The sequence below is a fragment of the Hyperolius riggenbachi genome, chromosome 4 (genome assembly GCF_040937935.1).
Source record: "Hyperolius riggenbachi isolate aHypRig1 chromosome 4, aHypRig1.pri, whole genome shotgun sequence".
NCBI lineage: Eukaryota > Metazoa > Chordata > Amphibia > Anura > Hyperoliidae > Hyperolius > Hyperolius riggenbachi.
In genome coordinates, this window is record NC_090649.1 from 401,777,637 (window position 1) to 401,921,815 (window position 144,179).

The following is a 144,179-nucleotide window of genomic DNA, read 5'->3' on the forward strand; positions in this document are numbered from 1 at the left end:
TAGTGTAATGGTTAAGGGCTCTGCCTCTGACACATGCAACCTGGGTTCAAATCTTGGCTCTTACCTATTCAGTAAGGAGTCCTTAGGCAAGATTCCCAAACATTGCTACTACCTACTGAGCATGCCCTAGTGGCTGCGGCTCTGGGAATTTGAGTCCGCCAGGAGAAAAGCGCAATATAAATGTTATTTATCTTGTCTAATCAGTGTGTAACAGGAGGGTGGCGTGCAGGGCTTCCCAACCCTGTCCTCAAGTACCACCAACAAACAGTACATGTTTTGTGAAAAATCCACAGAGGTAGTTAAGCAGCTCTACTGAGACACTTATTACCTCCCATGTGAATGGTTTTCTGCAAAACATGCACTGTTGGTGGTTCCTAGAGGACAGGGATGGGAAGCCCTGGTGTAGTGGGCACCTAGGTGTTAAAGGAATGTTAGGTGACCACTGATATGTTAAATAAGATGTACTTACTTCTAAAGTGTAACAAGTAGGTGGCGCATGATGAAAATACAACAAAGCAGATCCTGAAAAGCGGAGCAGCTGCAATCCTGCATCAGTCGAGAATTAGGCAACATTTCACTAGACTACAGCAACTAGTTTGTTCAGTTCCAATATGTTTACAGGGTAATGAAAAAGCAGTGCATTACAGCGATAAATATATCACTGCCCCAATTTTTGGCAACTGTGTCCATAGCATCAGATTCAAAATGAGAATATTTTCTTTATAAAACAAGCAGATTTGTCAGTCTCAGTTTCAAAAATTTGCATTTTTTTAAAAACTATTTTCAGTTAACTATATGATTTGCAAACAATAACATTCTGTTTATATTTACATTTAGATTGTCTTTTTTTGGGGAAATGGGGCTATATCACTCCATCTACATAAAAATAGCTTATTATTCTTAAAGTACTTATCCACATAAACAACATTTTATAGTGATCACAGATCTTTTGCCAGGCTTCAGATTTTCACAATTACTTTACAGTACTAGAATAAAATTAAGGCCAAAGTTACTGTTCCCTTCAGTGTTTCCACAAACACGACTCGATTTAAATGGGTATTGGGTGACCAATTAACTTACATTTCCTTATAGGCTATTCTTAGGAGAAACATGATACCTTGAATATTTACATTGATGAAACTTTGAATTCTTCCTGTAGTTTTCAGCTTGAGTCAATAAAGTGTTGTTACGTACTACATGAGCAAAGGTCTGTAATGCTATTTATGGTTTATGATACCACTGAGATTAGATAAGGCTAACATCTACATCACTGCTAAACAACAAAACAGCTAAGACGTATTCCACACTAAGATGTATTCCACACCAAGATGTATTTCACACAAGCCATACCTGGTTTCATTTGAGGAACATTATAAAAATCATATTTTACCACCTTAATTATTTTAAGCAGACCTTCAGGTTTTGAGTTACAATCACTACACTGGAATAAAATCCTGTAAAAGTGAGGGGGGCGCATGCGTGGTGCGCTGAGAGGAGGACGCACCTAGATGTAGCTCCTGCCGGACGGAGTTATTAATGCCGCTTACCGGGGATTAAAAGCCTCTATCTCGCCATTTTTTCTATAGCACCCCCAAGAGAAACTATCTGTGCATGCCACCGAAGTGCCGGCAACCCGTTATCCAGCAGCAGAAGCTAATACGTGACTACTTTCTTTGCACACGAGATCCCGCCATGCAGTCTCAAGATGGCCGCGGCTCTCCCACTGGCTCACAAAGATCCGTAGCTAATTCAGGCCCGAACTGGACAACTTCCAGGCCAGAGAGACAGCGGGGCCTCACAAAACAGGACCTTGAAGACAGTCTGGACAATATGTACACTAGATTGGTAAGTAAGTTTCAATCAGAGCTGCATAAACTTGAATCATCACTGACACACGAGATTACTTTACTTGGGGAGCGTACGGACCGGCTTGAACGCACTTTTAAAAGCACACAATGAGCTTCAAGAAGACCACGATCTTATGAAAGAAACAGTCACTGCCCTGCAATCTCAAGCGGAGGACTTAGATAATCGAAACCGCCGCAATAATCTACGGGTCCGGGGTCTGCCTGAAACATACAGAGTTAGAAAAGCATGTCTCCGCTATATTTCTAACATTGGTTCCTGACGCACAAGATGTGCGTCAGGAACCAATTTCACCTGTGATAGAATTCATAGAGCCCTCAGAACGCAACCGGGTCCGGAGCAACCACCAAGGGATATAGTGTTATGCCTAAAGGACTTTCTTATCAAAGAGCGGATCCTGAAGGAATCGAGAGAGGCAACCTCACTGGAATATGAAAGCCACCGAATTTCCATATATCAGGATATATCTCCAGTGACTTTGGAAAAACAACGAAAAATGAAGGATATTACAGCGGTCCTGCAAAAATCCAATATAAAATATAGATGGGGCTTCCCATTTCGCTTGGTGGTACAACAAAATGGGGTTATCTACTCTGCTATTACACCTAAAGAAGGTCACCGCCTTTTGTCTAAATTAGGCCTGGAACCGCCGACCCTACCGCCTACTCCAGCTAAAAGCAGCAGGCGACCCCTCTCTCCAATATGGACACCCCGGCGATCCCAAAAAAATAGGGATCGCCGATTCTCAGGCGACTGATTCCCAATACTTGAATGGGCATATGATCTACATATATCTTTAATGTAACGTATAGCATCTTTCACAGTTTGTTAACTACTTTCGATCTTACAGCGGCATGTCTCTCCAACCTCGCTCGTGCTATTTGGCTACCCCCTTCAGTTGTCAGTTTTTACTGTGACTGGAGTATTCCAAGTACATCCAGCCCTGTTTTGGACTGGACCTGGGAGTGATTTCTGTTCTGATATTAGCCAGTTAGCTTTGTTTTACTGAGGCCTGTTATGCAGAATTGTTGATTTTGTATAAGTTACTTTTTAGTTTTAGTTTATTTTTCTCTTGTTGCTTTCCGAAAATTATTGCTGTCCACCTGGAGAGCTATATCTATATGTTGGGGGAGGAGACTCATGTTTTTGGGGGGGAGGCGGGGTGGGAGGGAGACCCCTCATGCCTTGGAGAAATTTATTTTTTGATTGTGTTGTTAATGGCACTTACGTGAAAATAAAATGGGGTTGAAATGTATTACACATAATGTACAGGGCTTTAATTCCCCTCAGAAAAGGCGTAAAGCCTTTCAGCAATACAAATCATTGCAGGCTGATATACTGTTTCTACAAGAAATGCACTTTGCATGAGTGAACCCCCTGAGGCTATTAGATAAATCTTATCAAAAAAGTTACGCCACCACATTCTCTTCCAAAGCAAGATGGGTCGCTATATTAATACATAACAGAATCCCTTTTGAACATACTCAGACCTATAAAGATCCTGATAGCCCCTATATTATAGTGAAAGGCTCTCTAATGGGGAAAGATGTCACTTTGTGTAACGTGTACGCTCCTCAGTCTTCTCAGGCACAATTTTTTAAGGATATGTTTGCTAAGTTAGAAAGTTTATTATCTGGTCATCTACTACTTGCAGGTGACTTTAATTGCGTCAGTGATATCTTAATTGATAGAAATTCATCTTCTACCCAAGGAAGAGCTTTTCCGAGAGCACTGAGGAGATTGCACAGGACATTTCAACTGACTGATCTTTGGAGGGCATTCCACACAGGAGATAGGAGTTATACCTATTTCTCTCACCCTCAACAATCATTTGCTAGATTGGATTATATATTGGTCTCTCCAATTTTGTTGGCTAATGCTGTAGATGCTGATATTCATGTCTGTGTCTGGTCAGACCATCACATGGTTTCAAGTAGCTTTAAGGGGTTTGGGGTCTCATTCTCTACATTATTATGGCGCTTAAATTATTTGCTTTTGCAAAATCAGTCTAATGTTGATGAGATTCAAAACATTTTAGAAGAATATTTTATACTCAATAATAATGGAGACGTTTCACCAGAGGTCTTATGGTCAGCGCATAAAACTGTAATAAGGGGCAAGCTGATTGCTATGGCTGTTAAACCCAAGAAAGAGCGTCTGGTTAGGATTCAACACTTATCTCGTGAATTGGATAGTTTATATCATGGCAGAGCTTTACTGTGGACTCTATACTGGTGGGACAAATTCGGGAAAAAAGAATAGAGTTAGATAAATTGTTATCAGAAAAAGTAGAAAAAAAACCCTGAAGTTTGCCAAAGCAAGATTTCTCTTATATGGTAACTCTGCAAGCACTATGTTTGCTCGCAAGTTGTCCCACTATTATAGACCTCCACATGTATATAGATCTGGTAATCTTGAATCTCTCCCAGAGAAAGTTATAGAAATATTTAAAAATTATTATACTAAACTTTTTGCAGAACCTGAGGAAATAAATTTATCTAAGATACAAGATTGGTTAAACTCAGTCACGCTCCCTACTTTAGCCTCATCTTATTTGGAAAAATTAAATGAACCGATCAAACCATCAGAAATAACTGAGGTAATAAAATCCTTAAAGGTGATGAAATCACCAGGCCCTGATGGCTTCTCAAGTCTATACTATAAAAAATTCTCACCGACTCTTGTCCCATATATGGTTGAGATGTTTAATAGTATTCTTGATGGCCATAAATTTCCCGATGACATGACTTTTGCTAACATGACCCTACTCCCGAAACCTAACCAGGATCACTCATTACCCCAAAACTTTAGGCCCATTTCCTTGATTAATAATGATTCAAAAATTTTTGCAAAAACTCTGGCAACACGGCTCTCTAGAGTTATACCTCTGTTAGTTTCTAACCCACAAGCGGGATTTATGCCTAATAGACAAACTATAGATAATGTTCGATTAGTCTATAACATTTTACAGGATGTGAAACTTAAGGATAATAGATTGCTTATGCTAAGCTTAGATTTGCATAAAGCTTTTGATTCGGTCCTGTGGCCATATTTGTACCAGGTAATGGAGAGGATGGGACTTACGGGTAATTTTTTAAGGGGAGTCCAAGCATTATACAATAATCCTAAAACCAGGATTAAGCTACCAGGAGTATTTTCGGACCAGATACAGATGCGTAGGGGCACCAGACAAGGGTGCCCACTTTCGCCTTTGCTGTTTTCATTGACCCTGGAACCACTTTCAATGGCAATCCAGTCTAATACAAAATATCAAAGGATACAAGATCAATGGATCTGAGTTTAAAGTAAGCTTTTATGCAGATGATTCTTTGGTGTTTCTGTCACAACCTTTAACTTCCTTGCCCACCCTTCTCCCCCTGCTGGACTCTTTTGGTAAAGTTTCCGGACTAAGAGTTAACATGGAAAAATCCCAGGCACTACCAATAAATCTCCTCCGTGCAGTGGTGAAATTATATCAAGCCAATTTTGATTTTAAATGGCAGGAGCTTGAGATTTCCTACTTAGGAGTTAAACTTACATCTAGTTTTTCTTCACTAGTGTCATCCAATTATGATCCTTTATTACTCTCAATTACTCAAACACTGCAAGAATGGTCTAAATATAAAATCTCCTGGCTTAGGAAAATTGAAGCTGTGAAAATGGTTATACTGCCTAGGATACGATATTTTTTTCGTGCTATTCCTCTAACTCCTAAGAGGAAACTTATTAAGAAATTTCAAAAGGTGATTGATACGTTTGTTTGGAATAACAAGAGAGCTAGATTCAAAACTTCAACCCTATATAGAGCAACTACCCAAGGGGGTGTGGGGGTACCCCACCTGTGGTCATATTTACTTTTCTCAAATAATAATAGGCTGGTTCAAACCAGAGTTGAATATTCCATGGATCCAATTTGAAACATTGTCGGTGGAAGCATATAATATTCAATCTTTGATATATCTACCGGATCACTACCTGAGGCAGATTTATAAATGCAACCTTGTTGTGGCAGATTCATTGTGTACCTGGCTCAGATACCATAGAAAATTTCAACTAGGCTCAAAGTTTGGCCCTAAATTATCTTTTATTGGTCACCCGGAATTTCCTCCAGCTTTTCTAGATCACAGAAGTTTTCACTGGTGGATTTTTCAAGGATACACTACCGCTAATAAATTTTGGTTAGGAGACAAATTTCTCCCCTTAGAAGTACTTCAAACTAATAGACAGATTCCCAGATCGGAACACTTTAGATATTGCCAGCTTAAAAAAATTTTGTGCGGAATTCAACTTCTGGTGGTCGCCTAAATGCTACCTTTTTTTGAAAATTTCTATCTTTCAGAACAGATCCCAAAGGGCATGATTTCTTCTATTTACAATTATCTGAGAAGCTTTTCTGAAAAATGCAAAACAAGTAGCATGGTGGCCTGGGACTTGGATCTGGCACAGAATTTGGACATAGTTGATTGGAATAAAATATACTCTACTATAAAAACCGTTACGAAATATGCAGCAGTTAGAGATACTTTGTTGAAAGTAGCTACACGATGGTACTAGGTCCCAACCAGATTGCATAAGATGTTTCCTCAGGTATCTTCGCAGTGTTTCCGTGGATGTCAAACTGATGGCTCTATGTTGCATTTATTCTGGGATGCCCAAAAGCAGTGGGGATGTGGACACAGGTGGGTTCTCTCTTAAGCAACTTATGTGGAAAACAAATTAGTTTGGAAGCTATACAAGCTCTATTTCTAACCCCTAATCCTCTAATACCGAAATCATGGAAGAGAGTTTATTTTGTGTTATTATGCTAAGTGTTATGGGTAATAGCATGTTCTTGGAAACAACCAGACCTCAATTTTGACAAAGTTCTCTCCAGAGTGGACAGCATTATGTTGACAGATTTTATTTTTCATACAATGTTTGATACTATGGAGAAATATCACCTACATTGGGATGACTGGCATTCCCAAAGAATGAATATGCAATCTTCATAGTCTAGTATAATACAGTAGATTACTTAACTTTTGATCTTTTCCAGATGGACATTACAGTAGATTTTTATTTCTACAGTTTGTTTAAAACTGTTCGTAGCTTCTCTCATCTTGTTTGATCTGGAACAATGTTACTGCATTTGTACTTTTGTATTTTTATATTTGCTTAACCTCCCTGGCGGTTTGTTAAAATCCGCCAGGGGGCAGCAAATACCTTTTATTAATTTTTTTTTTTCATGTACTACATGATAGCCGCTGCTGAGCGGCATCCCCCCAGCCCCTCCGATCGCCTTCGGCGAACGGAGATCAAGAGATCCCGTTCAAAGAACGTGATCTCTTGGAGGGCTTCCCCCGTCGCCATGGCGACGGGGCGGGATGACGTCACCGACGTCATCGACGTCGTGACATCAAAGGGGAATCCGATCCACCCCACAGCGCTGCCTGGCACTTATTGGCCAGGCAGCGCACGGGGTCTGGGGGGGGGGGCGGCTGCGGCGACGGGTATAGCGGCGGATCGGCGGGTAGCGGCGGTGATCGGAGGTTACACGCAGCTAGCAAAGTGCTAGCTGCGTGTAACAAAAAAAAATTATGCAAATCGGCCCAGCGGGGCCTGAGTGGTGCCTCCCGGCAGGATAGCCCGAGCTCAGCTCGGGCTTACCGCCAGGGAGGTTAATAAACCTTTAGTGAAAGAAAAATCCTGTAAAAGTGAATATTCCATGGTAAAAGTGGATTATCAGATGCTGGGTTTGTGTGATTTGCCCAGCCGTTGGTAACTCAAATTCTACTCAACTCCACAAGGGACTGTTGACTTTTCCTGTGAAAATCAAGAAGTGTCAAGCGGATTCAACACCTTTTTCTTCACTTGACCTCATGTACAGGTATGACCTTATGTGCAGATACAGGCCTTGTGGAGTCCACCACTGCTAACCATGAGGTCTGGGCTCCACTGAGGTAGGAAGATACCACGCCGATCGGCAAACCTTTGGCCTTGCTAGATGCCAGCTCCATCCATCCACCGGTTGGCTGCTGCTGCTCCACCACAGCAGGGACACCGTGGTTCAGCCCCTCCATGATGCTAGCCACTAAAATGGAAGTAAGGGCCACCACAGTCAGACGCTTCTGTGACAGCCAGATTATCTTGATCAGCCCTGATGAATGCTGCCCAAGAGTCTGGACCCACCACAGAAATAAACACTACTGCACCTTTTGTACTGTAACACCTTGGCCAGCACTGCCAGATGTCAGCAATCGGGATCCTCAGCAGCGTCAGCCATCACCGCAGGTTTCTTTAATGAAGAACTGGGTCATCACTGCTAAACCTTTGCCTCTCTGCGTAACCCCCCTCCCCCCCCCCCTGATGTCTCCTTAGGGATAATAGATGATGCAAAGTACGACAGATGGCACCGTAGTATGGCAGCCTCGGCTCTATGCTTTCAGACATTATCCCCGCCCTCCAAAGCTTGTATGAGCCAAATCCAACTCCAGGTACAACCCCCGTTTGCACTTGGCGAAATAAATAATTCTGATTCTGATGTACAAAGCTGCAAAAAATCTAGGAGTAAGGTTGAATGAAACAAATAACCTCCACGTTTTTCAGGGAGTTCCAATTAAAAGATAGCATGTGTCCATGGTTCCTGTGATTTGTAACAACCCCAAGCTCATCTAAAAGACAAAAGGAGACCAGGAGCCCTATAATGCAGAACCTTGTAAGATTCAAAAAGCAAATTGCTAAGGATGTATATACTCACGTAGGTGGGTGGCAAATCCTTGCAACCATCGTCAGAGCAAGCGGAAAATTAACTGTCCCCTCTCAGTTTTCCAGGTCTGTGACAGGAATTGGGTGGTCGCACTCCGTTGTTTAGGACCACATAAAAAAAACTATAACCTCTAAAATACTGGGAAAGGTGTTCAGTTAAGCAGTTAAGCCACCTGTTTTTCCACTGACCTGAAGAAGCAGGCAAGCACTCGCGAAACACGTTGTCAATTTTATGTGCTCTAATAAAAGACCTTTTTTCAATAAACTGGTCCAAATTCTTCAAGAGAGGTAAGATTACCTCTATGTTTATAAGATTAACAGCTTATTAGCCTATCTTTTTATGCAATGGGCGTTTCTACCCCTGTTTTAAGTGTCCACTTTAAAGAGGAACTTTAACCCAGGGCTGAAATTCAAATAGATTGTCATGGGGCTCTGTATAGCTGATGTTGTGGTGACAGCCCTCCCACAATGTGATGTCAGAGCCATGGCCTTGACATTTTTCTATCTGTGAACCTTGTTCCATAGAAAAAAAAATGGCTGTTTTCAACTGCCAAACAACCAATATCTCCCTCAGGTTCACAGAATTCTCAGAAACGAACATTCTGTAGAAATCAAGATGCAGAAGTAAAGATGTTGCTGCCTGTGATACATTTCAGAATGTAACTCAGGGAAAGGTAATATTTTCCAATGGGCAAACACTGACTAAATAATGTAAAAATAAATATGAATAATATTGTAAAAAAAAATATTTTGTTAAAACTTTTTTATTCATTATGTTATTTTCACCACAGTTCCTCTCTAAGTGACTCCTCTTCATGGCAAAAGCAGGCCTAAAGTATACTATAAAGTCAGTAGATACTGACAGAAGTTACATCTGACTAGAAACAATATGCACAACACCAAACTCTTCAATTCTCAGTTACTGTCAAAGCACATCTTTCCCACCCATGATTCTACAGCTTGTCAAATTGGTGGATTAGGGTTTAGAGGACATCTATAAAACACAGTTAAACCAAAACCTGCAGCAGATATAGTGCAATTTAAGCTGCTAAACATAGCAATTCATCTACATGTTTTTCATTGGCATTGTGATCTGTGCACCTCCATCCTCTTCAAGTATGGTGAACATAAGCAATACATTTGCCACAGTAGTTGAAAAAAACCTGTATTTCCTTCTTAAAAAATAAACTGGTTGCAGAGTATCACTTTTAGCATGTGTGAAAAAAGCCAGAACACTGGTTTTACATGGCCATTTAAACCAATGTGCAGATATCTTCCAGTTATTTTGTCACCTTTAATGAGTACAAGGCATGTAATTGATGGAATTGTGAGTAGGGAATTAGGGACAGACAAAACGATTTATTCAGTTACATTGTGGAGAGCCACTAGGATTTTGTGTTGTGGGCTATAACACATCAATCAATCCTAAAAATAAATTTCTTCAAAGCATAGCAAGTCCTTACTCTGTTATTAATATTAGAGGACTATTATACTCAGTGCTTAACATATTTTTCAGATCAGAAAAAAATGTATTTGCACAATTATTTAAACCTATATTTAATATTTAATAGCATACTGTTAAAAAAAGAACTGGAACAAGAATTTCCTAAATTGATTAATTATTGTTTAACATCTGCTGAATTAGTCGCTCCAGCTCCCTGAGATCTCAAGGATACATTTCATTTTTGCCAACTGCAATTTTCAGATCCCACAAGGGCTAAGTAAGATTTAGGTCTGGACTCATTTCTGGCGTGATGACACCATACCAGCATTTTGTATGTCACCATTACAAGTTGCATTTTGAAGTAGGGCTTGGGTCATTGTTTTTCAAGAAATCTGTGGTCTTTGACAAAGGCCTAGCTTTATGACACAGAGTTCAGTATCAAGACCCAAAGGCCTGATCCAATTCAAATTTTCTCCCAAGTTTTCTCCTAGGTGACATTTTAAGCAACCAGCAATCAAAAAATACTAATTATGACAGTACTTTTCACTTCGTTTTTGGTATTTTTTCAATTGCAAAGTGCAAAAGTTATCAAAAACAGAAGATGAAAATTCATCACCTACAAGAAAGCTTAGGAGGAAAAGTGAATTGGATCAGGTCCAAAATGTCTTAGTAAATGATCCAAAAATGCTCACGTTATCTCCTGATTTCTTGATACAATTATCAAACGCGAGGCAACCTAGTTCCAGAGACAACTTATCAATTCCAAAATAACAGCGAGCCTCCTCCATGCCTGACATCATGAATGTTTTTCTTTTCTTTGAGTGCATGATTTGTTTTTTGTAAGACGATATTTTCCTAAATGCCTTAGTTAAGTCCCATATATCAGGATTTTTGCTGGATTAAATATTTTAGCATGAACCGTAGTTGGTCTTTCCCATGTCTCTCCATTTGCAGCAGGGTTTTCTTGTGTTAAGGCATTAGTTTTGCACCTGATCTCTGGAAGTTTGCTTGATTCTATCTGGCAGCTAATTTAGGTTCTTTCATCACAATTTACACAACCTTCTTTGGAATCTCTGGTCAGTTTTTCACTTGGGTTCACATCTAAAGAGACTGGCTACAATGCTCTTGGCCAGGAATTACAAAGTTCTTGGAGGTAAACATGTAACCTTGATCTCTTCAGACAGTTCTGTGCTTCATCACTTCAGACAGTTCTCTGATTTTCTTTCTTAATTTAAATTGTTTCATGTGATGCACCCAGACACAAGACAGCAGCATGAGAAATATATTTTCTTGATACAAATCTGTTGAACAAGTGCCTTTTATTTTCCAGGCACCTGCAATGCACCATAGGTGAGAATACTGACAAATTAAAGGGAAGGGAATCACCTACTGGAAATCCAGATATTTCATACAGCGTCCACAAAGTGGTAAAAACTGTGACAAATCCATGTAGAATGTGTGGAATATAGTAAAATTTAGCATTTTTTTCCAGCTTTTTTTGTTTCTCAGCTCCAAGCAAAATAAGAAAATCTATGGGTATTAAAGTGGAACTGTTGGGCATAAAATAAAAAATCAATTATTTATTTTTATCTGGTAAACAAGTAATAAGGATGCTAACCAGGCAATTCAAAAGTTAAAATCACTATTACTTTTCTTGTTGATAAATGATCATTCCCCAGTTTACCCGACTCTTATTTGGTACACACAAAATTTGGTACACAAAAAGGAAGTTGCAGGACATGCTGGGTTGTCCTTTTTTTTGCTTCTCTAATTCCCCTCATACTTAACTAATGCAGCCTGATTGGCTGAAGCCTCTTTCCCTCCTGTTTTCCCCTCCCAAACCTCTGTTCCTCACTGATTGGCCAATATTTCTCATGCTGAGACAATGCACTTTCTATAATGAAGGGCGGGCAATGCATACACAATCAGGCAGAGGACAGTAAGGGAGGAAATGACATCAGGATTGGCTTCTAATTAGCCACACTTAAAATGAGAAATGCTAAGAAAGATTTTCTCTTTTTTTACTGTAGAAAAATCACTACAATTAAAACGTGTACAGTGCAATACATGTTATATAAGTCAAGAAAGTATTTATCTACTTAGATATGTTTTTTTTCTGAGATAGTATGGCTGACAGCTCCTCTTTAAACCATTTCTAATGTCAACAATTTCTTGACAGAGCTTCTGTATTATTTTAAAAAGTCCTTAGGTGGTATTATTTTTGGTCACAAATAAAACTGCCATGCATATAGTTGTTTGCTGTAGATGTCTCTGTTGCAATTTAATGTTACTAAAAATGATCATTTCATTTCAGTTTGCAGCCAGCTAGAAATTGACATAACTGTCAGTAACTTCAGTTTGCTCTTCTACGCAATCCTGTGGAGTATTGTTGCAGTACTGTTGCCAAGAGAATAGACCAAAAAGTACACTTTACTGCAGGAATAATTTATTGCACAGGACAGGAGCATAGGCTACTCTTTTAAACCCCTGAAATAATTCATTGACTGGCAGAACATTTTGACTCTATCATCATTACTTTTTTGCTGCTGGTAGAGCATGAGAGCACTTTGCTCTGCTTGACTATATGTACAAATATATTTTGGAATGCTGTTTGCACTTAGCACTTTGCACCCTTAGCACTGGGCACTCATTCCCCTGATGAAGCCTCCAATTAAGGAGGGGTGAAACATGTCGGGTTGCTGGGGATGTGAAATGATAATGATATAAGTCGAGGATACAGGTGTCAAAGTCTCAATGATAGCTTTGACATAACAAGGGGACCTTAACCAGTTCGGCCTATCTGGACGAGCTTCCTCGTCCAGATAGGCACTGGTGCTGCCGCCGGCTCGTGCGCGCGATCGGGCGCGCCCCCGCGCGCGCTCCCGCTGCCCGCCGCTAGCCCCCCGATCAGTGAATGGGAATATAATTCCCATTCACCGATCTAACTTCCCCGCAGAAATACCGACGCTTTCTCTCCAGAGAGCGCGGTATTTCTGCCCCCAGGAAACAACTTCTCAGCATTTTAGTTCCTAGATGCGAGCTGGTTCGCATCTAGGACTTTTTTCACTGTGGCCATCTTGTGGCCAAATAGTAAACTGCACCCACATACATTTTTGATAAAAAAAAAACATTATTTTACATTTAAAATTAGCAGTTTCCCTCCCACACCAAAAATTACCCACATACACTTTTTTTATTTAAAAAAAAACAAAAAACAACAATTAAAAAAAAAAAAAAAACAACATAAATAGTTACCCAAGGGTCTGAACTTTTTAAATATGCATGTCAAGAGAATATGTTATTATATTATTTAAAATTATAAGCTTATAAATAGTGATGGACGCAAATTGAAAAAATGCACCTTTATTTCTAAATGAAATATCGGCACCATAAATTGTGATAGGGACATCGTTTAAATGGTATAATAAGCGGGACAGATGGGCAAATAAAATACATGCGTTTTAATTACGGTAGCGTATATTAATTTCAAACTATAATGGCCAAAAACTGAGAAATAATGAATTTCTTCCGTTTTTTTCTTATTCTTCCTGTTAAAATGCATTTACAGTAAAGTGGCTCTTAGCAAAATGTATCACCCACAGAAAGCCTAATTGGTGGCGGAAAAAACGAGCTATAGATCAATTCATTGTGATAAGTAGCAATAAAGTTATAGGCGAATGAATGGGAGGTGAACGTTGCTCGGATGCATGAGATTTTCGGACCGCGGCGCTGAACCGGATAAAGAGAATCTGTATTGTTAAAATCGCACAAAAGTAAACATACCAGTGTGTTAGGGGACATCTCCTATTACCCTCTGTCACAATTTCGCCGCTCCCCGCCGCATTAATAGTGGTTAAAAACAGTTTTAAAAAGTTTGTTTATAAACAAACAAAATGGCCACCAAAACAGGAAGTAGGTTGATGTACAGTATGTCCACACATAGAAAATACATCCATACACAAGCAGGCTGTATACAGCCTTCCTTTTGAATCTCAAGAGATCATTTGTGTGTTTCTTTCCCCCTGCATCTCTCATGCACTGACGTTTCAGGCTGCTCTTTTCTTCCTGCAAACAGCTTTGCCCTTGTCTGTAATTCCTCACTATGTGAAAGCCCAGCCAGCTCAGAGGACGATTTATCCAGCTTGTAAAAGATAAGAGAGAAGAGAGAAGCTGCTCTAATCTAAATAACACACAGGCAGTGTGCATAGAGGGGCCTGGAAGGCGAAGTTCATAGCAGAACCACAACACTGAAGAACTTGGCAGCCTTCCAGACACAGGCTGACAAGTCTGACAAGAGATAGATAAGTTGATTTATTACAGAGACTGTGATAGTACAAAGTGCTGCAGTAAGCCAGAACACATTAGAATAGCTTTTGGAACTTGTAGGATGATAAAAAACAGGATGCAATTTTTGTTACGGAGTCTCTTTAAATATACTAGACTGTGTCCTCGTTTTGTATAATCAATGTTAATAGTTATGCAGCTAGATTTTAGATAGATGCAGAAAGATTTTAGATATTAAATAAAAGTTAGGTTTTAGGATCTTTCTCATAGGGTTAATATTGTGTTTAATTCATAGATCAGAAATTGTTGTTTATTGATTCTACCATCAGCCAGTTTCTGCTACGAGCACTGAAGAATGGCTGTATTAAAAGTCGTCATGGGAAAAAGTCCTCCATAGGGAGATTTATGCTTAGTTTCTGTTCCACCAGGGGTCGAGTCCTGCGTGGACGCGGTGAACGGCGTCCACCCACTTATTCTTCAGAGTGAACGCCGTTCACCCTGGCTTGTGTGGATGGGAACAGCGCAGAGTAGGAGAGCTATGGGGACAGCGGGGATGGGCGGACATCTCCCCCCCATCCCTCACCTTCGTGCTCCCCTTCCTGCCTCTCCCCTCCGGCGTTTTGAAATGTCGGGCCCGGCGGTGAAAGTGGGCGGAGACTTACCGCCTTCTTCCAGCCGCTCCGCTCTGTGTGCGGCTAGAAGACCAGACTAGTCCCTTGCGGCTGGAACGAGGTAAGTCCTAGCCCACTTTCGCCGCCGGGCCCGACACTTCAAAACGCCGGAGGGGAGAGGCAGGAAGGGGAGCACGAAGGTGAGGGATGGGGGGGGGGAGATGTCCGCCCATCCCCGCTGTCCCCATAGCTCTCCTTCTCTGCGCTGCTCCCCTCCTGCTGGCTACCTGGGCACATATTCCCCTGCCTACATATACTGGGCACATATACACCTGGCTACATATACTGGGGACATATACACCTGGCTGCATATACTGGGCACATATACACCTGGCTACATATACTGGGGACATATACACCTGGCTACATATACTGGGCACATATACCCCTGGCTACATATACTGGGCATATACTGTATACCTCTGCCTACATATACTGGGCATATATACCTCTGCCTACATATACTGGGCATATATACCCCTGACTACATATACTGGGCATATACACCTCTGCCTACATATACTGGGCATATATACCCCTGACTACATATACTGGGGACATATTCCCCTGGCTACATATACTGGGCACATATACCCCTGGCTACATATACTAGGCAACTATACCTCTGGCTACATATACTGGGGACTACTATACTCATGGCTACTTATACTGGGGACACCTATAGACCTTGCTACCTGGGGGTACCTATTTTGGGGGAACTGCTGTCAGATTATATGCATTTTTGTGGAACCGCTGTTATGTATTTTGGGGAACAGCTGCCAGATTATGTGTATGTTAGGGGAACGGCTGCTGCCAGATTACGTGTATTTTGGGGAACTACTGCCAGATTGTGTATGTTTGGGGGACCACTACTGCCAGATTATATGTCCTTTGGGTGTTACGTGTATTTTGGGTGATCCGCTGCCAGGTTTCGCGTATTTTGGGGAACTGCTTCCAAATTATGTGTATGTTGGTGGAACTGCTGCTGCCACATTGTCTATTTTGGGGGAACCACTTCCATATTATCTGTATTTTGGAGGAACTTCTACCAGATTATGTGTCTTTTTGGTGAAATGCTGTCAGAATACATCTAGTTTTGGGGGATACACTACGGCAGAGCTCAAACTTCCTCGGCAGACCTTTTACATCACTGCTAAGGTCATGTATATTTGGCCCCACCCATGACCATGCCCACGGTGTGCTTGACCATGCCCATTTTTTGGCGCGGCGCAAGGGTTCTCCAAGTGAGTCCAGTCACTTATTTTCCCAGGACTAGACCCCTGTGTTCCACTCTGTTTGTTCCATCCTGTCCGTCATGAGGGCAGGAAGAGAAGAAAACTTTCTCCAACAGCAACAAGGAGCAGAAGTTCAAGACATCCCACATGCTGCCAGAAACATTACAAAAACGTATTACCTTGACCTCTACTTTAAAGAGGAGCAGTCGGCCATACTATCTCAGACAAAAATCACAAATATAAGTAGATAAATATGTTCTCTACTTACATAACATATATATTGCACTGTTCACATTTCGATTTTAGTGATTTTTCTATAGTAAAAAAAGAAAATCCTTCTTAGGGTTTTCCATTTTGACTATGTCTATCTTGAAGCCAATCCAGACATCATTACCTCCCTTACTCTGTCTGTTTATCATTGCCCGCCCTCCTCCCAGTCTTCAGACACTCCCACCCAGTTTTGCAGTAGAAAGGGCATTTTCTCAGCATGAAAAATATTGGCCAATCAGAGAGGAACAGAGGTGTGGTAGGGAAAAATGAGAGGGAAAGAGGCTTCAGCCAATCAGGCTGCATTAGTTATGTCTGAGGGAAAAGTAAAAATGAAAAAAAGAAAACCCTGCATGCCCTGCAACTTCCTTTGTGTGGCAGATGTACCATATAAGAGCCAGGAAAACTGGGGAATTATCTTTTAAAGAGAATCTGTATTGTTAAAATCGCACAAAAGTAAACATACCAGTGCGTTAGGGGACATCTCCTATTACCCTCTGTCACAATTTTGCCGCTTCCCGCCGCATTAAAAGTGGTTAAAAACTGTTTTAAAAAGTTTGTTTATAAACAAACAAAATGGCCACCAAAACAGGAAGTAGGTTGATGTACAGTATGTCCACACATAGAAAATACATCCATACACAAGCAGGCTGTATACACCCTTCCTTTTGAATCTCAAGAGATCATTGTGTGTTTCTTTCCCCCTGCATCTCTCATGCACTGAAGTTTCAGGCTGCTCTTTTCTTCCTGCAAACAGCTTTGCCCTTGTCTGTAATTCCTCACTATGTGAAAGCCCAGCCAGCTCAGAGGACGATTTATCCAGCTTGTAAAAGATAAGAGAGAAGAGAGAAGCTGCCCTAATCTAAATAATACACAGGCAGTGTGCATAGAGGGGCCTGGAAGGGGGAGTTCATATCAGAACCACAACACTGAAGAACTTGGCAGCCTTCCAGACACAGGCCGACAAGTCTGACAGGGGAAAGATACATTGATTTATTACAGAGACTGTGATAGCAGAAAGTGCTGCAGTAAGCCATAACAGATTAGAATAGCTTTTGGAACTTGTAGGATGATAAAAAACAGGATGCAATTTTTGTTACAGAGTCTCTTTAAGGAGAAGAATAGTAAGAGTGATTTTTATCTTTTGGATTGCCTGGTTAGCATCCTTATCACTTATTTACCAGATAAAAATAAAGAATTTATTTTTGATTTTATGCCTGACAGTTACACTTTAAACACAAACTCTGTTGTTACCTATACAGATATATTTACAGTAATATGGTTTTAAATGAAATTAGTAAGGGTCATCACAGATAAAACTTTTTTTGCCTGTAGGGATTATTTTACACTGTATCCTAAGATACTTTCAAATTTCGCATGCAGTGCGGCAATTACAGCATGCTGTGTGTTTACCACACAACGTACAGGTTTACAGTGGCAGTGCAACATACTTTCATTGTACTGTATGCTTCACTATTTCATTGCGACTTTTCAGTAGTATTACAACGCAACACACTGAGTGTGAAAGGAGCCTAAATGTTCCTTTAATACAGCAAACTTTGTGATTACTGCAGACCTCTTGTACTCTGGATGCCCATATTTTACTGTCTTACTGCTTAGATACCTTCTTGGATTAAGTTTTATTGAGTGCTCTCGATGTCTGTATACAACAGAACTTAATGAACTGAATCCTGGTTAATTAAATGCCCATTAAAAGACTTTTAAGTATCTTTTAAACACAAATCTTTAGTGCTTCTAAAAGTGCTTAGCTTTTACATCTGAGAGAAAACTTGGAGCAAATATGTTTTCCCGGTGACATAAAAGTGGAGTTGAAGGTGTGGGCACTTCTGTACTTTTAGCCTAAGTCTCAACACAATTATAGCAATATTGTAACTTAATATGTAAACAGAATCCCTAGTATCATATTACCAGTGCCCTACTATGAACCCCTAGAGCTTTCTCCATGTTACATAGGTCGTGGCAGCTTTACAGTAGCCAATCTTAACTGTGAAAATAAAAATGGTAAACCGTGTTAGGGAATTATGGTCACAAATTTCTATAGCAGTTGCGATGACTCCTTACAGACTCCAATTCCGTTCCCAGATTGCACTGCTAGGAAACACCTTAAAAGATAGGGAAAGAAACATATGGTATAGTCTGTTTAAACCTCTAATATCACCCTTAAGTGACAGGCATTCATTTACATACAGGGAGTGAAACACAGAATGGGTCCATCACCTGCGGGCTCAGGCGCTTGACCCCCATATGTCTCCACTCACCAAATAAACACTTTGAACCAACAGTCAATGTCTGTCACCTGGGCTTCCCACATGGCTATATCTGCAAGCGACCTTAGAGAAAACCGGCTGTGTGTAAAACCATTTTTAATACTTAGATTAAAAGCAAGTAATGCCCGTACATTTTAAAACACAATCATAGCATTGTATATCACCATCCCTTTGGTCAGGCAGGATTTCAGCGTCTCATGTCTACATCCCCTCTAGACCGACTCATAGACCCAGCGCGCGTGTCCTGTAGCTCCGCCCTACCGGTTTCGTCATGCCACATGAATTATGGTAATAAAATACAATTGCTGTCAATTCACAGACTTTGCTGTATACTAGTAGTGTTAAACCAGAAGGGGAGTTTGTTTACATATAATTAAACCAACCATAAAGCAACCAATCCAGAATAGCAATAATGTACATGGAATGTACATAGAATTTCAAATGCGGCCAGCCAGCATTGCTTTTTTATGACTGGGCTTTTAATGTTAAACAGCAAAACCAGGTCATGGGATGAGAAGTGGAGCAGTGCACTTTAGAGCACACTTGCCTTGAAGCACTATGGATCTTCATTAGACACTAGGAAAGATTTAGGGTGAATTCACACTATGCATGTTGCATAAGGCGACATGCTGCATCGACACTGCACACTTAACATAAACATTATTTAAACCTGCTGCAACAAGATAGAATAACATGATCCATTACAACGCAGAGATGTGAACAGCCCCAGAGAATTGTATAGACAGTGAGTTAACCCACAGAATCATTCTGCAATGCACCGGATTTAGTATAGTGTGACCATGAAATGGTCACCTTGGCTGAGTTCTATCTAGTGTATGTACATTGCTTTAAAGAGAACCTGTACTGAGTAAAAATATTTAAAATAAACACACGAGGTAACTTCAAATGAACATTACATAGTTACCTTGCAATCAGTTCCTCTCAGAAGCTCAACATAATCCCTTCCAGTTCTGACAATATTTTGTCAGATCTGAAATATATCAGTTGCTGTCAGTAAAATATCAGTTGCTGTCAGTTATAGCTGAGAGGAAAACTGATGTACCAGGTAATGTCCATGTTTCCCTATGGCTCAAGTAGGCGATGTTACAGTTTAACTGTGTGCTGACCAGAAAGCTGTTAGGGGTAATGGCCATTTTCAAAATGGAGGGCGGAAAATTCCCCTGATCACAGTGAACAAACAGGACGTGGGACAGGTGAAAGACACTGAGGAGTAGACTACATGGAAGGTAAATATGACTTGTGTATGCTTATTGGACTTTTAATTTTCAATTCAGGTTTTCTTTAAGGAAGAGCAAACTTTGTCTTTGCAGTTGTCAATCACATTCCTCATTGTTAAACAAGTTTACTACTTGTTTAAGGAGAGGTGGCTAGAAAGATATTTTAGGAAATATTACTATTTTATAAGCTAAATACCCTGTAAACATATATTAATACTAATACTAGTTTAAGAGGAAATTAACACTCCTACCATCATCCATTAGAGGCGCAGAGATGTCTTGCAAAGACCACTCATTGAATACATCTCCTGATACGTTACACAGATTTAATTGTGAATCTTACCACTGAAAGCCTAGCATCATTTATAAGACTAACAAGACCACAAAACACAACCAATAACAGTAAGCTTGGATGTGTTTAACTGCCAGAAAATATAACACATCCACTGCTACTTGCATTAAATGTTTCCTAACATCTATTCTGGGTACAGAAGGCAGACAATTTCCAGTTACACACTAATTACTTTGTGTCTGTAATGTTACACACAGACTCAACTTCTTGATACATTTCATTCTTCCTTCTCTGTTTTTGGCCAGCCACATAACCACATTTGCGTGCTTATCTTTTCAGTGGGTATAATGTAGAAAGGAATTGTAGGTGTCAAAACAGTTATATTTTGTTGTTTTGCATCCTAAAATGAAGACATACACACACATGCAAATCATTTTTTGGGGTGTATTTAATCAATGCGGATTGTAACAGCCAAGTAAAATATGTAATAAAAACAGCTCCGAAGAAAAAATAAATTGGGGGAAAATTAAAGATTGCCCCAGTACTGGTAATTTGTGAAACCAACATTAGTTTTAACTATGACCTTGGGTTTTTTGGGGATACTTATAAACCAACTTATTATTTGGCCACTGTTCTTTAACTGTTTAAGCTCAGTCAAACTGGATGAGGACCATTAGTGGACTGTAAGTTATTAGTGGATTATAAGACTTCAAGTCATTCCATAGACTTTCAGTTGAGTTTAAGCCTGGGCTCTGACTAGACCATGTAAAGACATGCAATTTTAGCCTCTGTCTACAGCCACTGTGTGGCCAATATTACTGTGTGCGTCAGCTTATTGTCATGTCAGAAAGTGAACTGTCTTCCCACTGCCAATTTTGGGGCAGAAGGAAGCAGGTTTTCATCAGGAATTTGACAGTATTTTGCGATATCTATTTTTCTTCTATCCTTACAAGTGCCCCAATCTCTGCTGCAAAGAAACACTCCCAAAATAGGCTGCTACAGCCTTTATGCTTATCTGTAGTTATGACTGTCTAGATTAGAAGATATACCATTTGGTGTTGAGTTCAAACAAATCAATTCTGGTCTCATTCCGACTATAACACATTTTTCCATTTGGACTTAGGGGGTCCTTATTCAGTTCACTTTTACTACTACATGTTCTCCTAGGTGATATTTTCACACCTAATCAATAAAATGCCTGCTAAGCCACCAGAAAGCAAGAAAATACTTAGAATAATTTTGACAAAACGTTTTGTCTATTTTTTGTACTTTTTTCAATTGCAGAGTTCTAAACTAATTTAGATAAAACATGATCTCCTAGGATAAAACTTGAAAAAAATGTGGCTGGGGCCGAATATCGCACTGCAATACTTAAGTGTAGGACCGACCTAAACTAACTTTTGTACTCTGTGATTGAAAGAATACTTACAACTACAAATAGGTAAAAAAGTACTGTCAGAATTATTCTGAGTATTTTTTTTTTGCTTGCTGGTGGCTTAAAAAGCATTTTATTTACAGTATAATGTGAAAATATCACATAGGAGAAAACTAGGAGAAAACAAGAATTACATTGGACCCAATGTGATCCTTTTGAGAAGAATCACATTTCTGGAGCACTTATAATATTTCTATCACATGTAGATAATGATCACTAAATAGTTTCTTCGCAGCAGCGCTTCTATGGTTTGCTCCTGTGCAAGATTAGAAACCTGTATAAAGAAAAAGCAGGCACATAGCGGGTAAACCTTAAACACTCGTACACCCTGTATCAACACAACACAATGTGCTCTGGGGTAATACACCGCATGCAGGTTGGGGGTAACGCTCCCCCCCTTTAGTCCCCTGCTCACCAAATGTCTGCTTTAATTCAGGCACGTAAAATGGTCACTGCAACAGGTAGCTGTTAGAATGATGTTCAGGATGTCCCACTGCAACAGGTAGCTGTTAGAATGATGTTCAGGATGTCCCACTGCAACAGGTAGCTGTTAGAATGATGTTCAGGATGTCCCACTGCAACAGGTAGCTGTTAGAATGATGTTCAGGATGTCCCACTGCAACAGGTAGCTGTTAGAATGATGTTCAGGATGTCCCACATCCTGAACATCATTCTAACAGCTACCTGTTGCAGTGACCATTTTACGTGCCTGAATTAAAGCAGACATTTGGTGAGCAGGGGATTAAAGGGGGGGAGCGTTACCCCCAACCTGCATGTGGTGTATTACCCCAGAGCACATTGTGTTGTGTTGATACAGGGTGTACGAGTGTTTAAGGTTTACCCGCTATGTGCCTGCTTTTTCTTTATACAGGTTTCTAATCTTGCAAAGGAGCAAACCATAGAAGCGCTGCTGCGAAGAAACTATTTTGTGTGTGAGGAGGACTAACTGGTTTTTGCTCTCATTTGGCAGTCAGCTGCAGATTGGAAGGACTTGTTAAATAGGTGGTGAGCGCTGTGTCGCTTTTTGATTAGATAATGATCACTGTTTGCCATAACTTCCTGTAACTGCATCAAAATTGCCACAGTACTCTTGTTACACTTTCTAATCAATTTATTCTCTCACTTTTCTGGAGGTCTATAGATTGCCATGTTTATAAAAGAGTCAACCAGTTTAATTGGTCACCACTTTTATAAAGGATTGTCAGTTTCCAAGATCATCAATTTGCAATCCACAAATTATCAGTTTTGTGATGATTGCCAAATTATAGATTGTAGTGGCTTTAGCTGAGAACAACACTTGGAGTAGACCACCATTTTAAAAACTGTTTATCTCTGTTGCCTTGATGATAGTCAGTGGAAGCCATTTATTTAATCTTATTTATTTGTTCATTTTTTGCATATGGCCATTTGAGAAATGTGATCCCAATGTCCATTCAAGAGAATGAAGCTGAAGAGCATCACTTTAGGGCAATTACTGTAGGCCATTTAAGCACTGAATACAACCATATTTAGTCAGCTTTGTACATTTGGTGATCTTAAAGGGGTGACCTGATTTTTTTAACCCTTACAGGACCGCACATTGTTTTTAAACGTCCTGTTGGTCCCAGAGTGCCCATAAGCCAAAGATCATGGCTTCACCAGAAGCCAATGAACTTTGCTGTAACAGCACTGTCCTGTTCAGAGACAGTGCTGAGTGTGAGGACATCTAGTGGTCAAAAGAAAAACACATCCAAAAAATAAAAATTTACACTTCCCATTACATTTTATACACATGTTGTACATTATACATTAAATAAAAATATATTAATACCCCCTCCCCCCATAGTTACCAAAATAAAACCCTTGTTAAAAAAATTACAGCATTTAAAAAAAAATACATATATAGTTACGTTAAATACATAAATAGTAATTTCAGCCATATATAGAGAACTAACCCTCACGCATTCCCAAAACAAACCGGACTATATACTTAAATGGGAAAGAGAACTGGGCCTTCAGATCGATTACACTGAAATGTGTGATATTTGGGAAAATATCCCTAAAATTTCTATCAATGCCGACCTAGTTGAGATAAATTATAAATTATTATTCAGATGGTACTTGGTCCCCCAGAGGGTGGCCAAATACAATAAAGAATGTTCAGGGAACTGTTTCAGAGGGTGCAAAATGATAGGATCCTTCGCTCACATATGGTGGAATTGTAAAAAAGTACGTAGATTATGGATTAGAGTTTGCAGCTGGGCCTCATCCCTGATCAACGCCCCGGTTCCGCGGAACCCTCTCCATGTTCTCCTAGGTTGTCAATACCCATCCCTCTCCCCGGCCCAAAATGCTCTCATTAACTACATCTTCACAGTAACCAAAATTAAAATAGCAGCAGCTTGGAAAACTCAATCTCTCTCGTTTGAGGCGGTCAAAAATAGGCTCGGAAATATTCTGTTCTTTGAAAAATTGAGGGCCCGTATGAATGATAACATGGGAAAATTCCATAAAATCTGGGACCCATTGATATCCTACTTATTAACTTCTGAACAAATAGCTATGGTGCGTAATCAATGAATTGACCATGGTCGCTCGTACAAGCAACGATGATATGCCAGATTTACCATCCCTCGTCCCTGGAACCCCCTCCTACTATCTCTTCCCCCCTCTTTCTAACTCTTTCCTCCTCTACTTTCTACTATTTTCTATACAGCCACGGTTTATCTTTCAACCCGTCTTTACTTATGACAGCATTGCAGTTGTTAAGACATTAGACTTCTACATTAATATGTCTGTGAATTTGTTTGTATGCGTAGGTCCTTTCCTTTTATTGCACACTTTGGCACTTTTGTTGCAACTAGAACCTAACGAACTGATCCTAGCTTAAAGAGGAACTCCAGTGAAAATAATTTAATATAAAAAGGTGCTTAATTTTTACAATAATTATGTATACATGATTTAGTCAGAGTTTGCTCATTGTAAAATCTTTCCTCTCCCAGATTCACATTCTGACATGTATTACATGGTGACATTGTTACTGTGGGCAGATTATGTAGCTGTTCTGGCTTTAACAGACAGCTATAAACAGCCATTTCCTGTGTGCGTCATTGTTACATTGTGGCAGTTTGCCCAGAGTACCGTACGGTACCAGAGCCTCTTGTGGGAGGGGTTTCAGCACAAAATCAGTCATACAGCGCCCCCTGATGGTCTGTTTGTGAAAATCATTATATTTTTCATGTAAAAGTGGGTATCAGCTACTGATTGGGATAAAGTTCAATTCTTGGTCGGAGTTTCTCTTTAAGCTAGGTAACTAGCAAAACCTATCTCGCTGGAGCTTAGGTTTCATAGCTATAGGTACTGGACAGGTATTGTAGATTAGTCCTCTCCCGGCCCCTTACGGGTTAGAGTTGGTGGATGGACTATCCTGTAAGTCAGCGTTTAGGAATTTCTTGTCTGACTATTAACTGCAATAGTTGCTCTACCCACAGAACAGTATGTTGTGATCACTAATGTCATACTGGCCTTTACTTGCTCAGGTTAGGATGAGTCGAATGTTAACCCCTTATGCTGTTTCTGTTCACTGATGTTAAAACTTGTTCTTGTTGAAAATTGAACTGTATTACCTATAAAACTTCTCAATAAAAAACAATTGAAAGAAAAAATAGTTACGTTAGGGACTTTTTTTTTTTTACTATGTATGGCATGAAGGTATATTACTGGTATATTTGCATATATGGGCTTGTAATAAGTGATGGACGCACAACTGAAAAAAAATGCCCCTTTATTTTCAAATAAAATATTGTCACCATACATTGTACTATTGACATAATTTACATAATTTAAACATTGTAATGACCGGGACAAATGGGCAAATACAATATGTGAGTTTTATTCACTGTAGCATGTTTTAATATACCACTATGATGGCCGAAAACTGAGAAATAATTAATTTTTTCCATTCCTTTTCACATTATTCCTGTTAAAATGCATTTAGAATAAAATAATTCTTAGCAAAAAGTACCGCCCAAAGAAAGTCTAATAGGTGGCGAAAAAAAACAAGATATAGATCATTTTGTTGTGACAAGTAGTGATAAAGCTATTGGTGCATGAATGGTAGGAGCGCTGACAGGTGAAAATTGCTCTGGTCCGTTAGGGTAAAAACCCTTGGGGTGAAGTGGTTAAATTAGGCAAACAACGGTGTAGTGATATGTAATCAGATCTCCATTTCTTTATAAAAATACCTCCAAACAAGACTTTCATGTTTTTACAAGCCTGCTATGTAGTATTTTCATAATAGGGTTTTATATAGTAATTTCCATACACTCCCTCTAGTGGTAACCGGTATGCCTAGCATGTTCATTAAAGCACTGCTAGGATTATTAATATTCTTGATTTATAAAGCACCAACATATTCCGTGGCACTGTACAAAGTAAGAAACAAACATGGTGTTTATAATAATACAGATACTGGTGTACACCAAATAAAGACACTGGTACAAAATACAGCATTGGTAATACAGTGATAAATGTAACATGATGAATAAAATGTATAACAAATTTCAAGGCAGGAAATGAATAACAATTTCCAAGACACAAAAGGGTGAGAGAGCCCCGCCCTTGTGAGCTCAAAATCTAAATAAATAGGGGGAAGGGAGGACAAGAGGTGGAGTAGTATACAATAGTCATGCCTAGAGGCAGCGTATTTTTAGGTTATCTAGTAAAGAGTACAACTTGGCCAGAGGTTTAATGGGGCATGGCCTAAATTAGGACGTATGCTTGTCAGATAAAGTGAGTTTTGTGGGAGCTTTTAAAGATTTCAAAGGTTGGAGAGTGTTGGTGTGAGGAATAGCGGAGATGCCGCCGCCGCGCGGGGCAGCATGGAGGCGATCTCCGCTTCCCAGCCAGCGGTTTCCGACACACATACGGAGCCGCCGGCGCAGAGCAGGGGGGACACCGGCGCGGCTGGCATATGGCGGCGGGTCCCGCAATCCAGCCGGTGTACTTCGGTGCGCGTTCGTGCGCTGACCTGGGACCGGCCTCTCTGGTGTTCAGAGGCAGAGGGTCATGCGCACGCGCGCGAGGCGGCAGGACTTTTACCTCCTACGAAGGAGGGTCAGCTGACTCTCCAGTCAGCTGACCTTGGAGGCCTCCGGATTGGCTGGGCTTCTGGGCGAGCTGGCTGAGTGATTCTTAGCATATAAGGAGCTGGATGTCAGTTGCTCCTTGTCTGCTGTCGTGAATACACATTGTGTTAGCGCTCAGACCTTAGTCCAATTTCCCAGGTGTTGTCACCAAGGACGTCACACCTTAGATTAGGATTGTATTTGTATATTTACCTGTGTTTTGACCTTGGCTTTCCCTGACTTCTCTTTACTCTTGCCGCTCTTGTACTTCTGCCTATCTGATTCAAGTTGCCGACCCTGCCTGTTTAAACGACTCTGAATCAGCCTGCTGTTTCTGTACTGTTGCCGCCTTCTCTGTTGCCGAACCTTTGCTCATCTGACCTTTCTCCCTCCAGAGGAACGTCTCCCACTGTAGGGTTATCCTTGAGGCTTGCCTCTCCTGAGACGCCTGCCCTGGCAGACGATTACTGCCAGAGGCTGAGATTCCTCTCTTTGCCTGGACTGAGGATCTCACACACGGAGTTCCCATTCAGAGGTAACCACACCTCAGAGGAATCGCCGTGTGGTGGATATTTCCACGATCTTGTGATATTATTGCTGTTGTATTGTTATTCACTGCGTTAGGTGTCCGGAGGTTAGTCGCACTTGTATTATTGGTGATTCTGCAGATCATCAATAATTGGGTGACATCTGTATTGTTGGTGATACTGCAGATCACCAATAATCAGATTCTCTCTGTGTGCTGACACCGATTCTTACAGTTGGTTGAGAGTGTTGAGGAAGGAGATTCCAGAGGAGGTGAAGCACGTGAGATATCTTATATACATGAATGCGAGGAGCTGATTCTAAAGGAGAACAAAAGAAGGTCATGTGCAGATCTGAGATTTTGGTTAGGTTGGTATCTGGAAAGAAGAATGGGGAGGAGGACAGAGAAGTGGTGAAAAAGTGCTTTGGATTTTGGGAGTGGAAGTTGGTTGCAATTTCTCCAATGCCATTCAGCTTTTCTAGAGCACCTTTTCAACTGTTTAGAAGCTTTGGTGAGCCAGGGTAGTAGACTGACGCTATGAGGGAGGACATTGGTAAGAGGGGCAAAGGCATCCATAACTTTTGTGATTGAGTTGAGTCAATAATCAATGAATATAAATATCTGGCTTTTAAATGTAAAGTACTGCAAAAATTAGAAACCTGTTTTCACTACAGACTTGCATTAACGTGCACATTTTCATGCAATGTTTTTTTTGCGAATTTTCATATGCAGATAACATATATGACAACTTCTTCCTTTGCCTTCTTTTACATGTGAAGCCATAAATCATTATGTGTGATTTAGACGCAAATTAGTGCAATGTGAAAAAATGCAGCAGACTGTCCATTTTTTTCCACATCAAAACACAAACAAAAATTTGCATTTGTAAAACGATCCCAAAGACTTTCATTGGCATGCAAATTTTCATTCCAGAAAAACGCTAACAGAATGCATAAATGGAAGCGAGGCCTTAAAAAGTATATAAAGATTTTTTTCTAATCTGCCGTACTAAAGTTTCATAGAAAAATTAAGCTTTCTTCATCCAGTTGTTCCAATCTTTTAATGTCTTGCACATGACTGGAGAGGAGTGAAATGATGACAGCTTCAATGTATAGCACATTTGCTGAGGTAAATTATCAATTAAAACAAACCTGTAAGGTTTGAAAAGCAAAACATTAGATACTTACCTCGGGAGAGGAAAGCCTCTGGATCCTCCAGATCAGCCATTTTTCACATATGCATTTGTGAGAAAACGCGGAAAAGCCGCCGCGTGTACTGACAGCAAGGCTACTGATTCCGCGTCCAACGCGGTGGTCTGCACGTGGAAGCGTGCATCTAGTGACATGGCAGAACGCGGAAAAACCGCCGCGTGTGCTGACAGCAAGGCGACTGATTCCGCGTCCAATGCGGTGGTCTGCACGTGGAAGCGTGCATCTAGTGACATGGCAGAACGCGGAAAAGCCGCCGCATGTACTGACAGCAAGGCGGCTGGTTTCGCGTCCAGCGCGGCGGTTTGCACGCAGCAGCGTGCAGCTGGTGTGGCTGAGCCTGTTAGTTCACACAGGTTTAGGAATACGTGCGCGGGCTGAAAGGCAGAACTTTTATGATGGTCAAGGGGGGATCAGCTGACCAGGCCGGTCAGCTGACCTCAGAGCTGGTAACCATTGGTTGATTACTTTAGGGTGGCGCCAGAGAGCACTGCTCTATATATGGTTACTGCTGGCCACTCTCAAATTGTCTGCCGTTGCGATCACTACGTGGAAGCACTCAGACCTTAGTCAGATCCAACAGTGTGTTTGAAACAGGAGGACCTGGGAATTCACACTGAGCCAGATTACTTGTGTTATTATTCTGTTATACTTCTGACTAGTTCCAGGGTGTAGAGACCACGGACCTCACACCCAAGACTAGGGAACTTGTGTTATTATTCTGTTATACTTCAGACTAGTTCCAGGGTGTAGAGACCACGGACCTCACACCCAAGACTAGGGAACTTGTGTTATTATTCTGTTATACTTCAGACTAGTTCCAGGGTGTAGAGACCACGGACCTCACACCCAAGACTAGAGAACTTGTGTTATCACTCTGTTATACATCAGACTAGTTCCAGGGTGTAGAGACCATGGACCTCACACCCAAGACTAGGCATTGTTTGATATTTGTTATGACCTGTTGCTTTCCTGACTATCCCTCTGCTTTCTGATTCGGTACCACGTGTATCTGATATCACGTTGCCAAACCCTGCCTGTCTTGGATACCGAATCAGCCTTCTGTCTTTATACTTTATCTGTCTGTGTGTTGCCGACCTGGCTTGCCCGACCTCGAGAGCTATCTCTCTCCACTTAAGAGATAGTCTCCAAGATCAGTCAGTGACATCCACCTTCAGGTGTCACTCACTCTCTGGTCCTTCCTACCTTCAGCCTGACTCCACCCCTTGGAGAGTCTCAGGCTGCTGGAAGGTTTCTGTACTCTCCATAGCAGTGTCTTCTGTACTGCTTAGGGTCACCTGTTCATCAGGTGGGTTGCTCAAAGTCATACTGTTACACCAAACACTCACCATATATATCTAGAGGTGTCCAGAGGTTAGCACTATATCTGTATTATTGGTGATTCTGCAGATCATCCATAATCAGATATAGATCTGTATTCTTGGTGATACTGCAGATCACCAATAATCAGATTCTCTCTGCGTGCTGACACCGATCATTACAGCATTGTTTAAAATAATGTAAATCAGTAAAGAGTATTGTTGTGAAGAGAAATGTTGTATATCTATACTTCCAATACTTTACTCCACTCACAAACAAAAAAAAAAAACCTTGTGTGTATTGGTGCCAGGGATGGGCTTTTGAGTAGTAATGTACTCGAATTCGGAATTCAAATGAAATTGAATGACTTCACATGTGACTGTGCGATGGGGGGGGGTTAACTTACCCAGAAGTCTTAGGGACATCTATGTTCCATTACGCGTCATAGGCGTAATGAAAGCCACACTGCATGACTCATTACCGCACTTCCTCTTTCAAGCCAGAAGGAGGAAGTGTGTAAGTGAGTGGTGGAATGCGGCTTTCATTACGCCTATGACACGTAATGGAATGCAGATGTCCCTAAGACTTCTGGGTAAGTTAACCCCCCCATCCCGCAGTCACATGTGAAGTCATTAGACTTCATTTGAATTCCGAATTCGAGTAGTTTACTACTCGAAAGCCCATGCCTGGTTGGCACTCTACAGAGATTCACAGTGATTTGTCAATCTGCAGAGATTCTCTATATTTTGGCATTCTACAAAGATTCATTTTGATTTGTCAGTCAACAGAGATTCTCTATATTTTGTCATTTTACAAATATTCACAGTGATTTGTCACTCCATACAGATATGGTGCTAATGACAGGGCTTCTCAATAGAATTTGACCTGCAGGGTGACCTGTACTGGCAGATACTGGTCACTATTGTGCATGTAAATACATGAAGTACTCTCTGTATGAGGTCTGTATTATTTTGTTAGCTGTTCTTCCATTTTAAAATCTGTAGTTGAACGTATATATTAGTTATACTGCATGTGGAATTTCAACTATGTTTCATTCATAAAATATAATATCCTTCTATCTACAGAATGATGACTTCAGTCTGTAGCTAACCAATTTCCTTGGATTATTACATACAAAAACAATATAACAACAAATCTTAGGAAACGGCCTGCCATGCATTTACTTAACTGATAGGTCATTCTAGGCTAGATGTGGCCATAGTGGGTAGCTCTAGATTGAATGATAGCAGCACCAGTTTGTCAGACGTAGAGAGGATGCACTACGTTAAGACCTTGGCCCATTGCAATTAATTTCTTCACTTGAGTTATCTCCTAGGAGATAATTTTCATCTTCTCTTTAAACTAAATTTTCAGCATTTTACAATTGAAAAAGTACCGAAAAGTTGGTGAAAAGGTGATATAAAATTTATTTTGAGTATTTTCTTGCTTTCTGGTGGCTTAAAGGGCATTTTACGACAAGTTGTGAATATATCACCTAGGAGATAACTCAGGTGAAAAAGTGAATTGCATACGGGCCCTTGTGGTAATATGCATTGACAAAGATCTTAATGAAATAGAATAAAAGCAAATGAGGGGTGATTCATATAATGTAAAATAATAGAATTCTGTAGACTGTAGGTTATAAATCAGTGGCGGGAGGTTACGTTTAGGCATTGGCAGGGAGCAGGTAAGATTAGGTGTGCGGGGGGGGGGGGTGTTAAAGTTAGACATGGAGACATTGGGAGGTGGTTAAGGTTAGTTATTGGAGAAGGGTAGTTAAGGTTAGGTATTGGAGAAGGGTAGTTAAGGTTAGGTATTAGAGGGGGTGGTTAGGTTTAGACATCAATTGAGGGAGGGTTCTGTGTGATAATAGGGTAAGGTGTAGATTAAAGGGGCACTATGGCAAAAAATTGTAAAATTTAAAATATGTGCAAACAGACAAATAATAAGTACGTTTTTCCAGAGTAAAATGAGCCATAAATAACTTTTCTCCTATGTAGCTGTCCCTTACAGTAGGTAGTAAAAATCTGACAGAAGTGACAGGTGTTGGACTAGTCCATCTCTTCATAAGGGATTCTCAGCAAGGTTTTTATTCTTTATAAAGATATTCCCTAAAAAGGATTTAAACAATGATGCTGACCAGCTTCCCTGCTTGCTACACAGTTTTTTGGCAGTTGGACAGAGCAACTGCCATTCACTAAGTGCTTTTGAAAATAAATAAATCCCTGAGAATCCTCTATGAAGAAATTAACTAGTCCAACACCTATCTCTTCTGTCAGACTTCTACTACCTACTGTAAGTGACAGCAACATAGGAGAAAAGTCATTTATGGCTCATTTTCCTCTGGAAAAAAATGTACTTCTTATTTGTATGTTTGCACATATTTAAAATTTTTCGCCATAGTGACCCTTTAAGTAAAATGTCAGCATAATTTATCAATTCTTTACTATCATAATTTACATTGCAAAATAGTAGAATGTCCATAAATTTACTGATATTCTACTAGCGGATATTTTGGCTGAGCAAATTTCTGGCCACCCGTTTTTGCATTTATGCTTACTCTGTAATAACTGAGCCGATATGTGCAAATGGCTACATCCCTTAATAGGCGGTGTTACATTTATCACTGCAACCAATCACACATGAGATACAGCTGATATCAGTTTACTGACTCAATCAGCAAGATGCGCTAATCGGTGCTTATTAACGCACAATGTACTGCAGCCATTTGTAAGTGTTAATGAATTCATTCTATAGAGTTGCACTAGGGGCCTTTTCACACCAAAAATCACAAAAAAAATTGCAATCTCTAGCACTTAGCAAGTGTGATTTTTGGGCGATTGTGTTTTCTTGTTCTGAAGATGAGAATCATTTCTGAAATGCTTCATGCTTTTTTCCATCGCAACACCAGTGTGAATGTTCCCATAGGGAGTCATTGCATTAGTGCTCTGCCGATTGCTTTGTAATTGCCTGTGGCATGAAAACCCTACATAGCACCAGCAGCAACTGGAGCTGGAAAACTTTGTAACTGCTACAAATCTCCCATGTGATATTAATGCTATATCAAAATTAAATCTGATTAGCTGCTTAAGATCACTGCTGTTTGCTCATAATGTTTTCGTTATTTGTTCTACCTTATTTAAGACGCCTATAAGAGACAAGTTGTAAGGATCAGCAGAAACATTTTTAAACAGTAAATTGTGTTTTCTTAGCGTGACAGCTAAGCAAATTCATTGTATCTGTTAAAAAGATTTGTACTCTGCTAACAGGAAATTCTGAAATATGTTTTCTTACATGCTAAAAATCTGACCTAATGCCAGCTGAAGCATTAAACTTGCAAATCAAATTGACAAAGCAGAACTTTATATCACATTAACTTACTGCTCAAGTCATTTGTCAAGAGACATACTATGCAGTGTGTAAGGAATAAAGTATTGTACATTTAGCCAAACGTGTATCTAGATGACTGTTATGAAAATTGGGCAGAAGTAGGTACACATTTCCACTAACCTAAATTATCTGTCTAGACTTCAGCTGGAAACACTATGCAGTGCAGAAAACCATGTGTTTTCTGCACTGCGTGTTTTTGAACTTTTGCAGCGTTTTTGTATATGTTTGCATTTCGCGTTTGTGGTTTTTCATGCTTTTTTGTGCATTTTGCGTTTGCGTTTCTTTTTATTCATTCCCCTAATCAATGGAGTAAAATACAGTAACATGTATTAAAAAAAACACATAAACAATGCATGTAAAAATGCTCTGGGCCATATGCAATTCACTTTTTCTCCTGAGTTTTCTCCTAGGAGATAATTTTTCATCCTCTATTTAAAATAACTTTTTAGCACTTTGTAATAGAAAAAGTAATAAAAAAGTAAGCAAAAAAGTTCTATAAAAATTATTTTGAGCATTTTTTTTCCTTGCTGGTGGTTTAAAAGGCTTTTTATTTACAAGTCATGAAAATATCACCTAGGAGAAAACTCAAATGGAAAAGTGAATTGCATATCCGCCCCTGTGTGTCCATTGCGATACATTGGGCTTGATTTATTAAGACAAATAGCACACCTTATCAAAGTTAACATGCCTTATCAGAGTAGCATAGCGACCACTACGAACCCGCAGAGGCTCAGGGCAGGATGAGTGGAGCTCTCGTCATTGCAAATTAGCAGGCATAACTTCGCTATGCTACTCTGATAAGCAAGAAGTTTTAAATCAGGATGATACCATTTATTGGCTAACTAAAAAGCCAATAAATGGTATCATCCTGATTTAAAACTTCTTGCTTTTACTGATGGCTAACACGGTACAATACCCTACTGCTACTACTACTCTGATAAGGCGTGTTAACTTTGATAAGGCATGTTAACTTTGATAAGGCGTGCTATTTGTCTTAGTAAATCAAGCCCATTATGTGTGCTCTACATGCCTTTTTGAAAATTGTGCAGCAAGTTGTGCATTTTTAAAAATGCACAATGTAAAACGCACATATATGCATTTTTACATGCTGGGCCGCATGTGCGTTTTACATTTACATTTACATAGGCTTTCATTAGTGGCAAAAACGCTAGTGCCTAGACAGTGTGTCTATAATTTAAAGAGGCACTGTAGTGCCACCTAGAAGCATGTAGTAAATTATTCAGGATAATCACTTTTACATTAATTATCCTGGTTTCAAGGATACCCAAGGTGAGAGGAATATGGAGGCTACCATATTTCAACAATTGCCTGGCAGTCCTGCTGATCTTGTTGGCATCACTAATATCTGAATCAGACACCTGAAACAATCATCCGATAAATCCATTGAGATCTAGTCAGAGCACTTGATCTGAATGCTTGTTGCTCAGGACCTAGGTTATGACATCACGCCGTGGGAGTTTTTTCAATATCATAGTTCAATATCAGCCATACAGACCCTGCTGATGCTCTATTTGAAAAAAGGAAAACAATTCTTGGGGAAAAGGGGGTATCAACTACTGATTGGGATGAAGGCCAGTGCTTCGTTTAAGTTCCTCTTTAATTGGGTATTGGAAGGTAAAACAGGCAAATAGAGATGTATCTCTTTATAGCATCTGGGCCATAGACAGCTAAAAATCATAATCCCCACTGGGCCACATTCAGTGGTATTGATATGGCACCCTGAATACTTAGCAATGGTCCCATGTCTGGATCTCCTATGAGTGGCCATGCAGAGGGGAGCCCAGCAGCACCCTTCCACACGCTGAGGGTCTAATAGGCTCGGGTGATGTGGAGTGATATTTGCAATGCATCGTCTTTCAGTATGGCTTCAGTATGTGAAGGATTACCAATCGTCGATACAAACAGGAAGGCTGAACAATGCGAGCAAGGTGTTTATGGTGTCTTTGTTTTATTGATGGGTTCCCACTAAACAACCAGTGATTGGGGACACACTGCCTATTTATGATTTGGGACATTCCACCAAATTGTAATTTGGTGGGCACACTTCTTAATTGTATTTTGTAAGCCCACACTGCCGATTTATGTATTTGCCTTGCAGCGCTGGGTCGCCGGTTTGAGTCCCAGCCAGGGTACTATCTGCACAGAGTTTGTATGTTCTCCCCGTGTCTGCGCAGGTCACCTCCGGGCACTCCGGTTTCCCCCAAAAAACATAAAGATAAGTTAATTGGTTTCCACTAAAATTGGCCGTAGACTACAATACATGCACTACACGATACATACATAGACGTATGTCTATGGTAGAGATTAGATTGTGAGGCCCTCTGAGGGACAGTTAAGTGACAAGACAATATACTCTGTACAGCGCTGTGGAAGATGTTGGCACTACATAAATACTTAATAATAATAACAACACACTGCCTAGTTTTGTATGGGGGACACTCTGCAAAATTATGCTGTTTGGTGTTACGCTCTTATTGTATTGTTTGGGGGGGAGACTATAATAGGGTTGCATAGGCAACTTACCGATGGCCACAGTTTGCAGCAAATATTGGTGACCAGAGACTAAATGTTGGGACAAAATAATATTTAGAAAAAGTCCACAATACAAATGAATATACAGCAAACCAGTCCCAACACCACATATGTCAAACACAAAAACACAACCCTGTACAACACATACAACCAGTCAAGGTAAAGACTAGAGATGGCCCGAACGGTTCCCGGCGAACTTCCGGGGGTTTGCGATTGAGGAGAACCACAAACATTTGCGGAAGTTCGGTTCGCCCCCATGATGCACCATTAGGGTCAACTTTGACCCTCTACATCACAGTCAGCAGGCACATTGTAGCCAATCAGGCTACACTCCCTCCTGGAGCCACTCCCCCCCCCCTTATAAAAGGCAGGCATCGCCGGCCATTTTACTCACTCGTGTGCCTGCAGTAAATAGAGAAGGGACAGCTGCTGCTGCTGTTGCAGACTCTCATAGGGAAAGATTAGTTAGGCTCTTGTAGGCTTGTAAGCTTGCTCCTTGCTGATTCTTATTGCTAAAATAACACCCTACAACAGCTCGTTTGAGAGCTAATGTTGTTCTTGTGATCTATTTTTTTCTGTGTGTCCCACTGACACTTGTGTTGCATAGACAGCCTTGATAATTCATACTGTGTGTGTGCCACTGCCAGGCCCAGCACATTCAGTGACTACCTGTGTGTGTGACAGGTGCACATTGTAATACCCAGTACTGCATATACCTACCTACCTATTGTTCACAGTGCACCCACCTACCTACGTGAGCTGAGCGCATGCAGTGTCACTGTGCCTGTCCGCTACCTGTCTGTGTGTGACAGGTGCACATTGTAATACCCATTACTGCATATACCTACCTGTTGTGTTCAGTGCACCCACCTCATCACTGCATATACCTACCTGTTGTGTTCAGTGCACCCACCTACCTACATGAGTGCACGCAGTATGATATACCACTCCATGCATACCTGTTAACTGCACCTGTGTGACTGCACATTATATTAGTCAAGTCAGTGCATACCTTTCACTTCATCCCCCCCAATATGGACAAAACGAAAGGCAGAGGCAGGCCACCTGGCAGGTCTGTTCGAGGTCGCGCTGTCATGGTGTTGTGCGGCCCTCGACCAAAGTACAGTGTTCAGAAGAAGGCACGTGCCATCATCCCCCAATATTGTCAGGACGTACTTGACTATTTAACACAGAACACCTCATCTTTCTCAGCTTCCGCACGGAAGCGTGACATATCTTCCTCCTCCTGCTCTGATTCTGGCACCCCACTGAACACTCAGTCAGCCGCCACCACCAAAGTGCCATCACCCCAGGGCTCAGCGTCAGCGGTGTGGAAATCTTTTTGTGTATCTGCCTCAGATGAGAGCAATGCCATCTGTGCTCTCTGCCACCGAAAATTGAGCCATGGAAAGACCAAGACCCGCGTAGGGACAACTACCTTACAAAGGCACATTATTACAAAGCACAAACTGCAATGGGATGACCACCTGAGGAAAAGCAGCACACAAAAGCAAAGCCACACACCGCAGTGGAAGATACCAGGCCGCATCTCTGGCACACAGCTAGCAGCGTCCGCAATAATAATTTTTCTGGTGCACGTACATGCCTGCCTAATTTTTCTGGCTGCAGTGCAGCTGCAACAACAAAACGCATGTACATGTGCCCATTCCCCTTCGTGATCATTACCTTGCCACGGTGAAGGGGCTTGCGTATCACAATGAAGCAATGACCGCCGGCTATATGAGTGTCTCGGGGGGTGGCACATCAAAGATAATAATGATGTTGCTTCATTGTGGACAGACCAAATTTGATCAGCGGGACAGTCACTGTTGTTCTATAATTGAGCTACCACAGCCCGGCGACCATATGGGCTTGAAAACCGCCATGGCCTGCACTCTGCCATGGTGCGCACTAGTCCAGCACGGCCGTCACTACACAAACAGCTGTTTGCGGTGCGTTACACAGTGAGTTTGATTTGTCAGTGGGAAGCAGTACTCTAATTACACTCCCTGATTGATGTATACACATGCAAGATGTTTTAAAGCACTTTAGGCCTGCAATTTAGCATTCAATGTGATTTCTGCCCTTAAAACACTGCTTTGCGTCCAATCCGGATTCTTCCCGGGGATTTTTGTCGTGTATCCCATTCCGCCATGCCCTCCATGCCCCCAGGTGTTAGATCCCTTGAAACATCTTTTCCATCACTTTTGTGGCCAGCATAAATTTTTCTAGTTTTCAAAGTTCGCCTCCCCATTGAAGTCTATTGCGGTTCGCAAAAGTTCACGCGAACCGAACTTTCGTGGGAGGTTTGCGAACCCGGTTTGCGAACCGAAAATTGGAGGTTCGGGCCATCTCTAGTAAACACAATCAGCAGGCTAAGGGCAAGGCAAAAATAGCAACCAGATCAAACCATGAGACAAAGGCAGGCAGAGAAACAAGGAACAGGTAAGTACCAGAAACCCAGCAACATCAGGGGGTACTTTGTGTCTTTCTAGAAATTTGAAAATACTTCTTATTAATAGCAATCATGTTCTGGGGTGTGAGCTGTCAGAGAGCTGTACTCCTGGTACCACCAGCAGGCCAGACAGGAAATTACACTTCTTTACTAAGAGCAAAAAGCCAAAAATTTCACTATGCAGACAGAGCATGACAATTTCACCATTGTCCACGCAAGCAACGTTAAGTTAGCCATACATCTAGCGATGATGGGCAGATTCGACCAAGAGACAAATCTCTCTTTAACTGAATGTGATTAGAGATCACTGCTCGTCCCCACGGGCGGCTACTAATCAGCCGCTCGTTTCTCCCATTGTTCTCCCGCCGGTATCGAGCGCAGTATCGATCCGGCGAGGTATCGGACAGGTTGGATATTATCAATCGAGCCATCAGGCTCGATTAATAAGCCTCCCTCCTGTCCGTGTATGCCCAGCATAACAGGAACACAGCAACACAAAACTGACAGGTACCTTTCCCCGCTCTTAGTAAAAATTAAAACACAGTTTTGGTTGGAGTTACACATTAAAATAGATAGTGAGGTTATAAGATCAAATTACATTCAATGCCTAATGCTGGGATTACACCATACAATTTTCTGTTAGATTCTTCTGTTATGCCTGCAATACACGGATATTAGCCGCCGGATCGACTCCCGCCGCGTCCCTGCTCATCTGTGTGGATCGATTACCGCTTGTCCCCGCCGGCGATTCCTTATCAGCGCTCGATTCCCTGCCATTGTCCGCCGGAGGGGATCGAGCAGACGGGGGTCGAGCAGCTTGATCGGGCCAGCTGAATATTATCAGCTGGCCGGATCAGCTGGTAGATACACGGTACAGAAACATACTGTGTATCCCCAGCGGGGACGCGGTGGGAATCGATCCAGCAGCTAATCGGCCGCCGGATCGATCCGTGTATACCCAGCATAACAGAAAAATCTAACAGAAAATTGTATGGTGTAATCACAGCATTAATCTCTTTCCCGTGATTGCTCTTTTTACAAACTGGGACCCTAGTGCAGCAAGACCCAGGAAGCAAGATTGTATTGCCAATGGGCAATCACACTAATCTGTCCTAATCCCAAAAATATACAGATAATTGAATTGGCTTCCCCCTAAATTGGCCCTAGACTACAATAACTACACTACATAATACATACATAGACATACAACTATGGTAGGGATTAGATTGTGAGCCCCTCTGAGGGACAGTTAAGTGACAAGACAATATAAATGCTGTATAGCGCTGTGAAAGATGTTGGCACTATATAAATACTAAATACTAATACAAATCGGTCCTCTCCTTTACAAACCCTGATACAAGTGATGTTCTCCTTTTAGGATAGTAAATCCTAATTATTAACATACACATTGCTACACTAAGAAATCCTGCTGTCAAGAGAAAACCGATCCTCCATAAGGCTGCTTTATATGCAGCCTTACAAGTAATTTCATTTTCATAACCCATCTTCAGGGATGACTAAAGCTGAAATTTCATTCTGTCAGGGGTGGATCTTGCGAGGTATTTATTCCTCATTGCAGCTTTACTATGTATGTGTAGTTCCCAGGGTAGGCATACAGAAATAAACAAGCAGCTGAAAGTTTGGATGCAGTGGGCACAAGGATTTAAATAAACCTGTCGGCTGGCTACAACTGACATACTGACAGCCCTGCTGAATGTCACTGTGACAGAATAACCCATGCACAGGATACTAATCCACTTAGAACTGTGAATAAGTGCTGCAGTTCAGTGAGAGCTCGCCAGTCATGTTCTGTAAGGCAGTGCTGGCTTTCAGCACCTCCAGGACATGTCCGGGCGAAGCTCTGTCAGGCGGGTACTAAACCTTTGCTCAAGCAGGCTTCATCTCTAATCTTTCCCCATTACCTGCTCGCAGCCATCCACCACCACCACCCTAAATGAAAGCGTGCCAAGAAAGATGGGGAGAAATGCTCTAAGTCAGCTGAAAGACAAACCACACTCTTTCCACTTCAAACAACAAAAATACACTCTTCAAAAGCAACTGATTTATTTTTCAAGGGCTAGTACATAATTGAACTGCGTAGGAGGTGACAGACATAAATTAAGTATTATTTAAAACCACTATCATTGCATAAAAAACACATGAGATTCTACCAGCAACCTGTTTCTATCTTTTTCGTTTGCTTGGAGAACATTATACATTTTCAAAATGTCAAAAGAAAAAAAAAGATAAGGTTTGAACAAAGATATAGCAGACCACGAATACAGGCAATGCATTCTGGAAATGACTCTGTCACCAAGGAAATATCTAAATGAAAGGGCTGACAAGGAATTGGCTTAGAAGTCTACTTTATTAGTTCTGTGCAGCTGATCACTGGAGACAATGCAGAATAGAAGGGATTCTGCAAATCTCAACTGGAATACTTTCAGATTAACATGACAGTACAATGGAACCTTGGTTTTCGAGCATTACTTGTTCTGGAAACATGCTTGTGATACAAAGCACTCTTATATCAAAGCCAATTTTTCCATAAGGATTGATGGAAACTCAGGTGATTTGTTCCGCAATCCAAAAACATTTGCAGAGAAATATTTAATACAAAATACCGTAGTGTGTAAAGTAAAAATATAAACAAGACTATAACTAACCGAATCATGGCTGTCTGTTTCACACCAAACCTTTTTTTGTGTGGCTTTAAAGAGGAACTTCAGTGAAAATAATGTAGTAAAAAAAGTGCTTCATTTTTTACCATAATTATGTATAAATGATTTAGTCAGTGTTTACTCATTGTAAAATCTTTCCTCTCCCAGATTCCCATTCTGACATGTATTACATGGTGACATTGTTACTGTGGGCAGGTTATGTAGCTGTTTCTAGCTGTTCTGGCTTTACAGACAGTTGTAAACAGCCATTTCCTGTCTGTGAACATTGTTACATTGTGGCAGTTTGCCCAGGGTACCGCGGTACCCAGAGCTTCTTGTGGGAGGGGTTTTGGCACAAAATCAGTCATACAGCGCCCCCTGATGGTCTGTTTGCGTAAGAAGACTCAATCTTAGAAAATAAATCACTGACTTAGAAGAGGCATTTCTGTGCTGCACATCACTGCACACATTGACATTTTGGAATAAAAAGAGGAGTCAGATCCAGATTCTAAAGCTCAGAAATTGCTGACTTACATACCCACCGAATCTCCCATATTGATAGAACTTCTTAGAGGTTAGAAGAAGTGAGAAAACAACTGAACAAATTAGAAGAATGGCTCCTTGAAAGAACTCTCCTCTGGTCTAAACATACATATTTTGAATGTGGTAATCAACCTACCTTTTCTTGGTATGTAAACTACAAGAGGATACATTAAAACAAAAGCTTAATTCATTAACAGACACACACCACCCTACAAACATTAGACATTTTTTTTTTTTTTACAAAATACTGTAGTGGTCTATACTGGGAGTCAGATAGAACATGCAATAGCCAAATGCCTGCTGCAATGCTGATCCGACCAAATGTTCTGGAAACCTTCTGTGTGCCTGCTAGCATTGCTGTCTTTGGACCACAGAACACATACAATACAATGTTAATCCACCACTACCTAACTCATTAAAGTAGGAACTGGAAATGGAAAAGGTCAAAGAAGGTTACTTCCCTTCTGAGTCCTGGTTGCAGGCACTCACACCCTGCTCCTTAGCAGGCAGAGGAAATGTACACCCTGATAACAATCTGCTAGATATCAGACTGGTCGACAAGTCCCTCCATATTTGTTCATATTCTAGTTTAGGCTGGCTTCCCATCTGCAGCCAGCAGGAGCAGACAGTGTAGTGCCCGCTACAATAGTCCCTTGAGATCTGGCTGGAGCCCAGGGTTGTTCCTTTCAACCATAGACTAAATGGGAAACTGTCTGGTAAAATTGCAGATGGTACAGAAGTGCGGTACTCTTACCACAACGGACCCAACGTATACGTTGCAGACTGACAAGTGTAGACCAATCGTATTCATAAATAGGTTCCCTTCACTGTCAAAAATGTCTGTTTAACCATCGTAGTGGGAACAGATCCTTTAAGGCTATAAAATGAGCACTTGACTTTTGATGACTTATTCAACATAAAATATGGTATCCATTAATTCCAGGTGAAAAATTAATATCTTTACCTGTAGCTCCAAATCAGGGAAATCAAGTTCTTTATTTAACAATGACTTGAGTTTGTATGACTTCTTGTTGTGTACCCAGGAAAAGATTTAGGACAAAAAGTGTATACAGGTACTGGTGAACTACATCTGTATTCGAGTAGAGTAACAGATTTGACCTGCTACATTATTACAATCTAACATCTAAAACATCTAACAATACAATCTACAATAAAGAAGTGCTCACTTAACTCCACGTTCCCTGGTTTGTAGGTATCAGCACCTGTCTACCCATGGCCCTCCAGTGGAAACCAACTTACAATAAAAAAAAGTTATACGTTGGTTTCCATGTTTCAGCTGACTGCATATGCCTAGTCTTGCAAGGGACCAACCCTTACTGCTGGAGAGCTTTTCAGCATACTGGCTCAACTGAGCATATTACTACTCTTTCGCGAATGAGGAAAAAAATAAAAAGTGGTTTATGCATAAACTATTAACCTTCTTGGCGGTAACACCGAACGTAGTTCGGGGTAAGCCGCCGGAGGGTGCCGCTCAGGCCCTGCTGGGCCGATTTGTTTAATTTTTTTTTTGCTGAACGCAGCTAGCACTTTGCTAGCTGCGCCAGCACCCCGATCGCCCCCCCCCCCCAGACCCCGTGCGCTGCCTGGCCAATCAGTGGCAGGCAGCGCCGAGGGGTGGCCCGGGACTCCCAATGACGTCCCGACGTCAGTGACGTCATCCCGCCCGTCGCCATGGCGACGGGGGAAGCCCTCCAGGAAATCCCGTTCTTTGAACGGGATTTCCTGATCGGAGATCGCCGAAGGCGATCGAAGAGGGCGGGGGGATGCCGCTGAGCAGCGGCTATCATGTAGCGAGCCCTGGGCTCGCTACATGATATAGAAAAAAATACATTAAAAAAAAACTGCCGCGCTGCCTCCTGGCGTATTTTTTTATACCACCAGGAGGGTTAAACATGGATGACGGACTGGGAGGCTAATCCATTTGTTAGGGGTGTTTTTGTTTTACTTTCATTTCACAAACATAACTACTGCCTACCTAGTTTTCAGCGGTGTATTCCATTGCTGTCAGGAATCTCCATTACAGCTGTAGTAATAATAATGGCTCTGTATGTGTTTACATTGTTGCCAGGCAACCAGACTCCCCTCTGTGCAGAGAGTCTGTCTGTGCAGAGAGTCATCTGTTATCAGCTGCTGGGAGAATCAGCCCCATCTACACCATACAATTCTTTGTCCAATTCGATTCAATATGATTCGATTCATTGATTCAATTCAATCCAACCTGCCCAATTCATGATTCGATTCAATTTGATTCAAATTGAATCGAATCATGAATCGGACATGTCAGATTGAATCAAATCGAATCAATGAATTGAATCGAAATGAATCAAATCGCACAAAGAATCATATGGTGTAGATGGGGCTGATTCTGGCTGATTCTCCCAGCAGCTGATAACAGATGACTCTCTGCACAGACCGACTCTCTGCACAGACAAGAGTCTGGTTGCCGGGCAACAATGTAAACACATACAGAGCCGTTATTATACCAGCTGTAATGACGATTCCTGACAGCAATGGATTACACCACTGAAAACTAGGTAGGCAGGAGTTATGTTTGTGATATGAAAGTAAAAAAAAAACCACCCCTAACAAATGTATTAGCCTTCCAGTCCGCCATCCGTCAGTGTTTACATACACTGAGTATTACATATTGCTTTGATGAAACCATTCATTTTAAAAAAAAAACTTTTCACACTATTTTGGAAGGATGTTTAATTGTGTATGCATAAATCACTTTTTATTTTGTTCCTCATACGCAAAAGAGGTCCTTTAAATGGATATATACGTAGTAATATGTGCTAATGTATGCATGTGTTTAACCCATTTGGTTAACTTATGACACTGCACCTATCCTACCTATCTTCCAGCCTACCCCCTAATTGCCTCTTTTTGAGTCTCGTAAAGACTATCTTTGTTTTAGTTATCATGGTATCAGCTGGATAATTATGTGTAAGCCAATGAGATAAACCTTTCCAGCAGAATTTCCATAAGAAAAAAGTCCAACACTTAGCACAAGGGGAAAGAGGCACCCAGGGTATGGTACAACTGACTTAAAACCAGTTAAAAAGAAAGGGATGAGGTGGCTTACCTTAAATGCAGACACAATTGTACGAGTAATGCCTTTTAATGTGCACAGGCAATGCATTTTGTGGAACTGTGCCCATTACCTCAGGCCAAATAAAAGTGCCTAGAAGGTGCTGAGAGCAAAATTTAGACACCTCTAGAGGCATCTAAATTTGGCTCTCAGCACTTGTAGGCACTTTTATTTGGCCTGAGGAAGTGGACACAGTTCCACGAAATGCATTCCCAGTGCACATTAAAAGTAATTAATCGTATGATTGAGTCTTCATTTGAGGTAAGCCACCTCATTTTTTTTCTTTTTAACTGGTTTTAACTCTGTTTTACTATACCGTGGGCGCCTCTTTCCCCTTGTGCGGTTTACTCTCCTTTGGAGGGGTTTAACGCCTGGGTCTTATGTGGCTTAGCCACCACTAAGTCCATCTGGTTGTTTTTACATCAAGAGTGTGACCACACCCATCTTGTCTGGACACTCAAGCGGAGCCAGGTTTTAAGATCTCCACCTCTCTACAGTAGTTGGATGCCCTTCTGCAACCTTACTTTGTAAGTACACATTTCATTTTTTGCCTTCCTTTTCTTGTCATGACTTACTGCACCATTCAGGCTCCCGTTATCTCTGTATTTGTTTTTCCCTCCAGAGGATCGTTTGACCGCCCCCATACCTGCAAGTCCAACAATTTAGGCTATTTTCACGTGGGAAGTTGTGTTGCCTTCCTGGTAAAAACAGGGTCTCAATGGAGGTCAAAAGCAGACGCTATACATGCGGTGTGTGACACATACAGTGTGGCATACAGTACAATGCAACTGCATGCATCACACCTTTGGCAATGGATCTGTCTCTAGTGTGCCGATGTGAACAGTACCATTACAATATAATAGCTTTGCATTAGTGATGCAATTATGTTGTCTGACACAATGTACCACTGTGAACGTGGCCTTACTGATGTAAATCCTTCCCTCTATTGGACACTTCAGATACGTAAAAAAATCAAGTAATCAATTTGGATATGCTTTTAACCATTCTAACTATGTGGAATTATAATGTATAGGGTTTTTCTGCAGCTGGACTCAAAGTGCTAGAGAGCTGCAGCCACTAAGGGCACGCTTAGCAGGCCACCCTGGAGCATCAGGGAGTCTCACACATGGTCTCCTTATCGAATAGGTAACTGTCTCCAGCCAGCAGTTGAACTCTGGTCTCCTCTATATAATATGTTGATGAGCAAAGTCAAGTAATACAGCAGTGAGTAACTTCTTTCTTATGAAGATTTTTCAACTGGGATACTGATTAGAGATGACAATTTTTAATGTACTGTAAGCAAATCCCAATGACTCCTTAAAAAAGATGTCTAAGAATATGGCATGTGTCAGTGATATGGAGACATTTAAATGCTGGCACATGGACTTTAAATGCTAGCAGAGATGCAAAGTTATGCCTGACAATAAAAACAATAAAAGCACATGCAAATAAATAGCACTAAATGACTTGTTCTCATATGACAGAGCAGTGAACACTTCTCTCCTTTGTGGACAAAGGGACATACTGAGCTGATGTCATTAACCACATCAAGCCGCCTCTACTGATGGCTGCAGAACATCCTGGTAGCACAGAAAGAAAAAGGCTCCGCCGTCTGCCGCATACACTGTACTGTCTGCCTCGGAAAAGTTACAGAAAGAGCCTGCTTTGAAAGACAAAACTCTGCTGTTATCTGTCACTGAATCCTCTTGTGTGACCTGACTTAACCCAGCACCCCCCACCCACCCCTCACCCCTAGTTTGAATCAGCTGAACATAAGTTTTGAGAATCAAATTGTTTTTCCTGCAGATTTTTATTAGCCTAGGTAAAATGTATACATCTGATTTATGGGTGAATTTACATTTTCTTCCCGTTTTACTTTTAAATCAATAAGACATTTGTCTTTGGAATTAATGTGAAGGAATAAAATGTTACAGCACTGATGATGAACCCATAATCTAATCAGCATGTTTGTGATGGACTTTAGTAAATACATTTTACAGCACAGAGCAGAACCAATTACCACCTTATCATAGGATAACTGCGTTTCGAATATTAGAAAATCAAAATAGCTGAACTAAGAAAAGTTTCCATAACTTTTTTTTTTTCAGCCTACAAATCAAACCTTAGACGAAAGGAGACAGAAGCCTCATATCACTTAGATCAGTGCAACCTTTTTGGATCAAAGTATGCTCAACTGTGGCTTGTTCCAGGTCCCCAGTATTTGCTCTGTGGTGCCGTCACAAGGGCTGGCGAGTGTGTTGTGGACATCTAAGTTTGTGTATGGATGATTGGGCAGGGAAAAATAGGGGCTGAATGGGGAGCAAGCAGGGCCTTATTTGGAGGGGATGTATGTGTAATGGTGAGTACTTATCAACGTCAGCTTATGCAAGTAACCTGGGAAAGTGCCCAGGGTCTGAGCAAGCAATCAAGTTCATACGTAGGTGTGTGTGTGTAAGGGGGGGATTGGGATGGTTGTGGCACTTTAGCATCTCTTTCTTGGGTATTGGAAAACCTTGCTCCCATTCTGTGCAGAGGAATATTTCAGTGTGCATGTACACTGATCAGAGATTTCAAACATGAATTAGAACTCTTAGGCCCATACGCAATTCCCTATTTTCCTGAGCTCTCTCCTAGGAGATATTTTCACCAAGAAAGAAGCACAAGCCTCTGAGCCTAGAGCAGAAAGGGGCATGGGGAACTGACTTATTCCCTCCTCCTAGAGCTCTCCTCATGTGGTCCCCAAGTATTGGCCCCCAATAGGGTGCTCTGCCAACAGTACAAAGAAGAGTAGTGGTGGTGCTGGAGTATGAGGGTACATACACACATACAATTTTTATTGGTCAATTTAAAAAATTGACCCTAGACTCCGATACATACACTACACAATACATAAATAGACATAAGACTATCATAGGGATTAGATTGTGAGCCCATTTGAGGAACAGTTAGGTGACAAGACAATATACTCTGTACAGCTCTGTGGAAGATGTTGGCACTTTATAAATACAATTAATAAATAAATCTTTTGAACCTCCTAGGCCACCTTATGGGTGTTATGTGAGACCATCTGACTGCTGTAACCAGGAAACACCCTGAGCTAACCATCTGAGTGCTGTAACCAGGAAACATCTTGAGCTAACCATCTGTCTGCTGTAATCAGGAAGCAGCCAGAGCTAACAGCAGGATGTCAGGAGAAACGCAAGACCTGGCAGGAGCTACAAGTATGTGTGTGTGTGGGTGTGGGGGGAGGGGGCAGTGGACATGCTTAAGGACACCCGCAGGTGACACCACAAGAAGTGGTAAGAGCCCAGCCAGTGCACTACAGGGTTCCGGCTCTGACAGTTTGTCTTATGCATTTCTCTGAAGGTCTTGGCCAGGGTGAACCGGGAACCCTTTTTGGACTTAGGGGAGCAGAGGAAGTGAGGAAGCGCCAAAATCTTCTATAGAGTGACTTATCAATTGTACGATAAAGGCAGGCAGAGATACAGAGAACAAAAAAGGACCAGGAACTCAGCAACACCAGGAAGTACTGGCATATTCTGGCAACTAGATGGAGAATAGGGCAGTCCCTAAATAGGCAATGTATGAGCATCAAACAAGATGAAACTGGTGGTGTGTGATTTCACCAAGACCTGAGCACCTGGAACCACCTGCAGGCAAGATGGGCAAGTTCCAACAAAGTCAGTGAAAAGTCACCTTCTGGTGAGCATTGGAAAATCTCACAGTCCAGGCACACATTGTCACCAGCAGACAGAACTGTGATCTACAGGATTCCAGCTTGGATGAAAGGAAGCAGGCACCCCAGCTACTGGGGGTCCCAAGGCCACAGCACTTATCATGGAGAGTATGGTGGGATGGAGGGGAGCAAATGTAGTTAAGGTGCACACCCTAAACCATAAATAAAAATGACTTACCAGCTATTGACAACCCAAATTCTAAGGTTGTCATTATTCGCTCTGTCAACGGCTGGTAAGATATTTTTATTTATGGTTTGGAGTGTGCACCTTAACTACATCTGATCAGGACGGCGACAGTGAGACATTTTTAAGATTTCATTTAAACTTTAAAGGGTGTGTTTTGTTTTGACAGCAAATATCTGAATCCTGAAGAGTATAAAGTGAGTATTCTTTTTGCCAATGGAAGACTATTCATGCACTCATAACATACATACATGGCACTAATGGGATGCTATTCTAATGCAAATTCAGGGCATATTGTATATATTATAATTTACTGCTGTTGGCAATGTAGAATTGGGGATCACGCAACTGTCTTTGTGCATGAAGAAAAAGCACCCTTATCTCACAGTAAAAGCAACACGGTACAATACCCTACTGCTACTACTTATTTCACAGTATCAAAGCATTCAAACACAGCTAAATGGCACAACAGCAAGTGAGTTGCAGGTAAGGTTGAACTAAATGTTTACTTTTGCCAGCTATTTTTATTATTATTTTTATTTTTTTAAAGCCTCGTGCCAATGCCAGCTATGTTTAAATTGTGTTTATTAAGTGTCTTGCCAAAATCTACATGTTTCAAATCAGTAGGGATTGTTATTGAGGCGTAAATACATTTGAGATAATAGGGAATCATGGTAATTATTACGATACAGAATTACGCTAATTATTAAGAAAATTTAAAATACCAATGGTCTAAGCAAATCTTGCAGTGGGAGCATTTGATTGGTCTATTTTGCAGCTGCATACATTTGCATTAACTATTCTGCATCAACACTGAATTATTTTCATATTTCAGGTCATAAGATCATAAGTACAGTTATCCTTTTAGGCACTTTGAGTTTTGTGCCCATAGAATTCTAAGACGTAAATCTCAGGCCTGCACTTTTCACTTATCAGTTTCCTCTTCTGATGAATGTACATACATCCAGACAGGGAGAGATGGCTGCCTGATATAGTTCAGCAACGATAATATTCTGATATGATTTTGCAGCTTAGACATCAGCTCAGGCTGGTGGCTGGAAACACTTAGGATAACCTCTCTCTTGGCCCCAAGGCGGAGATCTTAGTTTGGCACAAACTATATATGCAGAAGTTAGATTATACAGAAGCATGGGAAATATAGTAAAACATTAATGCAAGAAGATAAGAGAGCAAAATACTAAAACTGCCAAGTATCCCAAGGACAACAGAATCTCGTAAAAAAGTAAATATTTACTATAGAATAAAGTCGCAATCGCTGTCACGGGGGATACGACTGGCTTGCGGCATAAACTGCAACTTTAATATTTTGCTTTATCATTTTACTCAGCAATAGCTCTCAATGTAATGTTTTCATTGGCTCCAGACAGGGAAAGAGTGTCATTGTTGCAAAGCTTCATTTACTCAGTTGAACAGGTTAACAGCTTGGCTGCACCGAAGACTCATAACTTCAGCGCATTATCATACAGTCGATTAAATTTATTACTTGGCTTGTGGTATCTGGTTATCTTGAGCAGCTTGAGTCTGTCTGTGACACACATTTCAGAGACATCAAAGACAACAAGAAAAGGGGGGTATAGAAAAGGATATGTGTTTCTATGAATAAACTGAACAATGTCATGTACAAAGGTTGCACTGCAGAGCCAGACGTAGCCCTGGGGGATTCAATAGAAACTGTGACCAGCTAACTTGGACTTACATTGCATTCTCCTTTCCTCCGAGTCTCGGGCCTCTGTCTGCTGTAATCCCATGTAGCTGCTGGATTTTGTTTTTTTTTCTTAGATCTGCAATGATGAAAACTTAACTTTAATTAAACAGCACGAGCAGGAGAGAAGTCACTGGGGAGTTTATGAAGTTTAGCTTCCGCTGAGATTTTAAAAGATTTCGTATAATCCCTATAAAAGGATTATAGGTGTAATTCCTGGCTGGCAATGCAACATGTCGTTTAATATAGCAGAGGCCGTAATAACTCCCCATGGTAACCTGGCAAAATGTTGATTCAAACATAAGGTATTACAGATAAATTATTTTTTTGTATCATTTAAAACCTGTAACCTTATTCCATATACATTTTTTTAATTTTAACGCAGGGATGAAAATTAGGAATGCGGAAATGATATCCAAACTAAAGTTACATGCACATGCTACACGGCTGTTCAGGGTTGAGAAGCTAGAGAGTATGCAGGTGTCCCTCAATGTCATATAAGGATCTGGCACATTGACTCTTTAGCTTCAACAACACCCTAACTAAGCCTATTCGAACTTATGGAGAAAAGAACACAGGGAGCCTGGGAGCCCATTAAGGTTGGGTTACTGTAGGAGGCAACCTCTCGTAAGGGCATGTGGGGAGTACCGTCCCCACTTGGCCTTGTATGTTGGTTTTGTGGTGGTCACAGCTACAAAAAGGATTTTGTTACTGTAGAAATTCTCCTAGAGCAAATGCCTCTGGATAGAGGTAATTAGGGTACACTGGAGGTAGCTGGAGGTGCCTGATAGAAAACAAGTGGATATATGCAAAGAAATAAAAAGGGAAAAGAAGGCTATATATACTAAGGTAGCTAGAGGATAAAGTTTCCTGCCTTCCAGCAGCTTTAATCAAAAAAGATGTGGAGTTCTTAACTATTACTGTGCACTTTTGACAACACGTTTTCACGGCAAAAGCCACTTCCTTAGGTCAGTAATCGTGCCTCTTTCTTAACAACAACAATGATAATAATCCAAACATTTGTATAGCGCTTTTTCCTTGTCTGACTCAAAGTGCTCAAGAGTTGCAGCAACTGGGATGCGCTCAAGAGGCCACCCTGCAGTGTTAAGGTGTCTTGCCTTGAACTCCTTACTGAATAGGTACTGACCCTAGCCAGGATTTGAACCCTGGTCACCCATGTCAAGGGTGGTGCCCTTATCCAGTACTTTCTTGAGTAACAGTTAGCCCAGGGCGCTAATCGTGGCTACCTGCTACTCAATTAAAAGTGGTGAAAGGTAGGAGATTGTATCCTCTATCTACCTTAGTGTATACTGTATAGCCTTATTTCCCCCTTTTTTTTTGTTTTGTTTTGTTTTTTTTGCATATATCCAATTTTTTCATATTGGATGCCTCCAGCTACCTCCAGTGTATCCCAATGAAGAATGATCTACTTGTTCCTCTCCTCACCCTGCCCAACGGAAGCCACACCATCATCGTCTATGGAAACAGACAGCAGAGCGGACAGCAGCTTGTGCATGGCGTTGGCACCCTAAGAATGAAGATTGATATGGACAGGTGTCACTTATTGAGCGTGTGTTCTTAGCTTAGTGACAGTCAGCACCTGTTTTACTTTTTTATTGCGGGTGCTGTGGTATTTGCTGTTAAATAAGTGTTCCTATAACGCCTCATGCACTACAAGGTGCAGACTTTCTGCGATGCTAAACAAGTAGCCCATCTCCTAGCATTTTTCTTCAGTGGAAGTGGCCACAATAGACACAGAAAGTCTCCATGATTCTTTCAGCACCTGTTTCCTTTAGTACTTGCAATGAGTACAATGAATAGGAGGCTAGGACTCTTACTTTGCAGAGCTAGTTCCAAGTTTGAATACAAGCCTGGACACCACTTGTAGAGAGATTGCATGTCCTACAGGAGTTTGTGTGGGTTTGTTCTGGGTGCTTCATGTCTAAAAACATATTAGTAAGTTAACCAGCTTTTCCACAAAATTGTATAGGCAATGGACTGTGATGTGAACTATTTATGTAAAGTCCTGTGAGCAATATGTCAGGGCTATATCAATGTGTAAAGTAACTAAACAGTGAGAAAGATGTGGAGTCTGCCATCTTTATTCCACAGACTGGACTTGTCTGATTCCGCTGGTTGTATTTTTGAATCATAAAAAGCTAGCCTTATAGCAATCATTAAAGGTTTTATTTAAGCTGTAATTGTTGGATTTCCCTAAAGCAAACCTAAAGTGAGATAAATAAACTTATGAGACAATGAATTGTATGTGTAGTACAGCTAAGAAATAGAACATTAGTAGCAAAGGAAAGAGTCCTATATTGTTTCCAGTATAAGAAGAGTTAAAGAACTTCAGTTGATATCTATGCAAAAAAGCTTCTCTGAGCTATTTGACCCACTAGGTGAAATACAGTCCTGTTTTCTGAAGCACGTTAACAGCTAAGAAACAGTGAGAGACAGCTTGAGATAAGGTTTTACTGCAGGAAAGTTCAAAGGGTCATTATCTCTGCTTTGTTTTATAGCTTAAAAGACAGAGTGTGGTTTTAAAACTGCAACTGTGACAGAATGATGCAATGTTATAAAGAACGCTATACAGCTGAACATAAAAAAATATGACTCTTTTCTACTACTAATGTTCTATTCATTATCTGTACTACACATACATTTATATCATAAGTTTTTTTTTTTCACTTCAGGTTTGCTTTAAAGTGAACAATTGCTCCTACCTCCCATCCATAAGAAAATTGCTGTGGAACTGTAAACCAACTCACATAAAATAAAACAGCTTTAAACATCCAAAATAGGCAACAATCAAAATAATTAAATTAACTGCTTGTACTATTGAGCACTAACAGTGCACCTGTTTTTAAGTTCACTCGATTACCCATAATGTGAATTTATATAATTTTATATGATTTCCTACTGCTAGATTTAAAAGTGCTTTGGGGGTGGAGGAACTGGGGCCTTTTGTGAATCATTCATTGCAAGCTCTCTTTAAAGGTAAAATACATGTAAACACATACAAATAAGAAGAACGTTTCTTTCACATTAAAATGAGCCATAAATGACTTTTCTCCTATGTTGCTGTCACTAATGCTGCATACACACTTGAGATAAAAGTCTCTGGAAAAGGCAAGATCGCAGACCAATTATACCCCATTCCATGTAGTATGAGAGCCATACTCTACACAGTCTATTCTATGGAGCTGCACTCCCAATCAGATAAAATCTTTGCAAGATGCTGCACACAAAGATGCCCGTACACATTCAAAAGATCATTATCTGCAAAAGATCTCTTCCTGCAATAGATCCATTCCTTCAAAATGCATTCATAGTCTATGAGATCTGCAGATCATCATACACACCTTGTTTAGCAGGCAATCATCTGCAGACCATCTGCAGATCAGATCCACCAGGATGGATTTTCAGATCTGCAGATGATTGCCAGATATGCAGATGAAGTCTGTTAAACAAGGTGTGTATGAGGATCTGCAGATCTCATAGACTATGAATGCATTTTGCAGGAATGGATCTATTGCAGGAAGAGATCTTTTGTAGATAATGATCTTTTGAATGTGTACGGGCATCTTTGTGTGCAGCATCTTGCAGAGATTTTATCTGGTGTGGAGTTCAGCTCCATAGAATAGACTGTGTAGAGTATGGCTCTCATACTACATGGAATGGGGTAAAATTGGTCTGTGATCTTGCCTTTTCCAGAGACTTTTATCTCAAGTGTGTATGCAGCATTACAGTAGGTAGTAGAAATCTGACAGAAGCGACAGGTTTTAGTCTGGTCTATCTAATGGGGGTTCTCAGCATGGCCTTTATTTTTTATATAGGTACCTCTTGAAAGGGATTTATATAAAGATGTTGGCCAGCCTCCCTGCTCACTGCACACTTTTTTAGCAGTTGGATGGAGCAACTGCCATTCACTAAGTGCTTTTAAAAATAAAGAAAACACTGAGAATCTTCCATGAGGAGATGGGCTAGTCCAAAATCCGTTCTTTCAGATTTCTACTACCTACTGAAAGTGACAGCAAGATAGGAGAAAAGTAATTTGACTCATTTTACTCTGGAAGAAATGTACTTCTAATTTGTATGTGTTAACATGTATTTTAAATGTCAGTTTTCACGATAGTGGTCCTTTAACCACTTCACCTCCCCAGTGCTAAATTTCTCCGTCCCTCTGCGCACCGCTTCACCCCCAGGGACGGAGAAAGGCGCACTTGTTTGTTTACTGGCTGGGAGTGGGCGGGGAACTCTCGCGCACACTCCAGCCAGCCCGCACAGCAGGTTACTAATTGGATGTTAGGAACAAGCGTTCCTAAATCCAATTATATGATGAGAGGATCAAAACGCTCATAACCCCCTACCAAATCAACCAATTGGTGCAGGATCTGGGAAGCCAAGCCAATATAGGAATTTGCACAAAAGGATCCGCAAACCATCAGTGGTAGAAGAAATGCTGGTTGTTCTTTATTCAGATAATCCACATGGCAAAGGTAAAAAAATCACAAGGTTCAACTGACGCGTGTCGGGCTTACAGTCTGCCCTTAGTCATAACTATGACTAAGGGCAGACTGTAAGCCCGACACGCGTCAGTTGAACCTTGTGATTTTTTTACCTTTGCCATGTGGATTATCTGAATAAAGAACAACCAGCATTTCTTCTACCACTGATGGTTTGCGGATCCTTTTGTGCAAATTCCTAAATCCAATTAGCCTCGCCGATTGCGAGTAGAATGAAGACGGCTTCAAACAAATGTCGTCTTCATTCAAAACAATGCAAGGTAAACAAACTTGCAGCCCGCGATCGCGCGCCCCCGCGACCCGCGCGCGCGCACACACCCCGGCTCTGCAGTACAATGATTGGTTATGGGGACTCTCCAGTCCCCAATAACCAATCATAGTACATCAGTACAGTAATGGAAGCAGCGCTGAAAGGGAAAAATCGCGCTGGTGTTTCAGGGGTAAAACCCCTCAGTTGTGAAATGGTTAATGGGCACTTTTAGACACAATGGGTCACATTTTTGCCTGAGTTTTCTCCTAGGTGATATTTTTACAACTTGTAAATAAAATGCCTTTTAAAACACCAACAAGGAAAAAGTAATAATCTTGACAGTACCTTTTCACCTACTGGTACTTTTTGGTACTTTTTCCATTGCAACGTGCTAAAAAGTTATTTTAAAGATGAAAAAATATCTCCTAGCAGAAAGGTCAGGAGAACAAGTGAATTGCATATAGCCCAAGGGCCCTTACTCAAATCACTTTTTCTAAAACCTTTTTTCCTTTGAGACTGAGAGAGAGAGAGAAACCTGGAAATAATAATAATGATAATAATAATGATAATAATATTAATAATAGTTTCTCCGGCCATTGAAGGTCAATTGTGGAGCAGAATGGATCCTTTTTCAGTATCTTTCCTAGGAAATAGTGTATGTACCAATGAGGGGTCCTATCGCTAGTCAGTCACAGCTTCTAAAATAAATCAATCAATCAGAACCAATTTTCAATATACAATTTTACATTTTAAAAATCAATTTTTCTAAATGGAAAAAACATCATCCCTACTAATAACTGTATGACTAAAAATGCAGGACAACCTAACACAGATAGTTTGGTTAAAAATAAATGTATCTTCCAAAGTCTATATAAATATTTGGTTCCTTTGCCACACTGGTAGGTAAGCTTTACACATATACCTAAGGCCAATAATATTATCCTCTATATTTATAATTTCATCTTAGCTGTTCTTCCTTTGTGTTTAGCCTGCACTCTAAGAATACTGTTAAAATGTAAAGTAAAACATTGTGCGTCAATACAAAGGTGCAAAGGTGAACTGTAACATAAAATTAGAAATAAAGTGGCAAATGTTAATAAATAGCTTGTTCATTTTCCTCAAGCTTCATTAGAGTTTGAGCAGCCTGGTTTAGAGGATAATAATTAAACTCATAACCATTTAATGGGAATTTAATGTATGACTTGAACTGCGTGCCTGATGCCAGTAATATTTTAAGAAATATAAACTATACATTTTAGTACATGTTTTTACTGGATTGCACCAATCCCTTCTGCTACCTACAAGTTTGGTTAACAAACTATTGCAAAGAGCAGTGATGTTGTAAAAAGTGCCATAAATGCACCAACTAATCATGTTCCACCTTCAATCAGTTTAGAGATAATAGTACAGTATAAGATAATTCCAGATTGTCTACGGATAGTAATATCATGTACATTTATAATTAATAATTGTGCCATGATACAAAACAATTAGGCATTGTTTCAAGAACTTGGAAGGTACCTTTTGCAATTATCCTATGTGATTTAATGACCTGGAAATGACAGTTAAAGTGGGATTGTCACCATAAAAATCAAATGTCAACAGCAACTGGTCTGAGTGTATCAAGTGATAAAAATGCTAATCCTGCATTCCAAACTTTCAAAACTTTTTCTGCTGTAATGGTTTGGAGTTATAACATACCTTGAGAACACTGGCCCTTTAATTGCCATTGCCATCGGCTAGCAAAACAGTTGCATGCTGGGGGTCTTTTTATCTATAATATATACCTTCTCTTTCCTTTATTTCCCCCTCCTTCTAATGACATAAGACAGAAGACTTCCTAGTATGGAACTCAGTGGGAGTGTCTAAAGACTCTGGGAGTCTTTAGACACTCTGTTTCCTCAACACCTGCGGCAGCACAGAGGGGGAGGAGGAAAAGTCGTGTGGGGAAGAGGAGTCAGACTTGGATGATGAGGAAGGTGTTTCTTTGGAGGAGAGGGAGGTGGCGGCAGAAGAACAACTGCAGCAGGCATAGCAGGGGGCTTGTGCTGCTCAACGTTCCCGTAATATTGTTCATGGCTGGGGGGAGGAGGAGGACTTACCTGACGTCTCTGAGGAAAAGCAAGAGGAGATGGATAGTACGTCTGCATCCAACTTTGTGCAGATGGCGTCTTTCATGCTGTCCAGCCTGTTGAGGGACCCCCGTATAAAAAAACTCAAGGGGAATGATCTGTACTGGGTGGCCACACTACTAGATCCTCGGTATAGGCACAAAGTGGCGGACATGTTACCAACTCACCTGAAGGCAGAAAGGATGCAGCACATGCAGAACAAGCTGGCAACTATGCTTTACAATGCGTTTAAGGGTGATGTCACAGCACAACGCAATAAAGGTACCACTGCCAGTAATCCTTCTCCCATGTCCACGCAGGCAAGGACAGGATGCTCCAGCGATCTCATGGTGATGTCGGACATGCGGACATTCTTTAGTCCAATGCCTCGCCTTAGCACTTCAGGATCCACCCTCCACCAACGCCTGGACCGGCAGGTAGCCGACTACCTGGCCTTAAGTGTGGATGTAGACACTGTGAGCAGCGATGAACCCTTGGACTACTGGGTGCGCAGGCTTGACCTGTGGCCAGAGCTGTCCCAATTTGCCATCCAAGTTCTGTCTTGCCCTGCCTCAAGCGTCCTATCAGAAAGGACCTTCAGCGCACCTGGAGGCATTGTCACTGAGAAGAGAAGTCACCTAAGTCACAAAAGTCTTCAGTACCTCACCTTTATCAAAATGAATGAGGCATGAATCCCGGAGGGCTACTGCCCGCCCCAAGACTAAGTCACTTCCCACACAGCACCTCTGCCTGCAGGCCGCTTGGCTGCCTTCTCCGCCACCATCAACAGGGTCCAGGACTCCAGGTGGATTCCTGAATTTTTAAAGCCGCTGCTAGCAGCGGCCACTATAATAATTTTTGTGGTGCATGTACATGCCTGCCAATTCCCCTTCGTGATCATTACCTTGCCGCAATGAAGGGGCTTGCGTATCACAATGAAGCAATGACCGAAGGCTATATGAGTGTCTCGGGGGGTGGCACACCAAAGATAATTAGGTCGTTGCTTCATTGTGGACAGACCAAATTTGATCAGCTGGACAGTCACTGTTCTGTCATTCAGCTACCTCAGCCCGGTGACCATATGGGCTGGAAAGCCGCCATCACCTGCACTCTCATCATGGTGCGCACCAGTTCAGCATGGCCGTCACTACGCAAACAGCTGTTTGCAGTCACTGCATACCTTTTACTGCATCTGTGACTGCACATTGTATTATACCTGGCAGTCAGTGCAAACCTTTCACTTGAATGGATGGCAGACTTGCCCTCCATAACAGATTCTCGTTACAGGTAATAAAGTCGATCAGTGTCATATACAGCAGGGCCTTGAAAGTCCTCCTCTATTGTTATTTTTGGAAACTACCTCGGGACGTGCATGCCATGCCTGCTGCCTTCCTTGGATGTGTGGTAGCCATTCCTGCTCCTTTGCCCACAGCATGCCTGCTGCCTTCCTTGGATGTGTGGTGGTGGTAGCCGTTTCGTAGGCTCCCACTCCAGACCGGAATCGAACCAGGATTCCCTGGCCATTACCCGTGGTCACCATGCTACTGAGAAAGTACCATCGAAAGTTTCACACAGTTGAATGAATGGCTGACTTGCCCTCCATAACAGATTCTCGTTAAAGGCAAGTGGTGTCATCTCTGGCACACAGCGCTGGGTCAAGGGTCCATCTGACCACAGATGCCTGGTCTGCAAAGCACGGTCAGGGCAGGTACATTACTTATACAGCAAATGGGTCCTTACTTGGATGTGTGGTGGTGGTAACCAGTTCTCAGGCTCCCACTCCAGACCGGAATCGAACCCTGATTCCCCAGCCACTACCCGTGGTCACTCACAATGGCAGACTTGCCCTCCATAACAGATTCTCATTGCAGGTACTGAACAGCCAGCAGAAAATGTAATAAAAAAAATAGATGTAAGCTTTATCAATGGTAGAGAAAGAACCATTAAAAGTTGATAAGACATATCAGACATTACCTAATATCACTGAGGAAGAGCAATCTAGCCATGGTGCGCACCAGTCCAGCACGGCCGTCACAACACAAACAGCTGTTTGCGGTGCGTTACACAGTGAGTTTGGTGTGTCAGTGTGAAGAAGTACACTAATTACACTCCCTGATTGATGTATACACATGCAAGATGTTTTAAAGCACTTTAGGCCTGCAATTCAGCATTCAATGTGATTCAATGTGCCCTTAAAACGCTGCTTTGCATCAAATCCAGATTTTTCCCCGGGACTTTTGGCATTTATCTCACTCCGCCATGCCCCCCTCCAGGTGTTAGACCCCTTGAAACATCTTTTCCATCACTTTTATGGCCAGCATAAGTGTTTCTAGTTTTCAAAGTTTGCCTCCCCATTGAAGTCTATTGCGGTTCGCAAAAGTTCGCACGAACCGAACTTTTGCGGAAGTTCGCGAACCCGGTTCGTGAACCGAAAATTGGAATTCGGGCCATCTCTACAGAGCACCCCCTCACTGTAACAGTGGTGCGGTTTCTGACTCTACAACTAAGTTCATAGGTGAAATGAAGGCAGAAGACTGGAAGAAAGGACACATTTAAGACAAGAAATTTAGCTCAAAGGAGGCTTAAAGAAGAAGCAAGAAGTTTACAGATGAAAATGCCTGACAAAGGTATTTGTTTACAGAAGAAGCTGATGTCCCAAGACAGAAGTATATAGATGAAGAAATAAGGTTATAGAGGAGGAGATGAAAGTAATGAGATGAAAACAAGGTCTTAAAGAGAATCTGTACTCTAATATTCTTACACTAAAAAGCATACCATTCTATTCCTTATTTTCTCCTGTGCCCCTCTGTGCTGTTTCTGCCACTCTCTGCTGCAATCCTGGCTTGTAATTAACAGTTTTAGGCAGTGTTTACAAACAAACTAACCAGCTTGTAATAGGCTCACATAAACAGAGTGTGTGAGTCATACAGAGTGTGCAGGGGGCCTGCAGAGGGTGTGTATCGCTTCTATCCAATCACAAGCAGCCCTGCACATTCCACACATTCAAGCCTAAAGCTGGCCATACACTAGGCCGATTCCCCGCCGATCGACAGCAGAGTCGATCACTGGGATCAAATCTGCTGTCACATCGTTCCCGCTACACGCTAAATTTCGATCTATCCTGTCCGATTCCGTCGATCGCTCCGTGCGGAAAATTACCGTGGATCGCCCACGGGTAGGGAGCGCATCGCTAGCGGCGTTCGAGTGCCCGACGACTGACGCAATAGAGCCTGCATACATTACCTGCTCCGCCGGCGCGACTGCCCCCGGTCACCGCTGCTCCGTCTCCGCTCTGGTCTGGTCTCCGGGTCCGGCATGCTTCACTTCCTCCTGCCCGGCAGGAAGTTTAAACAGTAGAGGGCACTCTACTGTTTAAACTTCCTGCCGGTCAGGAAGAAGTGAAGCATGCCGGAGACAAGACCAGACCAGCGCGGAGACGGAGCAGCGGTGACCGGGGGCAGTCACGCCGGCGGAGCAGGTAATGCATGCCGGGGGGGGGGGGGGGGAGCGGCGGCAGCACCACCACCACAGATTGTGAACGGTTTCAGGCTGAAAACGGTTCACAATCTGTTTGCAGTAAAGGTAGCCATCCGATCCCTCTCTGATCAGATTCGATCAGAGAGGGATCTATCTGTTGGTCGAATCTGATGGCAAATCGACCAGTGTATGGCTACCTTTAGCCCGACAGACCGACAGAGGAAGGGAGATAAGATTTATTACAGAGACAGTGTAATTAGGAAAGGCTGCAGTAAGCCAGAACACATTAGAACAGGCATAGGAACGTATAGGATAGAAAAACTAAGGCTGAAAAATTTGTTAGAGTCTCTTTAAAGAGATTCTTAAAGAGAAACTCCGACCAAGAATTGAACTTTATCCCAATCAGTAGCTGATACTCCCTTTTACATGACAAATCTATTGCATTTCACAAACAGACCATCAGGGGGCGCTGTATGACTGATTTTGTGATGAAACCCCTCCCACAAGAAACTCTGGTACCGCAGTACTCTGGGCAAACTGCCACAATGTAACAATGTTCACAGACAGGAAATGGCTGTTTACAGCTGTCTGTAACAGCCAAAACAGCTAGGAGCAGCTACATGAGCAGCTACACAAAAATTACTCTCATGGAGTCTCATAGTGTTAATTTGTATTTAAAGGTTAAAATCTATGTTTAAAAAAAAAAAAACTACCGTTATGTACCTGAGACAGTCAATTAATATTATTCAGCTCCCAGACAGGCAAATCTTGAACTGCTGAACTTTTAATCTGTTCCCTGCAATCAGACAAGTTGTAAAACGTCTAATAAGTGACATCTAATACAGTCTGCACAGAAAGTGTCATTTAAAGCTCTGGGTTCATAAATCTTGTACACACCTACAAGGATTGTCACCCGTAGGGATCAGGACTCAATCCCAAGGGTGATAGTTTGGGCCAAGTTCTCTACAGATGTGTCGCTAGCCTGTGGGGCAAGTGGAGATGATAGTGCAGCACAAAATAGATTAGCAGCGAAAAACACAGAATGGTCCGCACTTGTCCACTTAAAGAGAAACTCCAACCTAGAATTGAACTTTATCCCAATCAGTAGCTGATACCCCCTTTTACATGAGAAATATAATGATTTTCACAAACAGACCATCAGGGGGCACTGTATGACTGATTTTGTGCAAAAACCCCTCCCACAAGAAGCTCTGAGTACCTCGGTACTCTGGGCAAACTGCCACAATGTAACAATGTTCACAGACAGGAATTAGCTGTTTACAGCTGTCTCTAACAGCTAAAACAGCTAGGAGCAGCTACATAACCTGCCCACAGTAAAAATGTCACAATGTAATAAATGTTAGAATGTAAATCGGGGAGAGGAAAGATTTTACAATGAGCAAACACTGACTAAATCATTTATACATAATTAAGGTAAAAAATGAAGCACTTTTTTTACTACATTATTTTCACTGGAGTTCCTCTTTAAGGATATCTTTATTCAGGACATATCCAGCTTCACACAGACTGACATGTTTCGGACGAAAGGACAAAATAGATTAGCATGTAGTGGGCGGGGTGACAATATCTAGATCTCTTGCCCATGCATGGAGGAAGATCGAGGCCGCTGCACACGTTAGATTCTCAACAGAGGTGGTCCAGACCAGCCTTGGCCAAGAATCAGCTATAGTGTGTACAAGTCTTTAGCCCTTACAATGAAAAAAAAAGAAAGAAAAAAAATATTGCCTACTAGATTAGGACTGTACATGCATATATTTATTTTATAATGTTATATATCACTTTAGGTACCCTATACCTGCAAAACACATAGCTCTGTTTAATAAAACTATAGCTATTTTACAGTGGGAACATTATGGAAACAGACATACATTCTTCACAATCTGTATACACAACTATTAGATCATCATGTTTCAACATTATTATGGTGTTAACACACAAAGCACAAAATACTATCACTTGCTGTAGTGATGATTTAGTGAAAAACGACCCTTTCACTCGACTCCATACAACATCTCTTCTACATATATCATTACCAGTTTTCGTGATCAGAGACATGTCTATTCAATGATATTTGCAGCTCTTTTTCCTGGCACACATTCTGAATCAAATCTTAGGGATATAAGGTTACAATGTTGACATAATGCAAACTGTTTTGAGCAGCTGTATAGACAGCAGGGTTTCACTGGAGCTTTTTCCCCCCTTTTTTTTTACAAGACACATAAACCTGAATTGTGGCTCCAACAAAGCTGAGTTTTCTTGTAACGAACTGTCAAATAAAAGCTGGCTGATATACAGTTTGGCACAGAAAAATGAGTTTGTTGCAGCTACCCTGGGCTTCAGGAACACGACACAGAGTTTTAAAACATGAGTAATGAACTGCTGAGTGAAGGGCACAGACTAATTACCACTCGCTTGTACATTATTTTCAACCACTAGATCACTTCTGCTATCCTAACAAAATTCTCAAAGATAATAGCCTAGACCTGAAATCACTCCATCAGCCTTCCATAGCAAATGCAAAGATTACTTGTTCTTTTTTTCTAATGCAAAAAAAAAAAAAAATCCTCAAAAACAATCACTGCACCAATAGATATTCAATTCACAGTATATGAATTACAATGATATGGGGGCTAGCTATGGCCGAGTAAGGTAGGACACCTATGGAGCTCCGGTCTATCCCGTGGTCAATCCTGCTATACAGGAGATTCACCACTCAATCTCTCTCCTTACATGTTGCAGAAGAAGAGGCACACATCTTCCTCATGACATCCTACCGATAGAAGAGGTAAAATCCGGGCATACTTCATCAAAGAGCGCCGAGACTTCAGGCCTTCTCTTCCTTCCAAGATTTTATGGCACTCAGTCATACAATACGGAGCAACTCCCAGCACTGAAAACACTTCTGCTCTGAGACTGACCTGACGGAGCATGGAGAACACTGCTCCAAGTTTTCCACACACTGATCCAGGCACCATTCCTCCTCCACAGCTGCTTTTACCACCTACACAGCTCTCACTTTCGGTGGCCATGCGGCCAACAGCGTGCACAGCAGAGATCCACGCTCTGCTGGGCCTAAGACTTCAGCAAAGGCAAGTCTAAAGATCATTCCCAGCCATTCCTGGACACTTTGAGGAGACCTGATGTGGCCAAAAGCTACTCATCTGAGGCAGACTCTGAGACCAATACAGGTAATATACCAAAACATCTTAGAGAATTCGATCCATATGGCTCCTGGAGCTCCAACTCGCTCACCCAGTAGCCAGAGACACCACTATTCCCAACCTACCAAGTCCTTACATGGCCACAGTACATCTCACTCTGTTTTTTCCAGATACTCCTCTTAGTTTAGAGATATTAAGGACTACCTGCACTCTATTCCTACCACTAAAGATATGGAGAGGTACATTTCCAGATCGGAAAACACCTACAGATCTGTGTTGCAATCATTGAAAACCCAAATGTCTCACGTTGGCTCTAGGGTAAATGATTTAGAAGGAAATGGTAGAGAAAATGCAAGTATGGTTGGATGAGCATCCTGCTTCTATTGTCTCCCAAGCCTCACAATCCCACAAACACGTCCTACAAACCAACAACATCGAGAACAGGCACAAACTGAACAATATCCACATCAGGGGGGATCTGGAGTAAGTTGAAGATAAAGATAGTGAATTGGTGGTTCAAAAATATTTTCAACAGCTGCTGCAATCTGATACTACGATCGAGCTGGATAGCGCTCATAGAGCACTGCGTCCTAAAAGCCGACCCTCCCTAAGGACATTATCTGTAGAGTGCACTTCTACAGGATAAAACAAGTGCAATAAAACTAAAAATAAATAAATTAAAAAAAAAAACATTTTTTAAACAAAATTTTGTTTTTTTATACAAAATACAAAAAAAACAAAAAAACATTTTTTTTTCTTGCGCCAGTGAACCTTCACACAAATGTATTTTCTAAAATTGAATAAGATTACAATTGCATAAAATTGGATTTAATTCCATTTACAGTCACCTATCTGGCCAGATAGCCACACACAATCACACACCTCATACACGCTGACCCCTAACTGTGCTTGATTAGATAACTCTACTGACAACCAAATTGTATTGCTTGATGTCTTATCCAATCCTATTTAGTCACAGTGGTTCAGTTCGTCATATACTGGTCTGCTATGTGTGCGCTGCACTCAGTATATTGCACCCTATATTCTCAGCTCCGTGCTGCTTCAATAGGAAGTTACTTAAAAAAGACCTTTAAAAACGATCGCTCAATAGCGATATTCAAATTAAATTCACTGTGCTTCTTACACTTGATCACACTCAGCTCTTCACTGCTTCAGTAAGAAATTAATTTAAAAGAAGTGCTCAACAGCGGTATTCAACACAGCTTCCAGCCATGTGTAAACAAAGTTCATTGTCCGCTTTAGGGCTGGTTCAGACGGACGCCTGGGTGGCATCGCGTTTGAGGGGCGCTGCGGCGGCTGCGTGGCCAGGCTTTCAGCAGCCTTCGCGTTGCGTTCCGATGCAGTCGCGTTTTTTCTTCCCCTAGGGGGACATTAGCCATTGCGGTTGGCCGCCCCCTGGAAGCTACATGTCGCTTCCAGGGGCAGCTCGAACGATAGAAAAAATTGGGACCCGAACGCCGCGATCGTGTAAGCGCGCGCAAAAGCTCGGTGTAAATGCTCCCATTCACTTGAATGGGATCGTTTACCGCGACCTTCCGAACGCTTGCGGTAAACGCTCCGCAAGTGTCCGTCTGAACCAGCCCTTACACAGTGGTTTCAGTACACTCACGTTAACCGTGATCTTCAGGGAGGGGGCGGAGGAGTCTAATCAAGCACAGTTAAGGGTCAGTGTGTATGAGGTGTGTGATTGTGTGTGGATATCTGGCCATATAGGTGGCTGTAGATGGAATTAAATCCAATTTTATGCAATTGTAATCTTATTCAATTTTAGCGAATACATTTGTGTTGAAGATTGGTTCACTGGCGCAATTTTTTTTTTGTTTTAATACACTGTCTATGGAAGCGGGTAGAAGTAAGCCCACGGTTTTCTATGCTGCCTAAAAGCTAATACAAGCGTGGCAATTTAGTGTTTTACCTTAAAATAAAACAAGAGATTATGGGCTTGATTCACAAAGTGGCGCTAACTGATAGTGCCCCTTAAGAAGCTCTGCACGGCCGTTAGTGCGCGCAGAGCTTCTTAAGGGGCACTATCAGTTAGTGCCACTTTGTGAATCAAGCCCATAATCTCTTGTTTTATTTTAAGGTTACTTCGCACACAGCCCCGCTCAGTGAGCGCACACTGCTGTGCGCCTGTATTAGTGCACGGTGCGACAATAACGTCTCACCCGCTGCCCCTTAAACACAGCGCATCAGGTGCCCCCGAAGCGGCGCATTGATGCGCCGTTATCGTCACACTGGGTGTGACGTTTAAGGGGCAGCGGGTGCGACATTATCGTCGCACCGCACACTAATACTTAGCGCCGGTTAGTGAATCAAGCCCTATGTCTGCTGCCATGGGCCAAGACGCTATTATGTTTAATGAGGATGAAATCTCCTTGTTGCCAGATTTATCTCACTGCACTCTTGCCCTTCGCAGATCTCTTAAACCTCCGTAGGAAGGACTTCATGTTACAAATTCATTGATTGGATATGCATACATTCAGAACCACCTGTTTTTAAAGATATTTAAGTACTATTATAATTAGTATTATTATTGATTTATAAAGCACCAACATATTCTGTGGTGGCACTGTACAAAGTAAGAATCAAACGAGGGGTACAAAATAATACAGACAATGCTATACACCAATATAAAATAGTAAAAAATTGTTGGTAAAAAAAAAAAAACAGAATTGGTGCAAAATAAAGAATTGGTAATTCACTTTTTTTTCACAAGTTTTCTCCTAGGAGATAATTTTTCATCTTGTGTTTAACCACTTTAGCCCACAGGATGCCGCTCCTACGTCCAAATATGCATGCTGGACGTAGGAGCTAAGTTCATGAAAAAACTGAGCCTCCGCGATTCACAGGGCCGCAACCGCCGGGGTGCGCAGGCCGCCAATTAGCCCAGAGATAAATGAATGGGAAAGCAGCTCCCATTCATTGATCTAAGTCCCTTATAACGATCGCTGGCTTCTATGGAGAAGCCATGATTGTTCTGTTACACAATCCCTCTTTACTTCCTGTAAGTACGCTTACAGGAAGCAAAAAAAATTTGCGACTGTAAAACTAAATCTACATAAATTTTTTTTTTAAATGAATAGACATTTTTACATTTAAAATTAACTGTTTACCTTCCATACACCCAAAAATCCTCAAATAAAATTAATTAATTAATTAGAAAAAAATTACAATAAAAAAATATAAATAGTTACTTAATATAATACTAATATTTTTTAAATTATAAGCTTTTAAATAGTGTTGGACGCAAAGCTTAAAAAATGCACCTTTATTTTCAAATTAAATATCGGTGCCATATAATGTGATAGGGACACAATTTAACCACTTTACCCCCCAGGGTACGAATTTCTCCGTCCCTTTTTTCCCCCCTAAAAAACCAAGGGACGGAGAAATCCGTCACTTCCGCGCTACCGTCGCTGTCCGCGCTCCCGCCGCTTGTGCACGCGCTCCTGCCGCTCGTGCACGACGCCGCCCGCTCGCCCGGAGATCAATGAACGAGAAAATCCATTCCCGTTCATTGATCTAAGCCCCCACAATATTCTGCTGCTTCTTTGAGAAACAGCGCGATCATTGTGATTTTCCCAGCCTCCTAGTGCTTCCTGTAAGCGCCCTTCCGGACGCTTACAGGTCGGTGTAAACAAACTCTCTGTGGCCATCTTGTGGCCAAATAGTAAAACTACACCCTAAAGCATTTTACATATACAAATACATTACTTTTACACAATAAATTAACTCATTACCTCCCACACTGCCCAATTTTTTTTTTGTAATAAAAAAAAAAAAATACAATAAAAAAACATAAATTGTTACCTTAGGGACTGAACTTTTTAAATATTTATGTCAAGAGGGTATAACACTGTTACTTTATAAACTACGGGCTTGTAGTTAGGGATGGATGCAAAACTGAAAAAAATGCACCTTTATTTCCAAATAAAATATTGGCGCCAAACATTGTGATAGGGACATAATTTAAACGGTTTTATAACCGGGACAAATGGGCAAATACATTTCATGGGTTTTAATTACAGTAGCATGCATTATTTAAAAACTATAATGGGCGAAAACTGAAAAATAATAATTTTTCCCACATTTTTTCCTATTTTCCCATTAAAAGACTTTTAGAATGAAATAATTCTTGGCATAATGTTCCACCTAAAGAAAGCCTAATTGGTGGCGAAAAAAAACAAGATATAGTTCATTTCATTGTGATAAGTAATAATAAAGTTATAGACGAATGAATGGAAGGAGCACTGAAAGGTGAAAATTGCTCCGGTGTTCAAGGGGTAAAACCCCTCAGTGGTGAAGTGGTTAAATGGTGTAATCATAGCCGGCCTTTGATATGAGCGACCGGAGCGGTCGCTCAGGGCGCCAGCTTCCAAGGGGGCGCCTATAGCTGGTTACCTATACAGAGGGCACCTACACCTGATTTTCCTATACTGAGGGCACCTATAGCTGGCTACCTTTACTGAGAGCACCAACACCAAGCTACCTATACTGGAGGCACCTAAGCCTGGCTACCTATGGGGGATGAGATCTTCAACTGACTTCCTATACTGGGGCACCTATGCTTTGCAACCTATATTGAGGGCACCTACACATGAGATCCCATGCTGGGGGCACCTATACCTGGCTACCTACCTATACTGAGTCTGAGGGAGTTTTTTTTGGGGGGGGGCGCACTGCGGCTATAACGCATGGTGCAAATTGTCAGTGCTGTGCTTTCATTCTAAATGGGAGGGGGGGCGGCTAACTGTCCCACTGGCCTGTGTGTGTGTGTATACGTGTGTGCGTGTGTGTATATGCATGTGGGAAGAGGATGAAGGGGGGCACAAAAATCAGGTTTCGCTCAGGGCGCTGTGAAACCTAAGGCCGGCCCTGGGTGTAATAACCAGGACAAATGGGCAAATAAAATATGTGGGTTTTAATTATAGTAGCATGTATTATTTTAAAGCTATAATGGCTGAAAACTGACAAATAATACATTTTTTTCCATTTTTCTCTTAATACTCCTGTCAAAATGCGTTTAGGATAAAATATGTCTTAGCAAAATGTACCACCCAAAGAAAGCCTGATTGGTGGCGGAAAAAACAAGATATAGATTATTTCATTGTGATAATTAGGGATAAAGTTATTGGTGAATGAATGGGAGGTGAAAATTGCTCAGATGCATAAGGTGATAAAACACTAAAGGCTGAAGTGGTTAAAATAACTTTTTAGCACTGTGTAGTTGAAAAAGTAACAGACAGTTGATGAAAAAAGTACTCTCAAAATTAGTATTTTCTTGCTTGCTAGTGGCTTAAAATGCATTTTTTGATTGGGTGTGAAAATATCACCTAGGAGAAACCTCAGGAGACAAAGTTAAATGCAAATGGGCCAAGGGCCCATATGGAATTCACTTTTTCTCCTGATTTTTTACTAGGTGATATTTTTACACCTCGTCATAAAATACCTTTTAAGCCACAAGCAAGCAAGAAGACAATCAAAATAATTTCCATAGCAAGTTTTCACCAACTTTTGATCCTTTTTCAATTGCAAAATGTTGAAAGATTATTTAAAATGCAAGATGAAAAATCATCTCCAAGTAGAAAACTTGGGAGAAAATATTAACTGCATGTGGGGCCAGGAGTCTAATCTAAACCAGCAGAGCAGGGAAGTAGAAGAAAGCACAAAAGAAAAAAGACGAATTGGGCCATATGCAAGTCACTTTTTCTCCTTGGTTTTCTCAAAGTTTAAATTTTCACAAGAAAATACACAAAATAATTTTGATAGTACTTTTTCTACTACTTTTGGTAGTACTTTTTCGACTGTGAACTTTTTTTATCCTGTATCCTGTGATAGGTGGGATACAATGAATGTTTGCATGTCTGCACGATGCATGTTACAGGGCCAGAGTTAGGATACCTATGTTTACGTGGGTACTTCTGCGCAGTATAGGTGACTAAGCATAAGAATGCATTCTTCTGTGAAATAAAACCCCGGCTTTTAACTTAGCTGTTTTATAGTTTTGCTGTTTTCTGGCCACACCCCCTTCAGCACCTCCCTTTCCTTAATAACTTATTTAATGTTCTAACTAGAGGCGATGTGCCTGGATATATGTTTTTTTTCTTGCTACTGACCCCGGTGGCTAGGGTTTTAATTCAGTGCACTCCCTCCTTCCCCTGTATGTTTTTTTTTTGGTCAGTATGCACACAGCTTATGCTGGTGTATGTGTATGGTGCACATGGATACATTATGTTAGCTCCCTTGTGCGATTGGTAAGATGCGCTATCTGTTTCAGGAGAGGACGTCAGGATGTGTGCTCCTAATCCCTAGATAGGTTTGATGCAATGAATGTTTGCATGTCTGCACTATGCTTGTTACAGGGCCAGAGTTAGGACACCTATGTTTACCTGGGTACATCTGCGCAGTATAGGTGACTAAGCATAAGAATGCATTCTTCTGTGAACTAAGATCCTGGCTTTTAACTTAGCTGTAGGAATAACAGTGGTGCCTGGATGAGTGAATCTGTGAATGCATTTGTTTGAACATTTGCATGCAAGAGTGTGAAGGGTTAATAGATTTTTGCTGTTTTCTGGCCACACCCAGCACCTCCCTTTCCTTAATAACTTATTTAATGTCCTAACTAGAGGTGATGTGCCTGCATATATGTGTTTTTTTTCTTGCTAATAACAGGGCTCCTGGAAGTGATGGAATTCCAGTGAAACAGCTGAAAAGCTTGCATACGGATGCTGGTGGAATTAAATTTGCGAGCAAATATGAAAACACAACAGTGGCCACTGGATTGGAAAAGGTTCATTTACATCTAAATCCCAAAAAGGGCACTGCCAAAGAGTGCTCAAATTATCAAACAATTGCACTTATTTCACCTGCTAACAAGGAAATCTTTAAAATCTTATAAGCTACACTGTAGCAGTATGTCAAGAAAGAACTGCAATATAAGAAAGCTGGTTTAAGAAGAGGTAGAGGGTCTAAAGTCCACCTTATTTTTCAGAATATAAGATGCTCCGCACTATAAGACGTACCTAGGTTTAGAGGACAAAAACCTAACCTTTTCCCTCACCTTTACCGCTAATTAGTTAAAGCATTGGATACAGATTAACACCATACAGGACCTCAGGAAAAGCAATTAATATGTGCCCCCTAATTTTCCCTCCTTTTCTATTGATTGAAAGGGTGTTAAGGCAGATTGGAATAGCTCAGCCCAACAAGCAATGGGAGACCACAATTCAATACTGCAGGAGAGGCAATTTAACTTTTATCTGTAGGCTACACTACTGTTGTACAACAATTGTGTTGCCACTAGATACCAGGATTAAGCAGTTGGGTTACCCAAGTACCAGAGTTTAATATGCCCCTAGATACATACATTGAGAAGCCATGGTCCCGTAGATATTAAAATTGAGTAGCCATGTGTCTAACAATTAAATGCATAAATAGTCACTGGAAAAATCTGATTTCAGATAACAGAATCAAATACTTCCATGCCTCCATATAAAAGAATCAAGTAGTCACATGCCTCCAGATAATTCATCAAGTAGTCACTGACTCCCCATCCCCCCAACAAAAATATTAAGTAGTCATTAGCACCCAGATCAAATAATTAAGAAGTAGTCACACACCTCCAGATAAAAATAAAGTAGCCAGGTGCCTCACAATAAACAAATAAAAAAGGCAGGTGCATCAAGATAAAATAATGAGATAGCCAAGTGTTCCCTATACACATAAATTAAGTAGCCATGTTCCACAGATAACAAAATTAACCTGATCTGAATCTGAGTTACAATGAGGCACAGGGGCAGACATGGGAGCGCAGCACAGGGGCAGGAATGGCTCATGGTGCTGTGGCCCCCATGGCATGAGCCATGCCTGCACCCCTCTAGATACACCTCAGACGGCATCCATGAGATTAAGAGAGAAGTTGCTTGGGGAAAAGTTATGGCGATTCTGGACAAAATACTAAAGGACAAAGACTTTACTTTAGGATAGTTAGAGCTATGGTCTTTCCAGTAGTAACAAACAGCTGTGATATATAAAATACTTTTGTCTCATACCGAGAAGACTGCATTCTTAGGAGAAGTCTTTCATGCTTGGAAAAACTGTGGGGAAAGGAGATGTTGACAGCCGAGGCTAAGATGGAAAGCCAGCATATGTAAGACTATGAACATGCCCTTATAGTGCAGCAGCAGAAAAGTCCCCAACCAACTGAGGTATAGGTAATTGGAGCCAGTAAGCATGAGAGTACATGAACATGCCCTTGCAACAGCTGAAAGAAGCAGTGACTGAAAAACACATCTGGCGTGCAAAAGTACATGGGTTATGATGAAGCATCAATCTCAGGCTAAACAAATGAGGACAAAGAAACAAACCATGCGATTGGTTAGATCTACTGGCCAGTTAAAGTCCTTTTTACTTAGTGACCTCTACCTAAATAGTGGCAATTAGAGGCACCATAGTCTGATATTAGCACTTATTGTCAGTTTTTCTCTCTCAAAACTTACATTTTCATGAAAACATGGCATGCTGTATAATTGAATTTGTGAGAAAAGATAGCTAATTTCTACAGTAAACATACTGATTTAAGTTTTATAACATGAAAATAAATATATTTTCTTACAACACATATCTATATATATGCCTAAAACTATATATGCGTAAATCCACATGAATACTATAAAATCGGAGGACTATATTTAGAAATAATTAACATTTTTTTCCTCTTCATGCCAGTCTCCAGTAAAATGTGATTGTGTGTTTACTGGAACGAGTCGGCTTCCTGGAATGTTTACAAGAGATCTGTAAAATCATGTCAATGCGGAGAAAGCTACCTCCCCTATCCCTCCATACAAACAGAGGGACGTAATTTGTATGTCTAATGGTCACAACAAGGATACAATAATACAAGTGCTGTCCTCTAATAAAAAAACAACTGAAACTATTCAAATACTTATTTTGCTTTTTGTACTTGTAGTTTGGGCACAAAGCCAGCATTTACATTTAGTATCTTAAATGAAATCTGTTTGCAGTTGTTAGTGAAATTTGCTACGACTGCCGTGTAAGAAATTACACACTGACGTATGACTTGCAATGCCGTAACTCATAACATTGTCTGCATGGCTTGATGCACTTATAATGGGAGCAGACTGAACAATGGCAGCCAGCCATATACACACAAGGCCTCCTAGATTCATTTACTCTGAGGTTTCTTTCAAATTTTAAGGACAATGAAACTTGTTTTGGTCTCATCTTCACTTAAGTTTCAATAATCAGATTTTCTCTAGCAGAATGAGAGTCTCATCCTTAGGGGTTTGTAAAAACAGTAAAGGACAACAATCAAAGTTTATTAAAATTCTAAATGCCACATATATTTCCATTAATTACTTGCAAATAGCAATACAAAGGCTTTTTTCATCTGTTCATGTTGTATATTAAGAAAATGACATTTACAGAGAACAGTTCTTAGTGTGAGCATTACTATGGAGGACTGAGCCCAGCACAACCAGCATAGAGAAACAATCTTCACTGACTCTAATACTGTGACTGGAATCGGTTCAGAATGATAGGAAGCAGAAATAGAGCTTCAAATGTGTGTAAATAATCATCAGCTAAAGCTCTGTGTTCCTGTCTGTGTGCGTCTCTCTCTGCCATGCAGTGTAAGTAAACTGTTTACAGCCAGGTTACAGTGCAGCTGTACCTCCCCCTCCCCCCCGATGCCGACACAAATGGTTACAAAACAGCTGATAAACACAGAAGCTGTTCTTGGGCAGATCTGAACCTGGGAGCCTAGTGCTGCAAAGTAAGATTGCTAAGCGCAATGCCACAGCATTACAGTAAAAATCTGAGGACTGATTCACAAAAGTGTTCTCCTGAATTACCTATCCTTATCTGTTTTTTAAGCTATTTAACCCTTTAGCAGCCAACTTATTTAGAGGCTTGCAAGTGATCCAAGCCAATTTATATTAGCACTTTTTTATGGGGGGTGGGGTGAAAATAAAGAGGCACATCTGGCTAACTATGGGGGGAGGTAAAGAGGAAACATATAATTCCGAACCAGGACTCGACCCTCAGTGGATATAAATCCAATATCTTTTTATTGCATATTCATTGTGGTAATACAAAGCATACAGACCAGCACAATGTTTCGTGCTGACCGCCCTTTGCTCTGGACTATTTGTTTGGGAGGCTTGATGGACCTCCTGTGCTGCTAGGACTCCCCGTTTTCTATTGCCATTGATCCTTACGGCTGGCAGACAAACTATTTGCTACAGGGGAGGTAAACATGTGGCTAAAAGGGGAGGGGGATAGAGAAATCTGGCTAACTCTGGGGGGAAAGACAGAGGCACATTTGGCTAACTATGGGGTGGGGGGGATAAAGAGGCACATCTGGCTAACTATGCAAGGGGGGGGGAATAAAGGAGTGCATCTGGCTAACTACAAGGGGGTGTGAGATAAGGAGGAATGTAAAGTACAATGAAAAACAAAAACACAAAATGGAAAACATGCACCTTTATTTCTAAATACATACTGTTGCCATACATTGTACTAGGAACATCATTTAAATGTTGTAATAACCAGGACATATGGACAAATAAAATGTGCGGGTTTAACTAGTTTCTACACCAAGTGCAGTACATCTACATCCTTCAGGATTTCATCTAAAGACCCAGAAAGGCAGATATTTGACTATCGCCGCTGCACGCTCCCACTTGCTCCCGCATGCGTTCTTGCTGCTGCCCATGGGGAGATCAATGAATGGAAATGCATTTGTCAATGATAGCCAGCATCGATGAGATGCCTGCGTCATTGCAATAATGAAGTAACACATACATGCATTACTTCCTGTTAGTGTACTAATAGTATCCTCAGAAAGATAATGAGTGATATCTTGTGGCCAAATAGTAAAATTACATCTACATACATTTTTTTTTAATAAATACACATGTACATACTATTAAAATAATCCCTTACCTCCTAAACTCTGCCATAGTTACCCAATTAAAAAATTTGCATGAAAATATTTTTTTAATATGTATGTCAAGAGGGTATATTACTGTTATTTTTTTCCTATATGGGCTCGTAATTAGCGATGGACGCGGAAAGTTGAAAACAATACACCTTTATTTTCCCAAAAATATTGTCGCCACATATTGTACTAGGGAAATATTTTAAATAATAAAATTCAATCCACAGCGCTACTGTGAAGTAATAAAACCTCTTTATTAAATAAAACAGCAAGCAGCATGTAACTCCTGAGTCCTTAACCCTTTTTAAACCATCAATAATCAACAAGCATGCATTACCCACACACACATTTCACTGCAGTGAATGGACTTTAGATGGAAAGAGAAAAAACTGGACCCAAAGCAAAAACATGCGCTGAATCAAATCTTGTGCACAGCACAAAAAATGTGCTGTGCACAACTATTAAAACTATCTCCTGTCAAAGAGCTAAAGGCAACTGTTCCAACAATTGAAGAGGCAGAGGTATTATTCCCATATAGATATGCTGATGTTCAGTTATATGTGTACATAGAGTCTCTTTAAATCCAAATGATAGAGCCACTGGAGTAAGTCCTGTGACATGTGTACAGTACAGAAGCAGCTGCTTAATCTTGCACAATCAAGTTGAAGATCAGCAATAAACTGGGTAACCATTCATACGTTACCAGTCCAGAGTGGGTGGCTTGTTAGGTAAAAGATATCCTCATCTCAATCCTCCGCTAAAGAGCGGCCGTCCAACAAGCGGTGAGAGACCAGCGTTCATGCAGCCTCAGATGTCTAGCGCTGCACGCAGATACCGGAAGTGCCCGCTGATAGGGTGCAAGATCTTGCAATTCAGAGTGACGTCACTTCGCACAATGTAATGAATCCAATATGGCCACCAGCTCATTTCCCTTCTGCTTCCGGGTTATGAGTTGTTTTGGATGTGCAGTCTAGGCTCTATGAAACTATAGACAAGCAGGGCTTTCATCTGTGTGCTTTCAACTTTATTATTCTGGTATGCTGTGTGGCTGCCTGCAGGAAGTGTCTCTCATAGGAATGAAACTGCATAGACAATAATGACGACGACAGCACAGTCAATGCACACAGATCACACAGCCACACTTTTCTGTTGTTTCAGAACTTCTTTCTCAGCAGAGCAGCCCCTCCCATGTCATCAGAGCTCTGAGTATGCAAAGCAGGAATGCTGAGCCAGGAGGGGGTGGGCTTGAAAAGACTTCACAGAAGACTGACTCAGCTATAATGATTCCAGGTCAAACCTAGACTGAATGCTCAGTTTCTTATCACAGCTGACAACAGGTAGATTTAGCAAAGAAGAATGAAACTAAAAGCAGGGTAGGTGTTTACTGTCATGTTCCCACTGATAAATGTAGTAAAATACATGAGAGTGTTTTGTCTCTGGTTCTCTTTAAGGGGAAAAACACATCAGTGGTCAACTAGTTAATCTACAGTAGCACTTTTTATTTTCAAACTATAATGGCTGAAAAATGGGAAATAATTAATTTTTTTATTTTTACCCCTGATTCCCTTCAAAATGCATATAAAATAAAATAATTCTTAGCAAAAAGAAAGCCCAAATAAAGCCTAATTGGGGGCAAAAAAACAAAACAAAAAACAAGATATAGATCATTCCGGTGTGATCAGTAGTGATAACTTTATTGGCAAATGAATGGGAGGCATGTGAAATGTAGAAAATTGCTATAGATTTGAAGGGGAAATAACCTAGGGTAGTGAAGTGGTTAAGTAGTAAGATCTAAACAAATATACTATTTTTTTCTTTAACTCAGAAGATAACTTCCATCCACCTTCCCTAGAACAAAGGCTTTGTTTTCCTGTTGGTCAATTAAGAATTGTAATCCACAAGGAAATATTGCAACACACACATCCTGTGTAAGCAGTTTTTTTTTCTTTTGCGCATAAACAGCTCCAACACTCCAAGGTACATTCAGGTAAGTGTGATTCAACGTTGCAATCTTTACTTCCTGGTATTGAATGAGTACTTGGTAGGAACTTTCAGGGCCCATTCACACTTGAGTGTTTTGCCGGCGATTTCGGCAAAACACTCAAACGCTAGTGCTTTTCAAAGCGCTAGTTTAATAAAAGTCTATGGGCCCGTTCTTACTTGGGCGATTTGCGCTAATCACCGCAAATCGCCCCAAAAACGCAAAACGCAAACGTGTCACCTGCACCATTTTCAGTCGATTTCCCGGCGAATGCGTTTATAGTATAGAAGCACTAAGTGCGATCGCGGAAAAATCGCCGCAGTGTTCAGTGATTTTTCCACGAAAAATCGCGGACAAATCCCTCCTGCAAAACGCCGGCAAAAATTGCCAGCGTTTTGCAAACGCAAGTGTGAATGGGCCCTGAGTTTTCTTTATTTTCTCCACAAGACTTCATCCAAGCTACTGCAGCTTACCATGAAGGTAAACGCCTACTTTAATTAATTGAACTAGTATGAATAAAATCTATAATAAACGTCCTTCTCTTTCAGGCTGGGTGCACGCATAGCAGAAATGATAGGTTTGTGTAAAACGCTGCGTTTTTGCCACTAATGGAAGGCTATGGGCTGCAGAAAAAAACGCATATAAAAAAATACATATGCGTTTTATATGCGTTTTCAAACCTGCATTTTTAAAAACGCTGGTTTTGTTGCATAATAATCATAGATGCACCACCATCATGCGTTTTCCATGCATTTTTATATGCGTTTTGTATATGCGAATCGCAAACGCATTACAACGCATGCAAAATGCATGAAAAAGGCATCGCAAACGCACCAAAAACGCACAACAAAAACCACACACAACATTAACATAAAACATGACATAACACGCAGCCTTTCCCGCTATGTTATGTGTGCACCCAGCCTCAGGAACTCAGGAAATCCCTTCCACAGGAAAGTATATTTTCTTCATAACAACAAATATAATTCAGAGAGATGACTGCAGGAAAATTCTCATTATAACTTCTACACATATACAGTTTATACAGTAGAGGACCTGTGAACACTTTCTTTTAATTGTCTCATAGACTCATAAGGCCTCTTGGCAGCAGCTTAATTGATTTACTTCACAGATAGACAGTCTGTGGGATGCTTTTATCCAGCTTATGAACTCCAGAGAATACACAAACGCTTGGCTTGAGTTTAGAACAGATCATACATGTATACTCTATATAACTATATTTTCACATAGTTACATAGTTAGTTTGGTTGGAAAAAGGCATCGGTCCATCAAACTCTGACTGGTTTTCTAACTGGAAAAACTTATACTGCTCTCCTCAAATCAGCTGGGAACAAAGCAGTCTGTATGTAACTGCCTCTGGGGGCGGGTTTCTCTTCCCCTCACATCTCTGATGCTGCCTCTTCTGCAGCCAGGGGGCATTTTGGCTGCCCACTCTCCCCATGCCAGCCGCTATATTTTAATCTGCAGCTGCTGGCCTGGTACTAGAACACCCTCCTATTCGCCACTAGTGTCTGTGGCAGGGCTACAGCAGCAGCATACTGTATGTCAGGGAGGCAGTAATATCTTCAAACTTAGTTTTTTAACCCTAAAAAACAATTTAAACATCTGGCTTTTCAGAAAAGTCTAATTTAGCATTAATTTTATAGATGCAATAGTTTCTCTCATCAGTTCATTTTTACATAAGGTTCTCTGTAAGGGCATGACTCACAAAACTTTACTTTAAATTACCTTGAATTATCTTTCATTATCTGTTTTTAACTGTATCTTTTGAAAACCTTGAACAACCCAACAAACAAAAAAGTATTCAATAGGAAGAGATAATAGAACAGGCACTACAGCTCGCAGTGATAGTACAGTAGGACATTTTGAAGGTGGGTGCTCTGAAGGTTTAGTATCGGGTATCAAATACCAAATTTGTGTGCTCAAACCTTGTCTCATGCAGGTACAAAGAAGATATGCAGATCCACAGTATAAAATAGCTTTAATTATCTGGCTAACGCAGTTAAAACATAAATGTTTGTTTGCATATGGTTTCTACCTGAATCCTGTTAGCCATTTCGCTCACTAGAGCATCCTCTAAGGATTTGTGCACAAAGCCTCAGCGAACACTCTAGTTAGCAAAACGGTCATCAGGCTGTCCACCGCTCCCACCTCACCCCACAGCTAACAGGATTCAGGTAGGAACCATATGCAAACAAGCTGTTATGTTTTAACTGAATTAGCCATATAAATAAAACTATTTTATACCGTGGATCTGCAAGTGCCAACCTATGTTCTTTGTACCTGCATGAAACAAAAAAGTATTACATTTAAGGTGAGAAAGGTAATGTCAAAGTTAACTAAGGCCAGGGCCGTATTTAAGACAAGGCCTCATAGGCCATGACCTAGGAAACCACAGGATTAAGGGCGGGTGGGCAGCAGGATATACTGGGGGAGGGGGAAGGATCAATTGGCTACATATACTGGAGGAAGGGGGTCATCAGGCTATCTATATGGAAGAGGGGGGTGGGCTTCTTATAATAGAAGGGAGGGTAAGGGGTCATCAGGCTACCCTATACTGGAGGGAAAGGGGGGGGGGGGTTGTAAGGCTATCTAAACTGGAGGAGTTGTGGAAAGGGTTATCTATCTATACTGTGGAAGAAAGGTCATCTGGCTGCCTATATTAGAGGTAAGGGTCAATGGGCTACCTATACTGGAGGGAGAAGGGTTCTCTGGTGACTTATACTGGGTGGGGTTTCATCTGGCTACCTAAACTGAAGGGGGGCGGCTGCTGGCAGTGGCATTGGTCGGTAAAGAGTACAAATCTGGCCCTGACTGAGACAAAAATAACCTTTTCTGAGTTATTTTTTGCTTGGAAAGTGCTGAAAATGCATTTTTATAGATAAGATGAAAAATATTAAGGGATGGGTAATCAACTGGCTTTCAGAATTTATCTTTTAAAGTTTTGGAGTTTTTTGAGGGCTGCAACCTACAATAGTAACTGTGGATTGCTGGAATTGATTTGGAAAATTATCCAATGGATGCTGTAGGCATTATTGTGCTTACATCCCTCTATCACTTACATGTTATGCAAACTCACAACAAGAAATTTAATTCACTGGAGCACAAACTTTAATATCTTATGAATAGGAGTACTCTACGCTTTAGGCTGATCATTGCTTGGTTTATGCATAATCATGGTTATGAGAGCCTTTGCCTGGTTGCAGAAGATGCCTGGGGAGATCATTACTTATTTTAACCGTTTGATATTTTTCTTTTAATACATATTTGGATCACATTGTAGCTCACAGGAGTTGTTCATATGATAAACTCAAGAATTATTATTTATATCTGATTCTTTTAGAACATTCTATTTTTGTAAATTCTAATACAATTATTGATACCGATATATCATCTCTGTCGCCTGTGGACATAATAGCTTGGCATCCCACTGAGGTTAAGAGGAAAAACATTCAACTAAAACTAAGATCAAAATTAGTTCACTGTTCGGCTCCAGGCCCACTTGTTTTATTTATGGTTCAACTAGAGCACATTAAGCTAAGCATTTTTCATCCGCCTGACTTACTTTGACTTTACTGCAAACTCTCCTTGACTGGATGATTATTGATGTACTCCAATTAATCTTTAGTGCTGCTGTCCAGGACAACAACTGAATTTGCAGGATCTGTTTTTTTTTTCTTTCTGTTTTTTTTTTTCTTTTGCAAAGAAGAATAATAGGCACCTTATGTTGATATCATCTAATAATTATTAGATAAAGAAAAACAAAAGTTTGCCTTCTTAACCACCTTGGCGTTCTATTAAGATCGCCAGGGCGGCTACGGGAGGGTTTTTTTTTTAATAAAAAAAAAACTATTCCATGCAGCCAACTGAAAGTTGGCTGCATGAAAGGCCACTAGAGGGCGCTCCGGACGCATCATTCTGATCGCCTCCGGCGATCAGAATTAACAAGGAAGACCGCAATGAGCGGCCTTCCTTGTTTTGCTTACCTCGTCGCCAATGGCGACGAGCAGAGTGACGTCATGGACGTCAGCCGCCTCCGATCCAGCCCTTAGCGCTGGCCGGAACTGTTTGTTCCGGCTACGCTGGGCTTGGGCGGCTGGGGGGACCCTCTTTCGCCGCTGCACGCGGCGACGATCAGGTAGCACACGCAGCTGGCAAAGTGCCGGCTGCGTGTGCTCCTTTTTATTTCATGAAAATCGGCCCAGCAGGGCATGAGCGGCAGCCTCCGGCGGTGATGGACGAGCTGAGCTCGTCCATACCGCCCAGCAGCTTAAAACAAAAGGTATTTGTGATTATTCAGATTGGAGTGAGAATATGATGTCTCCCACGCTGCATCACTGCTGAATATGCAAATCATCCTTAGTTGTGCCTGTAAGTTTTTTTATTTTTTTTATTGGATTGAGAATATGATGTCTCCCACGATGCATCACTGCTGAATATGCTTGTTTTGCATAACATTTTAGTAAGAGGGCTTTTTGGCCCTTTGTAGCCCCTTATACACTCATAGGAGTTCTGGTTCACCATGAGCTTGCTGGGTAATCTCTAACTATAAAGGGGAACTGTCATGATCGCTTCTGCAGCATGTACTGCTGGCTGCAGAGGTACTGCAGCCAAGCAGTTCTGATTCCTTTACATGCATTTGCTAGCATAGTTCTACATGCATTGCTTGTGATAGTCTGTCAGCTAGGGAATGGTAATCAAGCCAGCTCAGGATTGAGTGATTACCATTCAGCTGTGTGGGAGTTTGCATGTCTGCATCAATTGGCTGATGCCGGCATAAAAGTCTGTCATTTCAGACTCGGCCCGTCATAGTTTCAGTCTCAGCCTGTTACTCTGGGCCCCTGTTCCTGGTTTTCGTGTTATTCCGTGTGGACTGCACTGATTCCTGCGTAGGAGTCAGTGAGTCCTTCTAGTCGAGTTCCTTGTGGATCGCATTCGCCCTAGCGTTAGAGGCGGTGGATCCTTCTGGCCTGTGGTCCTGCAGTGTAAGCCATATCAGGGGTTGCTACTGGTTACCTCACCTGTCTGTCTTGTCTGGACGCTAGCTGGCGCTTTGGTATTGCGACCGATTAGCAAGCGTTCCATCCGTCAGTCTATGTTTATCTTAGTTAATTTTCCTTGTACGCTCGAACTGGCAGGACCCCAGGGACTCGTACACAATAGTTAGGACTTACAGCACACATTTGTTATTTTGCAAGTACTTGCGTCATATATTGGTTCATCGTCAATATATACGCATACTAGCGTGTTTGTTATTTTCCTTGTATTCGTGTTACGGTGATATATCAGTGCCGCTGATATATACGTACCCGAACTGTTGATATCCTGTGTTTAGCTTGGATTGCGTCATCTCCTGCGAAGGAGCAGCGAATCCTTCTAGTCCTGTTCTTGCGAAGTAGACCATCGCTGCAGTCGCGATTGGCTACCTCGTTTTAGTCTGTTCTGTCTGTGGATGCTTGCGGTCACTGAGGCAGTGACTAGTTTAGCAAGCATTCATTCTGTCAGCCCCTGCCCTCCTAGTCCTGTCCTTGCGAGGTAGCCATTGCTGCGGTTGCTATTGGCTACCTCACTCCAGTCTGTCCTGTATCTGTCTTAATGTTTGTTATTGCAGGAGCAGCGCAACGTCGCACTGCGCTGCCATTGCGTCTTATCAGAAGCCCAGAGCTGCAGTTGCTCTGGGCAGCCAGTGTAGCCTCTTCCATTATCCAGCTCTTAGCCTTGTTGTGCTGGGTGGTCAGACAATATGCCCCCCCAGCATTACAGGAACTAAGCTATAAGTACAAGTTAGCTTTTGTAATGAATATACAGTAGTGTCCAGAAATCAGGACTTGTGGAGAAATAAAACAAAAAACAAAGGGACACTTGGAGCCCGCTCTGCTGTGTTATCACAGGTACCAGGGGAAATATGTAAAACAAAGGCTGTTATACTCACAAAGCTAGGCTGCACGTGAGGCAACCCTCAAAAGAGCATGTGGGGAAGTACCGTCCCCACTCGGCCTAGTGATGATAAGATGGTGGTCGCTGTTCCTCAAGAAAAATCCACTATTGGTAGTGGCAATCCCTGGTCAGGGATGGTTAGGTAATGGAAGTAGGTTAGGAGGCTCACAGGAGCATAAAAAAAAAGTATGGGAGGTAGTTTGCAAACACACAAACTAATATGCTGTTCCTACCTTGAATAAGTAGTAGTAGTGAGAGCTAGTTTGTACAAGTAAAAACCTTTATTGGGCACGGCTGTCCGCAGTACAGCGCTGCAGTCGATTACAGTGCTGTACAATGTAAATAGATGACGGTTTCTAACAGTCTTCTAGTGGCGATTGCCGCTGGCAGACTGATGACGGAGAGGAGCTCTGTCACTCAAGCGGAGATGCGCGCGATCCCCGCTAATCTCCGCCCACCGTTCTTGACGCCTTTTGGCGTTAGGTGGTCCTGCGCTGCCACCTTCCCGACTCCTATCGGCGTTAGGCGGTCGGGAAGGGGTTAAGTTGCAATTATTTTATTTGTAGCTTGCATGTATCAAAATAAGTTTTTACTACAGCAGCATACAAGAAGTATAGACATACCGTGTGGTGAGGAGTCAGCAGTGAGTGTAGGGCACTAGAACACGCCACGTCATAGAGTGATAACTGAGGGGTATCTTGATCTTTTCAATCTTTATAAACTGTGCACTACAATGTAGTGCCAGTTCATCTGTTTTCTTCTATTTTGAATACGCTCCCATTTCTCTATGAAGGCTTTTCTTGTATAGAATAATAACATTTTGCATTTATTTCCCGTTACCTAGATAGTTATCAGCTACACCAGAACAGCTGGATTTACGTTGAATGTGTCGGAAAAAGACAAATCATTGCTCATAAAGGGCCATATTCTATTCAAGGTGATAAGTAGCTTGCAAATGCGAGCTCCTTTCCACCTAGCCACCACTCGCCACTGCATCTGGGGGTCTCCTTTAATAAAGGAGACCCCCAGTCATGGTCAGTTACTTGTATAGGAAAAGAGGCTGGTACATACGGATTCCTGCAGACATCCCGGTGGGGTTTGCTGGGGTCCCTGGCGTGGGGGTCTGGAGCTCTCTGCAAATGTGCGCAGTGTTGTGAGGCGAAAGAAGTAAACTGTACGAGTACCCGATCTGTAGCCAACTTTTGCCTGTCTGAGAGCCCGTCCTGGTGCCGGGCCCTTGCTTGATCGAAAACCTGATCTGTTGCTGACCTCTGCTTACCTGCCTAACCTCTCTAAGTGTGTTGCCCGCAGGTTAATCTGTGTGTCAAGTCATTGCACTACCAGACTTGAACCGTGGGAGTGCCGTGTCACCAGTTTGGTCACATGTCTGGTCGTTACACCATCAGTGTTGCAAGTGCTGTTGCCCCTTGTTCACTGGAAATCGCTGTTCCAACTCCAGGGTGTACAGTTGATAAGCCACAAGGGTTGCTGTCCTCAGCTCATCGGCCTCCAGAAACTAAGGTATGTGATACTCCCAGAGCTCCCCGTTGGTCCATCCATGCAGTGCTGAACCCACTCCACAGCTGAGCTGGGCACCCCTGCAGCTGAACAACTCACCCCGCAGCGCCGAGCATCCACTGCCCCTCGCCGCAACTCACGTCGCTGAATCAAGTCTGATTGCAATAGTGTCTGAGCCCCACCAATGAGGAGTTTCATTGGTCCAGACAGTGAACCAATAGGGAGCCCTAGCAAGAGCTTCAAAGATGCTTTGCTGGGGCTCAAACATTATTGCATTCTGGCTTGGTTCAGTGGAGGGAGTTGCGGCGAGAGGCGGTGGATGTCCAGCAGCACTGTGGGGTGAGTTGCTCTGCTGCAGGGTGCCCAGCTCAGCTGCTGGGGGGTTCAGCGTTGTAAGGATGGACCGACGGGAAGTTCTGGGGGTTTCTTTTATTAAAGGAGACCCCCAGATGCAGCGGCAGAAGAGGTGTGTTAGCGTGTTTAGACCTGCTTTTTGCAGGTCTAAGCAAACGTTCATGTCTGATAGAAAGCAATGCTTCCCGGGAGCATGCAAAGTGTAATAGGATAGGGTGTAAATAACTTGCTGGGTGATAATATCGCCCAAGCAAGTTTTTTTAACACCCTGTACAGGGCTAAGTGCAATTGGATCAGGTGACTGTTTTGTCGCCTGATTATTGGACTCACCAGCGTTTAATGCATCAGGCCCAAAGTGTTGTATCGCAAACAGTATCTTAAACTGGCCTTTAGGAATGTTGTATTTGACATGGGGAACATGGAAGCTTGAAAACTGAAGAATTGAATTCCTATCCGTTGGTTTTACATAAAGATCTGTCTCTAGATGGGCTAACCTTTTAATTACTCAAGTGTCAAGAAAATTAACCTTTTTCTGGTCACAATGTATAGTTAGTATAATTTCTGGGCGCATCCAATGCAGTTCTTCCACAAGGGCCTAACGTGGCCCTGCCCACAAACAAAAAATATCATCAATATACCTACGTCAAAGTAGGGTATATATACAAAACTGGGCACTTGAATACACAAAGGCTTCCTTGTACAAGCCCATAAATAATTAAGCATAGGACGGGGCCACATTCAAGCCCATCACCGTACTACTCTGCTGGATGTAAAATGTATCCTCCTCCCCCAAAAAATTGTTCTTAAGGACCAGATCAAAGAGTGATAGCAATAATCGTCTCTGTTTGACATTGAAATCCACACAGATCTCCTCACCCATTGGTACAAAACACTTGCCCTTCTTAATAGATTTGTGGCAGGGCTCCTGGACACCTGTTGGAGGTGTGGCGCAGAGGGCGTGGCTCTATTGCACATTTTTTGGCACTGCTCCAAGCTCACCATATTCTGGAGTCAGGTACATGAGTGGACTGAGAAGATTTCATCAATGAAAGAAACCTGATTTTTTTTCCCTCCACTCTGGACCTTTCTCTTTGAAATAGTACAACAACAAAAAAATCAATACTGGCACATGCCAAGCAACAATCCCTTTTTTTGAAAGAAGTGGACCCCTTTGGTTGACCAGGTTGGATAAAATTGCACAAATGGAAGAAATAATTGTACTATCTCAAGATAGAAATTAACAATTCACCTACACGTGGAGTGGATGGGAAATGTTAAAATGTTTGGATGAATGTAAGCTCTTATGCAGTAAAAGAGTCCGCTAGATGACTTACCTACATGCTTTTCACCTGCCGGCTTTGCACTAGTCTTTCCTGCGTTCTATTTCTTCCTCTCTTCTCCCTTCTCTAGGTTTCTTTTCATTTTTTTTCTCCTTTCTTACTTCTCTTGGTGTTCTTGTTTAGTTGTTCATTAACTTAAGGTTCCACCTACCGACATGGACCTCTAGCCACACAGTTCAGTTTGTCTCTGTTTTATTAACGATACCATCTGACCTGTAATGTAGTGTTTATCTTGACTATTTTGATTGATTGGATCGGACCTGTATACCATCTGTTTATCTCATGTGTCATGAACTACCAATTGCTCTTACTGTTACAACATGTGATGTGTTATGTGTTACGCTGTTGTTATTGCTGTTGTTCCTTTAAATAAAGCTTTAAATATTAAAAAAAAAATTCCATACAGACCATCCGATAATGTTCAAGAGCCTCCAGACCACCTTCATAGGGGATTTCTGAGATAAATAAGTTTCTGACTTCCTTTGAAACTAGCAAAACTTCCTCATTAAGATTCCTAACCTCGGAGATGATCTGTAAAAATTTTGGGTATCTTGTAAATAAGAACTCAATGTAAGAACAATAGGCCTCCAGAAAATGGTAATAGACCAGCCCTGAAACTAACAGTGGACCTGGGGGATTATGAAAACGCTTACGTATTTTGAGTAGAATATTTAATTCGGGGGAAATTTTAATGAGATATTTCTTCAAATTCCTCTCAATCATATGTTTGTCCTCTGCTGTCTTACGTAAATCCTCAATTTTTCATTGAATCTTGCGAGTAGGGTCATAGGTCATTTTTTCATACACATCTTCATCTCTTAATTGGCATGGGACCTCCTTCTTGTACATTATAGTGTCCATAGTCACAACCTCCTTTGTCCGCTGCCCTTATAGTAATTGGCTTATTGCTTGCCAGGGAATTTATGGCTAGTCTTTCTTCCTTTTTTCATTGTATTATTAATTTTCTTAATTGTCTTTACCTCAAAATCGTCCTGAACCTTCTTTATATTCAAATACACCTTATTAACATAGGCATCAATAAAACCATGTGAAAGAGGCTTAAAAGTACTTGTCTTTCTTAAACACCACTCTTTCAGATGAATACACTCCACTGCCTGCTCTTGTTGGGGGAATGGAAAATGGCCACTACCCAAAAAGTTTTTGAGTTTTAAATTCCTAAAAAATCTGGCTAATCAAGGGAATTTGTTGGAAAAAAGGAGAGGCCAAAATTCAAAACCTGATGTTCCAGGTCAGTTTACTTGCAGTTCCCCATCAGGTCCGAGTTTGAAAAGGGATGTTCCAGCCTGGAATTGCTGCCTATATCTCCTGTTGTACAAAAATGTAAGTCTACTTATGGCTAGCTGCATCTGTGTGTATCAGTTTGCATTCAATTTATTTAGATTAGGGTTTAGTGCATAGTTTTGCATCTGATTTGTATTCAAGGTGGGTATTTAAGCCCATGAGGGGCAGTGCATGCCTCTGTTGGTTTAATTTCAGTTGCAGCCTGATTGAATGTTGCCAATCCTTTCCCCGTTCTTTAGAAAATGTGTAGACCATTTATGGCTAGCAGCCTAAGGTTCATACTATGTTTTTAACTGTTAGCTAGTGGTTAGGTCTCTTCTAAGAGGGCACGTCATCATCGTGGAAGAGTCTAATATTGAACAATCTGTGCACAGGCTGTCCTTGAAGCCAACATCCTTCTTTGCTGCATCTTTTTTGAATGCAAGTTGTGTTATCTGCCTGTGTTTGGGCTCTGCACATTTATGCAGCTGGTCAACTTGGGTGCAGCCTTTATCTGTAAGCGCTGCCAATATCTGTTAGATCTCTAGTGAGCAGTCTGTTTTGTGACAATTTGAGCAAGATTTGAACTTTTTTCTTGAAACACTGTGCGCCATCATGCAGACCCAGCACACTCTACTCTTCTGCTTTTAATGGAATTGCCCTTTTTCAAGCTTCCATATTCTTCATGTAAAATCAACTGTCCTAAAGGACAGTTTAAGAGAATAGAAATGATTGTTAGTGATGTAAGAGAAGGCACCCAGAGAATGATAAAATGAATTAAAAACAATAAAATAAAGTTTGAGGTGGCTTACCTTAATGGAGACAAATTCATATGAAATTAAATTTAATAGCACTGTCAACGCATTTCGTGGGTCCCTGCCCACTTCCTCAGGCCGAATCAAACCTTGGCTTTTAACACATGAGGTACTTGATTTGGCCTGAGGAAGTGCGAAGGGACCCACAAAACGCATTCCCTGTTCTATTAAAGTTCATTTTATATAAATTTGTCTCCATTGAAGTAAGCCACCTCAAATTTTATTTATTTTATTGTTTTTTTATTCATTTTATCATTCTCTGGGTGCCCTTTCATCCTGTTGTGCATTGTATACCCCCCGGCTCTGGGTTGGGGATACCCTTGGACCCCGTTTAGGGGCCCCTAGGGCCTTTTTCTTGAAAAGTGTGACCATCTCCAGCTAGCATGGAGTGGAGTTGGGTTTATTGATCTCCACCTGCCTGCAGTGGTTGGTTGCCCCTTTGCAACCTCACTTTGTGAGTACCCTCTGTTTATATTGTTATATTGCTTCTCCTATCATTTGTGACATACTGCACCATTTGGGCTCCTGGTGTCCCTATGTTTTTTTGTTTTTGTTTTTTTGTTCCAGGGTGACTGTACATCCTCTACTTTGTCAACTGTAAGATAAATTAGGCTCGACAAAATGAAGTATATATTTTTGGCAAGAAGTTATCCACCTGTGTGTCTGAGTGGAGAAATAAAATGAAAGACCATAACAGTGGGGGTCCCGGGGTCTAGAAAAAAAGTAACAAACTAGCAGAGATAGGATACCATGTGTCACAACTTATAATGTGCTGTCTGACAAAATAGGACACCTTGGATGCACAAATCCAACATTAGAAATAATATGGAACCTTTGGTGTCTCAACATTTTTGTAAATTTAACCACTTCACCACTGAGGGGTTTTACCCCCTGACCACCAGAGCAATTTTCACCTTTCAGCGCTCCTTCCATTCATTTGTCTATAACGTTATCATTACTTATCACAATGAAATGAACTATATCTTGTTTTTTCCGCCACCAATTAGGCTTTCTTTAGGTGGGACATTATGCCAAGAATGATTTTATTCTAAATGTGTTTTAATGGGAAAATAGGAAAAATGTGGGAAAAAAATAATTATTTTTCAGTTTTCGGCCATTATAGTTTTTAAATAATGCATGCTACTGTAATTAAAACCCATGAAATGTATTTGCCCTTTTGTCCCGGTTATAAAACCGTTTAAATTATGTCCCTATCACAATGTTTGGCACCAATGTTTTATTTGGAAATAAAGGTGCATTTTTTTCAGTTTTGCGTCCATCCCTAATTACAAGCCCATAGTTTATAAAGTAACAGTGTTGTACCCTCCTGACATAAATATTTAAAAAGTTCAGTCCCTAAGGTAACTATTTATGTATTTTTTTTAATTGTAAATTTTTTAATTTTTTTTTTTATTACAAAAAAAAAATGGGGAGTGTGGGAGGTAATGAGTTAATTTTTTGTGTATAACTAATTCATTTGTATGTGAAAAATGTTTAGGGTGTAGTTTTACTATTTGGCCACAAGATGGCACCAGTAACTTTTTGTTTAATGCGACCTCCAAGCGTCCTTCCGGATGCTTGGAGGAAGTAGTAGGAGGCTGGGTACGTTTTTTTTTTTCACAATGATCGCGCTGCTTAGCGGAAAAGCAGCGGATCATTGCGGGGCTTAGATCAACGCACGGGAATGGATTTTCCCGTTCATTTATCTCCGGGCGAGCGGCCGGCGGCGTGTTTACCCGTGGGAATGCGCGCTAGAGCAAGCGGGAGCGCGGGCAGCGGCGGGAGCGCGGAAAGTACGGATTTCTCCGTCCCTGGGGGTTAAAGGATGGAAAAAGGGATGGAGAAATTCGTACGAGCGGGGGTAAATTCGTTAAACATCGATTAACCCAACCGAGGGTTCAGATTATTGAAGGGGGGTGCAGACATAAGGAACTGCAATTCTCTCTGCTGAGGAGAGAAAATTACTGGATACCCTTGAGCCAAATTATGATATTCTGCAATTGATAATCTGATAGGATACACGTAATTGTATGTAATGTATGCAGTATGTGTAACATTAACTTTATATTTTCTGTATTTTATCCACTAGATGGCACTGGGTGGTGGATACAAAGGCAGTTGGAATAGATGGGTGAGCTTCTGCAGTTTTGTTAAAGTAACTTGCGTATGTGCAGTCTGTTGGGCAGACGTTTTCACCCATTTCCTCATTGGCTGTTGCCAGGAGCAGACGCTGTTGCCCCCTTTCCAATTAGCCATATGGTAATGGTAGTAAATGTATGCAGCACTCCAGCAGCTCTGGGGTGAAGAGGACCTTGTTGCTTGCTCCCTCATTGGTTACCACTGTGTAGTCCTGGCATTGTCATGGCATTCGGGGGAAGCGGCGTTGTCGCTGCAGAGTCTTTGAGCGGACGCTGTCACTATAGCTCCGGTTTGTTGGAGTGTCTTTTGGAGGAGTGGTTCGAAAGGCGGATGTTGTCGGCTGAGATGGGACTGGCTGACCCTGCAGTTTTGAGGTAGACGGGCCTGGACACAGTGATCTAGGAGAGGTTTACCGCTCTATATAGTAAGCTTGTGATGTGATTCTATACAGGAGGCTTGAGTTGAGTATCCTTAAGCCTGATTCCTACTTCATATAAGTTTCTATCCACCTCCATGAGATATTTCTCGATTTGTACTTATGTGTCTGCCACCCAGCTTTGCCATTGGTTGATGCAATACATGAATATGTATATACGTAGATACAGCTTTGCCATTGGTTGATGCAATACATGAATATGTATATATGCAAATATGGTTGGCCACTTGCAGTTCCCCATCAGGTCCGACTTATAGCTTGAAAGGAGAAGTTTATTAAACCTCTTGTGTGCAGTGTGTTTTGTGTGTTTTTGACAATTTGAGAAAGAACTTTTTGTTTGAAACGCAGTGCGTCATCATGGAGACCCGGCACACTCTGTTCTACTGCTTTTAATGGAATTGCCGTGATTTTAACTAACTAAAAAATAAATTGAATTTTAGACAGTGCAGATCTTTGAAGTTCATTCTAGGCTATGACATGACTACACTAAGTATTAGGGATTCTCTGAGGGATAGTTAGTGACATGAGTATATACTCTGTAAAAGCGCTGTATAAGATGTCAGCACTATATAAAAACAAAATAATAATGATACGTCATGACAAAAAGTGACAGGCTGAAAGCATGCCTCTCTACGACATTTATGTGGCCTGCTGGACAAATGAAATCTCTCCTCCATCAGAGTCCGCTTCGTCCATTTCCTGAAGCCAGGCCTGTTGCGCGGAGAGGGTCTTCCTGCGTGGCAGTCAAATGCAGGTCATCCTGATGTGTGTTCTTAGAAATGCGAAGAAGAAATCATTCTCCCACCTGCGTCGGTCTGCTTTTATGCACAGCACTGTGTCATGCCACTCCCTTACATACACTGCTACAATGGATGGACAGCATCACACCTTTTGGCCACCTCTACAGCATTCATATGTTGTGAAAAGCCAGCCTAATTGCATTACAGTATCTGCCATACTGCCATCAATGCCATAGCAATGGAATGCCTCAGTCTGTCATCATTTGTCATGTCAATGGAACACTGCCAAAAGTGCCAATTGCCCTCTGATTGCATTTCGCTGCATGAATCGCCAACAGAGTTCTGTGTCTGAGTGGGTTTCCTCTGGGCACTACGGTTTCCTCCCACATCCCAAAAACATACAGATACGTTAAGTGGCTTCCCCATAAAATTGGCCCTAGATGACGATACATACACTACATGATACATACATAGACATACTGTATGATTATGACAGGGACTAGATTGTGAGCCCCTCTGAGGGACAGTTAGTGACAAGACAATATACTCTGTACAGTGCTGCGTAATATGTTGGCGCTATATAAATACTTAAATAAAATCTGCCCCTGCCTTTCCACCCATACTGCCCTCACTCATGCAACCCCCAATATCTGCTACAGGCACCCCTACCCCCACCTCTGTTTCACCTCAGACACTTCGTCTACACTTCAGAGTCCTCTACACTTCACACTATTTGTGTACAAACATACATTGGAGACTGAAGTGTTAGCAAGTTTTCATTGTATTCATGTCATTGTATCAGCAACTTTTCATTCTGTTTTCACACAATTTTTTATAAAAGACTTGTGTTTCCATATATTGTGAATGTGTGTCTTTAATATTTGCAGGTCAGTGAATGTGGGGGATATTTTTGTATAGATAGGGCAGGCATTTCTGAATGTTTCCAAGTCTCACACAACTACTCTGAGCTACTCTGTGTAAACAAATGCAAATGTGCTAGGCCTTACAGGTAATGGGTGGTTTGCACCACAATAGATTGAAGATAATAAACCTGAATGACCTGTGAAAATCTCAGAAGGGGTGAATAACACCTCTGGCCTTGCAACAGAAAATAGAAAACTAGGTAATTCTAGTGTTAAAAAAGATCTTGACAATTTTTGCCTAAGGCTATACCTTGAGCTCTGTCTATTTGCCACCGTTTATAGCCGTGGTCTTTAAGAAGCTTTTCCACAGTCTCAAACTCTGACCCCAATAATAAGGGTTCCGAAATGTGTGCTTAGTTTTAAGATTTTCCCCTACAGGGATAAAACTTATGCAATGTGAGGAATGACAACTGGAGGATCTCAATAAAGAGTTCCACATCTAGAGTTTCCTACTGTTACTGGTGACCACCTTCTGTGGATTGACAGATCCTCTGAGCATGTCATCAAAATAACTGCTTTCAAAGGGGTCAATATTATGAGATTATTATCATTGATAAACCACATGAACTCCTCCAAAGCAGTCTCTGGACTTTAGTAGCTATAGGTTTATATGCCTCTCATGGGTTGTGAATGGGCAGAAAAATTAAGGTAGCATAATATGTTTTAATAAAAATCTTTTCTTACCCTGTGAATTGTCTATATTTTTAAACTTGTCTGGTGTTGCCACTGCCTGAGCCCTTGCAGAAATGGTTTAGGCATTTAAGTGTCACAGCCACAACATGTTAGCACAGTAACAGCATTACTGTTGATAGCACATTTGGTCCACAAGTCTCAGATCCTGTCCAAATAGAAGTGCTAGCACAATTTCAACTAACACTTAAGTCACATACACAAACACATGCATACATACATGCATCAAACACATACATGCATTTACATACTCTGGCAATTGCAGAGAATGAGAATCTGGGAAAGTGATTGATAGTGTATATATACGTCCCAAATCTCTCCTCTGCACTGCCATTTTAAAAATTAGCTTCAGGTGTTTGAATTCTCCCTGACACAAGTGCTAAGGTGAGAAAACAGATCCACACAAGAAAAGCATGTGCTGTTTCACAGTGGAAAATGCCATAGGCTACAATGGAGAACAGTAGTATTAAAATAACAATAACAACAATATAACAAAATGAGTCAAACACCCTCCTCTGAAGTAGGAGACCGCACTTTGCAAGATCAGTGCTAATTAATACTGAAGGAAGAAACTATTTTTACGCCAATATCATTCATACTCTATTATGCAAGGAATATAGGCATACGTTCTCCATCAAATTGAAAGCTGTAGTTAATTTCCAAATAAGAGTAATGGCAGGCATGACAATCTTTCTACGTGTAATTGTATCTGGTGAAGAGAAGGTCCAGCATCTAGAGTTACAGAAGAGGTTGACAAATGGCTGATTGGCACTTGGGAGGATATCCAGCACACTACAGCAGGGGTCCCCAACCACCGGGCCGCGGCCCACTGCCGGTCCGTTGGCAGTGTCCAGCCGGGCCGCGGCGGGTCTGTCATCTTGCCCCTCCCCCCCGCGGCCGCCGCTTCTGTTACTTTATGAGCGGGCGGCCGCTTCCGGATTCCCCCATGCGCGCTCTCCTCCATGAAGTACTATCTCCTCCTATAACAGCTGCGCGTCTTGCGTCTGCTGTAAGGAGGGAAGGAGGCGGGGCAGAGGCTTCCTGTAGCGGCGATATGCATCGCCGCTACCATGGGAACTGCTGCCCCGCCTCCTTCCCTCCTTACTGCAGACGCAAGACGCGCTGCTGTTATAGGAGGAGATAGTACTTCATGGAGGAGAGCGCGCATGGGGGAATCCGGAAGCGGCCGCCCGCCCGCCCATAAGGTAACAGAAGCGGCGGCTGCACCATTTACGCATACTGGGCACTATACTAGCTATAGCTGGGCCACTATACTAGCCATGCTGGGCCACTATACTAGCCATGCTGGGCCACTATACTAGCCATGCTGGGCACTATACTAGCCATGCTGGGGCATTATACTAGCCATGCGGGGCACTATACTAGCCATGCTGGGACACTATACTAGCTATAGCTGGGCACTATACTAGCCATGCTGGGGCAGTATACTAGCCATGCTGGGGCACTATACTAGCCATGCTGGGGCACTGTACTAGCCATGCTGGGGCACTGTACTAGCCATGCTGGGGCACTATACTAGCCATGCTGGGCACTATACTAGCCATGCTGGGCACTATACTAGCCATGCTGGGGCATTATACTAGCCATGCAGGGCACTATACTAGCCATGCTGGGACACTATACTAGCTATAGCTGGGCACTATACTAGCCATGCTGGGCACTATACTAGCCATGCTGGGGCACTATACTAGCCATGCTGGGGCACTATACTAGCCATGCTGGGGCACTATACTAGCCATGCTGGGGCACTGTACTAGCCATGCTGGGGCACTGTACTAGCCATGCTGGGGCACTGTACTAGCCATGCTGGGGCACTGTACTAACCATGCTGGGGCACTATACTAGCCATGCTGGGGCACTATACTAGCCATGCTGGGGCACTATACTAGCCATGCTGGGGCACTATACTAGCCATGCTGGGGCACTATACTAGCCATGCTTGGGCACTATACTAGCCATACTGGGGTAACCATACTAGCCATGCTGGGCACTTTACTAGCCATACTGGGGCACTATACTAGCTATACTGGGGTAACTATACTAGCCTAGCCATGCTGGGCACTTTACTAGCCATACTGGGGCACTATACTGTGCACTTTACTAGCTATACTGGGGCACTACCTACCCATACTGGACACTATATTAGCTATACTAGGGCACTACCGACCCATACTGGGACTATACTAGCTATACTGGTCAATACAAGCTATACTGGGGCACTATACTAGCTACACTGGGGTAACTATACTAGCCATACTGGGGCAACTAAACTCCCTATACTGAGGCAACTATGCTAGCTATGCTGCCGCACCCCAGCCCCTCCCCCCATAACCCGCTGCACACGACACTGTCCACTAGGTCGCACGCGCAATACCCCCCCCCCCCGGGCCTCGGAGAAAAATTTGGTCAGTAAGTGGTCCCCGGGCCGGAAAAGGTTGGGGACCCCTGCACTACAGCACTGGATCCAGGTATGTAAGTACTTTTTAAAAATCAGAATTGGAGAAAATGTATTCGCCAAGTGCGTCCAGGTTGCACCCAGAATTGTTCAAAGGAGCAGTATACAGATATTCAAACAAGCATAAATACATTACAGATAAACAGAGAGTGGGATGACATTGCAGAAACGGGGCACAGAGGCTGCCAGGTGATGGGAATGTGACACTAAGGACTCATGAATGGAAGGGTAAAAATGTTTATCTTAGTGGTCTAATTATTTTTATGAACAGTACTGCGTATGATATACACTAGAAGGTGCTATTTACACTTCATTTTACATTATGGTCACAAAGATTGGAAAAAGAAGGTGCATTGCCAAGCACACAATGTGGTTTTCACGTAGCTGGCCAGAGAGACAGAGAGGCTGGAGCAGTAATGTTATCTGTGTGAGATGGACAGTGTGAGAGCAGAGAAAGATGGGTGCTGGATGTCTTGGTTATCCAAAGAATAAACAATCTTATTTCAGGTAAAGAATGGGAGAATTCAAAATAACATATTTATTGGACACCGAAAAGACAACATGTTCACAGTGTCTTTTAGAAGTACACCACGGGCCTACCTAAACATTTTTTTAGACTTTTTATATTTTTGGGGTGCCTGCTCCTTCCCATGCCAGAGTTCCCCTTAGTTAGGGGTTCCCTACCATGTGATTTACTTCCAGTGGGTTTTTTATTTTATTTTATTGGAGAGCAACTGACAACAGTATCAGGAAAAATATTCAACAGATCTGCATGGAGATGGAATTCTCCACTTGCTCACGCCACATTGTGGTTGCCTTTAGCAACCTAGATTTGAAAGTAGTATTGCGCCAGATTTAATCTCCTATATGCAATTACATTTTTTCTCCTAAGTTTTCTCCTAGGTGATATGTTGGCATCTTGTCAATAAAATGCCTTTTAAACTACCAGCAAGCAAGAACATACTCAAAATAATTTTGACAGTTCTTTTTTACCTGCTATGTTGGTACTTAATTGCAAAGTGTTGAAAAGCTATTTTAAAGGGAAGATAAAAATTATCTCCTAGGAGAAAACTCAGGTGCTGAGCGCCAAAATGCCCTGTTCAGCATTTGAGCCCTGGTGTCCTCTGGTTGAAGTTCATACACCGGACACACCCACTGGTCACCCACAAGTGGGCAGCAGGTATCTGGTCAATGTATTATTGATCATTGTCCATTTCGTGAATGTGGACCAATGCAGTTGATTTGGAGAATAGACTTTTAACAACCATAAAGCCACCTGCAGTTGTAGATTACAGTATATGTAACTTCTATGTAGAAACCCAGCAGGCATAAACAGGAAGTGTTTCAGAATATGAGCTAGAAATATACTGTGATTTACCAGAAGTCTCCGAACTAGGTACTACAAAAAAGGTACCTTTACTTCTCCAAGATGCATCACCTAAATTCTCAGAAAACTGACCACTTATGAGGAAAAAACAGACAAACATGTCCTGTCTGCAGTCTGTCAGTGGAATATACCTTTTAGGCATAAAAAAAGTTTATAGTCTTAACCTCTCCTATCCTCATTTGTCTGATATACTGAAAAGTTTCCTGAAAACTAATTATAAACATCAGTGAATGGAAAAATGTGTGTTCATGGAAAAATATACCATTAGGGCCCATTTCCATGAAATCACCAGGGCACATCTGCACTTAACAGGTTTCAGATGAACACACTGAATTTGGATTTTAAATGCAACATCTTACAGTAAATCTTAAAAGGTTGCAAGAGGGAATAAAAACAATGGGGCAAGCTGTGGAAAAAAAGCTGTTGTTGAGTCTGGCTTTCTTAAAAGAAAATAGAAAAGTGTTAGAAAAAACATTTTCAACTAACTTGAGTTAATGTGTTTACGAGCTAAGTTCAAATGATCTGTTTACAGGTAGAATGCCAGTAACAAAACTTCTCTATCATTTATCCTGGCAGAAGTGTTTAAAATGCTATAACTGTGACCTGTTAACAATTTTATCTTTGTCTCTGAAACTTGGAGGGCTGGGGATGTGCAAATTAGCTGATTTCCTAAACCAGACAGCCAGGAAAATGTCTTGTCTGCATCCAGCCTGTTTTAAAGTCACTGGCGATGGGAGCCAGACATGCCTTGTCTGTGCCGACGCCACTGTTTGCAACGCCCCTGACGAATCTATGGATTATGTAGATTATGGTCTCCTAGGGCAGTGTTGCTCAACATTTTACTGGTATGTACCCGTTTTGAAAGCCTGTGCTCACCAGGTACCCCAGCGTAGTACAGATGATTTCAAGCACTACTTGACAAAGATATATTTAAATGTAATACATGGTACATGGTTGTAAACAATATCCAAGCATTTACTATTGCTTTTAATTTGCTAAACTACTAAATTGGTGTGGTTTATATAGGATTTATCATTTTCTAAAACTCTAAATCTGTTATACTTTACCCCTACAACCAACACAAGTACCCCCTGGGGTTTGCGTCCCACAAATTGAGAGCCGAGGACCTGGGGTATGAAAATACACTGGAGCTGTGTTTTGTGAATAATCGTGTTACTGTATATCTCACTCAGAAACAAGTTAAAGCGGACCCAAACCAAACATTTTTTTAATTCAAAATATTTAGTTGCACCACTCCGACGCATACAAAGATAAATAAACACTCCTTCAAGCCTATGAGGATTTCAGTGCATGCTTTTTACCCTTCTCTTTTCATAACTAGGGTTATTCAGGTGGCAGCCATTACTTCTGAGCTTAGTAGGAGGTTTTAGATCATGGGTGTGTTTGTCATCAGCTACTCTCCCTCACAGGGGCGTCATTTATGTGAAATCTCACACAAGCAGAGATCACCTCCCCTGTAACATCATCAGTAGCAGCCTGTGTTTTGTTTTGTATCTCCTCCACCAGTCTGCCGGATTCTGTCCCGACAATATGAAAGGAAGGGAGAGGTTCCTCCAATCAATGTTAAATATTTTATATTTGTCATCATGCAGCTGAAAAAAGACTGCTAAGTTAGAAAATAGATTTAATTCTGAAATCTTGTATTTTTAATTTGGGTCCACTTTAAGGCAGGGTGAATCTAAATAAATAATCACTGTATATCATAACTCAGCAAAATAAATAACTTGTGCAACAAAAATAAAACGTTCCGCTTATTCAAAGGTTTGGTGAACATATTGAAAAATGTATTTGGCCAAATAGAACTGACTTTGTACTAAATAGCACTGACACTCTAACGCCACCATGCACAACGCCCACACACTAAAGCTGTTTATATCAGCACAATCTGATTGTACAATTTCTGCATAATCTTACCAACATCTACATGAAGGTGATTCTTACATATACCATAGCTCAAGTAGGCCTTCATACAACAGATGTAGTAATACTGGATAAAGACTGGCCAGCTTTTACCTACTCATACACCTTGAGGCGATGTTCCTCATACTCTGGTCCCTATTGAGTTGATAACAGAAAATTTGTGGAGGGAGCTGAAGTTTCAAGTTGCCAATCAAAAGCCGAGAAACGTAAAAGAATTAGAGCTTTTCTGTAAAGAGGAGCGGGACAAAATCCCTCCTGAGATATGTGCAAATCTGGTGACCAACTACAATAAACATCTTATTTCTTTCTTTACCAAGTACTACTGTATTTTGTGCACCCTAAAGGTGGCCACATACCATACAATTTTTTAAATATCTGTTCAATTTAAGAATTGCAATCAATCTTTCTGACTGATTGTAACATTTCAAAAATATGACCAATGTACCACCCACGTTGTAATGGATTGCGGAGACACCGCCGCGCAGTCTGGCAGCGGGGCGGCTGTCTCCGCGTTCAGAACGGTGGTTTCCGCACAGCAGCATGCGTCTGGTGTGTCTGAGCCTAGTAGTGCACACAGATGGAGAACTACGCGCGCGCGCTCGCTAGGAGACAGGACCTTTATGCCAATAGGAGAGGGATCAGCTGATCAGGACTGTCAGCTGATCCCAGTGCAGTGAGTAATTGGCTGAGTGGGGCTGGGCGGCACTGGGGAGCGCTGCACTATATATACTTCTTGCTTGTCAGTTGCTGGTTGTCTGCCGTTGCGAATACTAACGTGTGAGCACTCAGACCAGTCAGATCCCACAGTGTGTTAGAACCAGGAGGACCTGGGAATTTACACTTAGCCATATTACGTTGTGTCATTGATGTGTTATACTTTAGACCATTTCCAGGGTGTTGTGACCAAGGACCTCACACCCAAGCTTAGGGATACCGTATCATTGTTGTGTTATACTTTAGACCAGTTCCAGGGTGTTGTGACCAAGGACCTCACACCCAAGCTTAGGGATACTGTATCATTGCTGTATTATACTTTAGACCAGTTTCAGGGTGTTGTGACCAAGGACCTCACACCCAAGCTTAGGGATACTGTGTCATTGCTGTGTTATCATTTAGACCAGTTCCAGGGTGTTGTGACCAAGGACCACACACCTCAGTCTAGGATTTTGTTATACTGATATGTTATGACCATTTGCTATGTCGACCTTGCTCTTGTCTTCTGATGCGGTACCTCTGCATATCTGCCTACCTGTTGCCAGACCCTGCCTGTACCTGGTTACCGAATCAGTCTCTCTCTCTGTACCTAATCTGCTCGTGTGTTGCCGACCTGGCCTGCCCGACCACTCCAGCTGTCACTCTCCCAGAGTGCTCAGTCGATCTGTACTAGCAGTAACACCATTCCATCAGGTGTCAGCTGCATACAGGACTCCCGCCCCTCAGAGAGTCTGGCCTGTTAGCAGCCAGTGGTTTCTCCCTCTGGCTGCCGTACAGTTTACCATCTGATCCCTGGTTACCAGGCCCTTGCTATCTAGGAGATAGTTTCTGCACTACCCAGGGCCACCTGCGCCTCAGGTGGCTCTTGGCCGAGCCAGTTATATCTCCCGCTCCTCGGGAGATAGCCTTCAGTTCATCCAGTACTTCACTCAGTTGGTGTCCAGAGATTAGTCATACTTGTATTATTGGTGATTCTGCAGATCATCCATAATCAAGTATACATCTGTATTGTTGATGATTCTGCAGATCATCAACAATCAGATTCTCTCTGTGTGCTGACACCAATCGTTACAGAACGGCAGAGCTGAAAAACAAAATGGACGCACTTAACAGCCGTCTTGATGCACACACCACCTCGGTGGAAAAAATCATCAGGGTGCTGGATGGTCATCAGACCCAGATCACAGCATTGTCTGGGTCCATACATGTCCTTCAGACGGATGTAAACACAGTGCGATCTCCTCCAGTTACAGACTTACGCATGTCTGTACCCGAAAGGTTTTCTGGTCATAGATCTGACTTTCAGAACTTTAAAAATCGAGTAATGTCGTATTTTGAACTGAGACCTAATTCATCAGGAACTGAGGCACAGAGAATTACTTTTATTAAGACCCTTCTGTCAGGAGATTCTCAGACTTGGGCATATAGCCTGCAGGAAGGGCATGAGGCTTTAACGTCAGTTGAGGAATTTTTCAAGGCCATGGCCATAATTTATGATGATCTGGACATTGCCTCCACTGCTGAGCGGAAGCTCAAGACTTTGCATCAAGGCAAGGATCCGGTAGAAGTCTATGCAGCTGAGTTCAGGAAGTGGTCTGTGTCAGCTAAGTGGGGGTCATTTGCACTATTAGACTGTTTTTTATCAGGGTTGTCAGACACAGGCTCGGATTTGATGTTGGGACACCCTGAACCAAAAACTATTGATGAGGCAATCGCTTTAGCAGTACAGGTTGATCGCCGATTACGGTATCAGAAACAAACCTGCGGTAAGAACATTGTAAGATATGTCTCCTACGCCTCTCCTCCACCCGTCTCACCTCTGCCAGAGCCAATGCAAATTGGACAGTCCAAATTGACACGGGTGGAGAGTAATCGCAGGAAAACTGAACAGCTCTGTTTATACTGTGCAGAGGAGGGTCATAAGGTGCAGAATTGTCCCAAGAAGTCGGGAAACGTTGCCGCCTAGGTGTAGTCAGAGGTAATACCCTAGGCGCGCAGTCTTTACCTCTAAACAACAATCGTTTGCTCCTTCCCTGTTCAGTCACATGGGAGGGCCAGACTGTTACCACTGAAGCTTTCGTAGACTCTGGTTCAGCAGCTAACTTAATAGATTACGAGTTTTCAAAAAATTTGGGAATTCCTATACTCCCATTAGACCAACAGGTTTTGGTCACTGCTGTAGATGACTCTCCTCTGCAAAGTAGACATCCTCTGTCTCGAACCCCGAATTTGAGGTTCAGTGTTGGGGTGCTACATAAGGAGAATCTGCAATTTCTGATTCTGCGTATGGCAACCTCTACCGTTATTCTTGGCATGCCATGGTTACAACTTCACTCTCCTCAGATAGATTGGGTTTCAGGTCAGCTAACGAGCTGGTCTACCCATTGTTATCATCATTGTTTAGCGAAAGTAACCGTGGGTAAAACCAAGATTCAGATTAAAGGTGTGCCAAAACAGTACGCAGAATTTGCTGACGTGTTCTGTCCCAAATAGGCAGATAAACTTCCCCCCCACCGTACCTTCAACTGTCCCATCGATTTGAGATCTGGTTGTATGCCTCCCAGGGGTCACCTCTATAATCTGTCTGGGCCTGAGAAACTAGCTATGCAGGAATACATCAGAGAAAACTTGGCTAAGGGGTTCATCCGTCCCTCTCGTTCACCAGCAGGGGCAGGATTCTTTTTTGTAAAAAAAAAAAGGATGGAGGCCTTCGTCCCTGCATTGACTATCGAGGCGTAAACAAGATCACAGTGAAAAAATCGTTATCTGTTACCCTTGATTGACGATTAATTCAACCAGGTTACCAACGCCAAGATTTTCTCAAAGCTAGATCTGAGAGGTGCTTACAACCTAGTTCGTATTAGGAATGGTGACGAATGGAAGACGGCCTTTAACACGCCCGACGGGCATTACGAGTATCTAGTGATGCCCATCGGGTTGTGTAACGCTCCGGCCGTCTTCCAGGAGTTGATTAATGAGATATTCAGGGAGGTGTTGGGGAAGTTCGTCCTAGTCTATCTGGACGATATACTGATTTTTTCATCTAATCTCTCGGAAAACACCGCAAGCATGTCACGTTTGTTCTAGAGAAGTTAAGACAGAATCTGCTTTATGCCAAACTGGAGAAATGCCTTTTCGAGGTGACCTTGGTTGCCTTCTTGGGGTACATTATCTCTACATCCGGCCTCTCTATGGATCCGGGGAAGGTTTCTGCTGTGCTGGAGTGGCCTCAGCCTGCAGGACTGAAGGCACTCCAGAGATTTCTGGGTTTTGCCAACTACCACAGGAGGTTCATAAAGGGGTACTCTACCATAGTATATCCCCTCACCAGTCTCACCAAGAAAGGGGCAGATACTCACCACTGGTCAGCAGAGGCCCATGCTGCTGCTTCTACTCTGAAAAAACTGTTCTATTCTGCACCTATATTGAGACATGTTGATGTCACCTTTCCTTTTATCGTGGAGGTTGATGCTTCAGAGGTGTGGGTGGGAGCTGTATTGTCTAAGAGGTCAGGCTTACAGGGCAAACTCCACCCATGTGCCTACTTTTCTCGTGGGTTTTCACCCGCAGAGAAAAACGACGACATAGGCAATCGGGAGCTTTTAGCCATCAAATTAGCTTTTGAGGAATGGTGACACTGGCTAGAGGGTGCAGAACATACTATCACAGTTTACACAGATCATAAGAATTTGGAGTACATAAAGGGTGCCAAGAGACTTAGCCCCCGTCAGGCCCGGTGGTCCCTGTTCTTTGCAAGATTCAGATTTGTAATTACGTATACCCCTGGTAGTAAAAACATCAAGGTCGACGCCTTGTCCAGGTGTTTCGAGCCCGAGACAGTACAGCCCTCAGCCCCTGAGACCATTCTACCTCAGAAGGTAGTTCTGGCAGCCACTGAGACCTGGAAGGATTGGACAGTCACTCTGAGTCCTTACCAACAGGATGTTCCAGAGGGGAAGCCTGATGGGGTTATGTTTGTACCACTGCCTTTCCGTCTACAACTCTTGCAACTGTTTCATTCTCATAAGAATGCTGGTCATCTTGGGGCCACCAGAACTCAGGATTTACTGGCCAGATGTGCTTGATGGCCTTCATTGGCAACAGATTGTAAGGAGTTTGTAAGAGAGTGTGCAGTGTGTGCTAGGAGTAAACCCTCTCGTCAGGCACCTGTTGGTACCTTACAACCCTTGCCAGTCCCAAGTGAACCATGGACCCATGTGTCCATGGATTTTGTGGGTGAACTCCCCAGGTCTGAGGGCAATACGGTCATTTGTGTGGTAGTGGACAGATTCAGTAAGATGGCTCATTTTGTTCCTTTGAAAGGACTCCCCTCGGCCCAGGAATTGGCTGATCTCTTCATTCAGCACATTTTCCGGCTGCATGGCATTCCGGAAAATATAGTGTCAGATCGGGGAGTCCAATTTGTTTCTAAGTTTTGGAGAGCCTTTTGCCATCAACTGGATTTGGACCTTGCTTTTTCATCAGGCTACCACCCACAGACCAATGGCCAGACCGAGAGAGTTAACCAATCCCTAGAACAGTTCCTCAGATGTTATGTTACAGATGCGCAATCTGATTGGGTAAAATTTTTGCCGTTCGCGGAATTTGCGCACAACAACCTGAAAAGCTTCTCTTCAGGATTTTCCCCATTTTAGGTAGTCTCGGGAAGATCACCTAAGTTTGCTCCTTTGCCGGTGGCATCCACACCATTCCCAGCTCTGGAGGATTGGCAGAGAGCTTTAAAGGAGATTCGGGGAATGGTTAAGAGGAACCTAGGGAAAGCTTTTCAAACCTAGAAAAAGCAGGCAGATAAAAGGCGGTCCATAGAGTGAAAGTTTTCTCCAGGAGATTTATTGTGGGTATCCACTCGGCATTTGGCCTTGAAGCAGCTGTCACCCAAACTGTGTCCTAGATTTATAGGACCATTCCCAGTGTCCAAGAAAATTAATAATGTCACTTACGCGATTGATCTCCCAGTTAGTATGAGAGGTGTGAGATCATTCCATGTGTCTCTATTGAAGCCAGCAGTGCACATGGATTCCTCTCCCCCCCCCCCTGTGTTGGTTGATGGTAGGGTAGGAGGCGCCTGGCACAGTGATTCAGATCTATGTGATTCTATATGGTAGGTACAGCATTGAGAAAACAAAATGGTGTGATCCTACCTTCTAGATGTCCCTTATGGGAAATATACAGATCAAGTCGTATACTTGTATAATCGAAGTTTATTGGGGCAGAATATGAGATTGAAAAGATCCTGGACTCTCGCTTAGTGCAGAATTCCGTACAGTATCTGGTCCACTGGAAAGGATATGGTGTGGAGGAAAGAACTTGGGTGCCAGATTGTCGCATGCATGCGGAGGAATTAAAGAAAGAATTTCATGACTCACATCCTTGGAAGCCTGGTGGGAAGTGTCCGGAGTCCACTCCTCAGGGGGGGGGGTACTGTAATGGATTGCGGAGACACCGCCGCGCGGTCTGGCAGCGGGGCGGCTGTCTCCGCGTTCAGACTGGCGGTTTCCACACAGCAGCATGCGTCTGGTGTGTCTGAGCCTAGTAGTGCACACAGATGGAGAGCTACGCGCGCGCGCTAGGAGACAGGACCTTTATGCCAATAGGAGAGGGATCGGCTGATCAGGACTGTCAGCTTATCCCAGTGCAGTGAGTGATTGGCTGAGTGGGGCTGGGCGGCGCTGGGGAGCGCTGCACTATATATACTTCTTGCTTGTCAGTTGCTGGTTGTCTGCCGTTGCAAATACTAACGTGTGAGCACTCAGACCAGTCAGATCCCACAGTGTGTTAGAACCAGGAGGACCTGGGAATTCACACTTAGCCAGATTACGTTGTGTCATTGATGTGTTATACTTTAGACCAGTTCCAGGGTGGTGTGACCAAGGACCTCACACCCAAGCTTAGAGATACTGTATCATTGCTGTGTTATACTTTAGACCAGTTCCAGGGTGTTGTGACCAAGGACCTCACACCCAAGCTTAGGGATACTGTATCATTGCTGTGTTATACTTTAGACCAGTTCCAGGGTGTTGTGACCAAGGACCTCACACCCAAGCTTAGGGATACTGTATCATTGCTGTGTTATACTTTAGACCAGTTCCAGGGTGTTGTGACCAAGGACCTCACACCCAAGCCTAGGGATACTGTGTCATTGCCGTGTTATCATTTAGACCAGTTCCAGGGTGTTGTGACCAAGGACCTCACACCCAAGCTTAGGGATACTGTGTCATTGCTGTGTTATCATTTAGACCAGTTCCAGGGTGTTGTGACCAAGGACCTCACACTCAAGTTTAGGAATACTAAACCAATACTGTGTTATACTCTAGACTAGTTCCAGGGTGTCGAGACCAAGGAACTCACACCTCAGTCTAGGATTTTGTTATACTGATATGGTATGACCATTTGCTCTGTCGACCTTGCTCTTGTCTTCTGATTCGGTACCTCTGCATATCTGCCTACCTGTTGCCAGACCCTGCCTGTACCTGGTTACCGAATCAGTCTCTCTCTCTGTACCTAATCTGCTCATGTGTTGCCGACCTGGCCTGCCCGACCACTCCAGCTGTCACTCTCCCAGAGTGCTCAGTCAATCTGTACTAGCAGTAACACCATTCCATCAGGTGTCAGCTGCATACAGGACTCCCGCTCCTCAGAGATTCCGGCCTGTTAGCAGCCAGTGGTCTCTCCCTCTGGCTGCCGTACAGTTTACCATCTGATCCCTGGTTACCAGGCCCTTGCTATCTAGGTGATAGTTTCTGCACTACCCAGGGCCACCTGCCCCTCAGGTGGCTCTTGGCCGAGCCACTTATATCTCCCGCTCCTCGGGAAATAGCCTTCAGTTCATCCAGTACTTCACTCAGTTGGTGTCCAGAGGTTAATCATACTTATTGGTGATTCTGCAGATCATCCATAATAAAGTATACAACTGTATTGTTGATGATTCTGCAGATCATCAACAATCAGATTCTCTCTGTGCTGCTGTGTGGAAACCGCCGGTCTGAACGCGGAGACAGCCGCCCCGCTGCCAGACCGCGTGGCGGTGTCTCCGCAATCCATTACAGTCTGTTTATATAAAAAAAAGACAAGTTCTAACTCTGGAGGCCTCCATTAGGCAGCAATTACACAACTGCTAATTTACTAACCAAGCATCCCCCACTACTTCTCACCATGACAGAGGCAAGGCTTGCGTTATTTTTACATAATAACAGTATGCATTTCTTAAAAATTCCACATTGATGCATTAATTATGATATAACAAATGGAGACCCTTGGAGATCCCTCGAGATGCTTTAGTGGATTAAAGCCAAATATCAATAAAGAAGGGGAGGGTACATGTACAAAGAGGAGTGGCTGTCATTCCCATGTGCTCTGGCAGTGAGAAGAGCATGAGGACTCACATAGGTTTTTTAAGCAACCAAAGTCTGGAAGCATTAGTGAAGGAGCACAATGCAAAGGAGCAGGGAGCAGGGAACAGGGAATGGGTTAGGAGATGATCTGCAGAATCATCAACAATACAGATGTATACTTGATTATGGATTATCTGCAGAATCACCAATAATACAAGTATGACTAACTTCTGGACACCAACTGAGTGAAGTACTGGATAAACTGAAGGCTATCTCCCGAGGAGCGGGAGATATGAGTGGCTCGGCCAAGAGCCACCTGAGGTGCAGGTGGCCCTGGGTAGTGCAGAAACTATCACCTAGATAGCAAGGGCCTGGTAACCAGGGATCAGATGGTAAACTGTACAGCAGCCAGAGGGAGAGACCACTAGCTGCTAACAGGCCGGAATCTCTGAGGAGCGGGAGTCCTGTATGCAGCTGACACCTGATGGAATGGTGTTACTGCTAGTACAGATCGACTGAGCACTCTGGGAGAGTAACAGCTGGAGTGGTCGGGCAGGCCAGGTCGGCAACACACGAGCAGATTAGGTACAGAGAGAGAGACTGATTCGGTAACCAGGTACAGGCAGGGTCTGGCAACAGGTAGGCAGATATGCAGAGGTACCGAATCAGAAGACAAGAGCAAGGTCGACAGAGCAAATGGTCATAACATATCAGTATAACAAAATCCTAGACTGAGGTGTGAGTTCCTTGGTCTCGACACCCTGGAACTAATCTAGAGTATAAAACAGTATTGGTTTAGTATTCCTAAACTTGAGTGTGTGGTCCTTGGTCACAACACCCTGGAACTGGTCTAAATGATAACACAGCAATGACACAGTATCCCTAAGCTTGGGTGTGAGGTCCTTGGTCACAACACCCTGGAACTGGTCTAAATGATAACACGGCAATGACACAGTATCCCTAGGCTTGGGTGTGAGGTCCTTGGTCACAACACCCTGGAACTGGTCTAAAGTATAACACAGCAATGATCCAGTATCCCTAAGCTTGGGTGTGAGGTACTTGGTCACAACACCCTGGAACTGGTCTAAAGTATAACAAATCAATGACACAACGTAATATAGCTAAATGTGAATTCCAAGGTCCTCCTGGTTCTAACACACTGTGGGATCTGACTGGTCTGAGTGCTCACACGTTAGTATTCGCAACGGCAGACAACCAGCAACTGACAGGCAAGAAGTATATATAGTGCAGCGCTCCTCAGCGCCGCCCAGCCCCACTCAGCCAATCACTCACTGCGCTGGGATCAGCTGACAGTCCTGATCAGCTGATCCCTCTCCTATTGGCATAAAGGTCCAGTCTCCTAGCGCGCGCGTCGCTCTCCATCTGTGTGCACTATTAGGCTCAGACACACCAGACGCATGCTGCTGTGTGGAAACCGCCGGTCTGAACGCGGAGACAGCCGCCCCGCTGCCAGACCGCGTGGCGGTGTCTCCGCAATCCATTACAGTCTGTTTATATTAAAAAAAGGCAAGTTCTAACTCTGGAGGCCTCCATTAGGCAGCAATTACACAACTGCTAATTTACTAACCAAGCATCCCCCACTACTTCTCACCATGACAGAGGCAGGGCTTGCGTTATTTTTACATAATAACAGTAGGCACTTCTTAAAAATTCCACATTGATGCATTAATTATGATATAACAAATGGAGACCCTTGGAGATCCCTCGAGATGCTTTAATGGATTAAAGCCAAATATCAATAAAGAAGGGGAGGGTACATGTACAAAGAGGAGTGGCTGTCATTCCCATGTGCTCTGGCAGTGAGAAGAGCATGAGGACTCACATAGGTTTTTTAAGCAACCAAAGTCTGGAAGCATTAGTGAAGGAGCACAATGAAAAGGAGCAGGGAGCAGGGAACAGGGAATGGGTTAGGAGGTGAATAGAATAGTGGCCTGCAGCGGGTCGAGTACCTGCGGGTTACCCCAAATGTGCATCGGGTGCGGGTACCCAAATTGATTCGAGCTGCGGGTCGGGTCGCGGGTAGTCAAAACAAGCATAAGAAAACTCTGTATCTTTTGCCTTCCCAAAACCTGTGATGAATGCTGGCACCAGAATACTTTCTTTCTGGCTTATTTACTGCTTCTCATCTTTAATGCCAGCAGACTACTTCCTGATCTCAAGCTGAGACCTCCCCTTACCCCATACTAGTGCATATAACTGGGAACATGCCAGTGTGAGAATGAAGATGTGTTTTTCATAGATGACCAGAAATCACTGGGGCATGCTCTGTTAGAGGAAAAGGTGTGATAGGAAAGCTCTGTCTGTTAGTGACTGGAGATATTTGATAGGACAAGAGCTAGAGAATGTTCTGGCATGTTCTCTAAAGCTGGAGGGAGGAGGCGGAGAAGCACATGGCAGATAGAGAAGCACATGCCACATGTGACAAGATCTGCTGGCAGGCAGTGTAGCTGCATCCACAGCCACCTAGCACACACAGGTATGTGTTTGCTGCCTTAACAGGGCCGTCCTTAGGTTTCACAGCGCCCTGAGCAAAAACTGATTTTTGTGCCCCCCTTATCCTCTTCCCGCGTTTGCGCACACACACGCACACACACACACGCACACGCACACACACACACGCACACACGCCCATATGCAATTCACTTTTTTTTCTGAGATATCTACTAGGACAGTGGTTCCCAACCTTTTTGACGTTATGACACATTGAGCTACATGTTCAGATCTCCATGACAAAAACGCTCAATGTATAATAGAAAGAATACTATTAATGACCACGACTGGATGGAAAGAGTGCATTATCCTGAAAATACTTAAAAATGAAGGCTAGAACCTTTCAGGAGTATTAATAAAAAGAATCAATGGGACAGTTAGCCCCCCCCCCCCCCCCCATTTTGAATGATAGCACAGCACCGACAATTTGCACCATGCGATATAGCCGCAGTGCGCCCCCCCCCCAAAAAAACGCCCTCAGACTCAGTATAGGTAGGTAGCCAGATATAGGTGCCCCCAGTATATGTGACCAGTGACCCCCAGCGACCGCTCCAGTCACTCAGGTCAAAGCTATATGACAAGAATAATTAAATACAAGATTTTATTATCAGACAGGTACAAGACAATGGGGCAGATTTATGAACACAAGTGCATGCAAAATGGAGGGAAATCAATTGCAGTACAGTATATTTGTTCTCCCTGTTTAACCCTCTGAGCGATACAATTGCATCGCCCAGGAGGGGGCGCAGCACTTTTTTTTTATTTTTTAAATCATGTAGCGAGCCCTGGGCTCGGTACATGATTGCCGCTGCGCAGCGGCATCCCCCCACCCACTCCGATCGCCTTCGGTGATCAGAGTAAGCAGGAAATCCCGTTCAGAACGGGATTTCCTGCTGGGCTTCCCCGGTCGCCATGGCGATGGGGCGGGATGACGTCACCGACGTCATGGACGTCGGGGCGTCAGAGGGAGTCCCGATCCACCCCTCGGCGCTGCCTGGCACTGATTGGCCAGGCTGCGCAAGGGGTCTGGGGGGGGGCTGCGCGGCACGGCGGGTAGCGGCGGATCGGCGGCGATCGGAAGTTACACGCAGCTAGCAAAGTGCTAGCTGCGTGTGACAAAAAAAAATTATGCAAATCGGCCCACCAGGGCCTGAGAACTCCTCCTGCGCGATATACCCCGAGCTCAGCTCGGGATTATCGCCCAGGAGGTTAAAAGCCTTGTTGTACTCTTATGCAATCCTGATTTTCGTAATGAATTACCGTTTATTTTGCTGTTGAGCTACTGTAATGAAGAAAAGATAATTTAGGGTGTATTTTTGGATTTGGATTGGCCAATCATCTCCCAATTTTATATCCCCCATGTAGTATGAGAGATTACCTATTCAATTTGCTCATGGTCATTACAGCGCACGACGCAAAGCCTAGCTCACCTAATCGCACACACTCGTTCCCACGTCATTACAAGACAAGTTCATTTTGGCACATAATATTTCTTCTCAAGCCTACATGTTTTTGCACAGGTAGATCTGCCAAGCACCTTCATTCATCAGTAGCTCATCATTAACAAATAAAGGTTCTAACAGAAGTAATTGCCCTTTGGGTGCATACACACACACACACACAAACAATTTTGATTGGCTGATTTTGATTGGCCCTAATACTACATGGAGGATCACGATTGTGTGTGTGTGTATATGCACCCTTAAAGAGAATCTGTATTGTTAAAATCGCACAAAAGTAAACGTACCAGTGCGTTAGGGGACATCTATTACCCTCTGTCACAATTTCGCCGCTCCTCGCCGCATTAAAAGTGGTTAAAAACAGTTTTAAAAAGTTTATTTATAAACAAACAAAATGGCCACCAAAACAGGAAGTAGGTTGATGTACAGTATGTCCACACATAGAAAATACATTCATACACAAGCAGGCTGTATACACCCTTCCTTTTGAATCTCAAGAGATCATTTGTGTGTTTCTTTCACCCTGCAGCTATCTTCCACTGAAGTGTCGGGCTGTTTCTTCCTGCAGAGTGCAGACAGCTCTGCCTGTATGTAATTCCTCAGTATGTGAAAGCCCAGCCAGCTCAGAGGAGGATTTATCCAGCTTGTAAAAGATAATAGAGCAGAGAGAAGCTGCACTAATCTAAATAACACACAGCAGTGTGCAGAGAGGGGCCTGGAGGGGGGAGATGCATCACAGAACCACAACACTGAAGAACTTGGCAGCCTTCCAGACACAGGCTGACAAGTCTGACAAGAGAGAGATAAGTTGATTTATTACAGAGATGGTGATAGTAGAACGTGCTGCAGTAAGCCAGAACACATTAGAATAGCTTTTGGAACTTGTAGGATGATAAAAAACAGGATGCAATTTTTGTTACGGAGTCTCTTTAAATCTAAAAATTATTTATATGAGCCTGGACGCAGTGTCTATTCCTTGCAACTCATAGCTGCAGCGGTGGAAGTGTCACCCTGACCACCACAATGCATGCTGGGAGATGTAGTACATTAATGTTCCTACATCTCCTGTGATTACATTAATGTACTATGTTTCCCAGTGTGCATTGCAGTGGCCGGGGGGGGGGGGGGGCACTTCCACTAGATGTAATGTAGATGGGGAGCAGCCTACAGCATACAGGGACAGGGATGTGGGTGCTCTGCTTTGCTATTTGTTGTTTGAGCCCTGCTGTTACTTCTTGGTTTTTATTGATTTAAATGAGAGTAAAAAAATAAATCTTTAAAACACTTCTTTGGCATTGGTTTGTGTATAAAAAAAAGGTTTTATTTACTTTATAGCTCTCCAGTGTTGCTTTAAATGTGTACGTTAGAAATAAATGGAAAAAGCGGGTTCGGGTAGCGGGTATCAAAATTCACCTGAAAGCGGATTGCCATTTGGGTGCGGGTAGCGGGTCTGAAGGTGCGGGTATGAAAAATTAGACCCGCGCATGCCTCTAGAATGGAATATTGAAGACATTGCTGAAACAACAGATTAAAAAAGTAATTGCTGGCTCCACTTATAATGTGTTATGGACATATGTTTTTATTTTAAATAAACACACAGACGGAAATCACATCAGAAGGTGTGGTGGGCTGGATTTTATAAGCCTTTCAATAGTACAGTAATTAATATTTACTTGCACCAGCTTTGACATGTGTTTTATTAGCGCAGCTCCGGAAAACTGTCTGGGTGGTGACAGTTTGACAGTACTTGGAACATTTACTAAAACAGTCTATGCATAGATGAACTCCTATCTAGCAAAGTAGGAAACACAGCAATTTCATTTTCTACTAAGTTAGTATGGCCCACCAGCATAGTAGCATAGTGATATCTGATAATAATGCGCAGCCCACAGTGTGTGACACACTGTACATTAATCCCCGGGCAGCTATACAATTTGTTCCTGCGTGGCTCCTGTATTCCAGAAGAAGCATAAGGGCCTGTTTCCACTAGAGAAAATCTGCATGCTTTTTCTGCATGCAGATTCGCATAACCAATACAAGTGGATGGGCCTGTTTCCACTTGTCAGAAATCCTGTGCGGTATTGTGTGCAGATAAAATCTGCACGGCAGAGCCATCAGAATTCGATTTGCATACAATGCATTTAATAGAAAATTTGCATGCATTTTCGCATACAAAATTTACCGTGAATTTGCGTACATTTTCGCATAAAATCAATGTAAAAGCACACAAGCACTGACATGGTTAAATTCGCATACTTACTAACATATACGAAAACGTACGCAAATTGGAGATAAAATTTGCGTCTGCATGCGAATTCGCTTTCGTGTTTTCTGCAACGAATTTGCACCGCACAAGTGAAAACGGGCCCTAAGGTTCTCAGGTACAGGAAACCTTGGAGTAGGGCTCCCCGTGCTAAAAGCATTCCCCCCCCTTTCTTCCTTCCCCCTTCCTAGTTACTAGAGTGGGGCTATGACTAACTCTTTTAGCCTTGAATTACAATAACTCTGTTGGCATCCTTAGAGAGGGTTAGCTGGATAGCGTACTGGTAAAGGTTGTTGCCATGAAGGATACAGGGTTTAAACCTTTAACCAGAGTTTGAATCCCAGCTCAAGCCAGTTCATAAAACAGCTTTGAGTCCACCATGAGAAAAGCACAATTTAAATGTTATGAGTTTTTTGGACACTAGGAAAAAAAATGCAGATGCTTTAAAAGGATAACACTGAACCCCCATGCTACACATCTCCCACTCACCCAGTGCCAAACTCACACAATACATCACTTGTTCATCCAGGACCACTCTGACCCTATACAAGCTCTAGTTAGGGTACATGCTAGTACGCTGTCTGTGAGTTGGACGCAGGGTGAGCCGAATGACGGCTCTCCCTGCTGCCACTAAACTCCCCGTGGCATTAAATACTATTCCCCTTCCGAGTTGTAGCAGTTCAGAGGGATGTGTAATTCTGGGTCAGGCGATCGCTGTAGCCCTGAATTACTCTTACGCTCCCCACACAGCATTACATTGCCGAGCGTAATGCACCAAAACCACTTGCTTTGCTCTAGTTACACCCCCCCCCCCCCTGCAACCCCTGCAACCCACTGACATACATCCTCTATTCTACTACTGACATTAAGCATACCCATAGTCTACAACTCACTCATTGACAGCTCACGTATGCAACAGTGAAAGCTTGCTCCCAGCCTTGTAATGATTTGGAGGTAGTGTTGACTCAACCACTAGTAGTTACTGTGGGATTTCTCAAGAATTCTAACTACTTGTCATTGGTCACTGGGATGCCACTCCTAGTGGGTGATTGCCAACTTTGCTACAAGTAGTTACCAGGCAGCAGAAAGGCAAAAGTCAAGGTCCCATGCCAAGGTCAATAAGGAGTAGCACAGATCAGGAAGTAGCTAAGCAGGCTGGGGTCACAACAGAGAATCAGAATTGAAAACTGGTAGGCAGGATTAGTGCACCAAACAACCAGCACTGTGGCAGTGCAGAATTGTATAGCTGGAGCTACAGTTTATTGTACAATTTTCAATGCCTGGGCCTGAATTCACATGTATGTGCATACACCCTTTGGACCTGCATGCCAACAAGGGCATAGGAGTGCTATGGAGGAAGGTGCAAGCATTGAAAGCTGAGCAGGAGGACATGAGCATGGTGGGACTGAGACTGCAGCAGATGCCTGGAAGGTGCTATCATAGTAGGGAAGATCAAAAATAAGGGTGAGCAGGGGCCCTAGCATTGGCCCTGGATGACTGGCCAACTAGGGTGTGGAACACATAGCAGTCGCTATGGCTGCTATAGTGATTCCTATGCAACTGGGTAATGGATCAATTCAGAATTAACCACTGTGGTGACAGTCTCTCAGGGTGTACTCAATAGGTGGTGCACTTCTGAAAATAAAATCAATATGTACACACACAGCAAAAAAGCACTTAAAGGGACTCTGTAACAAAAATTTTAGCATTATTTCTCCTATCCTACAAGTTCCTAAGGCTGCTCCATTGTGCCCTGGCTTACTGCAGCACTTTCTACTTGCACTGTCTCTGTAATAAATCAGCTTATCTTTCCACTGTCAGACTTGTCGGCTGAGTCTGGAAGGCTGCCAACTCTTCAGTAATGTGAACAAGTTAACCACTTCCACGCCCCTCCAGTGCTCCTGTGATGTTTTATTCCTTGCAAACAACCTCCCTGCTCTCACTGTCAGCTTGTCTGCTATCTGTGAGGCTGATAAACACAGACTGATAAACTGAACAAAGAATAGCTGGCTGAGGAGGAAGCTGCCTGTCAGGCTGACAGGAGTGCAGAGCAGACACAGCTTGTCATGCTTCATTGACACACAGCTCTTTCAAAACTTGCACATAATCTCTGGAGACTGAATTCAATGTGTAACTCACTGAATTCTCTGTGTACTCACTGTGTATTAACTGAGTTCACTGCTCTGCTGATGTACTTCCTGTTTTGGTGGCCATCTTTTCTGTTTACAAAACAGTTTATAAAACTGTTTTTTTTACCCCCTTTATTAAGCGGAGAGCAGCGAAAATAATACAGAGGGGGCTAGGAGATGACCCCAAATGGGCAGGGATGTTTGTTTATAATTCATTTTGTGAATACAGATTCTCTTTAAGAATGCCAAATTAAATAGCAAGACCTTCAATCCGCGCCCTGAGCAGCAGCAGACAAACCGTGACAAGCTGGGATCCTCAAACGGAATGTCAGCCACCACCTCATCCTAAGGAAGGGTGGGAGTGGGGGAGTGTATTTTTCACTATAAACTGAGAAAATAAAAGTATTTTTAATGGTAAAAATCAATCTCATTAGCTCAGGAAACATATATTCCCGTTCACCAATTAGTGCTGCATCAGATAGTGCCAGAAATGAGCACAGAAGCAAGCCCAATCCTGCACAGCACTGCTTCTGCTACAAGATGTATATCTAGTTAAGGGCACTGCCTTTGACATGGGATACCAGGGTTTGAATCCTGGCTAGGGTCTGTACCTATCCAGTAAGGAGTTCAAGGCAAGACTCCCTAACACTGCAGGGTGGCCTCCTGAGCGTGTCCCAGTGGCTGCAGCTCGAGCGCTTTGAGTCCGACAGGAGAAAAGCGCTATATAAATGTTCGGATTATTACTGACTCGTGGCTTAGATGAAAAGTCACAGAGGACGTACATATAATGTAGTGGTGGACAAAGTGCTTAAGTTACACTTTAAAGCACTCAACTGTACAGTGACAAACTGTTCTTAATTTGAAACTAATGACAACAGCAACACAATATATTCTCTTTTCAACTCAGTAAAAATTGAAACATTGAATTTGCATACAGTATAATGCGCACACAGACAAGCTTTTATTAGAGGACCTCATACAAATTAAAAGCCCTGCTATTATAATACGGTATATAGCTGTCTATGTTATGCTGCTGTAACAGGAGCAGACCACTTAGTTTGTTGCTTCCAGCAGTTACAGGCTGTCCTATAAAGTTTACATTACAATCCGTTAAGTTTTGTAATTAAACATTTTACAACTGCTACACAGGCTTTGCATGGCCAGGCCTCTTAGGAACTCATTTAACGTAATAAGCATGTGTTAATCATATTAAATCATAAAGGTCAGTACGAATGCAAAACAACAGCTGCAGAAAACAGACGGCCAACGTCGCAGATGCGACTTTACTGGCCACTTGTTGAAAAGACTGGTTCATTCCGCACACCAATGTTGCAAAAGATCAACTCATTAAAACACTGTGTGCGCAAGCGGAAACGACATTATGCACAACATGAGGGCAATCAGTAGAAGCGTTGTTCAAACAACATTGTACATATATGGCTGGCTGAATGGTATGTGCCCAACAGTCATCTGAGTTGATCAACTGGATGGTTTGCGCAAAATGCACGATGTTGGCCGCTTGTCTTTGTCATTTGGCTACATTATTACGACTGTCGCCCAACATGGGGAAATCTGTTGTTTGTTGGATGCTACAAACAAATTTTGTTGAGCATGTATACAAGGCATTAATAGTTGCTGGGAGCATTGACTAGACTTTCCCTTTTTGATTCTCTGATTTATTTTATTTATCAGTCTTTTCAGTTTTCCACTTAAAGAACAAGTGACACCCATGCTAACCTAGAAATAAAAAACGCATATATAAATCGATAAATACGAGTTCTACTTACATAACAGATGTATCGCACTGTCCACGTTATGATTCCTGTGAATTTTATGAAGGAAAAGCAGAGAATCCTATTCTATACAGTTTCCATCTTTGTTACCTTTGAATGAAGCTAATCTTGACATCATTTCCTCCCTAACTCTTTCTTTCTCCTCTTGCTAATTGTGTATTCGTTAGCCGCCCTCCTCCCAGAGCCTTCAGACACTCCCACTGAGGTCTATACTAGGAAGTGCGTTGTCTTATGTCATTAGAAGGACAGGGAAATAAAAGGAAGAAGAGGAATATATTATAGATAAAAAGACCACCTAGCATGCAACTGTTTTGAAAGCAGATGGCAAGTGCAATTAAAGGGCCAGTGCTCCTAATGTATGTGATAACTCAAAACCATAACAGCAGAAAAAGTTTTAAATGCAAGATTAGCATCTTTATCACTTAACACGCTCAGATCAGTTGCTGTTGAAATTAGATTTTTATGGTGACAATCCCACTTTAAAGTGACCCTGAACTCTTGCACAGGACAGAAGGAAAACATGGTGAAATGCACCCTGTATGAATTTAGAAAGTTTAGCATGTCTAATCCCCCCCCAATCTGCGATTAATCACAAGTTGTAATTTGAGCTTTCAGCTGTGTCAGCTGTGGAATTTCCTCTGCCATGGCAGAGCAGCTAATTTGTAAACACAGGATGTTAAAGGACCACTCTAAAAAAAGTCTTAAAATTTAAAATATATGTAAACGTATACAGATGAGAAGCAATTTTCTTCCAAAGTAAAATGAGCCATAAATTACTTTTCTCCTATGTTGCTGTCACTAATGCTGGGAATACACCATGAATTTTTCGGAAGATAGATAATTTCTGACAGGTCCTATCTGATTTCAATAGTTTTTCTGATCGATTTTCTCATAGGTGTGAATGAAAATCGACCAGAAAAAAATCTATCGGAAAGTATATCTGCCAAAAAACTCATTGTGTATTCCCAGCATAACAGTAAGTAGTAGAAATCTGACAGAACTCACAAGTTTTGGACTAGCCTATCTCTTATGGGGGATTCTCAGGTTTTTTTTTTTTATTTTCAAAAGCACCTAGTGAATGGCAGTTGCTCCGTCCAACTGCCAAAAAGTGTGCAGCGAGCACTGAGGCTGGCCAGCATCTTTTTATAAATTTTTTACAAGGAGTGTATAAAGAATAAAGGCCATGCTGAGAATCCCCTATGGAGAGATGGACTAGCCCAAAACATGTCAGTAATGTCAGATTTCTACTACCTACTGTAAGTGACAGCAAGATGGGAAAAAGTAATGTATGGCTCATTTTACTCTGGAAGAAACAGGCTTCTTATTTGTATGTGTTTACATGTATTTTAAATTTTAAGATTTTCACGACAGTGGTCCTTTAACAATATGTCTGCTTACATGAAAACAGGAAGTAGACACACTGCAGATTTATTGCAGGGTTTGTATCAGCTGTAACAAGAATGTTTTTCCTTTAAAGATTATTATGTTGTTGCGTAGCTTTTAGAGCAGAGTGGAAGTTCTGAGTTCAGTCCCGCTTTAATTACTTTTCTGCAGTTTGACATTTTCTAAAATAAAAAAGGCTCTTGTCATATCTCTAATGTACCATGTGAAGAATATCTCCGTTGTAAATTCAGAAATGAAAAACTATACACAAAGAGTTAACTTTATGCGTTTATTTACAAGATCTGGGTCGTAAACTAGATCAGAACTTAATTATTGTTTGACTATTTTGATATAATTATCACTTTACATATAATTGATACAACATAGCCTGAATTGATCTTTAATGATTATATTATTGTTATTTTTGAAAAGGAAAATTAATAAGAAAAATGAAAATATAAACAAATAATAGTTGTATTTTTTCACCAAAGCAAAAAAGAGCTAAAGTTGCCAATTACTGTCTTTTATCTCTTTTTTTTTAACCAAAAGCAGATATACAGCACACGTCATAATATCAGTTAAGAAAAATACAGATTATAATTATTTTCAGAAACGGAAGAGGCAGCATGTATAAACATACTGACAAACACACGCTGTTCCTAGCATCATAATATGCTCGGCCATATACTCTCTCCCGGGAGAATTTAGGCTCTAAATACTTAACTTTGTGTTTTTTTTACCAAAAGCTACCCTTGTGCCTCCCTGCAGCAGAATTGTTGGGTTTTACCCACTGATGCTATAGTGCCATATACCCACTAAACCTATCTAACTGTCTAACTGTAAACACTCCCATGTAAAGTGCTATGAGCATCTCCAAAACCTGGCATAACACCCTAGAGTACATTCTTACCCTAGCATAACCTCCTACTTTAACTTATTATTTCTATCCGTCCAAAAGCCTAGCATACCTAACTTCCCATTTATAAATTACTATTCCCTCCCAAAACCAAGCAAATCCTCACCAACCTAACATAACCCCACTAGCATCAACACTACCATCACCCTCGATACCCTACAAGAGAACCCCAACCAACAATAACCCCCCACACACACACACACACACACACCAAATATATTTAAATATATGACCTCCTTGATACAGCAGTGGGTAATAGCTACAGACCAAAAAGTGTGAGCACCAGGAAACTCTAGATACAATTGCATAGTACACTGTGTCATTTTAATGTAGACCACCGGGTGGCACACATGAGGTAACTTCAAATGAACATTACTTAGTTACCTTGCCATCAGTTCCTCTCAGAAGCTCACCATTTTCTTCTGACAATAATCCCTTCCGGTTCTGACAATATTTTGTCAGATCTGAAATATATCAGTTGCTGTCAGTAAAATATCAGTTGCTGTCAGTTATAGCTGAGAGGAAAACTGATGTACCAGGTAATGTCCATGTTTCCCTATGGCTCAAGTGGGCGATGTTACAGTTTCACTGTATGCTGACCAGAAAGCTGTTATGGGTAATGGCCATTTTCAAAATGGAGGGCGGAAAATTCCCTTGATCACAGTGAACAAACAGGACGTGGGACAGGAGAAAGACACCGAGGAGTACACTACATGGAAGGTAAGTATGACTTGTGTATGCTTATTTTGACTTTTAATTTTCAGTTCAGGTTTTCTTTAAGTAGCATTGTTACTGAAATCCTATGGGGTTGATTCACAAAGGTTACTTATTTTTCACCTTAACTGTAAGGAGTGCTAATGCAGGGGATACACAAATAAGGAGAGATAATTCATCAGATAAATAGATAAGGAGAGTTAAACCATGATTTAAGTCAGTTAAGGAGAGTTATACAATGACTTAAAGAGGAACTTTTGCAAAAAATCTCAAAATGTAAAACACATACAAATAAAAAGTATGTTTCTTCCTTAGTAAAATGAGACATAAATTACTTATTTCCTATGTTACTGGCATTTACAGTAAGTAGTAGAAATCTAACATTACCGACAGGTTTTGGGCTAGTCCATCTCTCCATAGGGGATTCTCAGCAAGGCCTTTATTCTTGATAAAGACACGCCCTGAAAAAGATTTATACAATGATGCTGGCCAGCCTCCCTGCACACTGCACATTTTCTTGGGAGTTGGCCGGAGCAACTGCCATTCACCAAGTGCATTTTAAAAATAAATAAATCCCTGTGAACCCCCATAAGGAGATGGGCTAGTCCACTACCTGTTGGTTCTGTCAGATTTCTACTGCTTACTGTAAGTGACAGCAACATAGGAGAAAAGTAATTTATGGCTCATTTTACTCTGGAAGAAACATACTTCTTAATTGTATGCGTTTACATATATTTTACATTTAAAGATTTTCGCAACAGAGGTCCTTTAAGTCAGTTAAGCAAAAAAATTCAAAATGGTCCGCACACTCCGGTGTGGTCAATCCACATTTATTCAAAGAATTTGTGACATCATGCTATTCCAGTAAGTCAGTTAAGGATAGCAAAATACTAACTTAAAGGGACTCCGAGCAGTGCAGAAACTATGGAAAGATACATATCATTTTAAAGCTCTCTTTCTCCTCTTTCCAATGATATATAAACCGCCGCCCTACGCCTTTTAGTTTTCGCTATTTTCGCGATTGAAATTGCCGCGGCCACGATTTCAATCGCGAGAATAGAGAAAACTAAAAGGCGTAGGGTGACGATTTAGGTGTCGCCAGAAAGAGGAGAAAGAGAGCTTTAAAATGATATCCATCTTTCCATAGTTACATTGTATTACACAGGGCGACTTTTTCCTAAAGTCAGCAGCTCCATTCTGCTGAATAAACACTGGGGAAAGTGTCGTCCTGTGTAATACAATGTAACTATGGAAAGATGGATATCATTTTAAAGCTCTCTTTCTCCTCTTTCTGGCGACACCTAAATCGTCACCCTACGCCTTTTAGTTTTCTCTATTTTCGCGATTGAAATCGCGGCCGCGGCAATTTCAATCGCGAAAATAGCGAAAACTAAGAGGCGTAGGGCGGCAGTTTATCGATCACTGGAAAGAGGAGAAAGAGAGCTTTAAAATGATGTGCATCTTTCCATAGTTTCTGCACTGCTCGGAGTCCCTTTAAGTTAGATAAGGAGAGCTAAACAATGAGTGAGAGTGAAATCAGTTAAGGGGAGCTAAATCATAAGTTACGTCATTTAATGAGAGATAAATTGTGAGTTAATAACTAAAGTGAGATAATTTAATAGAAAAGCTTTGTGAATCAGACCCATGAGCGCTGATTAACACTTTTTTGCCTGATATATCTCACACATGTCTACCACCACTTTCCTCTCTGTTCCATTCTTCTCCTACTGCAACAACTATGCATGCATAGTTTTACTATCACCTCCACTACCTACTACACAATTCTAACACACCACAATGTGCCGCACACACTTCTATAACATCCATAAATATCAACACCATTTTTCTGAGCCCACTTTCTTGCCTTAGTCAGTTATCCTACAGGTAGTCATATGCTGCACAATACTTTTAGTAGTTTAGACATTAGCTTTACAATCAATACTATGACTAAAACAACTTGTCTGTCTGCAGGGAGGTGGGGGCTGTGGGTGGGACTAATATGCAGGCAACATTTGCAAAGCTTTGTTGAGCATCAGGCAGTACTAAGTTAGCACAGCTGCAATGAGATATTAGAAATAAGCTGTTGAGTCAGAAGGTGTGTGTCAAAACATGTAGGGCGGGCTAGAGAGTGGAGTGGATAGAGCAGAAGTTCAGAATGAAGTTGCACAGAAAGGGAAGGAGATATTGCATGAACCTGGAAAACAGCAGAAACCCTTCCTGACATGTTATATACCTAGTACTGAGCGGCTCTTGTAAATGCAATTCTTTATTTTTTTACAGTAAAATTATGGTTTTATGCAATTACATTTAAAACCTATTTTTGAGGTGTATGGCCTAACATTTAGAGTTGCAGGTTAACCCAAAGAAATGAGAGGAGAAGGACCTAGCCAATAATGTGATCATCAAGGGCCTGATTCACAAAGCGGTGATAACTCAGTTATCACGCCTAAAAGACTTTAGGCGTAATAACCTTTGCACTAGCAAAGTTATCACCGCTTTGTGCTCTAACTCGCGCGAAGCGCGCGCGCAAAGTCCCATAGGGCTTAATGGGCACTTCGCGCGAAGCACGGTGCGCTGCGGGAGTTCGTGCGAATTCCTTCAGATCACGCATAAACTTCACAGGCGTGCAAAGTGTTTGCACCGCTTTGTAAATCAGGCCCCAAGACTTTTCATGCTGGTCAAAAACACACAGTAAGTGCACACACAAAAAGGCTTTATCAATTAGGTGGCTTAAGCTTCCTTGAAAATTGTTATCAAGTGCAGTGCAGATCCAAGGTTATCACAGGTATTTCTGGGTTATATGGGTTATACAGCATATGTGCATACAGTACAATCAATATTTCTGTGTAGAAATAAGTGAGCTACCATTTTCACTGGTAATACCTTATCAGGGGTCATTGAGGGCCACTCAATTTGTAGAATGGAGCTCTTTGAACAATACAGATGTCTGAAAACACGATAAAGGTAGCCTGTCCCTGTATATAGATATAGCCAGCCCTTCACCATCTAATTGTTGCATGAGAATTTAATTTTCCATGCCTCAAGTTGGACATTTTATCAAGTCTTTTCAGAAACTGGTAACTGGTAACCAGACCTCAAGAGAATGTCTCTAACTGGGATGTAGACAACAAAACAAGCCTGACAGAGGTTCCAGTCCTTCCCTGATTTAACCCCAACACAACAAAGTTTTAGCCAGACTTCTACGTTAAACAATTCCTCTATACCAGGCCTGAACTTTGGTTAATAAGAAAGCAACAAGTTTCAGTGCAGGAATAAACAAACAATAAATGTTCATACCCATTGTAGAAATATAGGAAGTAAGCTTAGCAATATGCGTGTTACAAGAACAAAAACCACATGACCTTTAGCATACATAGTTCTTTACCACTATTTTTACATGTATTAAAAACATCTGCTGTGACCTGACAGAAGTTTGGGGGTAGTATTGCTATTCTATCTGTAAATAAGGAATGTACTGGTGCTTCTTCTTGAAGTAAGGTCATTAAAGAGACTATAAAACCTAAATTACACATTTGATGGATCCCCTTTAGATAAAAAGTTATGACTTGCAGTGTCTTTTTCTTTCAAGTCTCCCTCCAAGCCTCATATGCGCCCACTTCTGGCATATATATCCCCACCCCCTAGCAGGCAAGTGCTGTGGCGTTTCTGTAGCACTCTGTATCTCCGATACAGAGAGTGCCATGGCATGTGTCTGCAAGGGGCGGGGTTAAGCACCGGCGGTAAGTGCATACGGGGCTATGGGGGAGACTTGAATAAAAGAGCCACTGAATGTCATAACTTTTTATCCAAAGGGGATCCTTTGAATGTGTAATTTAGGCTTTAGTCTTTTTTTTTTCCTTCTGCTCAATAATGTTTAGGCCTCTTGCACACTGCATGCATTTCCGATTCAGATTCCGCTTTTTAATTGGTTTTTACATCCGATTCCGATTTTTAATTTTTACTGCATGCCGTGTTTTTTGATCCGTTGTTCTGTTGAATGTATTCAGGGAAAATCGGAATTGAAAATCGGAATCGGAAACGGAATCGGAATCAGAAAACGGATTTGCAGTGTACAGGGAGCCTTGAGTTTTTCAAAGGGAAAAATAACATATTGTATAGTACATCTTGCAGTTAATAACAGGCTTTAGTCTTCTTAAAGCGGGAGTGTCAGCATAAAAATCTAATTTCAACTGCTACTGTTCAGAGTGTATTAAGTGATAAAGATGCTAATCCTGCATTCAAAACTTTCAAAACTTTTTTGGCTGTTATGATTTGAAGTTATCACATACTTAAGGAGCACTGGCCCTTTAGTGGTCAGTGCCAAACAGTTGCATGCTGGGGGTTCTTTTTATCTATAATATTCCTCCTCTTTCCTTTATTTCCATTCCTAGCTGCTTATCTGAAACCTGATCCCCTGCTCACTTGTGTTTACAAGCAAGGCTGAGGTGACTCAGCGATTGGAGGAGAAAAGAAAAAAAAGTTAAAAAGGAACTCCAGTGAAAATAATGTAGTAAAAAAAAGTGCTTTATTTTTTACCATAATTATGTATAAATGATTTAGTCAGTGTTTGCTCATTGTAAAATCTTTCCTCTCCCCGATTTACATTCTAACATTTATTACATGGTGACATTTTTACTGTGGGCAGGTTATGTAGCTGCTCCTAGCTCTTTTGGCTGTTAGAGACAGCTGTAAACAGCTAATTCCTGTCTGTGAACATTGTTACATTGTGGCAGTTTGCCCAGAGTACCGCGGTACTCAGAGCTTCTTGTGGGAGGGGTTTCAGCACAAAATCAGTCATACAGTGCCCCCTGATGGTCTGTTTGTGAAAAGCATTATTTTTCTCATGTAAAAGGGGGTATCAGCTACTGATTGGGATAAAGGTCAATTCTAAGTTGGAGTTTCTCTTTAAGGGAAGAATCACATTAGTATTTAGCCTCAGCTGCGGGCAAAATACACGGCCCCCACCAGGAAAAGAATTCTCTTAATTTACTATATAAAATTCACTGAAATCAAAACGTGGACAGTACAATACATGTATTATGTAAGTAGATCAAATATTTATCTACTTACAGTGGTTTGCAAAAGTATTCGCCCCATTGAAATTTTCCACATTTTGTCATATTACTGCCACAAACATGAATCAATTTTATTGGAATTCCACGTGAAAGACCAATACAAAGTGGTGTACACATGAGAACTGGAACGAAAATCATACATGATTCCAAACATTAAAAAACAAACAAACTGCAAAGTGGGGTGTGCGTAATTATTCAGCCCCGAGTCAATACTTTGTAGAACCACCTTTTGCTGCAACTACAGCTGCCAGTCTTTTAGGCTATGTCTCTATCAGCTTTGCACATCTAGAGACTGAAATCCTTGCCCCTTCTTCTTTGCAAAACCGCTCCAGCTCAGTCAGATTAGATGGACAGCGTTTGTGAACAGCAGTTTTCAGATCTTGTCACAGATTCTCGATTGGATTTAGATCTGGACTTTGACTGGGCCATTCTAACACATGGATATGTTTTGTTTTAAACCATTCCATTGTTGCCCTGGCTTTATGTTTAGGGTCGTTGTCCTGCTGGGAGGTGAACCTCCACCCCAGTCTCAAGTCTTTTGCAGACTCCAAGAGATTTTCTTCCAAGTGTGCCCTGTATTTGGCTCCATTCATTTTCCCATCAACTCTGACCAGCTTCCCTGTCCCTGCTGAAGAGATGCACCCCCCGAGCATGATGCTGCCACCACCATATTTGACAGTGGGGATGGTGTGTTCAGAATGATGTGCAGTGTTAGTTTTCAGCCACACATAGCGTTTTGCATTTTGGCCAAAAAGTTCCATTTTGGTCTCATCTGACCAGAGCACCTTCTTCCACACGTTTGCTGTGTCCCCCGCATGGCTTGTGGCAAACTGCAAACAGGACTTCTTATGCTTTTCTGTTAACAATGGCTTTCTTCTTGCCACTCTTCCATAAAGGCCAAATTTGTGCAGTGTACGACTAATAGTTGTCCTATGGACAGATTCCCCCACCTGAGCTGTAGATTTCTACAGCTCGTCCAGAGTCTCCATGGGCCGCTTGACTGCATTTCTGATCAGCACTCTCCTTGTTCGGCCTGTGAGTTTAGGTGGACGGCCTTGTCTTGGTAGGTGTACAGTTGTGCCATACTCCTTCCATTTCTGAATGATCGCTTGAACAGTGCTCCGTGGGATGTTCAAAGCTTTGGAAATCTTTTTGTAGCCTAAGCCTGCTTTAAATTTCTCAATAACTTTATCCCTGACCTGTCTGGTGTGTTCTTTGGATTTCATGGTGTTGTTGCTCCCAATATTCTCTTAGACAACCTCTGAGGCCGTCACAGAGCAGCTGTATTTGTACTGACAGTAGATTACACACAGCTGTACTCTATTTACTCATTAGCACTCATCAGGCAATGCCTATGGGCAACTGACTGCACTCAGATCAAAGGGGGCCAAATAATTATGCACACCAACTTTGCAGTTATTTATATGTAAAAAATGTTTGGAATCATGTATGATTTTTGTTCCACTTCTCACGTGTACACCATTTTGTATTGGTCTTTCGCGTTGAATTCCAATAAAAATTGATTCATGTTTGTGGCAGTAATATGACAAAATGTGGAAAACTTCAAAGGGGCAGAATACTTTTGCAAACCACTTGTAATACTTTCTGACCACCCAGCGCAACAAGAATAAAGAGCTGGAAAATGGAAGAGGTTACACATCCTGCCCAGAGGAAATGCAGCTCGGGGCTTTTGATATCGCTATAAATAAAACACAAGGGCAGCGTAGTGTGATGTTGCGATGCCTTAGTTCGCACTGTGCTGCCTTAGCGATAGCAAGTATTCAGACAGGTACAAGACAGGACTATAGATTGGAGCATAACTAGTAGCAAATGCAGCTCACAGTCATGTCCACAGAAGCAGAGCAAGCAGGCTAACAACAGTCACCAGCAAGCATCCACCCAGGCAAGACTACAGGATATAATGTAACTAATAGCAACCGCAGCCTATAGTAACGTTCCTAGAAACTAGAGTAGCACGAGTACTACCAGTCACCAACGTGGTGATGGTAGAATCCAAGCTATCTGGATAATAGACTTCACTGACCCACCACGGATGCAGCGAACGTCTATCAAGCATGGAACTAGGCAATACACAATAATAAGAAAAATAAACGGCTCAACTAACGGATTAATATATATTAGCAAGTCTGCATATATATTTATCAAGAACTAGCTAAAGCACAAATAATTAAATCGCATAGAACTACAATAACAGAACTATACAGAGTAACAAGGTGCCCAGTAGATCAGCGTACTGACCACTATGATGGGCGGGGTATGAAATGGGAGGCAGAATTTTATGCTGGCATCAGCCAATAGATGAAGGTATGCAAATCTCCACACAGCTGAATGGTAATCACTTAATCCTGAGCTGGCTTGATTACCATTTGCTAGCTGGCTGTGAATGCGAAGGACTCCCATAAGAAATCTATGCAGTATTATGTAACAACATGCATGCAGGAAATCTAGGGCTATCTGGCCGCAGCTCAGCTGCAACAAGCAATTGGTGGAAGGATAACAGCATCCTGAACTGCCCAGAACTGCAGAGTGATTGCAAATGACAATGAGACCCATTGCAAATGCACAGCCAAATGCAAACAGATAAGCCAGAACTGTCTGTTTGCAGATCCACTGCAACGGACAGAATATGCTACAGGAGGGATCCTTACACCACTGTATATTTGTGTTTTTTTCCCTGGCATAGTATGGCTAATCCTACTGCTTTAAGAATATTGAGTAAAAATTACCTTGGGGGATTGCATCTATCTATAAATACCCCAAAATTAGCAATCATTTCTGATCTTCATTTATGATACTACCATAACAATACCGCATTCAAATAATTTAACTAAACTGAAGTCAGCTATCTGTCACACCTTCTAAATTGTTACTTCTCTGCTTGTATTTATTTAAAGGACAACCATCGATAAACATGTTTTTTTTAAATGGAATGGTATAGCTTGTTTAACTGTTCTTAAGTACTGCAGTAAATCTTTCACTGCTTATCTTTACCTTTTTTGTTACAAAAGTGTCATCAGAATACTCCCTTTCATTCACTGATAGTTCAGAGTAGATCAACTCATTTGTATAGGTTGTAATATACCTCTTCCTAAATGTATTAACTCGGTGTGTATTTTCATTAGTGAGACTTGCAAAAGAGAGTACATCTGCTGGTTGTTTCCCTCTGAGCTGTCCACATAAGATGCCTGACTCCCAGGAATGGCTGAAGTGTCTGAGGAGAATGCATTGAGGGCCTTGTGCCATGCTAAGCAGAAGGGAAGTTATGCACTTCTTAACTGCTATATGCTAAAATAAGTGAACATTCTATACCTATTGTGTGTGAAACATGACACAAAGGCAGACTAAACAGCTATCACTGCAGCTTTCTGAGAGGTGCAGAAACCAGTACTGGCTGTGTTGTCACATTTCTCATAAAATACAGACTCACCTCTGCTAATGGATTATTCTGATGCAGCTAAAACTTACAAAAAGTAACAGAGCTTTTGGCTTTGATTTTTAACAATAAAACAGGGAAAATGCTTATACAGCAACATTATAGTTTTATAACACTTGGTTATTGTTAGTTGTCATTTAAAGTTCATCCTAAGATACCTAATGCTACCTCCGTTTTACATAATGTATCTTTAATCAAAGAAAAAACATAAATTATTAAAAATGATAACTGCTAATAAGTCATTTTGTAAATCAGTGTCAATAAAAAACATTATTTTTCTGTTTCAAAAAATGTTGTTAAAGAAAACATATGGTGTATTGCTTTACATTTGAAATGTCAAAATTTTGTTCAATCTGAAATGTTACAGTATTTTATAACAAACAAAATTCTGTGTTGTAAAGCTGCCCAGGCCTTGCTCACCAAAAGTTGGAAATCACCTCCACCCCCTCAGACATTTCTTATTGGCAAGGTTCAAGCTATCTTTCTTTTATAGAGGCCCACCTCGGACCGTTCCAATAGACCATCCAGGTTTGAGGATGTTTGGGACTCCTGGTCTGCCTGGTATGCATTGCAAGGTGTCACGTGAAATATATATGCTTCGTCTGGTCTTAACCTACCGCTGCTATCTAGGGCTCCTCCTCTTTGTGATGGTCGAGCCTACTGTGTATAACACTGCAGTTCAGTCTTCGCTGTGTTTCTTCTCTTCAGTCGGCTCGTTACTTTATGTTTACCTGTGCAAATGTTGTATGCAACGCACTATTATGCTGTTATAGTTTATTCTTGGAAAATCCCGATCAATAAAAACAAAGTTGGAAAAAAAAAGAAAAGAAATCAAGAGATAAGTTTTGTGGTCGCAGAGCCGGGACAAAGTCCTCCAGCACCCAAGGCTGAGCCACCAAAGTGCGCCCCTCCATCCCTCCCACCCCAGCCATCACACACTCATTGCTATTAGAGTAAGAGGCGCCCCAGGGCCCCAACCCGCCAACAACACCTTCATCTCTAGTTATCTGGCTTGAAGTCACTGCCATGTTTCCCTTTTTATTATTTCTCTCTGCTTTAAACACAATAGGGGAATTATAGCTAAGTGAGTTGTGCGCCCCCTCCTACACTGCGCCCTGAGGCTGGAGCCTCTCTCGCCCCTGCCTCGGCCCGGCCCTGGGTCATGGTAAAAACAAGGAATACAGATGGGTTAAAATGCTGGGAAATCTGCTGTCTTCTCATATCTCATTCTAGGTGCACAGTCAGTACTGCAATATATGTGTAATTTTTGTCAGGCTATCTTTTAACGCTGAACAATAATTTAGAAGTGCTAATGTTATTATGTTTTAGGATTTATATAGTGCCAGCATTTCCTGTGGCTCTGTACAATAGAGAGTACAAACTACAGGCAGTTACAAATCAATGGACTAGAGATAAGTACACAGTTGAACAGGTCAGTTAATGAATAGTAAATAAAGGTGAAAAATATGTAGCCACATTACACAGCAGTAAAACACACAAGTGGACAGAGGGCACTGCCCATTCCAGCTTACACTCTAAGGGAAATATAACACAAACATGTTCTACAATCACATTTCAGACCAGAAGTGCAAGTGTTAAGCTACTCTAAGTTGGACTTGCTGAGAGTTCAGGAAGATTTGCACATCTGTTTTTTATCATGTGCTGGCACAGCCCTCCATGTGCCTGATCCTTGGTGGCTGGTTCACTTGAATAAAAGTAAATATGAATTGTACGTAGTAAATATGAATACATAAGCTTATTTGTATTGTTCTGTAATACACAGAACTCAAATTGCAGAAAATTTCTTGCTTAAATGTAAGTTGTTAATGTCATCCCCACATGCAACCTGATATCAAACCATAATTTATATTCAAAAACGCTGAGCGACCAAACGAGAATCACTATAATGAAGCCTGTATTACTAACTCATTATGTTTCCTGCATGAATGGTGGATGATTTACTTATATGTGGTTTATGCAAAACATGGCCCTGTTTATGTGACGGTATTATTCACACTGTGCTGGTCGTAGTTTCTGATAACTGATGTGTGCCAAAGCAACCAGACTACAGAAAGACAGCAAACAATGCCATTTGATGAGATGATACTGGCAGTTATGGAGCAAGGTATATACTATCTGTAGAGGAGAATCTAGAGTAAACGTCTCAAAAAAGAAAACAAAAAATAGAATACACCAGGAGACCTCTCTAGTGTAGTAGGCTCAAGTGGGAGGAGATCAAAACAATAATGTAACTGAGGATACTCACAGACCAGGGTTGCCCTAATGCATCTACTGCAAGTGTGTGTAGAGAAGGCTTGTCTCCATGCAGGGATAAGTCCTCATAGTAGGTATGATCCAGTTCAAAGACCGAGGATAAAGTATGAAGTGGATAAAAAATGCATCATAAGATATCAGCCCACCAACAGTGGGTTCGATGCTTTGGGTCCTATGGGGGGAAAAGCGCTTTATAAATGTTTTATTGTTGTTGTTATAAGGAACTTAGAACTGGAAGGAAGCAATCAAAATTATAAAATAATTAAAAGCCATTTAAAAAGGTAAGTGTTAGCTTACCTTAAAGCGGTATGTCACCATAAAAATCAAATTTCAACAGCAACTGGTCTGAGTGTATTAAGTGATAAAGAATGCTAATCCTGCATTCAAAACTTGCAAAACTTTTTCTGCTGTTATGGTTTGTAGTTATCACATACTTTAGGAGCACTGGCGCTAGTGCCAAACAGTGCTAAAAAGTTGAATGCCGGGAGTTCTTTTTATCTATAATATATTCCTCCTCTTCCATTTATTTCCCTGCTTAGCTGCTTATCAGAAAAACCATCTGATTACTTGTGTTTACAAGCAAGTATACAAGTTACAAGCGAGTGCAGTTGTTAGTATACATCTCAGTGGGAGTGTCTGAAGACTCTGGGAGGAGGGCAGCTAATGAATACACAATGAGCAAGAGAAGGGAGGGCGGGAAACAAGAGTCAGGGAGGATATGATCTCAGCATTAGTTTGGCAAAATGGCCACTACCTAGAAAAGGATTTTCAGCTCTTCCTTTATAAAATTCACAGGAATCATTATGTGGATAGCACAATACATCTGTTATGTAAGTAGAAGTAGTATTTATCTACTTATATATGTGTTTTTTATTTTTAGGTTAGCATGGGTGTCGCTTGTTCTTTAAGATGACAACGTATATTATGGAAAGGACAAAATAATTTATTCTGCACCAGAGATGACAAAATTCATGGGCGACTCCCAGGCCCATATGCAATTAACTTTTTCTACTGAGTTTTCTCCTAGGAGATCATTTTTCATCCTAGGAGATCATTTTTCTCCTAGGAGATCATTCATAGCAATTGAAAAAGTATCAAAAACTAGGTGAAAATGTAATATTAAAGTTTTCTTTTTAAAGTATATTCTTGCTTTCTGGTGGTTTAAAAGGCATTTTATTGAACAGTTTGAAAATATCACCTAAGAGTAAATGCAGGAAAAAAAGTTATTGCATATGGGTCCCCATTGTCTTCAGGTCAAAATACAGTGCCTTGCCATGGCAATCTAGCATGCTACGAGCGCCTCATCTGACACACTTGGCATTGTTATAGAGGTAAAGCAATGCTGAACAGTGATGTGATACCACTTCTGTACTTTACGTCTACAAGTCTTATTGGATGAAGGTGACAATAATTACAAAAACACCATATAGCTGAACGTTTTAGGCCCCTTGCACATACAGCGCTTCGCAGTACTCTTTCCCGCCTCAGCTTGTCACAGTAGCCATTGATCTCAATGAGACAGGCCACTGTATCTGTGATGCAATGTGAGGCGAGACAGAAGTGGTCCGGCAAACACAAGCCGCAGCGCTATTCTGAGTGGTGCATGACACCATGAGAGTCAATTGCACTGTAAACAATCTTTACAGATTGTTGCGATAGCGGTGCAGCGCAAATGTGCAGATTGGGGGAATTGCTGTGACGTACTTCCTGTCAGGCAGTAAGTGCGTCATAGAGCCGGGGCGGTGTCATGCATATTTCCCTGTTGGCACAGTCTGGGAGCAATCTGCATGCAATGGTGTGATGCGATGCGCCGTGGTAGGGCTCTTCTGTTGTGCACAAATCGCGCAGCACATGTGTGTCCAGCCCTGAAAGTAATAGAGCAGTGAATAGGGTTATAAATAAATAACAATATATCACAGTGCCACAATGGGAGTATATGTAACAGTAAAGTGAATTCAAACTGACAGTGTATGCTGAAGAATAAATATAATTAGACAAGTGTCCTAAAACAAATTGGATTCCCTATAGGAGAGTGAAATAAAGTGCTGCCATGCAGAAAAGAAACCAAAGTGGGACTTACATGAGAGAGGAGGAGAGGACAAGCGGAAGCACCACTGCCAGTCGCCCAGTTGGGGCGACTGTCTAATTATATTTATTCTTCAGCATACGCTGTCAGTTTGGATTCACTCTAATGTTATATATACTCCCATTGTGGCACTGTGATATATTGTTATTTATTTATAACCCTATTCACTGTTCAAGTGTTGTTTACTTGAGGTTTGAGGACTGTAATTGTATGACTTTGATGTACCCTTAATATAATGTTCGCTGCAGCCCACTGTTTCACTTTTTTGGTGATTTTAATTGTATTTTATTGTTGAAGTTTTTTGCTCCCAATAAAGATTTATATAATCGATATTTACTCATTGGTGTGGTGCTGTTTTACATGGGTGCTCTTTATTCTTGTTTTAATTTTTCTGATTGCCCATTAGCACATTCCATTTAATTGGGCCCCTATGTTAAGGGGTCCCACTAATATATATATATATATATATATATATATATATATATATATATATATATATATATATATATATATATATATATATGTTTATATATATATATATATATTTTATGATTTATGGTGCTTGTCCAACTTTGTCTATATTGAAAGTAATAGAGAACACAAACATCAGAACTGAAATAGAGGAGCTGGATTGTAAGCCAGCTCTAATAGTTTACACAAAACTATAAAAATAGGGTCGGATTTAACAAGTGCAAAAAATTCTCCTCATACCTCCATTATTGTCCTACGTTGCACACAGATTTGGAACCTAATTTCCACATTATTCACTGTGTTGTTGGTGCATTAAAACATGTCATGTGTGTATCTTAACTAGTTAACCACTAAGGGGTTTTTTCCTGAGCAATTTTAACCTTTCAGCGCTCCTCTCTTTCATTTACCAATAACTTTATCACTACTTATCAAAATAAAATGATCTCTATCTTGTTTTTTTGTTTATTTTTTGTCACCAATTAGGCATTCTTTGGGTGGTAAGAATAATTTTAGTTTTGAATGCATTTTAATGGCAATAATAAGAAAAAAAAAATCATTATTTGTCAATTTTTGCCATTATAGTTTTAAAATGATACATGCTACTGTAATTAAAACCCACATATTTTATTTGCCCATTTTCCAGGTTATTACTCCATTTAAATTATGTCCCTATCACAATGTATGGCAACAATATTTTAATTGGAAATAAGGGTGTATTCTTTCAGTTTTGCGTCCGTCACTTGTTATAAGCCCTTATTTGCAAAAAGTAACAGTAATATACCTTTGTGACGTACATATTAAATAAATTGAGTCCCTAAGGTAACTATTGATATTTTTTTTAAATGTCATTTTTTTATCTGCAAATGTTTTATTTTGGTAACTAAAGGAAAGTGGGGAAGGTAAGGGGTTAATTTTAATGGAAGATGTATGTATTTTTATTAATAAAATGCATGTAGGTGTAATTTTATTATTTGGCCACTAGATTCCCCCCCCCACCCCCCGCACACACACACGTTATCTTCCTGTGCATACTGTTAGTACGCTAACGGGAAGTAATGTGTGTGTGTGTGTGTGGTACTTTCAATTTATCAATGACCATGGTATCTCATTGATGCCGGTGGTCATCGATCACAGGCACTTAGATCAGTAAATGGGAACTGTGTTCCCATTCACTGATTCGTGCACTAACGGGCAGGGGCAAGAATGCGTGCAAGAGTGAGTGGTAGACAAATATCTATGTCCCTTGGACTTCAGATGAAGTCCTGCAGGACGTAGATGTACTGCACTTGGTGCAGTAACTAGTTAATATCATTGCATTTCCAGTCAGTCATGAGAGTGAGAGATAAAGGAGAGTACTCCCTCTTTAAGTCCTAATGTTCTACCTACCAATACATAATAACAGGTTCTAAAATTGTTTATATCTAAGCTCAGTTGTAAACGCCACAATTATTTATTTAACTAAAAATGATGACAAAATGGAAAAGTCTTGTGTGAAAGTATATTCCATGATTCAGTAGCTTATAGAAACACCATTAGTAGTGATGAGCTCAAATTTCACATAGCAGTAATTTTGCAGTGAAGCCTGTAATTACAATGCGGAATCATGATGTTAAATTTTAAAACTACTACAAAATGAATTTCACGTTATAGTTTGCTATGTTTGTTAAGGAGAACATTGGAAACGAGGGAAAAACATCTTTCAAAAAGACTTTTCGGAGTTTTTGAAAACATTGATTTTTAACCACTTGAGGACCGCAGTGTTAAACCCCCCAAAAGACCAGGCCATTTTTCATTTAATTGGCCACTGCAGCTTTAAAGTGAATGGGAACCGCATTTAAAAAAAATGAAGCAAATACTTACCTAAGGAGAGGGAAGGCTCTGGGTCATATAGAGCCTTCCGTCTCCTCTCTAGGTGCCCTCTATCCTGTGCTGGCTCCCCCACATGTCAATCCCCCGCCGAAAGGGTATTTGGAAGTCTTCGGGAGCCGTGTCCTCCCGAAGACGTACGGCTCCATACTGCACACACGTGAACGTGCAAGAGAGCGTGCTTGTGCAGGCGCAGTACAGGGCTGCCCCTCTTCAGGAGCACTCGGGCTCCTTGAAGACTTCTGAAGCATCCTTCAGCCGGATAAAGCAGTATTTGACTAATTTAGTCAAATACTGCTACCTAGCGAGCCAGCACTGGATCGAGGGGACCAGAAGAGGAGCCAGAAGGCTCTATAGGACCCAGAGCCTTCCCTCTCCTTGGGTAAGTATCTGTCTCTTTTTTTTAAATGCGGTTCCCATTCACTTGAAGGCTCGACACAGCACACAAGTGATTTCCCCCCCTTTTCTCCCCACCAACAGAGCTCTCTGTTGGTGGGGTCTGATTGCCCCCCAGATGTTTGTTTATTGTTATTTGTGTATTTTTTAATAAAAAATTGTATTTTTTTAAACTATTGTGTGCCTTTCTCCCTCCTTCCCCCCGCCAGCCAATCCCCGTGATCAGCTGTCACAGGCTTTAGCCTATGACAGCCGATCACCTCTGCTGTGCCTCTGGAGGGGACAGCCGTGTCATACGGCTGTCCTCAGTACAGCGCTGCTGTAGATCGCAGTGCTGCACAAGTAAATAGACGGTGTCTCGCTGCTCAGAGACTGAAGGCGGAGCTCCGCTTCACCCACCAAGCAGGGGATGCGTGCAGCCTGCGCGAAACCTCCTGCAAAACAGAGCACCAGGACTTTACGCCGATCGGCGTTAGTCGGTCCTGGGGCTGCCGCCGTGGTCACGCCCATCGGTGTGACACGGTGGTTAAATGACAGATAATATACTGTATCTACCCAACTTTAGCCTGTCTGATGTGGCAATTACAGTTGCACTCTGCTTAAGGTTACTGGATAGCAGATTATAGTGGCAAGACCCTGACTACTTACTGTCATGATGGTAAGTATCAAATGCAGGGTCTTCTACATTTATTTATTCAGACTGAACAAATACTTTAATTGGCAGTTGTGCATATAATGTTTAAAAAAGTGATATCACTTATAATGGAATTACATTTTACAATGAACAATAGCCCATACATCTCCAGCACTAGTTATTATGCAAGTCTATTAGTAGGTTTGTTTACTTTTTACTTGCAATAAAGATATGATATAATCAAAGCTGCGCTACTACGACATTAACAAGAATAATTGACTTTCTTGTGCTACAATTCTGGTTTTGAGGCTTTTATGAGCACCCCAGGCATGAAATTATGGATGCCAGCCAGGGTCTTGCAGCTTCTAATTTGGCTTTGTGTAAGAGGCTTTCATAGTCATAACAAAAGACAAATTCATATCTAAGTGACTACAGGGGCGTCTCTAGCCATTTTGTCACTCCAGGCGAGAAATCCTGTGGCACTCCCCCCCCCCGTGATTGCCCCCAGTCCCATACCCCGCACCCCTCATGGTGAACACCACTCCTGTGGTGAACCCCACCCCCAAGACCCCCGAAAATCATAATGCAGCAGCGTTTCACCAGAAAATGTACTTATTGCGGCATGGGTTCACCAGAAAATAGTTGTTATGCAGCAGAGCGTTTCACCATAAAATATACTTATTGCGGCATGCACTCACACACACCACACACAGTACACACACACACACTATACACACACACACAGTGTACACACACACACACACACAGTACACACACTGCACACAACATACACACTATACACAGTACACACACACACACACACACACTAGACATGCACAGCACAGTACACACACTATACACACACACACACACACACACACACACACTGCACACAACATACACACACACACACAGTACACACACTGCACACAACATACACACTATACACAGTACACACACACACACACACACACACACACTAGACATGCACAGCACAGTACACACACTATACATACACACACACACAGTACACACACTGCACACAACATACACACACACACACAGTACACACACTGCACACAACATACACACTATACACAGTACACACACACACACTTTAGACACGCACAGCACAGTACACACACACACACACAACATACACACACACAACACACACACACACACACACACACACACACACACACCACACAGAGCACACTGTACACAGCACACAGTAGACATACACTATACACATACAGAGATAGGAGGAGTGGAGTGAGACTGAGAATAGCCTGAGATGGAGCAGTTTATCTGTATTGCAGTCCCACATTACACAGAGACTAGTTGCTGGTAATAGGACTGCTGGCCCTGCCAATCTCTTACACAAGTCAGCAAGCAGCCCTCCTGGAGTCTAGGGACTGTCAAAACTTTTCAACCTGTTTAAGACCTTATCTGCACATGCAGTCATTATAACAATGGAGAGAGACCAGACAGATTTTTTCCCACTGACCCTCCAGACGAGTTCTACATCATGCTGTGTATATTTACCAGCTAGCCTGCCCTCTAATTGCACTTTTATCAGCTAGCCTAGTATTTTACATTGCCTTACATCAACAAACCTGAATACAGCAGACACAGGACCAACCCTAAATCATTGAATGAAAGGCGGCCTGGGGGGAAGTCAATGCCTGGCTGCTACACAGTCTCTACATCCACCCAGTTAGCAGTAGCAGAGAGAGAGGGACTGAATTCTCAGGAGTTGGACTCAGGAGCTGATGATGCTGTACTCCTCGGATCCCTGACTAGGATGAGTGCCTTCTCTCACTGACTCATTCATTACTGTGGTTCTTTGAATCATTGAGCTGAAGTCCAGTCAGCCCCGCTGCTGCTGTGTAAACTGACACCTGAGTCAGCTGAGAGGCATTTCTTCTCTCACTACTCAGTGCAGAAGCGCCCTTGCCTCTTCCTGTCGCCTTAGGCGAAAATTTATAGCTGCCTAATGGCTCGGACGCCTGTGAAGTGACATGTAAATTAATGTGAAACGTCAGAACTGATGACATTCCAGTAGTTTATAATCTAATCTAAGTAATTGAGAAATATAAATAGAGAAGATATATGAAATGCTTTATGTATGTCTCATTTCTGGCCGTATAATGGAATGGTAGTTAAAAAACAATATAATATGACCCCAGCAATGAGTTCATTTCACGTATTAAAGAGTGCCTGTACTGCTGGTGAAACTAGTGCACTTGTGTAAGAGATTTACTTTCTAGTATTTTCAGGGAATGATGTTAAGTAAGCTTGTTTGTATCAGAACATATGGAGAAGCATGTTTAACCACTTCACCCCAAAGGGTTTTTTACCCTAACGGACAAGAGCGATTTTCACCTTTCAGTGCTCATCCCTTTCATCTGCCAATAGCTTAATTAGTGTTGGGCGAACAGTGTTCGCCACTGTTCGGGTTCTGCAGAACATCACCCTGTTCGGCTAGCGCTGTGATTGGCCGAACGGGTCACGTGTAGTGTTGGGCGAACATCTAGATGTTCGGGTTCGGGCCGAACATGGCCGAACTCCGAACATAATGGAAGTCAATGGGGACCCGAACTTTCGTGCTTTGTAAAGCCTCCTTACATGCTACATACCCCAAATTTACAGGGTATGTGCACCTTGGGAGTGGGTACAAGAGGAAAAAAAATTTAGCAAAAAGAGCTTATAGTTTTTGAGAAAATCGATTTTAAAGTTTCAAAGGGAAAACTGTCTTTTAAATGCGGGAAATGTCTGTTTTCTTTGCACAGGTAACATGCTTTTTGTCGGCATGCAGTCATAAATGTAATACATATAAGAGGTTCCAGGAAAAGGGACCGGTAACGCTAACCCAGCAGCAGCACACGTGATGGAACAAGAGGAGGGTGGCGCAGGAGGAGAAGGCCACGCTTTGAGACACAACAACCCAGGCCTTGCATGAGGACAAGAAGCGTGCGGATAGCAATTTGCATTTTGTCGCCATGCAGTCATAAATGTAATACAGATGAGAGGTTCAATAAACAGGGACCGGAAACGCTAACCCATCACAGATGTTCATTGTTCATGTTACTTGGTTGGGGTCCGGGAGTGTTGCGTAGTCGTTTCCAATCCAGGATTGATTCATTTTAATTTGAGTCATACGGTCTGCATTTTCTGTGGAGAGGCGGATACGCCGCCGATCTGTGACGATGCCTCCGGCAGCACTGAAACAGCGTTCCGACATAACGCTGGCTGCCGGGCAAGCCAGCACCTCTATTGCGTACATTGCCAGTTTGTGCCAGGTGTCTAGCTTCGATACCCAATAGTTGAAGGGTGCAGATGGATTGTTCAACACAGCTACGCCATCTGACATGTAGTCCTTGACCATCTTCTCCAGGCGATCGGTGTTGGAGGTGGATCTGCACGCTTGCTGTTCTGTGTGCTGCTGCATGGGTGTCAGAAAATTTTCCCACTCCAAGGACACTGCCGATACCATTCCCTTTTGGGCACTAGCTGCGGCTTGTGTTGTTTGCTGCCCTCCTGGTCGTCCTGGGTTTGCGGAAGTCAGTCTGTCGGCGTACAACTGGCTAGAGGAGGGGGAGGATGTCAATCTCCTCTCTAAAGTCTCCACAAGGGCCTGCTGGTATTCTTCCATTTTGACCTGTCTGGCTCTTTCTTCAAGCAGTTTTGGAACATTGTGTTTGTACCGTGGATCCAGAAGGGTATAAACCCAGTAATTGGTGTTGTCCAGAATGCGCACAATGCGTGGGTCGCGTTCAATGCAGTCCTAGGCCGAAGAGGTCATAGCCTAGGGTCACAAAACCTGTTTATTGGGCAATTTCAATGGTGGCGAGTCTGACGTACATAAATCGCAGCAATGGCCGTTAGCAACGTCTGAATCTCACGAAATGTCTCATGCAGGTAGAAGACATATTGTTAGACTTGGGCTCCAAAGATGGGTTCCCTACATCTCTGCAAACCAGAGTTACAGGGCTCCAAATTTGGTAAAATCCCCCATAGGCTTTCATTGGGCCTCCTATTTACAGTTCCAAAATCTCACATCTTTTCAAAGGGCAATTACTCAGCAGTGGCAAATTTTCTAGCATTGTAGGGACCCTTAGGGGGAACATGACTGGTGAGTTTCGGGCCCCTAGGCCGAAGAGGTCATAGCCTAGGGTCACAAAAACCTGTTTATTGGGGCTATTTCAATGGTAGTGATGGTGACGTACATAAATCGCAGCAATGGCCGTTAGCAAAGTCTGAATCTCACGAAATGTCTCATGCAGGTAGAAGACATATTGTTAGACTTGGATTCCAAAGATGGGGTCCCTACATCTCTGCAAACCAGAGTTACAGGGGTCCAAAATTGGTAAAATCCCCCATAGGATTTCATTGGCTCCCTATTTCACTTTCCAAAATCTCACATCTTTTCAAAGGGCAATGGCTCAGCAGTACCAAATTTTCTAGCATTGTAGGGACCCTTAGGGGGAACATGACTGGTGAGTTTCGGGCCCCTAGGCCGAAGAGGTCATAGCCTAGGGTCACAAAAACCTGTTTATTGGGGCTATTTCAATGGTAGTGATGGTGACGTACATAAATCGCAGCAATGGCCGTTAGCAAAGTCTGAATCTCACGAAATGTCTCATGCAGGTAGAAGACATATTGTTAGACTTGGATTCCAAAGATGGGGTCCCTACATCTCTGCAAACCAGAGTTACAGGGGTCCAAAATTGGTAAAATCCCCCATAGGATTTCATTGGCTCCCTATTTCACTTTCCAAAATCTCACATCCTTTCAAAGGGCAATGGCTCAGCAGTACCAAATTTTCTAGCATTGTAGGGACCCTTAGGGGGAACATGACTGGTGAGTTTCTGGCCCCTAGGCCGAAGAGGTCATAGCCTAGGGTCACAAAAACCTGTTTATTGGGGCTATTTCAATGGTAGTGATGGTGACGTACATAAATCGCAGCAGTGGCCGTTAGCAAAGTCTGAATCTCACGAAATGTCTCATGCAGGTAGAAGACATATTGTTAGACTTGGATTCCAAAGATGGGGTCCCTACATCTCTGCAAACCAGAGTTACAGGGGTCCAAAATTGGTAAAATCCCCCATAGGATTTCATTGGCTCCCTATTTCACTTTCCAAAATCTCACATCTTTTCAAAGGGCAATGGCTCAGCAGTACCAAATTTTCTAGCATTGTAGGGACCCTTAGGGGGAACATGACTGGTGAGTTTTGGGCCCCTAGGCCGAAGAGGTCATAGCCTAGGGTCACAAAAACCTGTTTATTTGGGCTATTTCAATGGTAGTGATGGTGGCGTACATAAATCTCAGCCATGGCCGTTAGCAACGTCTGAATCTGACGAAATGTCTCATGCAGGTAGAAGACATATTGTTAGACTTGGATTCCAAAGATGGGGTCCCTACATCTCTGCAAATTAGAGTTACAGGGGTCCAAAATTGGTAAAATCCCCCATAGGCTTTTTATTGGGCCTCCTATTTACCGTTCCAAAATCTCACACCATTTCAAAGGGCAATGGCTCAGCAGTGGCAAAACTCACCAGTCATGTTCCCCCTAAGGGTCCCTACAATGCTAGAAAATTTGGTACTGCTGAGCCATTGCCCTTTGAAAAGATGTGAGATTTTGGAAAGTGAAATAGGGAGCCAATGAAATCCTATGGGGGATTTTACCAATTTTGGACCCCTGTAACTCTGGTTTGCAGAGATGTAGGGACCCCATCTTTGGAATCCAAGTCTAACAATATGTCTTCTACCTGCATGAGACATTTCGTGAGATTCAGACTTTGCTAACGGCCATTGCTGCGATTTATGTACGTCACCATCACTACCATTGAAATAGCCCCAATAAACAGGTTTTTGTGACCCTAGGCTATGACCTCTTCGGCCTAGGGGCCCGAAACTCACCAGTCATGTTCCCCCTAAGGGTCCCTACAATGCTAGAAAATTTGGTACTGCTGAGCCATTGCCCTTTGAAAAGATGTGAGATTTTGGAAAGTGAAATAGGGAGCCAATGAAATCCTATGGGGGATTTTACCAATTTTGGACCCCTGTAACTCTGGTTTGCAGAGATGTAGGGACCCCATCTTTGGAATCCAAGTCTAACAATATGTCTTCTACCTGCATGAGACATTTCGTGAGATTCAGACTTTGCTAACGGCCATTGCTGCGATTTATGTACGTCACCATCACTACCATTGAAATAGCCCTAATAAACAGGTTTTTGTGACCCTAGGCTATGACCTCTTCGGCCTAGGGGCCCGAAACTCACCAGTCATGTTCCCCCTAAGGGTCCCTACAATGCTAGAAAATTTGCCACTGCTGAGTAATTGCCCTTTGAAAAGATGTGAGATTTTGGAACTGTAAATAGGAGGCCCAATGAAAGCCTATGGGGGATTTTACCAAATTTGGAGCCCTGTAACTCTGGTTTGCAGAGATGTAGGGAACCCATCTTTGGAGCCCAAGTCTAACAATATGTCTTCTACCTGCATGAGACATTTCGTGAGATTCAGACGTTGCTAACGGCCATTGCTGCGATTTATGTACGTCAGACTCGCCACCATTGAAATTGCCCAATAAACAGGTTTTGTGACCCTAGGCTATGACCTCTTCGGCCTAGGACTGCATTGAACGCGACCCACGCATTGTGCGCATTCTGGACAACACCAATTACTGGGTTTATACCCTTCTGGATCCACGGTACAAACACAATGTTCCAAAACTGCTTGAAGAAAGAGCCAGACAGGTCAAAATGGAAGAATACCAGCAGGCCCTTGTGGAGACTTTAGAGAGGAGATTGACATCCTCCCCCTCCTCTAGCCAGTTGTACGCCGACAGACTGACTTCCGCAAACCCAGGACGACCAGGAGGGCAGCAAACAACACAAGCCGCAGCTAGTGCCCAAAAGGGAATGGTATCGGCAGTGTCCTTGGAGTGGGAAAATTTTCTGACACCCATGCAGCAGCACACAGAACAGCAAGCGTGCAGATCCACCTCCAACACCGATCGCCTGGAGAAGATGGTCAAGGACTACATGTCAGATGGCGTAGCTGTGTTGAACAATCCATCTGCACCCTTCAACTATTGGGTATCGAAGCTAGACACCTGGCACAAACTGGCAATGTACGCAATAGAGGTGCTGGCTTGCCCGGCAGCCAGCGTTATGTCGGAACGCTGTTTCAGTGCTGCCGGAGGCATCGTCACAGATCGGCGGCGTATCCGCCTCTCCACAGAAAATGCAGACCGTCTGACTCAAATTAAAATGAATCAATCCTGGATTGGAAACGACTACGCAACACTCCCGGACCCCAACCAAGTAACATGAACAATGAACATCTGTGATGGGTTAGCGTTTCCGGTCCCTGTTTATTGAACCTCTCATCTGTATTACATTTATGACTGCATGGCGACAAAATGCAAATTGCTATCCGCACGCTTCTTGTCCTCATGCAAGGCCTGGGTTGTTGTGTCTCAAAGCGTGGCCTTCTCCTCCTGCGCCACCCTCCTCTTGTTCCATCACGTGTGCTGCTGCTGGGTTAGCGTTACCGGTCCCTTTTCCTGGAACCTCTTATATGTATTACATTTATGACTGCATGCCGACAAAAAGCATGTTACCTGTGCAAAGAAAACAGACATTTCCCGCATTTAAAAGACAGTTTTCCCTTTGAAACTTTAAAATCGATTTTCTCAAAAACTATAAGCTCTTTTTGCTAAAAATTTTTTTCCTCTTGTACCCACTCCCAAGGTGCACATACCCTGTAAATTTGGGGTATGTAGCATATAAGGAGGCTTTACAAAGCACAAAAGTTCGGGTCCCCATTGACTTCCATTATGTTCGGAGTTCGGGTCGAACACCCGAACATCGTGGCCATGTTCGGCCTGTTC